A 144179-nucleotide genomic window follows, 5' to 3' on the forward strand; every position below is an offset into this window, starting at 1 on the left:
GCCTCCATCGAGGAAGGTGGTCAGTAAGCGGCTTGCAAACAGAATAGCGCTGGCGAATAGTGAATTCATTGGAATTGTGACCGCGAGTGAAACGAGCGATCGAGTGATTTCCGGCGTCGCAAACTCACGAGAGGTTATACGTAGTCTCGTGCAGTTTCCCGGTTGTAAAAGAGGCTTTTGTTTGTTCATATCAGCAACTGTTCACTCCTATGTATTAATATAACAAGTCTCATTTATATATTGACATGCCAACCTTTATCTGCATCTTTTTCGCCATTGTATTACATAACCCGAAATATGATTGAACATGACATAAAGTACTGTCAACGTTTCGATTCAATCTCGATCGCTTGTTAAATGTTTTCGCGACGTAACTGTGATTCTCGAGGATGGTAGATTTAATATTTGTAGATTACTAAACATTTTGTTTTGTTTTTTTTTTATCTCTTGTTACAGGAGATTTGTCACATGATTAATATGATGTATTAATTATGTAACTTTGGAAGAAAGAAAGAGATAATCATATGCTTGTCACGTGTCGCAGCGATGACACATCTCAAATTTCGAATGAACACGAATTCAATCGTGAATGATTTACATTTTTGTCGAATCTAAATTCATTAAATATTATGCAATTTATCCGATGATGTCTCGTCATGTCAAAGTTTTGCGACACAGACTTAATCCGCGGATTTGAATGGATACATGCACGCCATAAGATTGCATAAGGCGCGGCCATCTTGTCGTAGATATACGGGCAATTCATCCTTGAATAAGGCTAAAGTAAAAATAATACTGCCTGTTAGAGCCGTTAAGGCCTATGCACAATGAAAGCCACGGGCAACGGGAACAAAAAGTAACAATAAATTTCTAAGTCTTCTGTCGGAAATAATGTTATATATTGATACATAGTTTCTGATAGGGTGGACATCTATTGTCTGTATTATTCTCTGTTGTCTGTGGTTTTTACTGTGTATACGCCTTTACTTCTCCATATATGTCGACCGTGACCGAGAAACAGCAGTAGCAAAGTCGTCGCGTGCGCGCAAGATGTTTTTTTTTTTTTTAGATCAAGTAGAACAAGATGTGGCAACAGAGTCTACTTGAAATTTGAACTCATGCCAAGGAGAAGTACTTTGCGCACACGGATCAATCAACTGATCGAATGATGCCTTTGAGACATCAATGTACAATTACAAATTTATATCTTCGCTTTTTAAGAACTTGGAGCTGTGATACACAGAGAAAATGCAAGCAAGCAGCAACACTTAAGAATGAGACTTAAGCAATAAACGAGTTAGCTAGTCGGGATTTCAATTTGATACTTTTACGTTCTCAAAATTAATTTGCTTACCGTTTAAATTTCACTGCTTACATTTTTCTATGTGCCATTCGCTTAAATTTCCTGAAGTGTTAAGATCGTTTCATACGAATTTTAGATCAATCTTTAACCCAGGAGTGGGCGCATGATTTTCTGGAAAATAAAACAACTGCTGTTTATGACTGAGATTCTCGAATAATATTGGAGGCAAATTTACTGAAAACCAGTGATGTACTAGTGAGAGACATCTCTCCACTAAGACATGCATAACATCTATGTAGCCAAGCGAAGCTCTGTGAAATTCAGATGACTTCGGAAAGTGAGTCGAGCGGCTGAGCGATATTTAAAGTACGAAAAAGTGAGCTTCCTTCACAAGTTTCAGTACAGTCAGCGACAGTGATCACACTTTAGACATTTAATGATTGCCCTTCTGTGTGGAGAGACTCTGCCGCTGTCAACCTGAGCCTCACAGAACTTCCTTTGACTACATGGACATGTTACGCATATATTAGTAGGGGGATGTCCTTTGCCAGTGTATCACTGCTATACAGCATTTTGATAAAATTTGCTGCTAATCTGCCGGCTAACATTTTGCTTATTGAGGACCGCCGGAAATGTCACGCTATTCTAAGAAAATGAGAAAAGAGACAAGTATCAAGGCTCTCTTTCCGAAATATTCAATTACTAAAAGACATTCTCCTGTAAAAGAATTTTTCACAGCTATCATAATGCATAGCTTTTGCTGAATTATAATGTCTCTTAGTAAAAAAGAGATATATATATATTTTTATACAGCAATCATTTTGTATATTTGCAGATAGTTGCGAGTTTGGATCTAATCACTATTTCTTGCTATGCGGTCTCGGAGGCATTTTGTCATGCGGTATCACTCATACCATGATCACTCCCTTAGATTTAGTTAAATGTCGAATCCAAGTGGACTCCAAAAAATATAAATCGGTGTTCCAAGGATTTCGTGTAATTATCTCCATTATTCTTTATGCTCCTACGTTCAATGTTTATTCGTCGAGTATACTTATCGTTGGTCCTCACTCTAGGTCACGCACGCCGAAGACGGCACTCGTGGATTGGTAAGAGGCTGGGCACCCACTTTCTTTGGCTATTCCGTTCAAGGAATGTTCAAATTCGGGCTCTATGAAGTTTTCAAAGTTTACTACTCGGCGTTAGCCGGCGAAGAGCTATCTTACGAATACAGAACTACTCTATACTTGATATCGTCGGCCTCCGCGGAATTCTTCGCGGATATCGGTCTAGCACCGTTTGAAGCTGCCAAGGTAACGAATTCTTTGTTATTGAAGTTTATTTCTAAAACATCTACCCAATTACACAAACTCACTCTATTTTCCCGAAAAATAGTAGAAAATCTTTTCTTAAAACAACTTTATTCCACACATTTTCTACTTATCTGTTCATAAAAGATCATTTTGCTAATTATAGGGAAAACCGGACCTAGTTGTCATACTTTTAATATATTTATTAAAAGAAAAAGTTGTATGCAATATCTCTATATATATATATATATAACATCATTAATAAAAAAACAGAAATCATTTCTTTTGGAAGTTAATATATAAATTTTTCTAGATTGAATGGTATATATTTATGTTATAGGTCAGGATACAAACTATGCCAGGATATGCCAACACTCTGCGAGAGGCATTGCCAAAAATGTACGCAGATGAGGGTTTAACAGGATTCTACAAAGGTTTGGTGCCGCTCTGGTTGCGCCAAATTCCGTACACGATGATGAAGTTCGCCTGCTTCGAGCGCACGGTCGAGCTTCTGTATAAACATGTAGTACCTAAACCTAGGCAAGAATGCAGTAAAGCCGAACAATTGGTGGTCACTTTCGCGGCCGGGTATATCGCTGGTGTGTTCTGTGCCATCGTGTCTCACCCCGCCGATTCTGTAAGCTTTTGTTCACTTATATACATCTACCATTAGATCGAATTCTTTGTTTGAAATTTATACATTGTATGCGCGCTCGTGTTTGCAGAATGATTTGGACATGTTTTCTTCTACGTACTTCGGAAAGCAGTCAATGTCCAATGAGAAAAGATATTTTTAAGTATTCTCATAAAATTAAAATTTTTCATAAAATAGATTTATCGGATATATTTTGAAATGCATTGAAAAAGTGGTCAAACGTTCTGCAAACGAGTATGCTTTACGTAATCAATTTTCGAACTATTTTGCGAATTAGTACTTTTTTCTCTTGTAATTTCCATTCTTGCTTTGTTTTTTCTCCTTTTGACAAGCCTTTATTGTTTCATTTTCTCTTTTTTCTCTCTTCAATCCCATTATATTTGTTCTTGTATTTTATTGCTATTTCACACAAACTTCTCGCGCAGGTAGTGTCCAAGTTGAATCAAGAAAAAGGTTCGTCGGCAGGCGAGGTTCTGAAGAAGCTCGGCTTCGCTGGCGTATGGAAGGGTTTAGGACCGAGGATCGTTATGATCGGTACCCTAACCGCGGCGCAATGGTTCATTTACGATGCCGTGAAAGTCTGGCTTCGTATGCCTCGTCCACCACCACCAGAAATGCCCGAATCCCTCAAGAAGAAGTACGGCGTGGCATAAATGCGACGCGGCTCTTACTTCGTCGAGTTTGTTCCATCGATCAGATCTTTATCGCTCGATTAGAAAAGAAATGTATAAAAAGTAATTTTAATTACCTCCATGTCGCATGTTCACATCGTTAAATGATGTCCCGCAACTTCTTTTTTTTTTTGAGTATTTATTCCGCAACATATATGATACACACCATCAGTGAAGGGCAACACTGCCGCAGAATTAGAAAACAAAAAAGAAACTATTGTGTCTTACGAATAGGCGTATAGAGATGTTACAGGATCTATAATTCAAAGACACAATAAAACTAAAACTTAATTCAGCGATGACAGTTATCTAGGATAATCTGTTACCTTGTACATAGGGTAATCGCTGTAAATAAACAGATCGATTGCTCGATTACGCTATTTGTTGTAATTCTTAATATCTCTCTCTCTCCTTACATTAACATTTTTTTATAACTATACAGTGTAAGTACATCACAATGTGGCGATCGAATCGATCGAACTTAAGTAAACTCAATTAATACCTATAATGTAACAATGTTTATATAATCATTATTATATTATAGATGATATTGAGTTGAGTCGTAAATAACATTTTTCCTATTATTCGCACTGCAATACAAGTTGTACATTTTATTTTACAATACAGTCTGAATATTTTGTCCGATGCAGTCTGGAATATATAACCGATAACTCAATGAGAGAACTTATTTTTGATTAGTTCCCAATGGGAACCAAACTATTTTGAAAGTATATTCATTTGCATATGGTTTTTCCAATTAAATTAGATGCATCAAATGATTATGATTGCAAATCACTACTCATGAGTACACTTACGCGGTATTACAGAAGTCGAAGTAATAGTATAAGAGACATCTGATCGCAGAAGTGTAGCAGAAAATTCAGGGAAAATAAATATTTTCATATATCAAATAAAAATATAGTAAAAGTACGATAAAATATTTATACCTTACACTGTCATTTGACTCTTGTCACAACTGATTATCATGCAAAATCATAAATAGTAGCTTACAACCGTGCCCAATTGCGCTTATAACTTCAACGAAAAGGAAAAAAATGCATAAGATAGAAAACCGCATAAGTAGTTCTAATTATAATGGCTCTTGCTAGAATGATTTTGATCTTATGTATATAGATGTAAAGTTGAAAATAGTATAAATTCTTAATCTAAAGGATGATAAGTCGTATATGACCGACTCTAAGATTCATAAATGCATGTCCATATTTCAGGGGATGAAAACACTAAAATAAATAAAAAAGTCACAAATATATATTCTACATACTTTAGTTTTCAATTTATAGATGATTAAAGAAAATGTTCCAAGTGCCTGCCTCGGATGTCAACACATGCCACTGTACGCCTTAATACATCTTGATCTTATCTAATGTTTACAAACAATATCCAACAATACGAATCAAGCAGAATTTCAGGTAGTCAGCATCTTATTCTCGCGAATTCATTACTATTCTAAAAGCGACAAAATGATAATGTATTACTTATACTTATGCTGAAATGTATTTGGTTATGTTTAAGTTATTAGCATCGATACATTTGATATATGGACGTGCTAATAAAAATGAACGTGAAGCATGTCGGTTGTACCAATAACACTTTCCGCAACACAGTATTACGGATCGTTTTCTTCCATTGATAGATGGCTTTGAGAAAATGGTACGTTTAAGTGGTAAGCACGACCACGAAGAGTGCCTATGAGGATCGAAGAGGAACGAAGTTGCTGCATATCCAGCGATAAGCGACAAAGAGAATAGTTGCGGTTCATAATGTTTCTTAATCCAGTATAGCGAAACAGCAGCTTTATCCATATCATCTGTAATGTGTACAAGACCTTTAAGAAGCAGATTACATTTTAAGAAGAACATTTAGCAAATGGTTCCTGAGATAACATGTTAAAAACCCTGCTTTCTTATGTTTCAAACATTTTCTTTAATCATCTATAACTCGAAAACTAAAATATATATGTAGGACATATGTTTATATGACGTTTTTTTTACTTATTTTAATATGTAGGTTCATTCCCTGCAATATGGACATGCATTTATGAATCACCCTATATAGTACACCGATCTGTCCGAATGAAAGTTCATTATACAATAATTTAATGAGTTTTATTTTGGTTTGTATATTTTTGGTTATGTTTAAGTTATTAGCATCAATCAGAATGAATTTTTCGGAAAGACGTTTAAGACACATGCAATGTTATATGAATTTAGAGAAGAAGATAATATGATTACGGTAACAAATAATATTTATATATACGGCAGCGTATTATACGGTATTATATGGCAGTGAAGCTACAAATGTTAGAAAATATCAGCGATAGTTAAACAAATTTAAGAACGGGATATTTCAATCTCGATGAGTCTTGCTTTGGATGACCTGGTTTAAAAGATGGTGATATTGACGCAATAATGAATACCAATCCGAAAACTTATTATATTAGAATCATGAAGAAAGAACCCCGCACTAATTTTATGTGAAACTGAGTCCCGATTAAATCAGCTGATTTTCACATATATTGTAACTTATGATCTGCTGAACAAAGGATGTAACAAGTTAAAAGTTAGATAATGGACAGTTATTGGCTTGCAGCCAGTCAAATAAAAAATTCGAGTTTTACGATTATTGTTTGAGAATACTGGAGTATATCGAAAATCTCATAAGAAAACCATTATTTTTATTGACTCCAGAAGAAATTCCAGATATACTTTACATGTGAATTCACATATGATCATATCATATATGATTTCATGTATAATTATGCACGATCATATGCAGGGTGGCTTCACGTAAAGTATTACAACCTAAAAACTCTAAAAATATTTGCCATATCAAAAAGTTGTTTATGAGAAAGTTTCATGTATTCGAGGGATCTTTCCAATTATGTAAACTAAAATTCTCCTCTACTCCCTTTTAAAGGGAAGAGAGGGGTAAACTTCAAATGAAACCTTCTATAAAATGTTACATATTTGGATTCTACGGGAAAAAATAAGTAAACTTTATCTGGAACATTTTTTTGAAAAATGTTTCTATGAAAAGTTATAAACCTTTAAATATTTCTCACATTTAGTGGTAATTTTTTCAGAGGTCTGTTTCTGTTATGAGACTTAGAATATGAGGTATGGCATAAACACACGTAGTACACGTGTCTCACCTGCGATGAAAGAAGACTTAAAAGGAATAATACGTGAAGTTTACGCTAACGTGACCTCAGAAATATTGTTTAGAGTTAGACAAAATTTTGTAAAAAGAATTAATAAGTGTTTAAATGTGAATGGTCAACCGTTCGAATATTTAATACACTGTCGTAATACTTTACGTGGGCCATCCTGTATAATACAATCGAAGATATGAATTTATGTATAAGACAAAACTTTATATGATGTTTTGTGCGATATCCCTGCTTTTGACATAACTTAGGACCAACAAGGACGTAGTAAAGGATTGATCTCGCGCGCACGCACGCATGCGCACACACACACACACGACAGAGAGGATTTGGAATCATTAAATAATGTGGGAATGATAAACTATGAAATCCTTTTCTCTGCTATAACACACGCACGCGGACAAACTCTCTATCATGTCCATAACGTTAGTCCTGGGTTATGCCAAGAATAAAGATTAAATATCCTATAATCAAATATTGTCTTTTAGTCGTAAGTTTGTATCTTCAATAGTATTATATATATTATATAATCATATATAATTAGATTAGGAGTCATAGACGATTATATGAATCCACATATGAAGCATGTATGAAATTTCTCGAGGGATCAATAAAAATTACGATTTTCCTATGAAATTTTCGATATATTCCAATGTTCTCAAACAATACTCGCAGATCCCGTTTTTCGTGTTTGACTGGCTGTAGGCCAATTATTGCTCATTATTTAGTTTTGAATCTATTGTATCTTTTGTTCAGTAGGTCATAAGCTACAATATATATGAAAAGTAACTGATTTAACTGGAATCTAATTTAGTATAAGATTAATACGAGGTTCTTGGGAGTCTCTAAATTAACTTAAGAAAGCCTTTCAAGACTCCAGAGTATTCAGCAAAAAACTCCGCGTTGACATTAGCGAGATACAGTTCAGAACGACAAAAGGATGAATTGATAGAATGCATTCAGCAGACGCTACAAATGCTTCGAAGCATTTCTTCTTCATCTATCTTTTGGGCCCAAATGAAGGAAAAAAAAGAAGGAGAAACGCTTCGAAGCATTTGTAGTGTTCTCTGGATCGCATTTATACGTGAAGAGTAGCATGGTAATAACAAAATTTTGTGTTACGTGCCATTTCCCTATTATTTGCTTAATTGTGTAGGTGTGATTTATGATATATTTATTAAATCTGTAAAAATGGACGAAAATCAAGATTAGCATGAAATATTATGCGTAGGAACATATTTTCTACTTCTTTCAACAACTGTGTGTGTTTTCTTACATGAATAGGACCTTATTTCATGTGCCTTTTACAACTATTTATTGACTGTCAAGAGGGAAAGGGAGAGTTTTCGTCCATTTTCATAAATATCTTCAAGCGATCTCAAGTGTTGTTTTATCCAAATATCTATTTGCAAATAGCACGCAATGTTTCTCAACGTGTTATTTATCGCTTATAGTGTCACGAATTCAATATGGCCGCAGCGACCACTCTGAAGTCTTAAAAGTTAATATAAAGAAATTTACTTATTACTCAACCAACATAATGATAATGTGTATTAATTCGTAGAGAAGTTCATAAATTGTGAAGTACATTTGTATCACTTTGTTTCCAAAACAGTCTCTAAATATTAAAATATATGTAGAACGTGCAACAATTAGCGACTTTTTCTTGCGATCGCTTAAAGTCAAAAACGAAATTGCGAAAAATTGATTCTAAATTTATGAAAGAAGTCATCGTTAATTAAAATCGCAAATTGTATGACACATTCTAGATAATATAAAGCTACGATTTTTCGCAATATATTGCGAAAACTTTTTGGCATCGATTGAAAATATCTCGTCTCTTATCAACATCAAAAAATATAAGTATCTTATAGAGATATAAGGAGGAGTAACAACAGCGCAAAATACAACAACTATACATTCCTTTCCACCTATTGTACGCATAACATGAATATCAAAAATACGGCTTGCACGTGATATAATAGATAACAGATATTCTTGGTTATCTCGCGGCGACCTCATTCTGGAAATGAACGACGGCGTCTTGCACGGTAGCGAAAATCTTAAATGATATCGCGCCGTACACGTATGTATCGCACTTCTTTATCATTTCGAAAACAGGACTGAGACAATTGACGAAGTAGAACTCAATGTTCACCTGCTTGAACTCTTCCACAATCACATGCAACACGTGAACGCTACTGGGATCGATGTAACTCAACGCACTCATGTCCATGATGATGCACCGCAATTCTTTTCTGTCATCGGTGCTTTTGTCGTCCAAGAAACGGCCTTCCTCTACTAACTTCTTTCTACGTTTGATCACTTCTTGCGGACATATGGCCACTAGCTTGTACACGACAGATTTGAAGTGGCTATTGTTGGCGAAGTTCAGAGTGCCGCTGTAGCGAAATATTTTGATCCCGTGGATTTCTTCCGCCTGGAAAAAAGAAGGAAGTTGAGTAAAGGAAAAATAGAACATATATACACAAATTAAGTTTCAAAGTGTACCCAATCTTTTTCAAATGCCGAAATGCGGTCAATCTCAATGTTGAGTCTCTCATCAATCTCTTCTGTTGAAATTTGTGAATTATTTCCTACTAAATTGCGCAGAATGTTATCATGTCAAAAAGTCGGCCAGAACATGGCTGGTCGTCAAGGTAAAAATCATCAAGGTGAAAATCAAAATTGATCCTAAATATATCTGATTTCAGACAACTTGTATGGCCATTTTCAACAATTCGAAATTTTGTATACTGTTTGTAAAATGAAAGACCTAATCTACAAGTATGTGACGGTTGGCACATCTTGTGTTAGATATTTTGTAAAGTAGTAGAATTTAAAAAAAACTATCATATGTTGATATTTATTTGACCTTGGGATGACCTTGAGAAACGTTGTCAAGACGTTTTCAAAACTTTAGCTAGTATACAAATCTTTTTTCGACAAGAACTATCAAAATTATGAATTTTCAAAGCTTCAATATCGCAGCAGGGTGATTAGCATCACCCAAATGTGTACCACGCGGAGGTAGCCTGGTCAAATTTAAATTTCTTGCGTGTGTGCGTGCGTGCATGCGTGTACCTATATTCCATCAACCCCTGTTGTTTTTCGAAATATTTCTTGCCGTCGTTTTGTTGTTCTCAAACTCAGCGCAATTTGCAGAAGTTGATTATCTGATACGGTTCAAAAGTTAATACAATGTAAAATTTGAAATTCCTAAAAGCCGCTTCCTTCAGCTGGTTGTGCTGTGCAATACAGCGATCTGACGATATTTTGCCATTAGGAAGTCTTTGTATTCTTCCGGCACAATCTGGCACAACTTTCAAAATTTCGAAAAGGCTTAGCTGTCTTAGCCGTCGTTCATTCGTTTGTTAAAAAGTCACAAGAGTCAGAAGTCACTAACAAGTTTGAAATATACCGGTTATTCTAGTTATTGACGCCTAAATCTTTCACCTTACTAAATTGATGAGTCTATTTTACACTAAAATAAAAATTTTTGAGAATATTAGCAAAGTATATAGTATGCTGATCCCTATACAAGATTTGGAATCTAAATTTTGAAATTATTCCAGCTCTCTTTGAGTCTCGCTTTCTCGTCGGTGCTTCAGTTGTGAACTTGCCCCGAGGGACTTGGGATTTTCGAACTGTTGCAATTTTTCTTACTACAAAAGAAGTGACAGGGGCCCCCTGGAAGCTCTTATCTGGGAGCTTCATTTGTAGGAACAGGTTCAACAATTCTAATATCACAAAGCTTTGATTGCAAATATATATCTAAATATGTATTTAGTTTAATTAATAAATAGAACATACATTTCCGACAGTGTATATATTTAGAAGTACACAATATCGAAAGTATACAGACTATTTATGAAACTTTTTTATTAATAATTTTTTAATAAACAATGATCAAAACGGTTAAAATCTTTTGAATATTACTCAGGGCGATAACAACATATATCAGGTTAAGCTTTTCAGAAACGAGTCCGGTAATATGAATATTTACCAAATTAATGAAAAAACATTTTTTTTTAAATTAACCATTATTAGATAATTCCGAAAGAGAGCGTTCTATTAAACAACGTAGACAGATCAATCAAAATATTTTTATCTTTAAAGATATACGTCGTATCCTCTTAAGTGTCGGCCCACAATAGGTATTTTAAGCCTTAAGAAATTGACTAATTACAGTTAATTATTCTTTTCACATTCGGCTGTATTGGTCAATTTCTTAAGGCTTAACTTATCTATTGTGGACCGACACTAAAGATACGCTAGGACTTAAATGTTAGAATGTACAGGATAATAATGTTTAGAATATACAGGATGTCCCAGAATAAGGAAAACATCCAAATATTTTATTTCTATACCTTCAAAAGAAATGTTTCAGACGAAAGTTGTAAGGTTTCAAAGGGCACATAATATCGTGACTTTGAATTATCATTAGATAGCGTTTTTCAGGGTCATTTTAAGATCAATTTCACTTTCTTATATAAAATCATATAGTTTTTTAACACAAATCGGTTCCTTCATTCATTTTGCATATAAAAGTATTAGAATAAAATCATGGAAAAGTAAATACTTTTCGAGATTTTACTTTTTATTCTGATATTTTTTAATATACAGGGTAAGGCACCTAACTACCTTAAAAAACATATAAATTATACGTTGTGTGAGAAATTGTTATATACAAAAGTTGCATGATTTCAAGGGGGTTATCACATAGTGTATACATTTTTGTTATAAATGGAGGCGTTTGGGAAATTTCAAGGTCAACTTCGTTTTTTTGGAATGGAATGTTATATTTTTTGTGCGATCGTTGGGAAGTATGTTTAATTTTGCGTTTAAATGTATTACCATCAATTAATCTAATAGATAAGAAGGTATTTAAGGGAACAAAAAGTAAGAAAAAGTTGGAGATTTAATATCTTTGTTGAACGTAATAAGATAAATAAGCCGATTAATCAACAATAACTAATCTTACTTTCATTAGTAATGGTACAGTTATCATTTCCTTAAGTTGGGTGCTCGAATTGATGTCCATTAACATTAATACAATGATATAATCTATTGCTCAATGACAAAACAACATGCTGAACGGGGTGGCCATAAAAATTCTCTACCACGACCTAACCATCGATTTGGAAATTGTCTATGCAATGCTTCTCTTGACTCTCGTGTGTAATGTGCAGGACAACCATCATGCTGGTACATGGTAACATTTCTAAACGAATATTTAGTGGCATATTCTCTAATAACGTTGGAAAGATCTCCGTTACTAAAGTTGCGTATTTTTTTTCCGTTAATCATCTGTCAATAAAGCATGGTCTAATTATTTGTTTGCCAAATATGCCACACGTTAATGCTCTATCGCCAGTGGTGTTTCCTAAGTAATGTTTATCAGCATAAGCCATTCTCATTGATCAATGGTAAACATTACTTAGAAAACACCGCTGGCTTATTCATTTTATTACATTCAACCAAAGTATATTCACCTTTCAATAACATCATTTTAATATTTTTTCTACTATATGAAAAAAAATCTATTACTGATATCAATTAATGCACATTGGGACCATGTACTTGTAAAATGAATTTTTTTCAGGTTTTCCTATGTTTGCTTACAGCGATCGATTTTCTATCTGTCATTCTACGTACAAAAGTGTTAAGGTAATGTTATAAAAAAGTAGATACTTTATGAGATATATTTCAGATTTTATGCTAAAAAGTATCAGAATAAAAAGTAAAATATCGAAAAGTATTCACTTCTCAAGGATTTTACCCTAGTATTTTTATATATAGAACGAACACAAGTCGATTTGTGTTAAAAAAAAATTACATATCATTAAAAAAAATAAAGTTGATTTTGAAATGACCTCGAAAAGTACAACCCAAGAGCAATTCAAGTTTATAATATTGTGTCCCTCTCGAAGCGCTACAACTTTCGTCTGAAACATTTTTATTTTGAAAACGTAGGAAAAAAGATATTTATTTATGTTCTCTTTAGGCTGGGACATCCTGTATATTCAACGTATTTTTATCGCTAAAAACTTACCGCTTTATATCTGTCTAAGTCCAGGTATAGATCTGTATGCGGTATGTGGCCCAGCAGACACGTGTAAGATCGAATAGTTTGCAGTAAAATAATAATGAGCGAAACGAGTAATCCGGCTAATAATCCGATATCGATGTTAACCAATGTCACTACCAAGAACGTCACTATCCAAATCAAGGCATCGGTTTTGTTCAGCTTCCAGAATTTCACAAGTTGCTTGGCTTGCATGAACATTCCCTTCAATGCTACCTGCAAAAGGAGAAAACCATCGTTTTGCAAGTTTTACGCTTTCTCACGATCGCCGGTGGTTTCATTGTTAATTCGATACGCACAACTATTATGGAGGCCAGCACGCATCTCGGTAGAAGTTCGAAGAACGGCCCGATCCACAGGAGTATAACAAGTAATAATAAGCAGGACACGACGCTTGCTATCTGCGTACGTCCTCCGACAGCTTGTTGGATGAGCGATCTGCTTAGAGAGGCTGAAATCGGCATACACGAGAAAAAAGAGCCCACCACGTTACTGACGCCCTGAAACAATAGAAATTCACCAGTTAACTTCAGTTGGAAAGTTGGGAGATAAATATTTCTGAAGTTGATGTCTCACCATCGCAAGAAATTCTTGATTCGTATTTATCTCATAGCTGAGCTTCTGCGCGAATATCAGTGCCATTGACACAGTGATAGTGTACGAAACTACGGTTATTGCGATACTGTCCACTGCTACCAGAGGCAATAATTCCATATTCGGCACTTCTAATTTAGGAAGTCTGTCAAAAGACCATAAAAATGTGATGTGAATTTTGAATTTCTGATGTCTAAGCTTGAAAAAATGTTACACACCCTGTAGGAATAGGTCCGACAATTTTAATATTGTAAAGCTCTGATAAATTGCAATATCTCGAGACTAATGTTCCACCGACAACTGCGATGAGCTCGATCGGTATTGGTATGCTACATTTCTTACTTATCCGTGGCTAATGGAATGCGAAAATTAAGTGATAACTTCAAACGTTAAATTACAACGTTGCTTACCTTTAGAAACTCATTATTGATAACAAGGATAATAATTGATATGATTGATACTATTACAGCAGCTATATTTGCATCCTTCGCTTCTTTGAATATGTCTATAACAGTCTGAAATGAAGAATTCAGCAATAAGATAATAATGCTGGTACTGTAAAGTGCAAACAAAATCTTTACTCACAAAAATTAACTGAAAATACCCCTTCTTCTTCGGCAGTTTAAGACCAAGAAGATCTTTGATCTGAGATATTAAGACATAAACTGCAGCTCCAGTCGTAAAGCTATTCACTAAAGTTTCGCTAAGCAGTGTTGCCACAATGCCTAATTGGAATGTATACATTATTATCTATAAGGGTAAGAAAGATTTTCATTTTCTATTGTTCTCGATTTTTTTTCCCTATAAGCTTTAAAAAGTGATACGCAATACTAACCTGGAATATCCCGACCATCAACGTTACCGCCGTTGCTACTTGCATTGGCGCGTACATATTCGTGACATCCTCGAGATTTCCAGAAGCTGCATTTGAGATATTTGCAGATACGTATTCCGTAGGCGGTGTCGAATAAGACGTTACTACTTTGCCGGTCATTAAGCAAACCACAGCAAAGGTTCCTGATGGATGCCAAGAATGTTTGATTGTTCAAGCTTGTCGAATAAGTTCATATTTAAGGTGTATTATTTCTAATAATTCTGTAACGGAAGTAGCATTTCACTATCTTTACATTGTTTACACCAGATAATGTATTCACTTACGTGTTAAAAACTATAAAGTATTCCTGGCATCCCATAACTTACAATTATAATTTTTATGGTAAATGATCTAAGCAACTTGATATTAAATTACTAAAATTATAGGGAACTTATATCATTAATATAAAGATGAAGAATATGGATTGTGAAATATCTTACATAAGTGTGTTTCCTCTAATTTATTCTCAGTATATTTTCAAAAATTGTACATCTCATCATATTACTTCATATTGTATATATATACTCACCTATGGATATATGCTTAGATGTGCCAAAGAAAAAATATATCAAGACAGGAAAGAAAGCCATATATATGCCGACTACTGGAGGTAAATTTCCCAGAAGTGCATAAGCCATGCCTTGTGGTATATGCATAATTCCCACAGTTAAACCAGAGATTATGTCAGGTAGTATGTTTTCCTTCCAATTGTATGAGTTTAGCCATTTTATTGCTGGCACAACAGATGTTACACAAAACTGCCAATTTTTTGATCTGATGTTGTTTACTGTACTTTGTATTACTGCAAAAAGATTATTCACATTGTAGAATTTGTATGTGTCAAATAGTACTAAAGCAGCAATGTATTGTTTCTCCTTATAACTTACAGGATGATTTTGGTTTCTCATAACGATAATTTTGATTCAATGCTTCATGTTCATAGAGAGGCCTCTCCAGATGTATCTGCAGTAACCTGTTATGCTTCTCCATACTTGGAACAATCATCAAATATTACATATAAGAAATATCTATCCAGTGAACAGAATGTCAAAAAATGACACATAAGACAACCTTAAAATATTTTTCAGTTCTTTAAGAAACGTCTTTAAGAAAGAAGTTTCTGAAAAAGCTTTTAAGGATATCTTAAAGTTTATGCGCCAATTTTGGACATTCTGCTTACTAGGTGTAAATTTGTTTGCCTTCTACCTTACCTAGATTATCTTGTACAAAAAATCAATATTATATATATACAGTTCTGATATTATATAACTTTGATTCCAATTAATTAAAGTGCTTCTAGGACCCAATGTATTTTCCACTGTAAGATTATGTAAGGAAAATTGCATGATACGAATCATTCTTTGTTCATTACTCAATTATATAACATGTTATACAGATAAAATTGTCGATTGTTATTTCTATGTGAAATTTATGTTATTTATGTAAAATTTATGATACTTTAATAATTAACATGCATGTATGTAAATAAAATATGAAGAGAATTCACATACTTATGCATATTATAGATTATATTAGAACTTGTGCATATTATAATATAACGTGTTCATATAATAAGTATTATTCAATCTTCACGCTCTATTTGTTTCGAAGTGATGTATAATTAAAAAAAAGTTGAATTTATAAATTTTTCTATATTATTGCTGTTACTCTGTATTTATTAGAGAGTGAACTTACACGTTTATATTAAAATCCGTCCCGTAGATCTTTCTTGTCTATCTCTTACTGATAATCAAACAGTAATAAAATTTTCGATAGCACGTGACGAATAATCATCGATGCTCACGAGTCGTGAGCATCGATTACAAACACATGTAAGAATTTACATTTCCCAACTTAACCTAACCTAACATCTACCTTCAGTTATATTACAGACACTTTTCAATCAGTATTCAACTGTATTTTTTTTCTTTCTAATTTATTTTTTTTTTATTTATATTTGAGGAATGACAGAAGCTAAAGCCAAAATCCAAGAAGCGTTTAACGTTTTATCGCAGGAGACAAAAGGTTTGTTATTTAATTCTACAACGTATACTAACCTCATTGGACAACATTGCAAAATGCTCTGCACAATTTAAGATTTCTGCTAAGGAACAGAAAACGGTCTTAAAAATTATTCCTGAAAAAAAGTTAAAAACATTATTGTCATATGAATATAGATAAAATTAATAATAGTAATAATCAATTATATACAAATATTAAGAAACTATATATATATATATATATATTCTGATGGAAATATGCTGAAAACTCCTGAATTCCCCATCAATTAACCTTATTTTATTATCATCCCAACCATGTATGCAGTTTTTCAATTAAATTCAATAAATTTCAACAGTATACTTTCCTTATATTCGAATATTGATATACTATGAACTTGATGAACAATGAGATAAAAGTTACTGAAAAATTATTGAAATGTATAATATAATAATAAATATTTCAAAATAAGTCGTAATTTTCATCATGAAATTCAATGTAATGCTGTAAAATATAATGAAAATTATAAATTTGAGAAGTGATAAGTTATAGATCTGAGAAGAGATAGAAGAATTTTTGAAATATTCGATCTCATGAAATTTATTGAATTAAATAGAAACCTGCTTATATTAATGAGATGGAATCAATTGAGAGAATATTTTAACACAATATTACCATCAGAATATACAAATATATATATAAATATAAATGTATAAATACATATATATGTATATACAGGATGAGGCACCTAACTTGACTAATTTATAAATTATACGTTATACGAAATTGTTATATACAAAAGTTGTATGACTTTGAGGAGGTCATCACATAGTGTATACATTTTTTTTTATAAGTGCAGACATTTGGGAGATTTCAAGATCAACTTTTTTAAATGGAATGTTTAATTTTGCGTTTAAATATAATTATCATTAATTGGCCTAAAAGATAATGAGATATTTGAGGAAACAAAGAGTAACAAAAGGTTGGAGATTTAATATCTTGATTGAATGTCCTACACATTATATACGAGAATCAAGAGAAGCATTGCATAAACAATTTCCAAATCGATAGATAGGTCGTGGTGGAGAATTGTATGGTGATGTATGGCTACCCCGTTCACTAGATCTAACGCCATTGAATTATGGAATATGTTGAATTGTGGAATATATTGAAAGATACAATGTTTCGTAAGCCACCAATAACGATAGAGAGTATGAAAGATCGAATTCTCGAAACGTGCAATAGACTTAGTTCAGAAACAATTCAGAATTTTATTTCGTCATTAATCAATAGATTATATCATTGTATTAATGTTAACGGACATTAATTCGAGCACCTAATTTAAGGAAATGATAACTGTATTATTATTAATTAAAATAAGATTACCCAGACAGCACAAATGTCCAAAATCGGGACATGAGACGTCTTTTAGACGTTTCGAGGTCGTTTTTAAGATGTTTTTAAGACGTCTTATATCTCGATTTTGAACATTGTGTTGGGTAGTTATTATTGATTAACCGCTGGCTTATTCATTCTTATTACATTCAACCACGATGTTAAATCTTCAATTTCTTGTTATTCTTTGTTTCCTTGAATATCTCGTTATCTATTAGTCCGATTAATGGTAATACATTTAAACGCAAAATAAATATACTTCCCAATGATAGCGCAAATAATATAATTCCATTTTAAAAAACGAAGTTGACCTTGAAATCTGCGAAGCGCCTCCACTTAAAAAAAAATGTATACACTATGTGATGACCCCTTGAAGTCAGGCAACTTTTGAATATATATATAAATAATTATTATAGATTCATGCGAAAAATATTTGTTACGAATATAAAATGGAATCGTACTTTAATCTTAATTATTTTGTGACATCAGTTGATTTATTTACAAAAAAGCTAAGATGTATATAGTCACACTAATAGTATGTTTATATAATTTCCCCACGTTCATATAATTTTATTATAATCTGTATAATTTTTTACTTTATAGAATTATATTTGCAAAGAGAAATTGCAGAAATAAATCACATAATTACACCGCTGATTTTCTACCGAGAATTTGTCTCGAAGAATATACCATTAGTGATACGAGGAGCAGTAAAATATTGGCCTGCTGTAAGCAAATGGTCCATACCATATCTTCGTGAGACATTTGGCGACGAGGAGATTTCGGTCGCTGTAACACCAAATGGCTATGCAGACGCGATAGTCAAGGCAGACAACGCGGTGGAAGAATTTTTCGTGATGCCCGAGGAACGCAATCTGACGATGTCAAAGTTTCTCGATGGATTAGAGTATCCACGGGAGGACAGTATATTTTACATACAGAAACAGAATTCAAATTTTATAAGCAGCTTTCGCAAATTGTGGTCGGACGCGGAAATCGAGATATTGTGGGCTAACGAAGCGTTTGGAAAGCAACCAGATGCCGTAAACTTCTGGATGGGAGATGAAAGAGCTGTGACTTCCAGTAAACTTTTATTTTGACAACACATTGAGATTATCCTAGTTTCTTTTAGATCTCATCATGTTAAAAGATCATACGTACGATCATTGTTTCGCGTGGATTTTACACTTATACAATCTGAGAAGGATCATTGATGTATACACATAAATATTACTATAAACATAATTTTAATAGAGGCATCTATGTGATTAATTTTAAAGATCAATAAAACGTATCCAACCATTTGTGTTACTAATTTTTGCAGTGCACAAAGATCCTTATGAAAATATATATTGTGTCGTGACTGGTAAAAAAAACTTCATTTTACATCCTCCCACGGATTTGCCATGGATTCCGTATAAAAATTATCCATCTGCTGTTTATAAAGAACATGAACCTGGAAAATGGACGATCGAATCGACAGTCAACGAAACACTTGAACAAGTCGCAAATTTGTCCACATTGACACCATGGATATGTATAGATCCCTTAAAGCCAGATTATGAAAAGTTCAGTCCACATTCTGCTTCTCAGATAATACTCTTGTTCAAGAACTCGCAAAATAAATTAATCTCATCTCGTTTATAGATATCCAAAGTATGGTAATGCACATACTCTAAGAGTCACACTGAATGCAGGAGACGCGCTGTATTTACCCTCTCTATGGTTTCATCATGTAACGCAGTCCCACGCCTGCATATCCATCAATTATTGGTATGACATGGAATTCGATATTAAATATGCATACTTTAAAACACTTGAAATATTGTGCAAATAAACGAATAAGTAGTTTAAGGCACGCTTGAAACGTTTCTTGTATATAAATGGTGTTATTTTATTTTAAATTAGCATTTTCAGTGTACGCAGAAATAAAGAAATTTGTAATTATATATGTGTATACATACATATATACATATTATGTATGTATTTACTTGTATATATATATATACTATTGGCATACATATTCCATAATGTCAATCTAATTAAGAAGTAATCGTATTTTTGAAACGCCTATGTGTGTGTGTGTATGTGTGTATGTGTATATATATATATATATATACACATACTCTTTAGCTAATATACTTTCGACAAGTCCATTAAATTAAATGCACATCTGTGTACGGTTACGCCAATGAATAATACAAAGAGGTGTGCTGAGCGCGCACGCAAGATACATGTATTATTTTCCACAGAGGTGATCTTCCACTGGAACAATTGTAATGGCTTTCATGAAACCATAAAGAAACTACACGAGAATATAAGTCAGGCCGTGTCGTCGTTATTCCCGGTGAGTATACGCGCGTTATGATAGTTCCGTTTTGTATTGTATGTGGTATGCTGAGTCTCATACATCTTTCGGTTCTCCAAATACTTCCGGTAATTATTTTCGCGTTTTCGTCGCTGCTCCTCCGCTTGCTGTCGCAATTTCTCAGGGTTCATGTGCGTGGTTACCATATGCCTCGTCAGCGAACTCATGAACTTGTATGTGATTCCGCATACATCGCAGGAGAGTATTTCTTCGTTTTCTCCTTGTTGCTGTGTTGTAAAAGAAAGAAACTTTATTAATGAGGCCTAAAAATAATTTATGCACAACCACGCGAAACAAAGTGAAACAGGCAAGCGAATGCACGAAGAAAAAAGGAAAGTATCATCGAGCGAATTGAAAATGATTATACTTACTTGCTGATGAACCATCATATGTCTCTGCAGATTGTTCAAACGGTTAAACTCACGGCCGCACACCTCACAATCGAATTTCTTGTCGGGATCATGATACTTCTTGTGCATACTCAGATCAGTCACATGCGAGAACGACTTCTGACATATATCACATGTGTGTACGCGTTGCTCGCTAGGCATGTGCGACTCTTCGTGTTTCGTTAGACTGGCCTTCTCCATGAATCGGCGGCCACAATAGATGCAGGGAAGCGGTCGTTGCTGAAGAACGGCTGCGGAAGGCTGCGAATTGTGAAGATTCAAATGACGACGTAGCGCTGTGGACGTGGGAAAGTTTTTGTGGCATTCCAAGCATTGGAAAGGTCGGTCGCCGGTATGAGTTTTCCTATGGCGAGCTAGAGATGTCTGATCGGGATATCTGAATAAATATAAAATCTTAATGTATCTTATCATATACTCATAGAATGTGATTATTAAAGCATCTTCACGTTTAATAGTAGTGAATTCCCGCTGAGGAAAACTAAATTGTTAAAACTAAACAAATTACATAAACAAATTATGCATAAAAGAGAGAATGGGAAGAAAATCAACGCAATAAAAACGCCAATTTGATAAATAATATGAACAAAGAAATAATGTATAAACTGGAGATAAAATAAGAAATAATTAGAATGATAAAATCAACGAGAGCAGCGATGAAAAACAAATTTAAATTACCTCTTGGGACACAAATCGCAAGGAAAATTTCTTGTAGTTATATCTTCTTCACGAGCATGTTTCAGCCGATTGTGTCTAAGTAACTGGAAAGACGTTTTGAAGCTCTTATTACAGATGTCGCATTTTAAATTGTCTGTTGTTGGTATAATGACTTGGGTTCTCTTTTGTCCATTCTCATCCTCTGATATTATCAACGAGATAGTTACAGTATCGTCATTGTCGATATCCAGCAGCGGCGACGCTGCTATTGCAGTATTAGACATCTGAAAAGATCACAAACATACTAGAGTATTACGTCAAGTCTTCGATATATTAAACTTATTAATATGTAATAATACCTGTTTATTGGAAGATTTTGTATCTAAATCAGGCAAAATAAAAGAATCGTCTTCTATCGTTTTATTATTTTGCTCAGATTTCGATTGCAATTCTTTACTGGTCACTTGATCGTCGTTATTTTCTGCGATCGCGTAATTCCCGTCGTCAGTCAAATACACCGGTTGCAAAGCTCCGTTGTCGTCTTTGAAGTACAGCTGTCCGTCTTCGTCCTCATGTAGAAATATCTGATCCTAAAATTATGAAACATCAATAATATATTTGCTAATAAAATCTGCAGAGGTACAATTAGCTTCTTCATTATAGATTTTATACTTGAGAATTATCCTCCTCTTGGTTTTGATTGGATTCGTTATTTGAAGTTTCCCATATCTGTTCATCCTGTTCAATCGCAGCATTATCGTACTGATATTGCTCATTATCGTCAACAGCTTGTGCTACATACAGTGTCTCCATGTTATCTCCCTCATAATAGATAGTACCCTCAACTGGTATGGTATTCTCGTCAAGTCGTTCCATCTAAAATAATTGTTAATGATATAAAAACATTACCAATATCTTGTGATCAATATACCAACCTTGATATACTGAGCATCACTGAGCTTCTCCTGTTGCTTCATAGAGGAATCTTGTTTCTTTGTCCCAAGTACAGTGTATAACAAATTGTTTTCTACATTCTTCACTATCTCGTGAGTGCTACTATTGTCTTCGATATTATTTACATTACTTCCAATGCCACTATCCATTTTTAGCTTGTCAGATTTTGCCATGGAATCCATATGAGTCCTTATATCTAATCTGTTTGATTGCAGCGACATAGTGACGCTTTGATTATTTACATGTTTCTTATCACTTTTGGAGATAACCTGTGCCTGTATTTCAGTATTATCCAACTCCTCCATACGCTCTAGATCTTCATCTTGCCAGTCCTCATCTACATCATATTTTATAACTTGCTTCTTGTTACTGCTGTTCTGTGTGCTGTTGTTCTTGATTACCTCCTCTGTTACAGATGGTGAAATAAACATTGAATTCTCTTCATCAAAGCCATAGATCTCGGTATTCTTGTCATTTGCTTCCTTATGTATTTCATTCATCTCCTTTACAACTATTCCATTCTTCTTCATACTTGATGTCTTATCCTTTGACAAAGATACATCATCATCTGCAGGAATTTCATCGCATTCTTCAATCTCTTCGATTATCTCTATGATTTCCTCTATTTCTGTCTCTTCAACATCCTCTGTCACTTCTGACTCCAATATGATATCCTGCTCCGAAACACCATCTTTCAATACTTCCATGACATTCTTGCCACCCACAATATCCAGAGTTTCTAATATCTCTGAAGGTATATCCATCTTCAAAGAGCATGCACACCCTTATACCTGAAATATAAACATATAGTTAAATAAAACGCTAGTATGAGTCAGTTAACGAGCGTTGCAATCAGGAACAGGATATTACGACGCGAGAAAAACTAACGAGTTTATCGTTTACGATGCCGCGATTATACACAAACTGCTGACCGGTGCGGAATAACGCGCAAACGAGACGGCGTGCGTCCTACATAATATCTGATGGATATTACGTACTGGGACATTTCGATTTGCCATACACGCCACTGCAATTGGCGCGCGCGCGCGAGAGAGAGAGAGAGAGAGACGCGCCAGATACCTCTCAGAAGCGAACTAACGCGAGATGTTGACCTGCGATTCTCCGCGCATCATGTTAAAATACTGGCGATGTCGAGCGTACGTTCGACCGATTCCATCACGACTCACGAACTTCGTCTGCTAGTCGAAACGCACGAAATTACATTTTGACATTTTGCGCAACGTAACCATTCTCGCGCGCGGTATACTCACCGGTCGGTACGAAAATGCCGTGAATTTATCAACGGACAGCAAAATGGCCAACGGGAGGATGAGCGGAGTTATCGTCACGCGGAACACGACGCGCAGAGTCCGCGGGGAAAGCACGGAGGGAAGCCGTCACGCGTAAGGTATCAATTATTGTTGATCAATCGTTGTACCTGCTGCTCGTGACAATGTAAATGGCGCACCGAAACGAGCTCGTTGATGCTCGGTCGATACGCCGCCGTTTTAGATTTCGCCTTCTCGCCGTCTTCTTTCGTCGTTCGGCCGAGTGACGCCAGGCCCTATGCTTGGAAACGGAATTTATCTTTTCAATCATCGCCCGTGAAAATAGGTCTGTTCGTTTTCGCTGCACCGCTGAACTAGTGAAATAAGTTGAAGTGAGAAAACATATACTTGTCTCGCTTCAACTTATTGCACTAGTTCAGCGGTGCAGCGAAAACGAACAGACCTAATGAGAGATGCTAGGGAATAATGCAAGCAACGCATGATAGCCAATCAATAGCCCGCTTATCAGGAAGCTAGGGATATGCGGCTAAATCCGATTGGTTGTCACGTTCCGTGTTTTCTTTCCGTGCTTAAGTGTCGGTTCATAATAGGTATTTTAAGCCTCAAGAAATAGACCAATCATAGTCAAATGTAAAGAAAATAATTAATAATAATTAACTAGAATTGATCAATTTCTTAAGGCTTAAATTACCTATTGTAGACCGACGCTTATAGTTGAAATTACATATACCATAATTTGCAATACTGTAGCGATTAGCGAAACGCTATCCGAGTCGGGTCGAGTCAGCAAATCTAAAACGCCAGTAAGTTACGGCCTACATAAATTGGTCTTATGACTTCTGCCCATAGAACGTGGCAATACTTGTCGCGCGGCGGAAATTAGCACGGTAGCCAATCAACATGCCGTTTTTTGGTATAATAACATGTATGTTATATCATTATATATATATCATCATATCATATATATATATATATCCATATATATATCCATATATCCATATATATATATATAATCCGATAACATCATATCATATATATTATATATATCAGCAGGATGGAAATGCTTCCGCCGACCACTGTATTACGGGACGTTGTGACCGGATGTCACTAGCTAAGTGAAAACATCGACGTTTAATCATCCAGGCCCCGTCGAAATATATCCCTTGTTCCCTCTATTCTTATATCTCTATGAAGGAAACACTTACTCTTTAAACAGATAATATGAAATCTATTTGTAATATCAAAGAAAATTACCAAAGCGGCTAATGATAACCAAATTAACAAAAAATACGGATTCATACATACTATAAGAACAAAAAATAAAACTAAATAAAAAAAAATAATGTGATGGACTTGATATCAATTAACGCGTGTAGGAAATACGAAATAAATCTGTACATACAAGTAATAAGTATAATATGACGCGACTAACAATAATAGGATAAACACACAAAAAAGAATATAATACAGACGACACAAAAGTATATAGTAACCTAAGCAACGAAATAACATGTATGTGTGAGACGGAAGTATTCTGCGAATAAATACGCCGATGAAGAAAACGTATCGCAACGCGGCGTCGCTGGCGGCTTCTTTTATGTCGCTCTATTGCGACGTATCTCCCTTGCGATAAGGTGACGCAATTCGCGTCGGTTAACGCGTAGAGCCGTCCCTGCAAACGATTAAAATCGGGTCGGATAGCCAATTAATTCGGAGTTGTTCACAGTGGACATCGTCTACGGGGAACGGTAGACGCCATCTCCCCGTACGCTGCGAGTTCCGACGTGCGCGTAGACGAACGACACTTCGTCTATCGCCGAGACGCGCATAGACACGAAGTCCCCTAAGGGAGACTTAGATTCAGGGCGACGAGGAATGGACGTAAAGGGACGTCCACACGGGCGATTGTAGCACAGTCTAAGAGAGAACTTAGCCCCACGGGGCAAAGTTGCTCTCCGGTGGCGCCGTGTGTACGCCAACAGGTCCAGAAAGGCCAACGAAGTGACTGTAAGGTCATCAGGAGCGTAGCTTCACTCCGCCAGGAGGGAAACTTGGCGGTTCGCCGCCTTATGAAGGCTTCTGGAGCCTATCACGTGTCGGCAAAGAGTTCGCCACGGGCTTTGTATAGGGTGTTGCATCACATATGACGCATTATATACACGACGGGTTGCCTTTCCAAGGCGCGCACGTCCAGATGGCATTTTCGGATTTGTCGATATAGTTACTCACGTACCTTTTTTTTTTATTATGATAATTAGGATGATAATTAGGAACGCTATAACCTCGTTGGAAAGATATGACTATATCGATAAATTCGAAATTAATATCTGGATGCGCGAGCCTTTTGGGCAAGCAACTCGTCATAATTGGTTGTATGTTGATGCAACACCCTGTACATATCGCGAGCATAGAGTATAGTATTTCGTGTAGAGTAATATAACGTTCATAGGATTAAGGAAAAGAGGTCAATGGATCACGAAGGCACTCGAGTCGCGAACCAGCTCTGCCAGCCTCTCGAATCGCCCGGTCGCGGTCGAGACCGAAGGGCGAGCTCTTTGCGACTCATTCTCTCAGGCACGTTCGTGTCCTCGGATCATCCGCGAGGGGTTCGGCCTAACGCGGTGTGCAAACGCGTGAGCATGTCCTTACGCCGACTTTTCCCTTAGTCCGCGTAAACAACCGGCACTCACTCCACCATTACTCACTCAAAGCGTTCGAAACAACACCCATTATCTGAAGGTCCCATAAAAATTTTGCTATAGTTGTAACTCTATGTCTCCTGCATTAACAGAAGTCGCTTTAAAATATTATATAATGATGGGATCTTCAGCGACCTCGGAGAGAATTGTATTTACTCTTAACAACATAGTTATCAACAAACAAAGTAGATTAATGAGTGTTCATATTAATGAAGCGGTTTTTCTTGCGTATGTGACCAAACATAACGTAATGTAAATAAATTTTTTAATCCTTAATAAATATTGAACAAATTATATTTGCAAAAATTGTTTATTTTATTGTTCCGTGTAACGTAAATAAATATACTATTTCAGTTTTTTTAAGTAGGAGAGACGACGACTGCCGACAATTGGTTTCTATCACTATAACTAAGAAAAAAAATAAAAATCTTGTCTAGAATCGTAAGACAGTATTATGAACAACGTTTGACATTTAGATTAAGCAGGAAGTATACTTGAACTATGTGTTACTGCAAAACAACTATAAGAGGCAAAAGTAAGAATAAATAAATTTATTCTTTTAAGCGAGATCAATGGCAATTTAAGACTTAAGCTTTAAGCTTTAATCCATCAGTTCTCAATGCCCCCTCCAGGTGGCACAATATTTTTGACTTATAAACCATCGAAATAACACTGCTAACCTGTAACATAGCTCTAAGTGTTCAGTTTAGATACTAGTGACTCTAAAACAAGTTGTCAACACTGAATAAAAGCGATACATAAGCGAAAAATAACCTTCCAAATTTTATCATTACCATTTTTCTGAAACACTCAAAACTTATAAATTTGGTTTCTTTAGGTTCCAAAACATGAGATTTCCTAAGAGGAAACAGAAATTTGTGGTTTCAATTCATTTGGGAACTGACGGGTTAAGCAGAAGTAACTAGATCTTAAACAGTTGATACATAAGACCTAGTCTTTAAATGTCGGTCCACAATAGGTATTTTAAGCCTTAAGCCTTAAGAAATTGACTAATCACAGTTGATTATTCTTTTCACATTCGACTGTGATTGATCAATTTCTTAAGATTTAAGGTTTAAAATATTTATTGTAGACCGGGGCTATTTAAGTCTTACTGCTAAAGCCTAATCAATCAGAGCAAAGTTCATTAAACTCAAGTTAATACGGGCATTACGACAATCCATATGTGAAGGTTTTTAGTGCTATCACGTTATTCTATCCTTGTTGTATATGTAAAGAATAATAAAGATAGAATGATGCAGTAATGACGCTAAATAGCGCCTCCTCGAACGCACCCTTAGATGCTGATAAGATATCTGTCAGATTTGAAGAAGTGTCTTGCAGCTTAAAAGGGTGTTTCACGAACAATGATCTGCTATTGTGTAAGTGATCTTTTATGCCTGAGGAAACACAATGACATAAAATCATATGGCGTCTAAATTAAATATTTCTAGACGTTATTTTAGATTAGACGCCTCCGACGTCTAGTAGTCATTTATCCGATCTCGTGTTTCTCTCTGGGCGTAATTTTTCTTTATATTTTTAGGGAATAATTAAACAATTCCGATTGGAATAAATTCTAAACGAGTCCACGTGCTTTGTACCGAGTCGGATTTTGCAATTAAGACCTTAAAAATATATAATAAATGAAAATACGGATTCGTGCTACATTTAAGGAACTCGATTTTTCAATTATTCGCAACTATTCGTATGCGTAACTTGCGAGTGATATCCAATGAGCGTACTGCTTTTACGGAATAGATGTATGCTCATTGGATGTCACTCGCAAGTTACGTATACGAATAGTTACGAGTGATTTAAGAGTCAAGCTCCAAGTCGTATATTCGCGGCACTTAGAGTGTAGAATTTGATTTTGATTACAAATTTTTGAGAATCTAATTGCAAAATCTGGCTTTGTATGCAAAATCTATATTCGCTAAAAAGATCGAAATGAACCATTTTCTTCACGATATATGCTTTCTTCGTGTCTACAAGAGAAACGTGAACATATCACGAAAAGTGCTACATTTTCCACACGCGTCGAAAAATTCATTAGCTTCTTATTAAGTTCTATTACAACATCATTGCATACCAAGAATAAAAGAAGCTTGACCTCATACGAACGTGCGGTTCATTGCATTCATAAATATTCTTGCTGATCATGAGATATGAGTGATCGGATTGTGCGTAGCGTGACGTCAAATCACGCGCATATCTCGCTTTCTCTTTTACCACACCTGCTTTCTTCCTTCCTCTCATCGTCGAGCTACGTTATGTCTATCTCTCTCTCCCCCACCCCCTCTCTCTCAGTGAGGTAAATGTTCGCGCACTGCGTGTTCGGTCGAACGCGGAAGTTGAGTTGCGCGCGATCAGTCGGCGCGTGTGCCACGCACGCATAAACGATCGAACGAAAGAACGTATAGACAGATACACAGATTAATAGTATACGGTGCTTAGTGTGTGGGAAATCAAGCATCAGGGACAACCTGACGTAAAAAATACGTGCGCATCAAGTAGTTGGAGTAGCAGAAGACCAGCAGGTAGTCAGTCAAGTCCAAGCGCTACCGGTTTGTTGTCAAAATGGCGTCCAAGGGGAAGCTAGCCACTGAGGTCAGTACTTTACTTATCGTCTTTTTTTTTTACATACTTGACACGTGGTAGTCATGTTATTATACAGGCGAAATATCACGGCGATGAGATAACAAGAGTTGCGCCGTTGTTCTTACGTCCGAAGTAAAATCATCATGATTGAATCTTGCTACCGTCGACCGTCGAGTTTAGAGATTAGTCATAGAATCGACGCGACTGATCGATGGTAACAATGATGACGACGATAGTAACGGTCGTAATCGTTATTGTACTTTTCACCGAGCTCTTCACCACCTCCATGTTACGCCGCACTATGCGGCGCCATGCATTGTAAACCGCCGCAGAAACATCATGTTGTCCGACACAAACCACGCCCTGCGTCTCGGTGTATCCGTTCTGCTTAACTATAACCTGACCTGACAACCGCGACGTGACCGCGGACGCGTATTTTCGAATCTCACAATCTTTTAATTTGTCCCTTTTCAAATCGAAACCTAGAGGTGCTTTAAAAAATATAACGAATATAGCGAGTATTGACAGTCGGTTGAGCTTGCAACAGGATTAGTAGAAATGTAAATATCTTTACGTTCGACGCGAATTAATCTTCGATTACGCGTGTTATATCACGACGAGATTTTAACTTAGAATGCACGTTTGTTTTGACGGTTGACTTATGTTACGAATTACGCGATATGCATGATTTATAAAGCAATTTAAAGCATGAGACAATTGAATAGACAACATGCGTCTTTTAGAGATAATCTTAGAGATAATTTTGTTTAATATTTTCACTTGTTTTGAACGATACACTGAGTGAAATAAGCTAGTAAAAGCTGATACAGCTATTGGTGTGAATACATTATTTTACGTGGGAAGGTAAATATTTTATATGGAAAAAAGATTCTCCGCATATGTTAAAAAAGTCTGGCAAATTAATCGGCGCGTGCGTTGACGCTGCCATATTTATCTTTCCGTATAAAATAATTTATTCGTACCAACAACTGTGTCGGCTTTTATTGATTTGTTTTTATATTCCTTGATTGTGTATTACGAGAGCCTAATACACAATAATACGTATTGAATTTATATATGGAGTGTCCCATTTTAAATGACGACTTCAAATATTTCTTGGACAATGTATTTTAAAGAAAATATTGCTTCTAAAAACTGGAGAATTTAAAAGAATCTATTTTCTGATCTTATCAGTTTGACTTTGAATGAAGACGTCAAAGTCAAAAGTCAACTTCGTTTTTTTAAATTATATAGCTTTTGTAACACAAATTCATTCCTCTGTTCATCTTATACCAGGTGTAGAAGTATGAAACCGGAATTTTTTTTTAAATTACACGTCTGTTGTTTGAAAATGATAAAAAATATTTTATTCAAAATAATGTCCATTGCTATTTATACATTTTTCCCACCTCTCCGGCAGTTTATGAATGCCACGCCAAAAAAACATTTCTTCTTTTGAAGCGAACCAGCTATCGAGCCATTTTCGTACATTTTCATACGAATTGAAGCGTCGTTCAGCGAGAGCGTGTCCCATTGATGCGAATAGATGATAATCGGACGGAGCCAAGTCTGGAGAATAAGCCGCATGCGTTAGTATTTCCCAACTGAACGCCTCGATCGTTTCCCTGACCCGTTTTGCTGTGTGTGATGGGGCATTATCATGGAGCAAAATGACTTTGTGTTGCCTTTTTCCATATTCCGGTCGTTTTTCACGCGATTTAAATCGATCATTTGCTGTTGGTAGCGATCAGTGTTAACGGTTTCACCAGGTTTTAGCAGCTCATAATAGATTACACCCTTCTGATCCCACCAAACACAGAGCATTGTCTTCTTTCCAAAGCGATTGCAGTGGATGTCGATGGTTCGCCTGGATTCACCCATGATTTCTGACGCTTAGGATTCTCAAAATATATCCATTTTTCATCACCTGTCATGATACGATGGACTTTCTTTTGTATCTGTCGAGCAGCATTTCACAAGTGGTTTTTCGATTTTCTTGCTGTCTTTCATTCAGTTCATGCGGAACCCATTTTCCCACTTTCTGAATCTTTCCCATGGCTTTCAAACGAATTGAGACAGCTTTCTGCGTCACATTCAATTCATCCGCGAGTTCTTGTTGAGTTTGAGTATCATCTTCATCCAATAAGGCTTGCAATTCGTTGTCTGCGAACTTTTTCGGTGGTTTCCCACGCTCTTCGTTTCTCACGTCAAAATCACCACTTTTGAATTTTTTGAACCACTCGAAACACTGTGTTTTACCAAGAGCATGTTCACCGTAAGCTTCGACAAGCATTCGATGCGATTCTGCAGCAGTTTTCTTCAAATGATAACAAAAAACCAATGCTGTCCGCAAATCGTAGTTCATAGGCACAAAACTCTACATGTTTAAGGTTATAGAAAAATATACCGGTGTATGGGTTGTGTGTTGAAAATCTTCGTCAGCTGTTAGAGGGAGATGATGGCGCTGCAGAAGCGGTCTTACGGTCCCTAAACTGATGGCTAGCACCATCTGTAGAGAAATTCCGATTTCATACTTCTACACCTGGTATTACTGAAATATTGCGGAAACATTTCAGCGATGAATTTTGGCGAATATTTAATATTACAGCAATATTACATTGCTGTATGTGGGAATAGTTTTTATCTTCACATTTCTTACACGAGATTTTTAACATTGAATTTTTCACGAAAATTCCGAGAATAATCAGCGTTGAACAAAAGTTTTGACGAGGAAACGATAATGCTTATTTGTCGATATAAAAGTTATTAGGAAATTTTCAATTATTGAGAACGGTATGCTATTACGGTTCGTTAACACTAATTTCAACATTAATTAATTTTCATTTGGTTCTATGTCATCATTTGGACATTAAGCAGCTAGGTAACGTTCTATATTTGAAGTTCGTACATGTGCCGCGTCGCCAATGATTTCCCTAAGGTCTGCCGGAGCACACACAGCTAATGGAAATCATCGGACGCGCCCTTCGTCGACGATCGATCCGCGAGCCGCTTCGCGCGGCAACAGTGAGATGGCGGTGCATGTCTAGTAAAACCGCATTACAAATCTGCATGCGCGTAATAAGCATTGATTTAAATTTTGGAGAGATTTACTGTCGACTTTTGCGCGATTCCCTCGGACCACTGATCCGGAAACGTGATGGAAAACGTGGAGATAAAACATTATAAAATGATTTCGAAGAGCAAGGATTTGCCTGTGATGAGATACGAAATAGTAGCCGTCGAAAAATTGTGATAACCTCGATTTTAAATAAAGAATCGCAAGACTGACAATCTCGTGCTCATTAGAACTAGAAAATGTGATGGTGTTTTCGTTGGGGATGTTTAGAAAATGTATAAATAGCAAAAAAACATAAGTATAAAAAATTACGTCTGTCTTCGCAGAGATCCTTTTTGTATTGCCGTCAAAGCGATTTCTACATTGTACATTTATTTCACTCCCTATACTCGCGTTATAATACTTTTCTTCACAACTTCTGTGCAATCGCGTCACAATTCAAACCAATTAACGTAAACACACATCGCATTTTGATAATCGTATTGCATAGATTATCGGATACTTATAAGATCATTCCATCGAGAAATTAATTTTCGTCGTAATGCAAAATGGACAGCTCGCGGAAGATCGCAAGATTTAACCGCGAGATATACGCGGCTAAAATCGAATCAATAGATTGATTCGACAAACGAACGCAACAACGTCCCGTTAGTTTCACGGAATCGACAATCGTTCCATGTGTGTTCGTTTGTTTGGCATCCTCTTCCCTCTCTCCGTCTAGATTCCCTTTCTGCCGATTCTATCTCACCTTCGGTGCTAATTCATACGTTATGGTTCGCGCTGATTATCACTGAATTAGCTATTATGTCATTATTTGAACGATTGTGTCGATGTGTGTCAGGGGAGCACACACACTTTTCGGAACTCACTCTCGTGTGATTTATTCTCGAACGATAACTTCTGACCGCCTGCCTTTTCTTTCTTTTCATTGTTACTGTTATGTATGCAATCATGAAGGTATGCGACGTAATGTAAAAATGTGAGGAGTTGAAACGGTGAAAAGGATTTCTGCAACGGATACTTTTTCCGGATACAGATACAACTCAGGTAGCATATGTTAGTTTCATATATGTTCTTTAAACGTATGCAACGTTTCATAATCGTATTACATACATTTAAAGAACGTACATGGAATTAACTGTGCTACCTAGGAAGCTCTCTTTTGCTCTCACAAGGTGGTGTACGAGAACTGGTGAGTCAGGTGTAAGAATCTTTATTAGTTTCAATGGATGTTAGATGAGAATATATATGATCTGAGGTTCTGAAAACGAGTTGTTTAAAGTGCTCGATGTGTTTTGAATTAAAATATTCATGGGGGGTTAAGTGTTCATAGTATTTATTTTAAAAACAGGTTGAGACTCGAAACCAAACTATATCTGCAGTGTTCAGTGCTTGTTTTCATGGACAAAAGCCGTTTTGTGAAATATGAAAAATGGAAAGTTTTTTTTTCACAAATCAAAAGTATAATATCTAAAGTATAAAAAAAACGTATAAATAACACAAATTTCTCATGTTGACCTGACAGTTCGAGAAATTTGAGCGAACGAAAAAGAACTGTCGTATGAATACAATCATACTTATATAAGAGGTTCATATTCTTTATGGTAAATTAGTACTTAAAAATTGTATCCATAATTTAAGAATATCTATACATTGATCTCCTAATATTGATCCTCGTATAGTTTGATATCTTTACAGATGCACCATATTCCAAATTATTGATAAATCCTATAAAAAGGAAGAGAAATATTATGTCACATATATTGCGTTATACTGTGTTCATGTTGATATTCATCATAAGTTCGAAACGTTACTTACATGAGAAAAAATGAACTTTCAGCGTAAGTATGTGCCTAACCGATTTATAAGCGAAAAAGTACAGTTAGAATGCAAGCGGCGGGCATGAATGTCAGCAGTTCAACTCATATATGTGTTTGTGTTCTGGATGAGTGAACGAAATATTAAATAAAATATAAATAATATTAATAAATATATAACAACATTACGTCATTAAATATGAAATATCCGATTTTGAATTAAAAGTTTGATTTCATTATATCGAACAAAAAGCAGAACAATTAATCAAAGTGTGCGCTTAAATTATCGACACGATTTTACCATTTGAATGGTAGCTTATTTATGCCGGCAGTGAAGGAGTCTGGAAAACGAGTGGCAATGAAATCGCGAAAGGCGTTTATCGTAGCTTGTTGAGAATTGAATATTTTTCCTTGCAAGAATTGATCCAGTGTGTGAAAGAAGTGGTAGTCAGTTGGTGCAAGGTGAATACGATGGATGACAAAGTTTTCAAGTCCAGCTCCTGTAGTTTGAGCAGCATTGTTTCTGCGACATGTGGTTGAGCGTTGTCTTGTAAAAGGATTAGCCTGTCTCTATTGACCAATCTCGGCTGCTTAGCCGCAAGCTCTCTCATCATTTCCAATTGGTTGCAATATACATCCGCTGTAATCGATTGACCAGGTTTCATAAAGCTATAGTGGATAATACTAGCGCACAGACATCTATCAACTTTTTTGGACTAAATATTCGGACTGTGTTTCGGCATTTCATCTTTATCCAACTATTGTGCCGAACACTTGCTATTGTCGAAAAAGAATCCATTTTTCATCACACAATACGATGTAGAAATGGCTCTCTTTTATACTGTGACAGCAAAGAAAGGTAAGTTTCTTCGAGATGATTTTTCTTCTGATGCTCGTTTTATTCATGTGGAACCCATCTATCTAATTTCTTTACGATTTGTTTCAAATGGTTTAATTTGGTTGAAATAATAACGTCAAACCTTGTTGCTAATTCACACATAGTTTCAGATGTATCCGCTTCCACTACAGTTTTCAGCTCATCATTATTCACCTTGGTCTCGGGTCGCCCAAATAGCTCATTTTCAAGATTAAAATCGCCAGAACGGAACTTCTCATACTATCAACGTACTATACGTTCATTAGCCACATCCTCGCCAGACACATCGTTATATTTCGAGTTATCTGCGCTGCATTGGTTCCACGACGGAACTCATATTCGAAAATAACACATATTTTTTTACTTACCCATGGTTTCACAAAAATTGATCTGAAAAAGACAATTTGAAAGATTCACAAACCAAAACGTGTGTTTGAAAGAGTGAGGATATACTTTCATACTAAAAAAAAAAAACAAAAATTATCGAAGTGAAATGTCAGAGATATCGATTCTCAAACTTATTTAAGGAAGTCGGACATTTCTTACTTAATAACCTAATAATAACTTAATGAGTAAATAAATAAGTAAATAAATAAATAAATTATATATAATAGGTCCCATATCCCTGTGTGCAATCAGCGTACGCACCACAGGCATATGAAGAGAATGGTAGGCCAGGGCTCGATTTGGACTAAAGCGCCATAGAAGAAGAAGAAAAAAAGAAAACTTTTTTGAAGAATATTTTCGTACAACCTCTATTTTTAAGATATTTAGAGAAATACTATAAATTATTTGTTCTAAAATAATTTTTTATTCGAATTCTATTAACTTTAAGGAAAAATACCAAGAGACAAAAATTGTTTATTTTCTTCTCACAGAGATCTGAGAATTTTTTCAGAATTTTTTGATCAACATTTTAGAATTGCATTTACCAACATAAGGAAATACTTGTGCAACAACAGCGTAATGACAACTACCCTTTCGTTAATAGTTATAGAATACGGTACTGTAATACGGGCCTATTCTGTAACTTCTTAATGACAATGTCACTAGTTTAAGATGTTGCGCATGTGTAACATATGGCAGAAAAGCTGCGCAACGACGCTGTAACGATAACGACACGTTAAAAGTTATAAAATCGAGCTATAGGCGCTAAATATGGGAATTAATATTTCAGTACAGTGTATAGTTCATATTTCAGTATAGTATATATAGTTCACTGTTTGGAGCATCCTTGTCAGTTCACTGAATAATTAGCAGTCATAATGCACGAATATTCAGAAATGATATTTCAAATTCGAAATTTCCGATATCACTATGTCTAGGGGATGGGACAACCATTTTGTCCACGACTGTTGTACGTATAGCCAAACGAAGATTTCGCTTGGCTACACAGATATATACGCATTTGTGATGGTAGCCTGTGTCTTGTGCAAACTGTCAAACGCGTAATCTCCACGATGACAACCGTTGACGATAATCGCGAGTCGATGTAAACAAGTTGACTTGTATCGAGGTTAAGATTTCAAAATAACCAATTAGCATCGCGGAAAAGGAGCTTCAATGCTTTGATACATTGCCTATGTTCAGCAAACTAAGTTTTAAGCTATTTGGTCAATGAATACTTAATGTTTTTCAATGAGAATTTAAAGCGATGTCTACAATTAGAATTTAAGACTTTAGACTTTAAATTGACCAATCACAGTTGAATGTAAGGAGAATAATCGACTGTGATTTATCAATTTCTTAAGTTTTAAGATTTATAACATCTGTTGTAGACCGGAATTTAACCCGTCAGTTCCCAATACACCCTCCAGGTGGCACAATATTTTTGACTTATAAACTATCGAAATAACACTGCTAATCTATAACAGAGCTCTGTCAACACTGAATAAAAGCGATACATAAGCGAAAAATATGAAAAATTCTGAAAATTCTGAAAAACTCAAAACCTATAAATTTGGTTTCCTTAGGTTTCAAAACATGAGATTTCCTAAGAGGAAACAGAGATTTGTGGTTTAAATTCATTTGGGAACTGACGGGTTAAATCTTAACAGTTTTAGCGCCACGCAGCGCGATCGCGCTGTTCGCGTATTGTGGTGAAATGTGCCGCGATGTTTGGTCACGATCGTCAATTCGCAACGCGCTCGGTTCCGAATTTCGCAAACTTTTGAGTGTTTAGTATAACGTTTCTGATATGACTGATGAAATGAAGCGCGAGCGCGCCGAGCGGCATATTTCAACGAGAAAAAAGAGCAGCGCGATTGCGTCGATCGGCATTACTCGCAGATAAATGAACGAAGCGCTATCGCGCTGCATGGCACAATCCGACACGGATTTTTAGAAACCCCTGGCACTAAAACGGTTAAACTGTAAGAAATTGATCAATTGTTGAAGAGAATAATTAATTAGAGTTGGTCAATTTTTTACGGCTAAAATTTAAAGCTTAAATCTTACGCTTTAAATTCTCTTTATAGACATTGCGTAAGACTTAAGGCCAAATCACACTAGCAATTATCGATTGGTGATTGGCGATTACTTGTCAACTAATTAAAGCAGTCATCGATTGCTTTGTTCTGATTGAAAAGTAATCGCAATCGAATCAGCAATCGTTAGTATAATTTGGCTTTTAAGCTGTATAAAATTGACCAATTACAGTGGAATATGAGAAAAATAATCGATTGTGATTGGTTAATTTCTTACAATTTAAGACTTAAAGCTTAAGTTTTACGCCCAAGTTCTCATTGTAAACATTGCTTAACGATTATTACTTCTTATCAGCACTTTCCCGTAAACTTATTGAAAATATAAAAAAATATTCCATTCACAGATGATAATCACTAAGCGCTTCTTTCTCTGAGAACTTCTTTCCCTACTGAATACAGCCATTGTGTGCATTTAGTACTATACTGCTCACCGAAACCTTAGTGAGCTCTTTCATTTCATTGGTATATTCTTTTAGAATTTCTTTCTAAAAATATATACGACACTAGAAGAGGTCCCGGGTTCGATTCCTGGCAGAACCGGAAAAATTTATACGCTCGTGTCTCTTCTGGGCGGTCTAGTAAGCTATCAGAGTATATCTGCCCAAAGAACCTCTCGCAAAATATGCCATTCTGAGTCGGTGTTAAACTGTAGGTTCCATATGGCTGTATAATATAATCAGCATGCGCACTACAAGCATATGAGTGAGAGGGAAATACAGGCCTAAGGTCTAACGTAAGAAGAAGAAGAAGATAATAAAAAATACGTAATAATTCATGTAAGTGTGGGCACGCGTATGCGTCTCTCTCTCTCTCTCTCTGTGTGTTCAATAGGTTGATTTCAATTTAACCACTTGAGTGGCACGTGTGCAATATGTACGCCCGTGTCCATTCAATTAGTGGCACGCGCGCACTATTGTGCGCACTTTTGCATCATGAAAGAACAGAATTATATTTTTTTTATTAAGCCAAATGAAACTTTAATCAACATTTTTGAAAATTATAAGCGCAGTTTAAATTTGTTCATTTGCTGATGATGTGCATCTAGGGATACTTAGAAAAAGTGAATCGATATGCGAATAAAAATGAATGGCACGTTTCGATGCTTCTCAGTATCCCCTGACGTATTACAATATATCTCTTTGCCATTTCCCTCTCTCTTTTTCTTTGTACTCGCAGAACAGCTGATATATCGGCGAACCTGTCTCTCATGATAATACCACCGCGCTTTTTCGTTTCCTTCGTATGTGTAGTGATAGCAAAGATAATCTAATCACATTCCTTCAACCGAAATCTCTATTTTCGCGTTAATCGTTGTTCTCTTCGTTGCCGCGGGTCAGCACGATAAGAACAACGGTGATGGCGGCGGTTAGCCATCGATATTTCACTTATTGATCGCACGTGAATTTGCACACCAGATTTCAAGGTGAGCGAGAGTAGCACTCGGCGAATTTGCCCGAGATTTTGATGGTAAGAAGTAAAACTGTTGCACCCTTTTCCCCCTTTCCCAATTGAGAATCTGCTTATCAGATGTATTATTAATCGACAGCATAAAGTATAAGTCAGAGATAACTTGACCAAAAGGACCGTACGTTCGGTTGCTTACATGCGTGTACGAAGGTAGGTGGCTGATGCGTACGTGTGTTGGTACAAGGGGCGAAGAAGAACAGGAAACTTGTAGAGGCAGAAGGGTGTCAGGGGCAGAGAGAAATCGTGGTGAAAAGCGATGTGGGAGGGGATAAAGCCCCGCAGTGCGGCGCGATCGATACAACCACCACCACCACCACTACCGACTACTCTTGTATGAGAATGTCACTTGTCACACATCCTGGCCTACCAACTTTTGTCCTTCTTTTCTTTGCTCTCTCTTTGTATCATCTTCTCTTTCTTTTTTTTCTTCTAACTTTTCCCCCCTATTTTCTTCATTGTCTTTCCCTCCCCCTCCCTTCCCCCTTTCTCTCTCTCTTTCTTTCTCTCTCTCGGTAGCTTCATAAATTATTCGAAAAGTGTTAAGAAATTCAAAGTAACTTCGAGCTGAGCCTGAGGACAGCATATCAACATTCCCTCTTAGTCTTAAATTTAATTGCTTTAAAATGGTGGGTTGATGTTACCTTTATCCGTTAATTTTCGAGTCTCATTATTTAGAAAGTATTTAATGAAAAAATACTTTCTTATAGTGTTTTGGAAAGGTCTTGAAAACAGCTATAAGAATATGAAATAAAAAATGGGGGTTTCTGCTTTAAAATTTTTTAAGTGATTTTAACCTGACCTTGACAAGGTCATTCAATGTCAAACGTATTTTCATCATGTGTCTTCCTCCAAACCATTCACATTTTGTCTGAAAAATGTTTGTCTATGACGAGTTATAGAAGAGATATTAAAATGCATTATTTAAAGTGGGATATCCTGTATGTAGACAATTCGTGAGAATACGAAATGTCTATATATAGGAATCATATAGGAAAGGATTAAAAAAGGAGTTCGAGAATAATATTTGTCTAATTAATCTCAACAGAAATTGCCGTATCCTTCCTACAAAACTCCATGTTATAAGGAGAAAAGTCAGAATCAACTTCTATGTGAGTTCTTCATTGATAAATTAGTGCGGTGCACGAATGTCTGGCGAGCTCGCGCGAGACCGCTAGTCGCCAGTTTACTGGTTCGAACTGGATTTGAACGCAGACGGTAAACGTGTGATCGAACCAGAGTTAACCGGTGACGACCGTGATTTGTTAAAAACAAGGATGACGACGGCGATAGCAGTCCACATCATGTGTCACTGAAAGTATGTCAAATACCAGACTATAACATTTTTATTATGACAATTAAAAAGCACACAACGTGTTTTTTGCTTTGAAAATCAAATTAAATGAGCAAGAAGATCGACCAATTAGAGCACAAAGATAATATGTACAGCAATGAATTGTAACTATTGTGGCTCCGAGATTTGAACATTGCCATAAAATAAGCGTTCTTTCGTAATCGTAATAGAGATCGTCACGCAATTAAAACCGCGATTGACATTCTCACAGATCCTTTATATCCCCCCGTCAATTCGAGGAAAATGATGTGTCGAACCAGATATACACTCTTAACCATATATCGCCCCAGTTGGAGGTTGAAATAAAAACTCTATTTTTATTTTTAAATATTTTTTTTTAACACGTTGAGCGGCGCCGATTTTGCTATCCTTTCCGCTCAGGCGGCAGCGAGCGAGCACTTGATGCCGAGCGCTCAAGAGGTTTTTGGGATAGAGAGTATGAACAGAAGATTACTTTGTTTCACTTTACTGTGAGATGGTGCAGCCAATGCATAAGTATACAAATTATAAACAGAAGACAATAGGAAGGGGAATGGCAAGAAGGTGACCTCCAAGAGACGATCAATCTTATTGTAATATGTGCGAATCTCATCCACATCTTTGCTTAAAATGTTTTAATAAACTCCATTAAAATTATAACATTAATTTTTTAACCCTTGACAATGCCGGTTTCACGCACCAATGTTGCCCAAACGAAAAGTCCACTGTCAGTCCTCAGGGAGTGACGCCGCCTGAACGAAAAGTTCACTGTCAGTACCGAGGGACTGACGTTGCACTCAACATGTTAAATACGATTAATTGAGTCAATTAAATAGTACACATAGTCAAGATACACGGTCGTGTATAGAGCCAAGTGCACGCGCAACCGTGCATATTTACACGACGACAACGTGTTCGACGCAGACGAGATTTCTCGTTCGACAATAATGATTAATCTGATGAAATTCTCGATAGGTTTAATCGATTCCTTGGGTTTACATTACTTAATAAAACTGTTTTTACTTTTGTTCTACGTTGTCTAAAAGCTGAGTTATTTCAGTATTTAAAGTCTGAAATCGTGAATTTTCACGCAAGAAACGTCTCCTCATCAGAAAATGTCAGTTTACTATTTATTCCGTTAGATGGCTCCATGGTTCAGATTATTTGAATAAGTTATATCATTATCTAATCAGATGATCAATTTTGTGAACATCAATCGAGAGACACGTTTGTGCTATCGGGCCGATATTTTGCATCTGACTTAGCTTGTTACAATTTTGGTTCGAGGCACACTTTAGGCGCGATAAAATCCTATTTTTTCGGTTGAAATATTTATTTTTAGGTAGATGCAAATATATGATCATTTTTAGTAAAGATAAAGAAATGTTCCGGGCTTAGGTTGGATTCGATCAGGCTTATGATGTGCTAAATCAGATTCGAGCTGTTTTTTTTTTGTTTCAAATTCAGGTTCAGGGTAGTATTTTTCATTTGACATATCTTGTTACAATTTTAGCCCTAAGCCAATTTTAGGCCCAGTAAAGCCCAAGTCTTTTTTTTAAGTAATCTTTATTTTTAGGTTGATTTTTAGGTTGTCCCTTAATTTTTTTGCACAAGCTTATAGATGATCTAAAATATAAATTAAAAAGAGGCAATATTTGAGGAATCCTTTTTAGTATTATACGTTATCTTTGTACTCACTATAATTTAAAAATATTTTCAAATCACTGTAAATGCATCGAAATGACTTTATACGCGCGATTTCTAGATACGAGGATAAATCAATAAGTATCCGTATTTGAACACAGGTGGCGTTGCTGATGCAATTTAGCAATAACATCGTACTACCATCTTTCAAACAACGCCGTACCAAATTTCAAAATGATTTATAAGATAGTTTTGATTTGACAGTAATTCGTAGTGACCGTGTTTGATGTTTTTCGATACAATGGAAAAAGAGCAATATCCATCCGTGACTCGCTTTTTATTTGTGGATGGAAAAACGTGTGAAGAAATAAAAACGAAGCTGGATACCATCTATGGGAACCCTTCACCATCTATGACAACCGTCGGATATTGGTTCAACAAATTCAAACATGGTCGTTCTTCTATTTTTAATGAGAAGCCCAGGCCGCCCGGCAGATGTGGCTACTGAGGAAATAGTTGAAAAGGTCTACGACTTGATTCTCGCTGATCGCCGAACGAAAACGCGTGAAGTAGCAGAGGCCGTAGGCGTGTTGTACGGAATGGCATTCAATATTTTGCATGATAACTTGGGAGTGAAAAAGCTGTCGGCCCGATGGGTGCCGCGATTGCTCACGGTGGACAACAAGCGGCTATCAATTTCGAAGCAGTGTTTGGAGCTGTTTAAGCGCAATCCGCAGGAGTTTTTGCGTCGAGTCGTAACCGTTGATAAAACATGGATCCATCACTACACAATGGAGACCAAGGAACAGTCAAAACAGTGGAATTCACCCGGCGAACGTGCTCCAAAGAAGGCCAAGACGGTCCCATCGACCGGAAAGATGATGGCCATTGATTTTTGGACTGCGCAAGGCGTGATCTTCATCGATTATTTGGAGAAGGGAAAAACTATTGCGGGGCAGTACTATGCTGATTTATTGGACCGATTCAATGTTGAACTGAAGAAAATTTGGCGAAGAGAAAGTGTTGTTCCACCACGACAATGCACCGGCTCACTCCTCCGCAGTCGTCACAGCCAAATTGACCGAATTGCGTTATGAATTGCTGCCGCATCCACCGTACGCTCCACATATAGCCCCCTGCGACTTCTTCTTGTTTTCAAACTTGAAAAAATGGCTCGGTAGAAAGAGATTCACGTCGAGTGAGGAGGTCTTCGCCGAAACAGAGGCCTATTTTGCAGAGTTCGACAAATCGTATTTTTCAGAGGGATTAAAAAAATGGCAACGGCGTTGGGAAAAGTGTATCCTCCTAAAAGGGGATTACATTGAAAAAAAAAAAAAAATTTTTTGTGAAAAATTTGCGTCTTCATTACTAACACTTATTGATTCGCTCTTGTATATACTAATGGCGTCGTGTAAATACTAAAGTCGATGCTATTATAGCTGTATGATTGTAGTGACATTTATGTATATCAGATCCACTTTTCCATAAATAGTCTTATATATCTATGGAACACAAAGAACGCGTTCCGAAATACCTAGATTCGCTCGGCAGTGCGGCGAGGCGCATTAGGACCAGGATTGTAATGATGCAGGTTGACTACATCAAATGAGAGGACTCATGGTTCTAAGGATCCCTTAAGTTGAATATTTTAGCATTTCTTTGCATCTTTAATATTGGCTATAATAAACGACTTTTCCGATAAAATGTTTTCACGTCTGGATTTTGTACGGCTGTATAAATGTATGTGTGTGTGTATTTTTTTTTACTTTTTTATTTATACATACAGAACCACTCACATTCTGGTACCACTAGTTACGAGACATTGTGTATATTCCTTTATTTCTCGGTTATTTCTCGGCTTTTAACTCGATTTCTTATTTCAACGACGATTTCATCGAGTTATTCGGAAGAAGTAGCAAAGACTGTTTTCTCGGATTTTTTTTTCATTTTTCGTATGTGATCACGTTCACAGGAAATATATTTCATGAAATATCAAAGAAATTTAATTAAAAACCGTAAATTGGCAGTCAATGATTTGAATTGATTATCGAGATATGTCGTCGTTCACGACATACATACACTAGCGTGCAGGAATTCTCGTCCATGCGTCGCGCTCACCGCGACGAACCTCATCATCAGTGTGATACGACATACATGTGCGCGCGTGCATACACGAGGCACGTGTGTTTCATAATATTCTTACCTCTTTTCTCCTCTCCTCTGTTCCTCTTCCTCCTGTCTACCTCTCCACCACCTCATCTTCTGCTAATCACTATCATATATCTCGCTTTGTATTCTCTCTCCTGCCTCGACGGAGTACAGCGAGAGGAGAGAAGAGCAGAATGTGTGACTGATACGCAAGATTGGCCCAAGGCCAGTCGCGACTGATTGCATAACTAACGTCATCGTGAATCGTTCCGGCCGATCGCTCGGTGAACACCGTACCCGAGAGTCTCCTTAGAAACCAACCTGAAGGAGGATAAACTAGAAAAAGAAATAAATCTGGCTGGTGCTGGTTTGCGAGCGGTTTCCTCATCTTGGTGAAGACATGCCTGGCCGCATCTCTCGCGGTTTCTTCATTTCGTGCGAAAAGCGCGTGCCAAAAAACCGTTATTTCGTCATGGAGCATTGCGTATTGCTTGTAAATTGCATGTATAAAACGATTCAAAATATATGATGCATGAGATTTATGAGATTCTACAAATAATAATCACGATAATGATTCTAATGAAAATGATAAATAATATAATCAAATCCAAAATCTCGTGAAAGAATCTTTTTTTCTAAACGACCGATTTTGAATATTAGAAGTATGATATGTATCTTCGTCATTTTCTTCAAAATTAAACGATCTTTAACATCACACATCCAATTTGTTTCGGCGATTATTGAAATATATACACTATTTTGTACATACTATATTGAAATGTATATACAAAAGATAAGATGTTTTATCGGAAGCAATATCTTGTTTTGTCAATTTCTTCGTTATTGACTTTTATTATGTTAAACCAGCGCTTATGTTAAACTTGCGCTTTAACCAGAATATATCGCATTTGCATATGCAACCTATTATCACGTATCGTTCTATAGAAAACATCGTTCGTCATTAATTTCCACAAAACGCATTCGACGGAACGTCATTGTTCAGCCAAAATCGCGTGAATCGTAATTGCCAGATAATTAACCCATTAACTGCCAGATTTTTTTTTGAAATTTTTGGCCGGATAAGTTATATATATGTACAAAAAGTTGTGTAACAGTATAATTATATTCAAATTATGTTTTGTTTTGAGCCACAAATGGGGATCATGGCAGCTAATGGGTTAATGCGGCATGACGGAATCCAATTAAGCAGTGCCGAGATGTCCTCGTTTCTCTCTCGTGATTCTTTTTTTCATTTTTCTGTATTTACCGATTTTTTCGATACGTAATCAAGCAGCGATGTAGGGTGCGATAAATCATGATATCTAATTGATATGAAGATATGAACGTCAACCAAATTGTGACTACTATGACAATGCACGCACGATCAATCGTAGTATTAATAAAATAGTTTTATTTAACAAATTACTTAGTAATACCGAAAATATCATTATTTATTTGTTCATATTTACCAAATTATTTCTAAATTTTCAAAGCGTTTCAGATTCGCGGGAATTTGAACTTAGTATTAGTGTCGTCGAAATATTACGATGAATCTTTTACATATTCTCTTTTATAAGTATTAATAAAATAGTTTTATTTAACAAATTATTTGGTAAATATGAACAAATAAATAATAATATTTTCGGTATTACTAAGTAATTTGTTGTGTATTGCTATTCATATTTGGTATTAATTATCAAATATTGCATTGAAACACTCAACCAAATATATTCGTTAACTATTACCAGACTTGTTCGGTGCATCTGTTACGAATTGTCATTTCGCCTTATCGGGGCATTTAAATCCTCCTGTTCTTCATCATTTTTATCGATTTTAATCTACTGGTTCTTATAGGTTTGTAAGAAAGCGCCAATGTTTGTTCGAGCAATGCTGGGAGAACCGTTGGGTGATATTATTGCAATGTGAAAAAGTTTGCAGCGCGACACACAATTAACAAGATATAACGTTTCTGCGTGTACGAAACAAAACTTGTTTCTTTCACGATTGCGCTTGATTCGCTTTTACGTTATATAATTAAGGAATTTTTTGCACGTTAGGCTTTACGTAACGTCGAGGAATGAGTTAGCTGCGAAGAAGAGAACTTGTTTCCCGTAAAATTGAGAGACATTTATAAAAGCTAGAAATTGGATGCATTATATTCTCATGTATCTACGTCTTTGCTCTCGACTAGCGACAAATTATGACTTGAATAAAGCTATTGTTTATGAACTGATCGAATCGTGGTGACTGTCGATCTTCGGATTACGCTCCATAAGGAGTCTAAAAAAAAAAATATATATATATATATATAGGGTATAGGAATAAGTTTCCGTCCTTTCTTAATGAAAAAGAGGTATTTATTTAAACAAAACAATACAAAGTGAGTTCATTCAAAGTGTGCTTCATCGGATAATTTTCTCCCACCTTTTAGGTAATAAATGGATTCCTTGAAGGAAGAAATCTTGTTCTTTTGAAGCGATTCATTCATCAAGCCATATTTTAATACCTTCATAAGAACTGAATCACTCTCCAGAAAGGGCCGATTACACGGAACAAATGGAAATCTGAAGGAACAATATCCGATGAATACGGCGGGTGGGGCAGAATTTTCCACTTCACTCCTTCCAAGTATTTCTTGACCGGTTTTGCAACGTGTGGCCTAGTGTTGTCATGGAGCAAAATCAGCTTGTCGTGCTTATTATCCCATTCTGGTCGTTTTTCTTTCAAAGCTTTGTTAAAATTTATCAGTTGCAGACGATAACGATCGCCAGTGATGGTTTCAAACGGTTTCAGCAGCTCATAGTATACATCTTTTTGATCCCACCAGATAATCTTCGAAGCATGGATATTCCGTTTTGACGTTGATGGGCTTGGATCACCTGGCATCACCCATGTTTTCGGGCATTTAGGGTTATCGTAATATATCCATTTTTCATCGCCAGTCACGATACGGTGCAGAAAATTTTTCCTTTGTTGTCATTGAAGCAGCATCTCGCACGTGACCAAACGTCTTTCCATGTTTCTCTCTTTCAATCTGTATGGCACCCAATTTTCTTCTTTTTGCACCATTCCCATTGCATATAGACGTTTTCCAACGGATCTATTAACATTTAATTCTTTTGACAATTCATCGAGCGATCGACATGGATCTTCTTCGAGTAATGCTTGCAATTTTGCATCTTCAAATTTTTTCGATGCACCTTCGCGTGCTCACCGTAAATATCTACGAGCAAACGATGCGTTTCCACAGCACTTTTCTTTAAAATAAAAGAATGGAGTAAAACTTTCCGCAAATGTTGCTTTTTTGGAATAAATTCCGACATTTTCAACGCAAAAAATTACTCTTGTTTACGCTTCGAACGAATGCCAAATACTTGGCTCAAACGCTTGAACACATACCTTTCAAATACATGTATTGCCGTTTTATCAAATACATAAGCAGTGCTACTAACGACATCTCTCTACAATGGGCGGAAGCTTATGCCAATATATATATATACCAGCCATCTAAAGTCAAACTGATAAGATCATTAAATAGATTTTTTTTACACTCTACAACTTTTATATGCACAACTTTTCCGATAAAAGTTTGCATAATTTTTATTATAAATTTTTATAAAGTCTCTCATGAAAACAGTATCATCTAAAAAATCATCTAGATAAGTAATGTTACTTATCTAGCATCTAGATAAATTAAAAGCAAAATCGTTTTATCTAAGACGAATTTTTTGGATTTTTCTCATCTTCATTTAGATAAATCTAAAATCATCTAGGGCAAACGCTACGTATGACTATACACATACATGTACGCGTGTGTGTGTGCATAAATATTTCTGTTCGAGCAATCTCGTACATCTAATGACATGGCAAAGTTGGCATGTTAGCTCTTTGATTTTCCTGCGGCATCGGATTATTGACGACTAAGTGAAAAACGCCTTCATAATGTCACACAGCGAAATTTTTTATCGCACACTTTGTGTGCTCGCATTTTCCGTTTAACTGTCTTTTCTTCACGCCGATCGAACTTACTCTTCGCGGTCGTACATAACTACCGTTTTTTTTATCTTCTTTCCTTTTTCTTTTTCTGTTGCCTTATGTTTTTCTTTTTAGGTCAGTCACGCACACGATTTTATTCTTCGCCGTGTTTCATTTTTTATTTACGGAAACCTGTGACATACCCGCGATATTTTTCTTTCGACAATGACAAAACCGGAACAGAAACAACTTTAAGCGCATAAACCGTTGACGCATTAAACGCACGATTGCGTGCTCTATTTTGAAGTTTCGTAAGCTTACCTCGGTGTTTCTTCTTGTCGAGTGAGAAAAAGCCGCGAAATATTTCTCTCTCTCTCTCTCTCTCTCTCTCTCTCTTTCTCTCTCTTTTTCTTTCTCTCTCTATGAATATATATAATATACGTAAGCATGTATAATTAGTCAATATTTCTTGTCAATATTTCTTACAGGGGAAAGACTCGTCGGAAAGCGATTAAACTTCAGTGAGGACGATATCGTTGGCAGTAATCGCATTGTAATTCATATTTTAATCAAGATTTTCAAGGCGCTTTTTAAAATGATTATTGAGCACATTCAAAATATGAAATTTCTTAGCATAATTTCTTTCGATTGGTGCCTGTAATTTGACACTCTTCGAAATCGTTAATTAGATATTAATCATAATTTCCTTTCTTTGCTCGCTCATTAAATTTATATTACAATCTACAAGCTTGTAGATTTCCACACCGCAACTAATATAATAACCGACAGTGAGGACGAAGATAATTATCCAGTAATTCGGGTAATAAGATGACTCATTGCTAAAACGCGAGATGTCTGACCGCAACTCAGCATTCGTCGCTCGACGTACGAACGCTGCTAATTATCCGCTCTTTCTGGAAATCGCTATGGTAACAAACGATACAAAGATGTGACATACCATTGTATTTATTCAAGAACCTCCTCTCCTCCTCTCTTCTTCTGGTTAACAAAAAACAACTCGCGATCGTTACGCAATGACGTCACAAATGGTGCCTAATTAAAAACAAGGATTTAACGAATTTAATTAGCTACTAGATATTTATATTAGGTTATGCAAAAGTTTTAGTTTTTTCTCTTTAATTTTATTCATTTACTATATAATACAGTGACTGAAAATCAATCTTTAAAATATTTTCCATCATTTTCTATAATCTTCTACCTTTCAGGTAACAGTCGAATTCCTTCGCGAAAGAAAGATGTCAGTTTGGAGGTAATTTTGAATTTTCGTATTTTTGCTATATTTGCTCTCGAAAGCGCTGTTCTACTAAGGAGTGCTGCGTCGACCAGAATAACCCGAAGGCGTCAAGTCAGGAGAGTACGCCGCGTGCGGAAGAACTTTTCAGCTCAATTAATGAAGATTTGTTTAGTAGTCTGAGCAACGTGCGGCCTAGCGTTGTCGTGCAGCAAAATGATTTTCCGACTCCCTTGCCCGGTAAATAATTTTTTCTTCTCAATGTTGTCGACTAAATCATCCAATCATTGACTGTGGCAAATAGATTCACATGCTTTAACAGCATTTTTTCCTTGCTGAAATTCATATTGAATGCAATGTCGAATATAAAGTTTTTCGTCGCTCATTATATCAACTGTTATTTTTAAAGTTATGTGCTGCACCATTGAATTGTAATGAATGGCATTTTAGAAAGTTCAATACCAACCTTAAAAACACAAAACAGTGGGAAAATATTTTAATTTGAAATAATTACATTAAAAGGCTGAAAAAAAAGACTAAAACTTTTGCACCCACCTAGTATAAATTGAATATGAAGAAAATAGGAGGGAGGGAGGAGGGAGGGGGGGAGAGTGGAGAGAGAGAGAGAGAATATTAATTATTAACCCGGCAATATTCACCTTCTTTTTACGTAAACGTTCATCTGAAACCATTTATACCTTAATTAAAAATAACTATTATTAACAACATATATTATCGACTGCTCTATGATTTATTATTATTTGGAGACATTGTAAATATAGATTCACTCGTTACTTTTTGAAAAAAAATGAAGAAAAATTCAAAAAATATTTAAAAAACGAAATAAGTGCATTAAATACCTTAATATGATGGTATTTTGAATGAATAAAGATATCTTTAAAAACACTGTTTTATTGCCTATTCTTGATGGGACAGCATATTTAAATGTTCGTAAAGAATAATTATTAAAAAAGATTTGGAATATATTAAATAACATTTATTTTATGAGATTGTAAAATAAGGCTAAATCGCGACCTTTAATGGAGTTACTAGTATTAATTCAGAGTTGTAAAAGATTATTTATTTTTATATCTCTTGATTGCATTATATAAATGTATAACATAAAATATATTTTTAAACAAAAAATTATAAATTTTTAAAAATATAGATATTTTTATCTTTAACATTAAATGAAAATATGGTTTAAAATATTCATTTCATTTATAATAAATACTAATGTTAACTATATATGTTAATTATAGAGAATAAATATTAATATTAGATATTTTATTATTGCGTCTTTGTCTATTTTTCTGTTTTTTTCTGTTTCTGAAAATTTTATCGTATGAGATGTAATATAAATGCTGCATAATGTTTATTGGATATATAGGCATACATAATTTCATTCAAACTTATTATCATCTTGTATTCATAATATGAACTTTTATCATATTTGGTTAATTTTGTAATGGAAACGATCACTTGGTCGTTTTGTACTCCGAGTTTTTACACTTATATTATGAATGAGACGGATCATAGCCAACTCTTGTTGCATTGGTTAGGTCTCTAAATGTCCAAATAAAAAGTATTGTTTCCCGATCAGTAAAAAAAAAAACTCACTGCGACTTGAGTCTCATTTTTGGACCGCTGGGGTCTGAAGTGGCTCCAGATGACTTTTGCCGGGTTAATAAAAGAGAATTAGAAATAAAATTGATTTCAGTTAGACAAATACATAAATTGCGAATATAACGGCGACAATAACGACATTTATTATCGTTAATAACCATAGGTCTTCTATGGGCGGAAACGTTTAAATAATAGCAAATAGCATTGCTCGTCAGACAATGCAGGGGTATAGTATTCAAATTTCTTTAATTTTATAATAACTACCGATTCCTTGACCTTTCTTATTAGAAGAAATTCAATTTAACGTCTAGCCAAGGAATCTTCACGCGAAAAGTGGTTTGATAGATCCGGGACACAATATATAACACGCGGTGGGTCTCAGTTATCTCGATTTTAAACTTTCTCAAGGGCTTTTCGCTCTTGAACCGACGGTGAATATCTTTTGAATATTTTTTAGGAGCAAAATGAAAGGTTAGGGAAAGGAGAAGGAAGAAGGAGAGGAAAGAAGAATATAAGAAGGAGAGGACACCCGTTCTGTCGAATTGGCTCGGTGGCCGCGGTAATCCTAATAAGGACAGAAATAAATTCTTAGAACTTCTCTTAAAGAAACTTAGTAATCGTCACATAAACTGAGAGGCTGGGCGTTTGGCCGCGAACAGCAAGCATGACAAGATAGCATGTACAGCCGAAACGGGCGGAAGGTAAAGGAGATGAGAATAATAGTGGAGTCGGTTTGTCGGTCGGTCGGACAGACGGGCAAAGCGGCTATGTGATGTGTGCGGACGCGTAGCCCAGTAGCACAGATCGTGGCGAGCGAGCGCCAGTGACTCTCAATTCTCTCTCACTCGAATATTCAGTTCTTCGCTGACGATAGTATTGAGCAGCAATGAAAGTTTCCTTTAACACTTTCGCCGCAACACTCCGAACTTCCCATCTGGGTGCCACAATCATTGATATCGCCTAGCAACGTGCTTTGTCGTCGGCGACGAATAACAATAGACGCAACAGTGAAAGGGGATGTATTCACTTTACGAAATTGATGCCATGCGAAACGCCCGACGATAAAGCATTGATAGTCGTGTCGTACAAATGCATTCAATGCATCAAGAGGTCGCATTATTAATATACCGATGACACAGGGTCGCGATAGAACGCGATAAAGATCTCACTGAAGATTTCGTCTTATCGCTCCTTGTGTTGAGGATCGCTTCAATGTATTTCTTGATACGAAATGAGTTCATTTGAACTAATTCCCAACGTAGAATAACGAGTACAATATTTAAGGATTTATCTTATCCGTCGATAAAAGCGCGCCAAGCTGTCTAAAGCGTTCGTCACTTGTCATCAATGTTCCCTCACGTTCGATAAGTCTGCGCAGAGCTTTTTTTATCATTCATCCCGTTTACTGCATGTACATACAGACATCATTATGTGTAATCAAGGTGAAATATTCAATCAGTCTTTCAGCTCAAATCGTGCCGCTTCTTGTCTTCTGCAATTAATTGATGCTTCGTTCTTCTCATCGACAAAATCTCCCCTACTTTTTAATTCGCCAAGTAGATATTAGCTCCTATTTGTTCCATCCTTCCTTGTTTTCCGCAGTGATTTTTGAAACATCTACTCTCAGTCGTTTTACGTCTTCGCAAAAAATAAAACACAATTAGTATCCGATATCACTGAATGAAATAATTAGTATAAAAGAACAGAGCACGATTTCCACTACTTCCAACTATTCCTGTCATTATATGCGCTCTCGTCCGTAACTTCTCCGTAATCTTAAGCGGATCCATTTTCGCCCTAAATTCTATCGAAAGTTCGACCGCTCCCGGAGGACGTCACTGGCACCGTCGCCAAATTACCACGTCGATGCCGAAACGGTAATCTGCGCGATGAGGACCACTGCTCGTGGAGAGCTTGCGCCGTGGCATTTTGGGGGCGCGGTGTGACGCGGCGGTAGTTTCACGCCGGACGACGACGACAACGACGAAGAACGGGTGCGTGCGCAACCGGGTTCTCGGCGGCGAAGGGGTGTCGTTACGACGACCGTAAAGAGAGTGAAAGAGAGGGGGAGGGGACGTTAGGGTAAGGGGTCAGCCCCAAGAGCGGGTCGCGGGGTTTGGCAAGCCCGCTTGGGTGGTGGCGCGCGTGCGCCTTTCTAGATAACTCTCGTTAATTGACATGGATATTCGTAACTTCCTGTATCGCTGCGAGTAGTATGCTTTTTTATCGACTCGATTGAAATCCGTAATCGGGTCCCTAACTTTGTTCGCTTGGCAGATCGAATTCGTGAAACGAATTAAAAACAACTGAAATTCGAAATCTCTCGATCTTTTCGAAGAAGTATCAATCGTCGCGTATTCTCTTTGAACTTCGATACCATTGTTGCTCGCGAAAACGATTCGTACGTTCGCTCGCAACTAACATGGATAGTAAATGTTTCTTCGCGCAATCCTCTCTCTCTCTCCTTTTGTTAGTACGCGTGAAATAAAACCAAACGCACTAGTTTCAATCGCGGTGTCTTTTAATTTCACGTATGGAATTTGAGGAAGAAAAAGACCCCTTGTCCTACATAGTAATGCAAGTGCATGAGGAGTGGTCGAGAGAGAAATAAGATAGGTCACGACGCGCGGGATGAACACCGTTGGTAACGCAGAAAGGGGGAAGGAGCGGAAAGAGTGGGAGACTGCCGGTCGTTCGGAGGGGGTAAGCGCGCGGCGGTGGGGAATACGGGTCGATGATGCCGGCGGTCCTCGAAGACATGAAACGCCAGTCAGTCTCTGGTCCACCCGAAGCCGCGTCGCTGATCTTCTGTTTCACCGAACACCGCTCGCCGCAGCCATGGGTGACAAGGTTTGTGTTTAGAATTCTGTTAAAAAAAAAAAAGAAAGGAAGGAGAGAGAGATCCGTCGTGTGACACTACTATGAGCGCTTTAAGAGATAAGGTCGCTAGTCTTTAACATGTCGTGTGGGAAGCTTTTGTCAGCACGACACCAGAGTTTACGAAAAGCAGGCAAACAGCTAGGCAGGTAGAAAGGGATGTCCATTTGCTTGGACGCAGCTGACTCGAGTGACAGAACCGATGTGATAGCATTTGCGGGTGATTTTCATGCAGAGCACATGTGTAATCGCGGAGTTTTTGTCTTCATAATTCGTGTTAGTGAATACGCTATTTGGATACAATTTGGAAAAATCGAGCAGATGGGTGGTGAATGATATAAGAGGGGGAGAGTGGGGGAGAGGAAAAAGAAAAAAGGAGAGCAATGTGTGAGGGCGGGGTGAAGTGAGAGAGTAGAGAGAGAGAGAAAGAGAGAAATACAAAAAAGAGGTTAGTCTCTTACTGCTGTCGAACTAGAACTTCGATCCATGGGGTGGAAGAAAGCAGGGGTGAAAGGGGAATGAGAAGGGTAAGGAAGGAATCTTCAGGAAATTCTTCTATCTGTATCTTTTTCTTCCATCTCTTTTTCGATTTCTACGATTTTCCCTCATTCTTCTCCTCGCTCGTGTCGCCCTCTCTCTCTCTCTCTCTCTCCTCCCCCCTCTCTTTCTTTCTTCTTCTCCCCATCGTTTGTAGGTTTCCATCAAGGCTTGTAGTGACCAGTTAATGATATGTCAGCAAGAAAACGGGAAACTTCCTTGACGTGAAACCTTTCTCGCACTTGTCTTTTCGTTTCTTCTCCTGTCTCATGTGTGGCCCCGTGATGAAATATATTAAAGTTCTTAAGTACACACACACACACACACATATGTATTACTTGTATCTCATAAAGTTCTCCCCACAGGTATCTTTTTAGAAAATTGTCCCAACTACATTTTCGCGTGGGCGGTTTCTCTGTGCTGTTTCCTTGACAGAATCACATGACATATAGCTGACTGTCGAATGCGCGACGACGGAATTTCATCTAGGTAATTAAAAAAAATCGTGACAGTTTATCCTCTGAAAGCATTCCGGCTGTCGTCGAAAGCTCCACTTGGTCTCCTCTTTATCGGAAAGAAATTTCATCTGGAAGCTACTCGCTCATCCACCAATTACAGATCGCTCGTCGAACGCGATTCATTATCGTGAGATAGAATCGCCCGTGATGCACAGACGTGAAGATCTTCCGCCCGATGCAAATACGCTTAGTGATTTTCTCAGCACGCTTCTGCGCAGATTGCGCACCATGGGCACGCAAGCCCACGTTCGGCGAGTCGTAAGGTTACGCCTCTCTTGTGCGAGGCCTTCCGTCCCTTTTTCGAATTGCCATCGCCCTGATTCGAGAGAAAAGATCATTAATAAATATGAACGAATAAGGTAAGTGCCTATCGCTATTTTATTCCTAGGATCTGGTTCTTCAGACGAATCGATTAATTACGCGCGTTGTGGAAGTAGCAGAAGGACGTGCGATCGTTATTTATAGAGCCGCGGTAAAGTTCAATCGCTGCGAACCCGCCGCGGCCGTACGTAAGTTCTTCAGGGCGAAATAGAATCTCTCGACCACCGATATCATTCAGAATCAGACGAGAGTGATAACGTCATTTTATTTAATGTATAGACTGAACTCTCACCGCAACAATTACCGAATATCAACGGCGTCCGATCAATCACATCGAGTTCATCAATCAACATCTTTCGATGATATCGAGCGAAAACAACGGTTTTAAATATGTGATCTGTGTATATAATTGTGTAACGACATTGTTGTCAGTAACGAATTTATAACCGATTCATCTCAGAATTTGTCAAACTTTGCAACCCTGTTGTCGTTCTCTGGCCACAATTATTTGCGCCCAATGATCTTGTCGGCAGTGCTCTAAAAGTCTAGTTTTTCGCTGCCCCAACAATGGGATTAGATTAGGTTAGGTTAGGTCTCGCAGTACCCCAGATTATCATTTAAATCGAATTCGAAATCAGAGACGATTTCGTTACTTCGGTCGTTTCAAATGACTGTTTTCGAATCTCTTGAAACATAATAATAATTTGTGCGAATAGTCGAAACGAATGACGTGTCTTGAAGAATCGACACGCCCTCGATCAGGAACTCTTCCATCTTATCGTGTTCATTCTCTTGTATCGTTATTTATTATTTCTCAGTGCAATTTTTCAGCTGATTTCTCATTAATTATCCCAGTAGTTGCTAGCTGCACGTTACATATTCGCTTCGAGTTGTCGGTATGTCCGAGCTTTCGATGTGTCCGTATCGCGAGATTTATCGCGCGATGAAAGTACACGGCACTAACCTTAATCTGACCGAAGGGATAATGCAATTCACGTGACATCCACGTTAGGAAAATTAACAACTGGAAACGAGATAATTCGGTTAGTTGGAGATTATTAATTACAGTCGGACAAATTTAGCGAGGTTCTTGCAATACGAGAAGTTACTGAGATTGGTGAAGTGAAAGATGTGGTGTTCTGTCTCGTAAACGTAATAGTTTTTACATTATAATCTAACATCTATAATGTTACAATTTTATTGTTTATTTTAAGATTGTCCAATTTATTTTCTTGTGTTGTATACACAAATTTTGCATCGGATTTTTCAGATTTGATTATCTCATGAATGAATTAAAATTAGAATTCGCGTGTAATGTTTTAATTATTTAATTATTATTTCACTCTCTTTTGCGTGACGCTTTTCTTTCCCTTCAGTGTCACTTAATAAAAAGATACACGCAATGATCACTGAAGTCTCGACTCTTTCCTACTTCTTCCAGACTAAGATTAGGATTCTTGTTTAGCATTTTAAAAGCCATGAAATCGATGTGTGAAATTATGAATCGTAAATCCTATTCGAATTTCTCTAACATTCTTCACGATGTAGCGCCATATTTCAATGGCATCAAAAAGATGTACTGTCCATTCGGTACTATTACGTAACGTTGCAAGTATCATTGTGCAATATCTTAACAATTATCTGTGGCTAGTGTTGAAAAGGACACAATATCGAAACGCTAGATCAGTGATTCCTTCTCTTTTTTCTCCTCTTCCTTTTTTTCGTGAAATACAACGACGTCGAAATGAGGAGAGAAAAATGATGAAGTGCGACTTTGGTGCAACGTTTGAATGAACAAATAACTAGACGCGAGTTCACGATCGTTTCGGGATCGTCACGCTCGATTGAAAAGGTCGATTCTTTTAAGAGAATGTTTCCTCTCCGCGACGCCCCACCGTTCATTGAAATTCTTTCGCGCAACTTCCGCTTCTCGATTATTTTCGACGCCGACATCGTCATCGTCGTTGCTGTCGTCACGTGAGTGACATCACTCGTGGCGCTGCGCGACATTGAATCACGCATGTATACACACACATGCACGTAACATACACGCACACATATATACACTCAACACACAAGCATACTCGTGGCATATCGATGTTGCATATCGATCATCAGTCGAATTAGCGCTCGGCCAACTAGAACGACATACTTTTCTATATCGCGAAAAAGTTGTATTTTTCGCGTTCGTCGTCATGTTAGTTTCTTCCGATTCGAGTCTCTACGTTTGCATTCTTAAGGGAATTCTCAAGACTATTTGAAGTAGCAAGTTCGAAGCAAGAAGCTCGAAAGTTTCTACACTGTATTCATTTTTATTCATGCTAAGACTTATTTCATCGATATATAATACTAGACGGAACCGAAATCGTGTTGAGAGATATATATGGAAAAAACTAATTCGATTATGGCAACTGAAAATATTTAGTTAATTAAGTTTCGGTTATAGTAACATGTAGCCTTTTTTACTAGCTGAAGAATTGTTTATATCAACAAATGCTTTCGGTTTGGGGAATCGAAATTTTTCTTTCCAAATACGTTAAGAGCTATTCGGTTACCTAAGCTGAGAATGCGAAGCGACATACCAACAGCGTTAGTGGTCCTGCGGTCTAAGGTGATAGTTTCGGAACCGAGAAGTTTTAAGTTCAATGAACTAGGAAAAAAATTATATTTTTGTCGAGTTGCAATATTAAATCGGTTAAGATAATCGAGTACAATTGTCCGAGCAGCGGAAACATTCTATAGAAATTTTCCTGTCTTTACAATCGAGTTTTCATCTGGTTCTCAGATAACAAAAAAATTTCGGTTGTCATGACCGAAATTCAGTTGCACGAATTTTTTTTTCCGTGTAGAAAGAGACAAAACTATGTATGAATAGTAATGGTTCATGTAAACCGGGACAACGAGGTATTTAAAATTCTAAACACATTTCGTTTTACTTTTACACACTTTATTTGCATAATCAAATAAAAAACATATTTAGTAATTATTAAATAAATAAATAAATATATATATATATATATATAACTATCTCTATATATCTCTAATATATATATATATATATATATCTCGCACTCAAATCGTGCGCCACCTACGTTCTCACTTGTAGTTCTTATCTTACTTAATCTGATATTTTGTACCGATTGATCAAATTTTTCTCGTGCTCAATACGCTACTCTTTCCGTGCTAACTAACGTCGAAAAGAATCGATCAAGACAAAGATGGGCTCTTTGAGGCTCGGCCTTGTATCCTCAACTTTGTTTCTTTTATTGTTTTTATGCCGCAATCGACGCCGTTCGATTTCTTTCGGTATCATTATGCCCAGTTGGCTGGCCATTATCGATAAAGTAAGAAGGTAATCGTTAATGTCTTCTGGCACGTCGACGACGCAATCTCGTTGCGCGAGCGAGTGGAGATGCGTTTTTTTACTGGCAATAGGTCAACAGTTTGCGCGATTTACTTTCTCGGTTTGCTTCAACTCATTTGGATGCCTCTCTCGTAATTAATATTGAAGCGATTTAGTTATAGAGTAACAGCCTCGCATACATACACAAATATTCGTACATACAATGTGTATACTTCCGGCCGAAAGAAAACTCGAGTATTAGCGATCGATATCCATGATATATTTAAGGATTGCCGGCTCAGAGCGCAAGTCCTATCTTGAAATAAAACGCTCGATACTAAATTGGACGGTCAGTCTCGTATTTTCTCTCGCTTCCGTGCACGGCTTTATCGCATTAGATTTATTTCTAGACTAATGAAATGTTATTCTAAGCAGAAGACATTGCTGGGTGCGCGCATATATACATGTCTATCTTACGCATATTTTTCATGAAAAATGGAAGGAACGAGATTTGGAGGAATTTATATATTTGTCCTTGAGACATAAATTTGGAATTTCAATTCGATCCGATCTTTCACTTTCATTTATTAGTGATTTCAACGTTTTATAATTAACATCATTTACTGATTAGTAATGCGTCTCCGGGATGTTCGTTCGCGACGATGAAACATTGCGTCCGGATCATAAAGCGGAATTATCCTCCGGTGAAGCGACATGTTCTCGCGATTTCGTTTTATGTTACGAGTGTATGTGTGTCCGCGAGCTAAGTATGCGACGTTTTATGGTCGCCGATTGCGATTCATTTGTGATTCGTCGCGAGTAATCAACGTTAAAGCGGCGCTTCCTGAAATTTTACAATAAAATTACGACGCGTATCGTCGTCACGTCGCCAGGAGTAGATATAACTTTTACGAATCTGAATGAGTATCGTCGCCGGTAACACTTGACGTGCAACCAGACGACCAGCGTCGGACTTACGTCTCGCGATTATTCCGATGTGTCATTAATGAGATAACGAGCCGGCCAATTATGCGGAATCTCACGACACCTTTAACATTACCGCGTAGCTTTACTGCGGAGTGGAAAACTCGTGTGTATACTCCGTGTAATTTCTCGGCAAAAATTACGTTAGTATTAATGAGAGTTACATTTAGTCGCCGTTAAGATGGGTTCAAGCGAACGAGCAAATATTTACGACCAATTCGAAAAATGGATATGAACAAGGACATTTTTTTAAATGTACGGACACGATATCTAACACGTTCGCTGACGTTTCTGGTGTGCTCATGTTCGCAGTATCGTTCATACTCATTTTTTTAAACTCATTCGTAGATATTTGTTCGTATTCATTTTCTTGGTCTGAACTCATTTTTAGACAGACATTCTCAGGGAGAATGTTTTGGCCACCCGAAGAGGGAGAGTCCGTGAGAGACGAAACTAACATATAATGTGAACAGAAATTGTCTGCTACAATAACAAACACTTTCTAAATACAGACAATGCAGGATAATGATTGCGAATAATACTTTCGGGAAAATGATATTGTAAACGAAGTATTACATGTACCAAGAAAAATTTAATATCCACGTGGGATATTAATTTGTAGTCACATCCGACGTCTAACCGACAAAGATTGGATAGACTATATTTATAGAGAGAAAGATACATATATAATAAAGTATATAATAAAATAATGTTTATGACATGTAATTTTTTATCATTTTGAAAGAAGCTAATAAATGTTATGACGTCGGCCAATAGACTATCGTATGGCAAAACTGACTATTAGCAGACAATATCTGTTGATAATGTGTTTTTTGACAATGAGAATATTATACAAAATTGAAGGAAAACTAATAAACACGCTTGTCTGCCATTGTCTGAACGAATAGTGAGAATTAATCCATAAGCTTTTCAAAATGACTGCAGTTTTTATCTGCTCGAAGAAATACTTAGGGAAGTAATAAGTAGTATATTCGGAAATAAATAGAGATTCATTTAGAGAACTGCGACAGACATATATTCTGTAAAAAGAGGACTGTTTATACCAGTTGAGATAGGATTTATTTTTCCAAACTCATTCAAATAGGTCTCTTTCTATTTTTCTATGTCTCTCTCTTCTTATTTCATTCGTCTTTTTCTTCTCTCTTCCCATATTTTTACGAACATGTAGACAACCACGACGGAGCATACGTATTAGTATTTCGCTGTAATTGTTCTTTTTCCTTCTGTCTTCTTATCTTTTTATTACGAAGGGGCTAAGTCTGGAGAATAAACAGCATGGAGGGAGAACTTCTCAACCCAATGAATATAAGGTGTCCTTGGTGATTTTCGCTATGTGTGGCCTTGCTGTTGTCATGCAGCAGATCATGCATGAACTTCTGAAACCACTTTTTACATGTATTGTAGGACACAGCATCTTCCACTAAGGTTGAACAAATCATTTTCTTAACCTCGCTAGTACTTTTTTAAACTGGAACACGGAAAACATGCAATGCCTGACATGCTGCTTATTGGACTTGTGCTTACTTTTTTTTATTTATTTACTTACTTTTTGATATTATATTAGCTACAGAGTCGGATATTATGGTTTTTTAAGTTGATATTTTAAAATCCTAACGTGACAATAAAAAAAGTTTAGTTTAAATAAATGCAATATAATTGATTGAATTTAGGCCGATAATTAATTTATACATCTAAAAATGATGTGTAGCCGATAATTAATTTATACATCTAAAAATGATGTGTAGCAAGGAGCGTTAAAGGATAAAACCGTTTCTTTACTTCTCTGGACTTTTCGCACATCGTTTGTTTAGATTCTTAGAAATTTCTCGAATACTTAATTGCCTATTTGATCGAATCATTTCACTGATTTTTTAAATATTTTCATCGGTTGTTGAAAGGTATCCTGATGTTTCTTGTCCTCAATCGACTCACAATCATTACGAAATCGCTTGAACTACTTATAAACAGTCTTAAGGATCACTGCAATATCTCCGTAAACAAACATTAACATTTCGTGTGTTTCTTTGGCACTTTTCTGAAGTTTGAAACAAAATTCATGTTGACGCGTTTGTGATTTTTACGACAAGTTTAAAAATCTCGTAAAACTCAACCATCAATTGAAACTGTAGCTCAAGAACTGAATGAAACAAGTTGAAACTTGTTACATCTTGTAAAGGAGGTTCTACGTTTAGATTTCGATAAGGAAATTCTATATCTCTTCGCTAAGTGGCGCTCTGTAGTGAAAGTATTCACTTTTCACACTTTTTGATCACTTCTCGTACGTCGTGCAGATAGCGGGGCAACGAAGATGCGCGCATGTATATGTGTACGGAAACGTATCGAATTGAAATTGTTTTCCTTTTTTTCGATATATGTGCACTTATTGATGATGAACGTCTTATTGACTAATCAAACATACGCATATGCATTCTCTTGCATTGGATCTCGTTGCACTGCTCGCTCGCCGCCGCCGTCGTCGGTGAAAAAGAGCACCAGATGATGGTACATACATGAGAAAGGAGGGAGCCCGCTTCTCCAACGGGTGTGACATAAATACATTCAATGTCTTAAAGACTCTCAGGGACGGCCGGACGAGAATAGCCGAAAATCCAATTTTAATCGCAGAACCTCGACCCGCGCTCTTCCGTCGCAACATAGTAAACCGGGCCAAGACAAAAGGGGAGGGAATTTCGAATTTTGTTTGTTTGTATTTGCCTGCGCAAGGAACTAACGTATGCGCGCAACGACGACTTGCATTGCCGAAAAGTAGGAAAGTGCGCTTTTCTTATCATCTGGATTAATATAGAGATTAATACCTGGCGTCATGCTCAAAGTTTAACTTTCAATTTACAAATCCGATGTTTTAATTCTACAACGTGTTTTCCCAATGACACTTCGAAGCAGATCCCGCATGTTTATTAAGCAAGTCGTGACGAATTCGTTCAGTGTCGAAGTAATTGGACTGCGATAATCGGAATAACAACGAGCTCGAGTCGAGTTTAATGAGACATAATTGAAGCAAAGTTGAAACACGGCTTCTTTTTTCATAAGCGGCGAAAAACGAGAAAAATGATTGAAGTGAGGAAGTTTCGAACTTGCTGACTGCGAAACGACGATAATGTGTTCCGGTGACGTTGCGATTACACGTGGAACGCCCGCGGAATAGATTCTTTGCTGACTCGTTTATCACACACGTTATCTGTGTAAAACCGTGATAATCGGTTTACTCGTTTTAGTATTTCGCCTGCGTGATTCATTTTCATGTGACAATTACTTTTTTATTGCCGCAACTCAGAGATTTTTTCATTTTTTGAGGACTCTCGTCTCTTCGTTGATCAAGCATAGAGCGACAACTCGTTTTAACTTATTAATTAAGTTTATCATTAATATTCGCGTCACGACCGCAACTTACTTGCATATTGTAATTCATAAAAATGGACAAAATCCATATTAACACGTTACCGATGTTGTGCTGCACAGAATATCATGTGTAGCAGGCAAAATTTTATTAATATGAAAAAACAATTTACATACAAAAATGGTTGTATTTAGCGAAATCTGTAATACATTATGGTATGAAAATTTAATTAAAATCTATCCAAATGTAATTTTACTCTACAGGATATCAATAGTAAAAAGAAAAAGATGATAATAATAATTATATCAAAATATTTCCTTTACGAGACGTATGCAAGCCGTTTGAGAAAATTCTCGCACAAACAGTTTCTCGGCGATCAATAGTGCGCCGTTCGCGTGTTAGTTCATAAAATACTCTTTTTCTACAGATATAAATTATTGACATAGTTACCGTTTGTTTACGCACGGAGTTAGAATGTCGCTTACGTCGACCAACTACTTCGAGCTAACATGTTTGAATAATTTTTCCGAGATCGTTCTCCGTCGTTAGACTACTGTACACACGTGCACGGTCGTTTCGCTCCTCTCCGAGAAGTTCGATTTCTGTCTACCCTCCTCCGATTATACCTATTCCGAGTTCGTTGAAAATTCTAATCATGAAAAGGCGCACGAGAGAGAAAAAGAGAGGCGATCCGTCGTTGTCCTTTTACTCGCAAGTCGCTCCGATGACATTTGATCGATAAAGAGATTCACATGATTCGATTCCCTCCAAGGTGAACATGACGACAATGTATGGTTCTTCACGAACGCAAATAGCTAGATTAATAAGTGATTTGGGTATTTTGAATAATTGGGGCTTAGTGTGTGTACTATGCGAGTTAAAATAACAAAGTTGAGAAACGAGTCGGCGCGTGGTCTAACACGAACTACGCATTTGAAACTTATTTTCCTTTTGTTGCGGCTACTGTAAATGCTCGACAGATTAATTAATACTTGCCCAAAGTCGCACATTTTTCATTATATGTTATTTCAATTCTTCCTCAATTTAATTCTCGTCTTCGCGAATACAAGTATCCATTAGGATTATTACTTCTCGGAAATATTAAATCTCGCGAGAAAGAGATAACTAATAGATAAACAGATTAGATAAGATAGATAAACGTAAATAAGATAGATAAAAAGATATACTCGATTCTAAAAACGCCAAATCCTTAATATACCGGCAAAAATAAAATGAGGAGAAAGCAGGTGGAAACTTATCACGATTGAAATTGAAAGTTTTTCCGAACAACCGGATGATATAGAGCGCCAAAATTAACAAAATAGTTTTACCATGGACATCGAAATAAAAGATATCACTGTTTCTCTTTTTCAAGGGATTTTGTACATGTGCACGTGTGCATGTGCGTGTATGTGTATATGTATTGAAGGAGGAGGAAACGACGCAGATTTAAAATCGATCCGGAAATCGCGATTTCCGCATTTGAATTTTACTATCTGGTGATCGAACAAAAGACGTGTCCGCTCATTCGCGTTAACCGAAGCAACATATTATAACGCGTGGGATATTTCCGGACTACCACGAAAGCAAGAGAAAAATATGACGTTTTGAGAAAGCCGAGCACAGCAGCGACGTCAGCGATGATGGCGGAGTTTCGAAACCGAAGACGAGGAAAATCGCGTCGCGTCTGCCGACGACGTATTACATCGTTTTCAACACGCGGCACAAAAGTACACACGTAAAGCGTGGCTCTCGAGTTAAATGACCAATCTCTCCCTCTTGACCCAATTCGTAAAACGTCCTGTGCCACGCACGCGTGACGTCACACACACGCGGATCTCTCTTTTTCTTTCCCCTCCCTTCTCTCTCTCTCTCTCTCTCAGTTGCGGGAGAGTAGTAATGCGTGCGTGAGTGCAAGGCCAGTCGGCCCGCTGTCGCAACGCCTGCGTGTGCGCTCCTTCTCGACGAACGAGTCCGGCCGAATATCAACCAGCTTACGAACGGCACACATCCGTATTATATCTTTCGTGAGAGAGATATCCAATCGTCATTTTTCAAGACGGACATAGAGTATATTTGTGCAGCGTAAAATATTTTGTTATGATTCTGAAATCCTATTATGAGTGCCAAATTGAATTAAAAATCAACTCAAATAAATAATAAACTAATAACAATATAATGAAATTTAATGAAGCCTATATTTGTTTATGTTTATCGATAGAATCTGGAAAATTAAAAAAGGCTGATAACATCGAGTTAAAACGGTATGTCGATGAATTTCGAAAGAGTTATTAGCTAGTCTCGCCGAACGACTCAAAATTGTTCAGTATTGTACACGTTCACGAACTTGATCCTGTTATATTTTTTTATTATATATCAATCTTATTGATTGTAATTCTTGAAGAGATGGATTAGGAACTTGGGCGATGTGGTTAATTGCGTCTCTCCCAACAAGTCGAACTATACACGAAGAATGTCTTTTATGCTCCTGCGAATGTTTTAATCGTACGTAAGCGTACGATATGCATCGACAAATATTTACGTTTGAACGGTCTTTCTCTAATAATGATTTTACACTTCGACACCTCCGACGGAAAGTTTCAACAGTAGTGATTGCACAATAAATAATGTTTTCCCCATCGTAAAGCAAGGTATCACGGCGGTTGCCCAGAAATCTTCGCCGTGCGAGAAAGTCGTCTAAATAATTAGGAATATATCGCGAACCAAATAATACTGATCAGCACGTGTTCCGCGCGCGAGCGTTTATCATTCTCATAAATAATTTAGGTCGTTGCATATGTACGAAATCGTCTTTTCCTGACCCTTTTTTCAATATGACAGCGGCTGAAATATGATGACACGAATTTTACCTGGTGTTGTCTTTTAACATTTTCTTTCTTACACTGGGCGAATAAAAAGAGACTGAAGCGTTTAATCAACGATCAGCATTTCGGAGGAGAGATTCGAAAAGATAGTAAGATATTTGCCAAAACGCGGCTATTTTTAAAGGTGCGTTTTGCATCATAACGGGAGCATCTGAAAATACAGCATGGACAAATGTGTGTGCACGGCGTGTGTGTGTATATTCATCGTCCGAGATACATAATATGATGCAATCGATGAAAAAGTAACTTCGTGCAGACATGAGATTGTAACGCGAATCAATCGGCGCTAATCAATTCTTTGCACATTATTGCAGAGTGGATTGATACTCGTTGTTCACGTATCATCCGTTACGCAAGAACTGCAAAGAAATCGGATGACAATTAGATAAACTCTTCAGTTTCCGGTCTAATTCGATGAAGGATTATCCTCGCGCATCGATTCACATCGTGCAAAATCGAAAGCATTCGGTGCAATAAATCTTATTTACATTATATGATCCCAAACAATACTTATTGTGCAAAATTTGGCTGAATATTTTGTTCACAAAACATACATCGCAATATGAATTGTTTATTCCTTGCTCAAAAGCAGTTTTTCAACATCGAGATTAAGGGGATATTCTAGTCTAGAACTCGAAAAAAATAAATTTTTATTTATTCTCTTAAATATTTCAAATATTTTTCAAAAATATGTTCCTAGGAGACTTTATCGAAATCTGGAAAAATAACGTAGGTACAAATATTTATAGGTTTAACTTAATGTCGAAGTGTTCGAAGGTATCTATGCCCAACAAGTATTCTGGTTACTTTGGTAATAGTTTTTTAGGTCTATCTTTTTGTTGTTTAGTTTGTTGGTTATATGTATTGTGCGTATGTATTAGTTTAAAACGACCGTTCGAGATTTTGGAATTTTATAAGTATTTAATATTGTCTTGACTATATTGTACAGCAAACATCGCAATGAATAGAAAAATTTCAAAATCAGGTGTTAAACGCTGATAAATAAAAGAAGACAATTTTATAGAATTACAATCGCAAAAGCATGAAACAGCGAGCGTCTGAAGCATCAAAAAAGCCCGTACTGCTCGTCAATTGGAATTAATGAACAAAACGAACCTTTCGAAGTAGAATGTTTATTATATTGTGCAAATTAGTTCGGTCCGTTTTTGTGGTCAAAAATGTATTTATTTCAGAACAAAATGAATGAACAGGTTAATCAAAGTATCGTCCATCGCTGGCTACTACTTTTTCCCGCCTCTCAGGCAATTTTCGAATTCCATCTCGAAAAAATGTCTCGTCTTTTGAGGCGATCCAAATTAGGAGCCAATTTTCAATTTCTGCGAAAGAAGTGAACTGGTGACCTGCCAAATCATGCTGCATCCGTCGGAACAATTAGTAATCAGAAAGAGCAATGTCCAGTGAATACAGCGGGTGCGGTAAAATATCCCACTTGAGCGTTTCCAAATAACTTTTTACGACTTTTGCGACATGAGGCCGAGCGTTATCGTGCAGAAGAATAACTTTGTCATGTCTATTCCGGCCGTTTTTCTCGTGATGCACGGCTCAAACGTATCAATCAATTGTAGCCTATACCGATGGCCCGTAATGGAGTCGCCAAGTTGTAGCAGCTCATAATATACAACACCCTTTTGAGGCCCTTTTGAGCGAGATTCAACGCTGAAATCACCATTCTTGAAACGTCGAAACCATTCCCTACATGATTTATCAGTTGGAGCATTGTCACCATAAACTTCTACAAGCATTCGATGCGCTTCAGCTGCACTTTTCTTCCAATTAAAGCAGAAAACTAAAACATCCCGCAAATGCTGCTTAGTTAACACAAAATTTGACATATTTAACACAGTAAAAAACAGGGGTTTTGTATGAAATTCAAAGCGATATAAACTGAATATTATTGACAGATGTCTAACCTCTCTGAAACTACCGAAATCAGCTGTCACTATGAAACATTCATAACAGCCAGAGCCATCTTTTGAAAACGGACCGAACTAATTTGTACTCCCAATATGGCTCTAGTACTGCCGATTAAAGGTAAACTTTCATTTTTTATGTTATATTTCAGAATTTTAAACGCGTTTTTTCCGAAACAATGTTTTTCATATCGGGCGTATATTTTTTTCAGAAATTATTGCACCAATTGACTTTAGCACACATTTATATAAAATACAAAATATAAAGTAAATGTGTGCCTACCGCCTGAATCTCTAATATATATAAGATGTTAGAAAAAACATTACGAGTAAGCATTCGTATGGTAGAGTAAGGGACCGAAGATAGTTGGCACATATTTTACATTTTATTTTTGGTTTTTTTCTATGCATTTTGCACCTATCTTTAATATAATTTGAAAGTACAATTCTTCAGTAACAGGAAAGAATACATATTGAAAAGTTTAAAAGTAAATTTATGAAAAAAATCCGCTTTATCTTGGAGGATATCAAGTGTGTCAATTTGTCCCGTTAACAAGGTATATTGACTACACCAAAGAAAATATGGTTTGATTCAATTAAGTGTTGACGTTATGGTTTACCATAAAGATATGAAGTTAATTCAACTTCATTTTCATTGTATTATATAGGCTATATTAAAATGAGGCTATATTAAAATGATGATATTGCGTATTTATTTTATTAATGTTGTTATTGTATAGTAACAAAATTCATCTAACTTAAACTAGTGCTGTTGATACATCATTTTTTCTGTTTGTATTAAAAAATGGGAAAATAAATATCAAATCTTTTTCGATACTAATATCTTTATGAAAAATATTAAATATTCCTTGCGAGCCAACTTATCCTAAAATCATTTAAGTTCTTGCGGGTTATATATATAAAGCATGATATAAATATATATTGTTGAAAAGTTTGTTGAAATGTATTCTACTAAATATATATTCCAACAACGATAGGAACTAACATAAAAATCTGTATTTATCAATAATACAAATGAATTTACGAGATTGTGTGATATTTTACTTCCACCGCTAAAAATATGTGTCAAAGATGACTTTGCACTTGCTACTTGCTTGATTCTGTAATTTGTTAGAAAATCAACGAAGTAAAATAAATAATTGTTAGAAAATAAACGAAATAAGCGATGTGTCAACTTACGCGTCTGTGGCCAATTAGGCTCGGTCTCCCCTACATATCATACTGAATAAAAAAATCTTAATAAACATATAATCGTTTCTGAGATATGAACAACTTTATATATTAGTACCATGACTGACTTATTGGCTTCTACGTGCGACGTGAAAAGAGAGAATAATCTTTCCAAATCTTTACCTCGATATTAGAGGGTGTTCCATATGTTCTTCTTCCATTTTCTTGCACGCTTCGCATTTTCTTCGTATAGAGTCGCAAATTATATAATAACAGCTGAACGATTGCTGGTGAAATTTTTCTAAAATATATGGAGAAATGAATGAGGAATTGAATAAGAAATTGAATGAATTGATGATATTCAGAATGTGGTTTGTAAATACTAAGACAAATCTGCACGTTGAAAGCTGCACAATTGACACATAGAAAGCAATAAGTCAGCCATGATACTAATATATAAAATTATTTATATTTCAGATTGAGTTTGCCATCTATGTTTACCGAGACTTTTTTACTCACAAGGAGATCTTATGAGTTTGGACAGATTTGAGTCAAACTTTAACAATTTGTAAGGCGGGGGCCAAGCACAAATGTAAAATATTAGGCGTAGATGGCCAGCTATTCAAAAGTTATTAACGAAAAAAGATATCAGCTTTGTGCATTTGTAAGAATAGCAAGACCGAATCTCAAAGTGGCGCATAGTAGCACGATAGAGTGATTACTTGCCAAATTATTCGCGTTCGATTGATCACATCCTTGTATGGCCGTTCATTTTCCAAGTCTTTTTCCTTTTCTTCAATAAAATAATACTTTGTTAATTGTTTTGAGAGTAAAGAGGCATTAAAAAGACAAGTAAATTTTGGAATAATTTAAATTTATCGATTTTTTGTACAGTGTAAAGTTTAATAGAGAAAGATATTAATTGGTAACTACATTCATAGATTAGAAAAAAGTATTTATATATTTATTTCATGTAATTAGGTAGGCTACAATCAAATGCCAGATTGAACTCTTTTTTTGCGATAGTTTGCATATCGATCTCTAGCTTGTATAATTTTTAATAAAATGACTTATAAAAATATTGGAATGTTATTTCAAACATGAATAAATATCTATATAAAACTTCAGTTCTGCAGTTTTAAATAGTTTTCCTTATTTTAATTTCTAAAAATCAGCTTGAAAACGGATGTCTACTAGAGTAGAATACCCTTTTAATTCGGCTGGTATCTAGATATATACATCGGAAATTCCCTTTTCAGTAGTATCCTTCGATATCAATATTACTGGATATTACTATAAGTCAATACCGTCTTACAGAAGAGATACCAAGTAATCAATATCATTCCAGTTAAAATATTATTCCCAGTAAAATTATTCGCTTACAGTAAGGCTCACTAACGCGTAGATAAGAACCAAAATTGAAGGACGACATAAGCGAGACAAGACGACGTGAGATGCGACGAGACGAGAAAGATAGAGAAAGAGAGAATGTATGATGGAAAATGTGTATAGTCGGTAGTGCCCTAGTTGGGTATTGATCCGTGACAGTGGGAAGCGCTCGTTAGGTGGCTAGGTCGTAGGTCGCATGCGCGTTTCCGATGATTCCGTGTCGCCATCATCGACCCGCAACCGAGAGAAATAGAGGCGAATCGGCGAGAAACGTGCGCTTGTGTGTGTATGTGTGTGAAAAAGAGGGGTAAAGAAGGTAGGAGGTAGTTAGGGAAGGATAGATAGGGAAATGAAACGAAACGCATGTGAGACTTGAAAGAGAGACTGACGGATAGTCGATTATCATTTGGTTATGCCGAAATGGTACCAGTCTCTGGCCATATTATTAGACGCACTTGGATTTTTTAATAAAATACAGGTCAGGAGGAGAAGAAACGCTTATACGTTTACTCGATTAGAATAAATTTCGGCGTGTAATCAGCGTTTTTACTTCTGCAACCTTTTGAGCTGTCAAATCACTTGTTTTACCTTGCTTTACACTTGTTTTATTTGCTTTGCTTTACACTTGTTTTACCCATAATTTTTGTAAACAATATTATTATTTTTCGCACAAAAATTAATTTTTCTGTTAGTAAGCGAGGAATTTGAAGTTTCAAGTCATAAACAAAAAAATTAAATTAAATTTCAATTAGCACACATTCAAAACACAACTGTTATCGTTATTATCGACAATGCCACTAGCGCGGGTTCATACTTGTTCAAGGTCATTGTAACAGTTAAATGAAATGACATCATAAAAAATATTTTTATAGAATAATGGTTCCTTAATTTGATTGATAGATAAGCCGTATTATAAAGCTGGTCTTCGGAAGTCAATGAATTGTAAAAAATTAAAGTAATTGTAAAAAATTAAATATGTCTAACAATATAGACAGGGACTGTACATCCCATGTTAGTTACTGAAACGATTATAGATGGCGATTAAATAGAGATTACCAATACGAGGATACGAGTTTGAAAAGTATGGTTTAATATTAAGGACAGACAGTTTTAGTAACAATACTTTATTTTTTAACATTATCCCCTCGAAGCTCAGCGCACTTCCAAAGTTTCTCCAAGTTTCCGATTTCCTCCCGGGATTTCTTGGGTTTCTTTAAAGTCCTCAAAACAATCGTTTACAATCTCTATTGCCTTTTCATTCGAATCAAATCTCTTTCCGGTGAAGAAAATTTTAAATTTCGGGAATAGATAGAAATCCGAGGGAGCTAAATAAACGAATACGGTAGACGCAGAAAAATGTCAAATTTTAATTCAGCCAATTTTTGCTGAACAACACTTGAATGCGCCGGCACATTGTTATGGTGAAACATCTTTTTCTTGGCCATTCCGCGATCGCTACCTTTAACTTCTCCAAAAGCGCTCTATAGTATTAGCCAATAACGATTTTTCCCTTTTCAAGGAAGTCGGTCGGGAGAATTTCTTTCGCATCCCCAAAAACTGATGCCATCATCTTTCCAACCGATGGTACGGTCTTCATCCTTTTCGTTTCACTTTGTGCAGTTCACTGTTTGGATTGCGTTTTTGATTTAGATATGTAATAATGAATTCAAGTTTCATCATAGTCACAAAACGCTACATGAAATCCGTTGGGTTCTTTTTAAACAGCTCCAAACAGGTTGATGTTCGCATATAAACTCACTTTTGCTCTGCAGTGAGTAAACACTCATCTTGCGGAAAGTTTTTTCATATTCAATTCATTATGCAAAATGAAATGAATTCGCGCAATTGAAATGGCCTTAGCCTATACTCTCCCATGCATTTTCACTTTTTTGTTGGACAAAACCATATCATAGACTTTATCGATAATTTCCGGCGACAGCTGTTTTCGGATCTCTAGAACGTAACGTATTTTCGATGTTTGTCCTATCATGCTTGAATTCGTTTACCCAAGTAAGTAGAACAGTTTCACAGGAAGTGATATGAGTCACACAATGTAGGAAAAATCCTTTCATGGATTTTCTTCGCTGTTTTCCATTCCAAAAAAAAAAAATAATTGGCTTACATCTCCAATTTTATACATTTTGCAGCATCGCTCGAAACACTTGTATTGTAAAACAACTGTCAACAAAGAACAAAGAATTAATAACGGAATGACTGAAACTTCCATGTGAGCTATTATAAGAAAGGTAATTATATGACTATATATACGGCTGTTGCTTATGTTCTCCTATTAATACCCGAATCAAGTTATTCTTCAAACCACTTTCGTAAAAACCACCTTACAGAAATGATTAAGAAACTATTACATGATCCGAAATAAACAATTTTCATAATTAATATGAGTGTATCCATAAAGTGAACTAATACAGTTTAACACAACATTGAAAAAATTGCGGCTTTTCTTAGATGAAACTTAAATTTTCGACTAAAATTACGATATTTATTTTGTAATAACAAGATAACTATTACGGATATCGCTTTTATTATAGTTCATTTAATGGAGACATGTCTCTTATAAGCATATTTAGTTGTAAAGTGATATCTTTTTAGTTTTTGTCTTTTAATAGTTTTTGCATTATCATTCTTGTCAGTTTGAAAAATATGATTTTGAGAGAAACATGTTTAAAGTTTCAAGTTGTGTAAAAAATTTAGTTTTGACTACTTATGTTTAATTAGCTATCCCAGAATCATAAGATAAATCATCTATTTCCTCAAATAATTCCTGTTTAGCTAGATTTCCATCTTTCTGAACCATTTTCGTCTTCCCAGATTTGAAAGAACATCAACGCTCGGTAGCTCTCAATGGTTCTGTATCGCGTAGAATTATGAAAAATTTTGTCTATGACCCAAATTTTATTCCTAGCATCTCCATAATCTTTAATAATGGTGTGTATCCTTCATTGAATATACAAACTGTTAAAGACAACAATTTCAATTATTTTTGATGCTGAAAAATATGCTTTGGAGTGAAATGCCACACTATATCATTAAAAGTCTCATTATTTTGGACAGTCGAGGCATCGTTTTAATAAATTTTGAGAAAATAGAATGTAATTCGGTCGAATGACGTCTTGCATCTTTTTGTTGAAAAGTGGAGTATGATTGATTTAAAGTTCTGTCTACGGTTTTCTATCTGCCTGCCGCTTTAATCGACCTCAGATAATTCTTGGAATTGTTATTTAAAACTTTATAAATGCAAATTTCAAGGCTGCAGACTATCGAAATGTGTAAAAACAAGCAAAACTCATTTTTTGATACGACAAACTATTCCCTTAAATCGCATCACGAATACAAGACTCATCGTGTATTAATTCCGCGATTGTTCGAACGTAAACATGTCGTGTAAATGGGTATGGACAAAATTTCACGTTGATCCCGACATAACCGAAATACTCACGATCTTGGCGATGACACGCGACGTCGGCTTACATGCGGTACCGCTTCGTGACTTTGCAATTGTCGACGCCGACATCGCCGCCGGCGTCGCGGACCGATCGTTGAAAGTTATTCTTTAATGTCGCGATTCCGTTTTTCCTCGTACGATCGATCCATTTCAAGAATCGCTAGTCTAATTGTCCCACTAACCTTCTAAAATAATTAAACGAAACAAATCGAAGAGGAAAAATACTAAATCCAAGATTTTCTTACCAAATAATCGATTCGAATTTAGCGAAATCGTCCCTTTATTCTTTGAATTTGTTCTATAATTAGAATTAAAATATAAATTTTTCTAATTTTAAGATCCCCCCCCCCTCTTTTCTTCTATGATTCTTCTCAATTTTAAAAATTTTCCTTGAGTTTTAGAAAAAGCTGCATTAGATAGTAATGGTGGATGTAAGGATGGTGGATAGTAGTGGTGGTCTTGTACAATCATACAATTCTTAAAGAGTTATGTCAGGTTGGAGAACTTAATATGAACGGCTTCTTTAAAAAGTTTTTGCGGGAAAACACAAGGAGAAAAAAGGAGAACAAAGGAGAAAAAAATTAACTTTTTATTATGTTATTCTGTATATATTGGGAGTACAAATTAGTTTGGTCCGTTTTTTTTGTGGTCGAAAATGCATTTATTTCAGAACAAAATGAATGAACAGATCAATCAAAGTATTGTCCATCGCTGGTTACTACTTTTTCCCACCTCTCAGGCAATTTTCGAATTCCATCTCGAAAAAATGTCTCGTCTTTTGAGGCGATCCAAGTTAGAAGCCAATTTTCGATTTCTGCGAAAGAAGTGAACCGGTGACCTGCCAAATCGTGCTGCATCCGTCGGAACAACCAGTAATCAGAAAGAGCAATGTCCAGCGAATACGGCGGGTGCGGTGAAATATTCCACTTGAGCGTTTCCAAATAATTTTTTACGACTTTTGCGACTTGCAACTCTTTTTCAGTTCATAAGGCACCCAATTGCCTTGCTTGTGAATCATTCCCATGGATTTCAATCGTACGGGAACTGCTTGTTGCGTAACTCCCAATGATTCTGCAAGCTCCTCTTGCGTTTGACTCGGATCTTCATCGAGTAATGCCTCCAATTCTTTGTCTTCGAATGTTTTTGGCTGTCCAGAGCGAGGCTTGTCTTCAACGCTGAAATCACCATTCTTGAAACGTCGAAACCATTCCCTACATGATTTATCAGTTGGAGAGTTGTCACCATAAACTTCTACAGGCATTCGATGCGCTTCAGCTGCAATTTTCTTCCAATTAAAGCAGAAAACTAAAACCTCCCGCAAATGCTGCTTAGTTAACACAAAATTTGACATATTCAACACAGTAAAAAACAGGGGTTTTGTATGACAATCGTTGTATCTAACGACAGGTTCAAGATTCGAGGTTCAATATACTGGTGTCTATCGCAAAATACAGCTGTTGTAAACGACACCATTCTGAACAAAAAGATCCTTTACCATTTTAAATGGTACCAAAAGATCCTTTACCATTTTAAATGGCGAACCAAATAACAGATTTTTGAATTATTGATTAAAGAAGCCTCTATATATGGCCGTTTTCAATAATTAATAACTCGAAATCTTGCTTGTTGTTTGCAAAATGGTAAAGATTATCTTTTGTTCACCTCAATTCGTTCTATGCCTTCGCAAAATTTGTTGCCATAGCTCTGAGACACCCTGTATGTATTAATATATTAATATTATAAGATTAATATGTGTGTACAAATCTCTTTTGCTGCACTTTAGACAGACAATAAAACAAATTTCAAACCAATCGACATCTTCAAGAATAAAAAGAGAAAAAAATCGTCTCACATTATTTTTGGAGGCTTACTTCGAAAAATACTGTTCAATGACTATCAACCACGTTGACCATGACAACTCGACGGCATTCCCACGTACCGTATGGGCTAACCGACGAAACGCGAGACCCGTGCAATTGCTACTATACTCGTCGCGGTCGTTAATTATATGACGGTGGATCGTTACCGGCCGGCGATTAGATAAAGGACCGACGACGCGGCAAATCGGCAGTTACGATTGTGAAAACGTCACTTCCCCGCGCTTTACTACTTTGTCCGCGCGAACGTTACATGCCTGATTTGTTTTTTAATTTGTATATATAAACGATCAACTTCACAACTATCATTATTACTTTGGCCCATATTCTCTCTCTCTCTCTCTTTCTCTCTCTCTCTTTCTTCTTCTTCATTATAAAGCTCGAGTTACTGGTTCAAGGAGCAGTAAAGCAGCAAGAAAAACTATTTTCTGAATCGGAAAAAATATATACAATCTAATAGTTCCAGTTTTAAACTTGACCGAATACTACAGAATGAGTTACTTTCAAGTTGTATGAACATGTCATTTTTATAATTTGCACTGTTTTTTATATGTGTATATATTATTTAACTTTTTAATATAAAAATTTATGGAAATTATAAACTGTATAATTACTTTGAAATGTTTTATGTACTTGTGTATTGAATCCGGTCTTATAAAAATGTTTTATAAGTTATATAACTGAAATATGATATAACTTTAGATAAGTCTGCGCTACATTATGTTTGACATAAAGAGACCATATTAGCACCGATGTATACAGACATTCTTCCTCTGTATCTTGAAGTGATGAATAACTTTTAGAAGAAATATTTTATATTTAAGGTTTTGGCTGAAAAGAAATTGGAAAAATGCACCACTATGTAACGCGTAGCATTCGTTCTTCCACAGGGACTTGCTAATTTACGCGAGATAATAACTTCGAGTTTTGTTGACCATCGTCAATACAACAGACACAACAAAGATAAATAGACGAATCAAGTAGGTTGGTTCGTAATCGCGATTACAGGATACTATTAAACATTCGACGGGCACACTGGACACGTGAGTGCGTCACCATTCAACCAGTGTTACCGGAAATAGTCGTTATTCGAACGCGGTCGCCCTCGAGGTCGCCCCCGAGGTCGCTCTTGAAAAAATCGGACTGCTGCTATTCTACTCTGTCCCTGTCTTCTCTCTCTCTCTCTTTCTCTCTCTCTCTCTCTCTCTCTCTCTCTTTCTCTTTCTCCCTCCACCCCCTGCCCCTTCTGTCTTAAAGTAGTTCTACTTCGACTGTGGCCATTGTGGAAAAATTGATCGATTTGTTCGGATAGTGACACGTCAGATGTGATGCGTCAAATGTGATACGTTAGATGATCATGAGTATAACAGTAGCGAGAGGGCACAAAGGAAAAAAAAAAACATAATCATTAATCTTCAGAAATAGCATTCGTAAAATCTGTCAAATTTTTTAATAGGCATGCGTTAAAAGCACGCGCACCTGAAAAAAAGGCCGGCGCTGAGATTTATGGAACTTTGGTATCTGCGTCGCTCTTCGTTTTCTCATGGCTTTCTTCTTGCGTGCCAACAAAATAGAGAATAGGAATGATTTGTTGGATTTTCGAGGATATTGCGGAACAAATGATAATCGATCCTCAAAATGGTGGCGATAGATATGTTATACGGTTGTTTTATGTAGCAATTTTATTTGTCATTTCTATGACTGAATGGGGAGTATCTTGAAAGCGAAGAATGCATGAAGTATCGTGCAACGTGGCATTAGAAATTGTCTTATTAAGACAAAAAGATGTTTTGGAATTCAATTGAACTCCGATGTTAAATTTAACAGTAAAATTTAAATATAAGACCTTTAAATATAAGCTGTTGTTACGTTACAATGCGTCGTTAATTTTTGCGTGTTATCGCCTCGCGACAGCTTCTGTGAATCACGTGATTCTTCAAAAATGCTTCACCCTTGCGGGATGGTTTTAGCTCGCGCTCGTTATTATTATTTTTTAATTCACCTGATTTCGCCATACACATTCGTATATTTATTTTGGATCGCTCCCCCGTCGACGTTACATATATTTTGCTGCATCGTTGTCGTTTCATAATTTTTTTATCGCCTATTTTTTTACAGCATGGCTGCTCAGAATCGTACAGGGTCGCCACGTTACCCAACATTCCCGACGACAACAAAACTGCAGATGGGATGTACAAGGTATACAGAAGACCCTAATCGGGTCTTGCTACACGAATTCTACGTAATTAACGTTTCCGAACGCTGGAACATATGGTGCTATGCTTCTTCTGTGGGACGAAAATATATAAAACGAAAACGCTCCTATCGTTCTCTATTTCCATATCTCTGTCTATCACTTTCTATCTCTCTTATTTTCTTCTCTCTCTCTCTCTCTTTGTGTGTGTATGTGTTCCATCGTCCTTCACTTCTTCTATGCCGATTTCTATAATTCCATCATTTCTTCGTGGTAACGTCTACTTGAACTGTTTATCATCACCAAGTTTCTCGTCATTAACTAACTACGCTTCGACGGGGATCTTCTAAAGATTTTTCTCTTCCTCTCGCTATCGTTTCCGAAATTCTGAGATCTCGTAATTTTTGGTATTAGTCTCGTTGCGAGCTTTGCGACCCTAACGCGTGATAAAAGGAATCGTTTAGTGGTGGACTGGCTGAGGGTACACATTTTAATCATGGTTTAATCACTTGATCGTTTCAGCGGCATTCTCTCAAGTAAACTGTTTCACACTTGCGATCTAACACGTCGACGATACGCACGTAAGACGAAATAAGATTGTACCAATGAAGCAAATTACGAGACAAATTGAGAAAAATGGAGAAAGAGCTTTTGAATGGACGGATCCTGACAGGAGAAAACTAGAAGAGAAATACGTGTGTGCGAAAATGGGAAAATAATTAAACAGACTTTCTTTCGTTGACGTTCGCCGAAATCTTCGTTGCTCATCAATCACTTTCGTCGTAACAAACTTCCCCAAAAACGCTTTCTTTCTTATTACAGTGCAATCTCTCTCGTCTTACGATACGCGCGATATAGTCGCTCAGTCCATCTCGTTTCAAAGCCAGTATATCGTTGTCCCGCCACTGATCTTTTCTGTTGCGACGGCCTCTCTTGTTCGTCGCTGGATTGAAATTTCCATCTTCGCGTAACCTGACGCACTCGACGATAATCTCCTTCGTTTTAATTATCCAATTATTAACGGACGCAACATTGATCGTCACGCTTCTTTTTCGGACCTCTGTAACGGAGACTGTATTATGATTGCATACTCAGATAAATATTGATACGATATCAGCATAACGAAATGTTACCAAGAGACCACACTCGATAACGCTTACTCTTTTTATCTGTTGTTATTAACAGTCGCGGCGGAAGAACCCAAAACGGAGAGGGGACAACTTAGATGACTTAAAACAGGAGTTGGACATTGACTTCCACAAAATCTCACCCGAAGAACTATATCAAAGATTTCAAACGCACCCCGAAAACGTAAGTAACGATAGATAATGTTGATAGATTTATAAATAAAATAAAATACTTACGATCGGCAGATCACATAGTACGTCGTGAGAAATAAAATTGCCACTCTTTTTCTTTTCGTAGGATGAAATAGACAGAAACGCTAAAGTCAAAATTATTCAGTATTACTAAACGAGAGTGTTGAAGCTGTATACAAAGAAAAAATTATGTCGCATTTTGTAGTAAAAATTGTTTTCAATTATGTCATATTTTCTAGTGTAGTGCAGCAATAGAATATTAGTAAGTTAAGTTTATTCTACTGAAAAATACTGAAAAACGTTTTATAATATGAAGGTTGCTTCGAAAATTTTCGCAAAATCGTATAAAATCGTATAATTAATTTTTAAAATTGACTTTTTGTTTCTCAAAATACTCTGGACTCTGAGCTCTATTCGACCGCGCTTGAAGTTCGCGCACCGCTCGTAAACAATCCTTTGGGATGGTGCTTCATCGCCAAAAACCGAACCAAGACTTTCAACTGTAGTGGATTAAGCGACTTCTTAAAGTCGTAAAAAATCATTTTTTATGCGCGGAAATTTTCTCATAATAAACTCATTTTTTTGCGAAAGCGTCAACTTTAAACACGTTTCACGGCTGAACGAATAAATATTTTTTGATGCGTTAAAAAGCGGTGTCATTAAACATGTGAAGTTAAGAGAATCTATCAACAGTTTTAGTATGACACAACATCTAATGCCGTTTTGCGGAGACTTTCGGAGCAACTTACATAGTAAGATTTCAGTTCCTGTATGAAAAACATTGTTATGTTCATAAAATTGGTTAACAACGCTTTTTACTCGGAGTAAATTTTCTTGATTGAACATCAATATTATTAAAGCCAATATTAAAGTTATTAAAACAATATATATAATAATATATTATTCTTAATATTGCGCTCCCTCCCCCCTCTCTCTCCCTCTATCTATCTGTTTATCTCTAGAATCAACATCTACTCAAATTATAGCGCCGTTAACTAATTTCGAATAATACATTTTTTTGTATAAGACATAAAAGGTATGCATATATTCCGTTTCAGGGAAAGAAAATAAATGAAAGTAGAATGCCGATATGTACTTCGGTTGTAAAATTCTATAGTAATTTTAATGTTAATTTTTATTATAAAATTCTCTCCGTATAATACATGAGCTACTACTTTATCGCGCTACAATTGGTATATGAACTTTTCCTATTAATTCTTTTATCAATATAGAAAGAAAAATATTAAATATATACGTAAATAAATAATTCGAAATACTTTCGAGTATAGACTAATGAATATGATGGAAATATTGTACAGGGCCTCAGCCACGCAAAAGCGAAGGAGAACCTAGAGAGAGACGGGCCGAATGCCCTAACGCCGCCGAAGCAGACTCCAGAATGGGTGAAGTTCTGCAAGAATCTATTTGGCGGTTTCGCTCTGCTGCTGTGGATCGGCGCGATCCTCTGCTTCATCGCGTATTCGATCCAGGCCTCGACCAGCGAGGACCCGAACGATGACAATCTATATCTGGGCATCGTCCTCGCGGCGGTCGTAATAGTCACGGGTATATTCTCGTACTACCAGGAGAGTAAGTCGAGCAAGATCATGGAATCGTTCAAAAATATGGTGCCTCAGTTCGCCACCGTGATCCGGGAAGGCGAGAAGCTTACTCTGAGGGCGGAGGACCTTGTGCTCGGTGATGTTGTCGAAGTTAAGTTCGGCGACCGAATACCGGCCGACGTCAGGATTATCGAATCACGGGGATTCAAGGTGGATAACAGTTCGCTGACAGGCGAGTCTGAGCCGCAATCGAGGTCGCCTGAATTCACGAACGAGAACCCGCTTGAAACGAAGAATCTCGCTTTCTTCTCGACGAACGCGGTGGAAGGCACAGCGAAGGGTGTGGTGATCTGCTGTGGCGACCAGACGGTGATGGGGAGGATTGCGGGTCTAGCATCCGGCCTGGATACCGGTGAGACGCCGATCGCCAAGGAGATACATCACTTTATTCATCTTATCACTGGCGTCGCTGTCTTCCTCGGTGTCACGTTCTTCATCATCGCCTTCATCCTGGGCTATCACTGGCTTGACGCCGTTATCTTCCTCATAGGCATTATCGTGGCGAACGTGCCCGAAGGTCTCTTAGCTACCGTGACTGTGTGCCTGACTCTGACCGCCAAGCGAATGGCCTCCAAGAACTGCCTGGTGAAGAATCTTGAGGCCGTGGAAACTCTGGGCTCAACCTCGACTATATGCTCGGACAAAACAGGAACCCTGACGCAGAATCGCATGACGGTAGCGCACATGTGGTTCGACAATCAGATCATCGATGCCGACACCACGGAAGATCAGTCCGGCTTGCAGTACGACCGCACTAGTCCTGGATTCAAGGCGCTGGCAAAGATCGCAGCCTTGTGTAACCGTGCTGAGTTCAAGCCAGGTCAGGAAGGTGAACCAATCCTGAAGAGAGAGGTGAACGGCGACGCATCCGAAGCTGCACTGCTCAAGTGCATGGAACTCGCGTTGGGCGATGTGATGGGTATCAGGAAGCGCAACAAGAAGGTCTGTGAGATTCCCTTCAACTCCACCAATAAATATCAAGTGTCTATACACGAATCGGACGATCCCAACGACCCCAGGCATCTATTGGTGATGAAGGGTGCTCCGGAGAGAATTCTCGACAGATGTGCGACCATATTTATCGGCGGCAAAGAGAAAGTAAGACTTCACCTAAACGTTATCTCTTATTTTAAATAGAAATATTCTTAAGACTCTTTGATTCAAATGAATATAATGATAACGCGGTAAGAGCCGATTGCAAATCTAATTTGCATACATTTATAATATGCACACTACTACACTATACTATTATAAAAGCAGGTGCAAATTATTTTAATATTAATATTTAATAGCATTAACAGAGACATCCGTAATGCTAAAAACCCTTAATACTTTATTTGGTTAAATCAAGGAAGGACATCTTTACTTATGTTTTATTATCGGAACGTTTCGACGATCATATTATGGTCATCCTTAGTCAAAATTATCAATTATAAATGATTCTCAGCCATGAGAATAGCGGAATAATTTTTATAACTTAGTCAACACAACAATATAGCAGATTTATAATATATAGTATCCTAGGGGAAAGGCCAATATTTTGGAAAATGATAGTATCGATCATTTTAAACAAAAATGTTTATTTGAATGTACCACCCTATTTGATCTTGTTTCAAAGGTATTATATATAAAAATGTCACCTTTTCTCAAAGTACAAATAATGACATATATATGTTAAATATCTTATTTCATGGATGTTACATACGAGGGGGGACACCGAAAAAAAAACGGATTTTTTTTAAAAAAACTTTATTTATTAACTTTTTTACACAATTCCTTCAGTCATCTTCAAAGTACTCTCCATTAGATGCGATGCACTTGTCAAGTCTTTTTTCCCACTGTTTGAAGCATTTCTGGAACTCTTCAACTTTGATATCGTCCAGTGTCCTTTGCGAAGCTGTTTTTACCGCCTCCACATCATCAAAACGCTTCCCTTTTCACCAAAGTCATTACAGGTGATGAAAGTTGGTGTTACGGGTATGACACAGAAACTAAACAAGCGTCAAGTCAGTGGAAGACTCCCAACTCTCCTTGACCAAAAAAAGCAAGACAAGTGAGGTCGAATGTGAAGACGATGATCATTGTCTTTTTTGATGTTCGTGGAATTGTGCATCGGGAATTTGTTCCCCCTGGCCAGACTGTTAACCAGCACTTTTATTTGGAAGTTTTAAGACGTCTGCGAGAGGATGTGCGGAGGAAACGCCTGGAAATTTGGCGATCAGGTGACTGGTTCCTTCATCACGACAACGCCCCCGCACACACGGCCTTACGAGTGACCCATCATTTGACCTCTCGGGGATGGCCTGTCGTTCCCTACCCTCCGTATTCACCAGACCTAGCCCCGTGCGACTTTTTTCTGTTTCCGAGAATGAAGAAAAATCTAAAAGGGAAGCGTTTTGATGATGTGGAGGCGGTAAAAACAGCTTCGCAAAGGACACTGGACGATATCAAAGTTGAAGAGTTCCAGAAATGCTTCAAACAGTGGGAAAAAAGACTTGACAAGTGCATCGCATCTAATGGAGAGTACTTTGAAGATGACTGAAGGAATTGTGTAAAAAAGTTAATAAATAAAGTTTTTTTAAAAAAAATCCGTTTTTTTTTCGGTGTCCCCCCTCGTATGTAACATCCATGAAATAAGATATTTAACATATATATGTCATTATTTGTACTTTGAGAAAAGGTGACATTNTAATGGAGAATATTTCAGTACTTTAAAGGTGACTGAAGGAATTTTGTAAAAAAGTTAATAAATAAAGTTTTTATACAAAAAATCCGGTTTTTTTGGGTCCCCCCTCGTATATGTTATATTTAAAATCATCTAAAGTTCATTTTCAGATGCTATACGGCTCATTTCATTGGCTACGAAACATCCAAAAATGTAAATATAAGATCCGACTATGAATATCGTGCTATAATTATTATAACATATTCGTTATTTAACTTTGAATTTCCAAATTATATAGTAGCAACTAAATGTGTTGACTCTGTAGTTATATATAAAAAGACAGTAAAATAACAAAACTGTAATATAACTGTTATTGCATATTTGTTATACAGGGTGTCCCACATAAGGAATGTCCCAAAAAAAAAACATACATAGAACAGACAAAAGTGAAAAATGTGGCAACAGTCATTTTTTAAACAATCACGTAAAATTTCAAGTTATTAAATAGATAGACTAATCAGTGCGCGCGACGCGGTACGTATGGCACGGTCGACAGACAAAATGGCGGACTTCTCGCGTGTAAGCTAGAGATGCCGGCCGCCTAGTAGTCTGCGTATATTTTCTTTTTTGGACATTTTACACGGGACATCCTATATAACAATTTATTTGTATGTTATATAGCAGTAACTGAATGTGTTGATCTGGGGAATGTAATGTATAAAAACAGAGAAGTCATACTTTAAATCGAATTTGTTAACAACGACTTATCGCCGAAGTCAAATGAGGCGGGAAATTCAAATTTAAATTTGTTCGGATTTTGGTGGTGGATCCTGTAGATTTGATTGAACAATATTTTAATTAATCATTATGTTTTCAACTTAAAATATTGAATATCAACAAAGTTATTATACTAAATGTAAAGGGGGATGGGCATAATATCACCTTCTCGCTCTCTCTCTCTCTCTCTCTCTCTCTCTCTCTCTCTCTCTCTCTCTCTCTCTCTGATTTTGAATGAGCGTGCAAAACTTAAACAGGAAACAGGGGATACAAAAATCTCCTAAATGATCAAGTATCCCCCCAGGTTCCCCTGTATATATTACGATATAGCATAATAAAAAGTAATGAAAACACTTAACGACAATGAAAATACTGTGTACATCTGAAAACAATTGAACGAATTAAAGGGAATTAAAGAAAAAAACAATTATTTAAAAAACATCAAATTATAAAACAACAACATATCAATTTGTGCCGTGAACTATATCTTTTTCGTATTTTCTTCGATTCTGATGTTCATTAACATTGTAGGTTCTTGACGAGGAAATGAAGGAGGCATTCAACAACGCCTACTTGGAATTGGGCGGACTTGGTGAACGAGTGCTCGGCTTCTGTGATTACACACTGCCGTCCGACAAGTTCCCGGTTGGTTTCAAGTTCAATTGCGACGATCCCAACTTCCCGGTCGACGGGCTCCGCTTCGTAGGCTTGATGTCTATGATCGACCCACCGAGGGCTGCGGTACCCGACGCGGTCGCCAAGTGTCGTTCCGCCGGCATTAAGGTCATCATGGTAACCGGTGACCACCCAATCACTGCCAAAGCCATTGCCAAATCCGTCGGCATCATCTCTGAAGGTGTGTACATATGTCTCTACGCTAATTGATTCATAATATCTACTATCAGTTGACTACAGAGATTAGATACGCGGAGACACAAGATACTATGTCCGTCTATCTCGATCATAATGCTTTATGAGTTTAATCTCTTAATGGTAGGTCATTTTAGATAATATTTTAGATAATATATGTGGTATTTGAGATTTATGGCGATCCTATTTACACAAGGAATTCACTCGAAGGTTACAGCAAATAAAAAGAATATGACACAGTGACGTCCAATTCTTTGATTAATAACTTAGGCATGTCCAAAATCGAGACATAAGGTGTCTTCAAGACGTCTAAATGTAAGAAACATTATAAAGCTTTTGTCTACTACTTGCTTTAAGATCAAGCAAATTGACTCAACCATAGTCGATTATTCTTCTAATAAACGATTATGATTGTTCAATTTGCTTACCACTTAAAACAAGGTTGTAGACAAGGGTCCAGACATCTTATATTTCAATTTTGAACATTTTGCTGTCTGGAAAACGAGTTTAATTTGAATAATTATTATTTATATTTTTACGTACGTAACGATATGTGTGCAAGCATATAAGTTGTGCCAATTTCTTGCGACTTAATAAACGCGTTAAGCGTTATTATGCGAGATTTGGTGAATTTTTTAGTTATTAATTTTGTTATTGAAATTTCTTCGCGACAATCGTCCTTGCAAAAAGTTGCTTGTTCGAGGAAAGAAAAATCAAATCTAACATTCCTTGAATATCACCACATAAAAAATACTCGATTAATTATTTGTTAAGTGTAATTTAAATTAAATTAAGTATAAATCCACGTAATTTCGAAATAACAGTTAATATCGCTTGGTACAACTTCGTTAATATCCTTTTCCCCTTTAGGTAACGAAACAGTTGAGGACATTGCGCAACGATTGAATATCCCGGTATCCGAAGTAAATCCTCGCGAGGCTAAAGCCGCGGTCATCCACGGAACCGAACTCAGGGAACTGAACTCCGACCAATTGGACGAAATTCTCAGGTACCATACCGAAATTGTGTTCGCTCGTACCTCGCCCCAGCAGAAGCTCATCATCGTCGAAGGCTGCCAGCGAATGGGGGCGATTGTCGCCGTGACTGGTGAGTTGTTGCTTAAAAAGAATGACAAGATGCGTTTCACATTGTTTATATTACGAAGAAACGTTTTATTTTCTCGAATATATTTTTCCAAATTACAATCGACTGATTTTCTAGCAACACACGTTTTCTGATAGCAAAATAACTAAATGATATTAAGTATGATAGATTCATTTTCTTCCCTCTTCCTCTCCATTAGTAAAAAATTATTCATTTATAAAATAAGTCTGTTAGGGAGTAACTCAGTATCAAATATTTTCTCTTTCTGCTAAAGTAAACTAGAATGTTTTGAAAACGTTGGAATAAATCCACAAAAAAACAACCCGGGAGGCAAATTTTTCTCTATTGTAAAAACCTCAAATCTCAATATAATAATGATCTGCATTGCTACATAGTAAATGTATTAAACGTTAACATATTTGATTTATTATTCCAGGTGACGGTGTGAACGACTCACCTGCTTTGAAAAAAGCTGACATAGGTGTTGCTATGGGCATCGCCGGATCAGACGTCTCTAAACAAGCGGCCGATATGATCTTACTTGATGACAATTTCGCCTCGATTGTGACGGGCGTGGAGGAAGGCCGTTTGATTTTCGACAACTTAAAGAAGTCTATCGCGTACACCCTGACCTCAAATATACCCGAGATCTCGCCTTTCTTGGCGTTCATCCTCTGCGATATTCCTTTGCCTTTGGGTACTGTCACTATTCTCTGCATCGATCTAGGAACCGACATGGTAAGTAACGAAAGAAATGCTCAACGAGTAGACTAAAAGTATGCTAGCTACTCGGATCAAATCGGCGCGATGGGGAGGCGCTCTTGCAAAGAATTTCGCTCCCGCGAAATTGTTGCTTTGAGCTCCTCGCTGTTGGCTAATCGAAATATTTCAGCGCCGCTATGTACAACATCGATATAATTTCGGAACGCGCGCCATAGAGTAACAAAGACGTGCATTACAACATGCAGTGGTATTTCTAATGATTAATAGGTATTACAGGAATCATATCTGAAGTAACTTCCAAACCTGATCAGTAAAGAGACCTGAGGGGCTCGTTATCAGGAGTTTCTTCGGAAACACATCTGGTTTTACCCTGTTTTTTCTCTCTTAGATACCGCTCTATTTAATCGTATGATGCTGTACAATAAAGAGATCTACAACAGTGCTATTGACAGCCAGCCAACTGATGTTCATCGATTAATCTCTTTCGTATTTTATATTTCCTTTCAGATAAATCGCTTTGATGGACTTTGAGCTGAAACGAGCATCACTTATTTCGAACATACTCGTTTTGTATGTGATTGTCTTAGAAAAAAGAAGCCGAACGTGTTACAATTCGAAAACAAATCGATTTACATTCGGTTAGGAAGTGAGAATTATCGCACATTGAGAAATCCGAGTGAAAGTTCAGAAAAATTTCTTTTTAGACGCTTTATTATCGCTGTGAACAAACGCTCGCTGTTTATCTGCGATATCGCGAGATATCGCGAATTTCCTCTGATTCCCTTTTGATATCCTCCTACCTTCAAATATTTTCTTAATCAATTGGTTTTTTTTATTTTTCAGTTGATTATCTTCTGTTTATTCTGTACACTTCATCGTGCGTAAAAATGCCGTCGCCGTCGATCCTACACACTTTTAATGTCTAGTTCGCAAGAATCAGACTAAAAATCGATAGTCATATCAGTAGTTTAGTAGTTTGAAACGCGATGATCGACGCGTCTGCATTCTTACAACAACATCATCAAAAGACATATTTGTTATTTAATTATTGGCGTTGTTACTGAGCTCTTTGATAATATGACGTCAGGTGCCCGCCATCTCGCTAGCCTACGAGGAGGCAGAGAGCGATATTATGAAGCGACAACCACGAAACCCCTTCACTGACAAGCTAGTTAACGAAAGGTAACACATCACAACACCATAAGCGAATATTGACAAGAGCTACACAAGATTCTTTATGGTTCGAAAGAGTCATCGGTAGTGATGTATTGCATTTTCGAAGCTCTGATTCGATCGCCGATTTAAGCTTCCGAAAATATCATCAACGTTCCTTTCAGAAGATCTCGACACTTTCGCCGACTCACTCTCGATATACTCAGATATAAAGTTAACGTATTGTCGAAATTCCTTTCTTGTCGTTCGCATCATATCAGAGCTTCGAGAATTCGATCACACGGCGATCGCTCTCTCCGTGCTACACCCTATTGACTACGTACACATTTCCTCTTTACTTCTATGGTGACTTTAGTAGTTAGCTTGTTTTGTCTTCCTCATTAAGCGACGCGATTATGTACAGAGAACGTGGGGAAACCACGCGCGTACCTCCTTTTGTGTCTTCTCTCCCAACGACGATCGTTTGTCGTGTCGTTGATATCTAAAGTGCGGGCCGTGATTCGCAAATTGATCCTCCGTGCATTACTATATCATTGTATTCGCATCTTTCTTCTCACGTTCGCTTCCACCTTTCCGCGTATTTACTCGCAACTCCACACAAATTTTACCGAGCGAAGACTCGCCTCATTATTGTTCATTGACAAATATTTTCTCTTGTGAATGATAACACGATATCAGAGAGGCTAGTTTGTTGTAATTTTACTCCTTCATTCCTCGTCCCTTTCGCGAATTACTACTTAAACTACTTTGGTCACCGCCGCTAAGTCTGCTTCACAAAGCTCGTGCGAGCCAGGGGATTAATTTGCCAAGCCTGTCGTTCGTTGTCGAGTGAGACATGCTAGGACGTGGATAAGGTAAAAAGAACGGAACATGGTGCACGCAGATGCAACGCTCCTGAGGGTATTTGGGTCGCTGGAACATGCGGAGCTTTATTTTCGAAGTTCTCTCTCTCTCTCTCTCTCTCCCCCCCCCCCTCTCTTTTTCTCTTTCTCTCTCGTGTAATAACCTTACACTCATTCTAATTTAGATTGAATTTTATTAAGCAACGTTTGCTTGTCCATATTTTATCGTAAATTTTTCTCTGTAATGTCGCATGTTCATTCTCGAGAAGAGAATATTTCATCGGGAGAAATGAAAGAAATGAATCGTGAGATGAGCAAACGCAAATTTTACCTTTCTTGAACTTTTCTTTTTCTTGTATATCCACGGTCACAGGGCTTCCATCATGACGATCCTCGATCGTATAAGTGTTGTGTCTTTATGTCGAAGGTAAGCCAATCTTACTATAAAACCTCCTCCTATTTCATATATATATAATACTATTTCTAGTTTTATTCTCCTTGAACTGAAATTTTCCTGTCGTTATTTATAATTTCTCGCTGCAGTCGTCATTCACTCGTGGTCTGCCAGTGGCTTGAGATGTATATCGGTTGCTGATGAGATATCTACGATTTAGAAGCATCGTTTTGTGAGAAATCGCATGAACATTCGTACGAACCACTCCTTTTCAGTATTGTATTTCCTCTCTCTCTCTCTCTCTCTCTCTCTCTCTCTCTCTCTCTCTCTCCCTCTCTCTCTCTACACACACACACACACATACATTCGTACACACATTCAAAAAGTTCCGGGAAAAATTGAATTTTGTAGATAAACAAAATTTCATATTTTTTTCAACATACACTCTTTTCTGTATACACGTTTGTCAGTGCTCATACAATATCTGGAAGACGCTGGAATACTCCCTGCCGAATGAACCGCTGTCATGTTGTTCCTCATGGACTTATCCTCGAAACGGTTCCTTTTAAGCCTGCCTTTAGTTTTTGGAAGAGGGAGAAGTCTGCTGGGGCTAAATCCGGCGGCTAGGGGCGGGTGGCTGTAACTGATTTTTGTACCACGAATCTTGTCACAACGAATGTGCCGGAGACTTCTCGTGCAAGAGAAACCATTCTCATGACTGGGGCAATTCCGGTCTGACCTGACGGATTCTTTTCAAAATCCATGACCTCGCAGCAGAAGGTTCCAGTCATAGTCCAGCTAGAAGAATGCGCGCATTTGCGCATACATTCCACGTTGTCATTCGTCTTGCTCGTTGAAGTGCCCCTCTCTCGGATCGTTTTTAAGCGATTCACGGCCCTTCTTAAAACGTGAATACTACTCGAACACCTTACTACGACTCATATAGTTTTCTCTGTATGCATTTTGCATTATTGCGAACATTTCCAACACGCTTTCCCCATATTTGAAACAGAACTTTATCGCGACTCTTTGTTCTATATTGAAAATCGTAACAAGCGATAAATCTTACAAACATGAAACGTGCATTGTACATGAACTGCTCGACGGCGACGCAAAAAATGTGGGAGACTCATAAAGTTTCATATAAACTCCCATCATTGAAACATAGATGACGCCATTAATGCGTCCGGAAAAATTCAGTCCTAGAACTTTTTGAGTGCACTGTATATGTGTGTATATATATACAAACATATATATATATATATAGGGTGTCTCAAACTAATGTCGGTTCCCGTGATGTACAAGTGAAACGGGTGAAACTGAGTAGAAAAGTCATGTATTATTTTTCAAAATTCGCAATTATATACATGATTTTTCTGCTTAGTTTCACCCGTTCTATTTGCACATCACAGGAATCGAGATTAATTTTGGATACCTTCTATGCGTGTATATATATATACACACATCCACAACTATATATATACATACAATCCGATAAGAGTGTATCCGGAATAATTCCGGAAACTATTTATTGCAATTAACTATTTATTTAAAAAATATTGAAGAAAATACGTACGACTTGATAAGAACCGTGATGCTTTATTATTAATAATTTATCCAACTGGCTCTATTATTGCCTGGCATCTCCGACGCATACTTTTCACTAATTTTATGGCATATTCTTGAGGTAAAGATCAATCAAATCCATCGAATTGTCTAACTAGCTGCTTAACTTTCCAAATCTTCTTTCCACGAAGCTCAAGCTTCATGAACATCCAAACGTTTTCAATTAGATTTGCATTCGGTGACTGTGACGGCCAATTCAGTACATAAATTTTCTTCTTTCACGCAGTACAAAAATGATTCCGATGTTTCGAGTCATTGTTCTCTTGTAATAGCCAATATTCGTTTTTCCTTCTAAACCACTTCTGGGCAGATGGTAATAAAACTCTTTCATAAGTTTTTATCATTTGGCGGCGTTCAAATTGTCTATGAAAATGTCAAAATGCCAAGTCCGTGCTTTGAGAAGCATTTCCAAACGTGCTACTTATACTGAATGTTCAACGATCCGTTGGACGAGTTTATTGATGTAGATACACAAGGTATGAGTGATGAACTACGTGCAAAAAGAAGCTTCATCGAAAAAATTACATTGTTCCAATCGCAATCCAAATTTTCTTGCGTCCAAGCAATTCTTTTTTCGACGTGTTTTTCCTAAGAGGTTTCTTAATTGTGCTTCGATATTTCGTATTATTTTAATGTAATGCCGCTTGTCTGTCCTGTGATGATAGACAAGGATTGTTCGCAGACACCCGTAAAATCAGTTTGTCCTCGTTTTTCGTCGTTTTGTGCGCCACGTTCCGGCAGGTCACCGACCTCTAAATAGCGTTTCATCCATTTATTCACATATGTTTTAGACTTTCTCATGTATTTTGCAGCCACTTTGCGCGACATTTCTGTCTTTTCAGATGTATACAGAGAAACATGAATCGTGATGCGTATGTGACACTCATGGCGAAATATATCATTTTGTCACTAAAGTCGAACGGTATCTGAGATAATTTTCTTTACAAAATATCTTAGGAGAAGGCTCCCTTTACTTGCTTACGTTGGAATTTCCTGTCTAACAGTTTATAGGTAAAAATTTCACCGGATGCGCTCTTATCAAATAGAATGTATATATAAAATCTCTTCTCTTGCCATCGCCTTGTTCAGTCTTATCTCAGCCTGCCATTTCTTTCTTTATTCCATTCTCTTTTTACTTATTCCTTCGCGTGTGTGTGTCTACACGCTTTCTTACATACGTAGGGTGTATGATAAGTAAGTAACTTTGATAAGAGATGGTGTTTAGATCGCAAGTTTGATATTATTTGTGACATTTGTAATTTTTTGTAGACACACACATATACACACAAAGGTCTCAAGTAAATTTGTCAAATAGCAAATTTTTAACAGCATTCAGAAACGAATAAGTTTGTGTTATTTTGCTACAATAAAAAAAAGTAAATTTTGTGTGTCTTTTTCTTTCCGAACATGAAGAGATGCTCTCTGGAAAAAGATTTGCATCGAACGAGGAGGTTATCGTTGAAACAAACGCTTATTTTGCAGAGTTCGAGAAATCGTATTTTTTGGAAAGTATAAAGAAGTTAGGATATCGTTGGGCAAAATGTATCGAATTAAAAGGAGATTATGTTGATAAATAAGTTACATTTTGGTAAAAAAATTCTTTCATTTCAAAGTTACTGACTTATCAAATACTCCTCGTATATAAGTATTTTATGATTCTCTTTTTTCATCGATCTTCTGTCTCTACTATGTTCTTTCTTCCTTGTCATTCTTCGGCATATTTGTCTTATTTATCCTCATTGTTAGCTGAGTGCGCTGAATAAGTTTAATAATTACCTTCCTCTCTCCCTCCTTTTTTTAAATCACGGACACATATCGTAAATGCAAGTATATACACGCCCGTATATATGTCCGTGGATAATATGTGATGTTTATTATCGTAAATGTGTAATTTAATTGTTCTCTTGATCGTTACAGTGTGATTTTTCCATCCAAACCACTTCCTTCGCATCGTCGTTATTGTTATTATCGTTGGAGATAAAAAGATTTGAACAACAAGCAAAAGTTTTCTCGAAGATTAAAACAAGAAGAAAGACTAATATTTCATCTTCTGCCCCCCCCCCCCCCNTTCTCTTCTCTATAAATATTTAAGTAGAATAGCGTTATGATAGAACAGAGATTATCGTCCTTGTATCAATTTGTGTATAAAAACGTAATTTATTTTTTTCTATCTCCTTTGGAAAAACGCATTTTCTTCGTTTTTCTCTACCTGCCTCCATTTATTTTTTTTTCTCTCTCTCTCTCTCTCTCTCTTTCTCCTCGCCTATCTATTTCTATTTCCATTGTTACTGGTTGCTTTTATTGACTTTGATTAGGTTTTATTACTGCCGCGCCGCCCTCAAAAAAATTAATTTCCTTTCAACTTGGAAATTATATTTTACTAACATTACGGTTTAGCGAGATCTATCCAGCGGTGTGTAAATGAGCGAGGATGAGATATTCGCGTACAAAAAGTCACAATTTTATGAATACTTTGATGGTTGCTATTACGTGACTTTATTCTGCCAGCGGTTATCGTAAAGTAATATTTCGGAAAAGTAACAATTTACAATTATAATATCATAGGTGCTGCATAAAGCTACATATGCGGATTTATGTACAAGAAGATTATCTGTCTCTTTATATACCGTCTAAGCAAGCTCTCAAAATCTGTCGGCGATAATTAAAAATTTTTCTAAAATAAGTGCATCGAAGTGTCGTCAAAGTGTTAATTAAATCCAATCGTCACTCAATTCACATCACGATGATCGTAAAGTTGTTAAACTTGCGCCACCCGTTGCTGTCGTGCTACAATGTAGGGCGTTCCATTTATAGATTTATTTATTCGTCCCTTTTCTCTGTGTCTTTTTATATCGAATGTTTCATAGGCATAGAAGTAGAGTTTAACGATGCGGTTACAGCGGAAGAACTACGCTCAGTTAGTTCTCGACCAAATCGATGGATATAAAACGGTAGGGTTTATACGATACTTTCACATCTGCGTGACGCGCATTTTTTTCAGTTGCGTCTCCTATTCTCTTTTTTCCCCTCTCTCTCTCTCCCTTCCTGTCTTTTCTCTTTTGTAACAGCAATTCCTCTCTTTCTCTATATCTCTCTTTCTTTATCTATCTCTTTTCTTTCGTAGAATTTGTCAGATTATCTCTTGGAGATCTATCAGTAAGAGAACACCGAGCAAGCCGTGCTATGCATCAAATTCTGCATCAAGCGCGATACATTTTTTTCTTTTTTCTCATGGTCAGTCGAGCAAAGATCGTTTGTAGTCATTTCGTAATTCATCGAAAAATAAGTTTCGTCGACTTTGCTTTATTTAGGGAATGAGAGGAGGACGAGGATTCGTTCTGCGAACATCTCAAAAACATGCGTTTTACAAATGGGACTAACGTTTCGCATTAGTCGACGAAACTTCGGTTTTAATCTCAGCTAGTTGAATTCTAATCGATCTTACATTTATCTGCATTCTTGCAAGAACATTGCCGTGAATAAAAAAATAAAATTTCGTATTAGCTTAATTACCAAAATTTCGATTCATTCGATAGGATCCTATTAGACTACAAATTGTTTCGAGTTGCGGCACTCTTCTTGTGAGAATTTTATATGTATATAGACATGTATATATATATATATATTTACATTTAATCTTTGATACTCAGTAATTATCATCATTATTCTCTTGTCCTCATTACTAGTCTTATTATTATCATTATTAAAACCACAAGCCAGCATCGTTTACTATACTGAATTTTTACTACTATTACTCTCTATTTTATATTTACTGTCACAGCTGCCGCTGCTATACTACTCTGTATTACTACTATTTACTACTTATTACTATATTTACTATTGTTAATTACTGCCACCATAATCACCGCCAAAAAAAAGAAAAAAAAAAGAAAGAAAAAGTAAAGTCAAGAACAACACTTTTGTGCCATTTTTGAGCGTCATGATTTTTCTTGCAGTTTTTTATTCTTTACAGTCTTCACATTTTATTCTGTAATGCGCTGCCTACTACCGCTGCCTTCTACCACTCTGCGACTGGCAACCTTTCTAATGGGAAACGCTGAACAACCGATATATAAAACATGCTAGATAAACGGGGGAAAAACGGGAGAAAAAAATATTTTCATGCATACGTTGTGATAGGAAAGAAACAATGGGGAAACTTCGAGGTGACTGCAGCCTCCTTCGCGCGTGCAAGCGCGACCGGAATTTCGCACGACTGAGTCTCACGATTGAATTGAATGCGATTGATTTTCTGTGTTTCTCTATCACATCAGCTGTATCTCATCAGTTATATATCGTCACTTCGTAAAAATATAAAAACGCTTCGTTTCTTTTTGACGACGAAAGGCAGTCGTATCGTCGCACATTATGCGTCGAAGGAAGTTGCACGTCACGCGATATAATGCTTGAACTCGTACTCGAAGTGCACGAAAGAGATGGAATCCTCATTTGCATCTTCGAAGGTGCTTGATGACCACACGAGCGTCGTCATTTGACTCATTGTGCTGATCTTACTTGTAAACTTAATCGTTTACAAATTTTGTTGGCGGAACACGCGTAAGAATTACTTTTGTCTCGTCAGCTTACCGTTTATTATCGCGATGAAGCACCGGTGAAAGGTAAATTCGCAATCGTGCGGTGATAATAACGATTGCAGATTTGCGGAACAAGAAATGTCGAGAAGTGGGAAAAGGATCTGGAAGGTCCATGTGTTTCGTCTTGTGGCCTGTTTTCACTTTGCTTCAAACGTGGCACGAACAATATTTCTTTCATCTTCACCGCACCAGACCGAACAATCGAAAAACGCAGCGCTATACCAAGTGCATGCTCGCCGGTGCATGCTTACCATTCAGGATCCTCTCTTCTTCTCGCTACTTGTTTTACACCTCGCGATTGCACAGGAAGATAATATGTTTTTCACTTGTGGATAGGCTGCGTTTTCGAACGGTCACGACAATCTTTTTTTGCGACACACTATCCGATCGGAAGATCTCGACAGAGATATTTTGCGCGCGATTGGGGAGTCCGTTTCGCTTATTCTCTTTCTTTTTCTATTTTACCGTCGCTCTCTTTATTTATATTTTTTATACACGCCGCATTGACTTGCGTGATCTCCAAGTCTCTTCTTACTTTTTCTCTATCTCCTGTCTCTTTCGCTTGCACTGCGCGTACATACATTACCGTGTATGCGAAAAAGGAAAAAGAAAATTAATAGTTATATCTCTTGCATATAACTCTTTGTAACATTGGTGCGGGGTAGTAGTGCACTTTCTAATCAATGGTGGATGGCAGGTGCCGGCCATCTCGCTAGCCTACGAGGCACCGGAGTCGGACATTATGAAACGGCAGCCACGCGATCCTTACAGAGACAATCTTGTCAACCGAAGGTGGGTCTCTCGCAACTACCCACCAAGAGAAATTAACCAAAAACCTAACGAATCCACTGCACTCTTCCGTACCAGACCGTATCAGATCTACTCTCACACGTTCTCACTGTTGTCGCATCTACTTGTTTCTTATACACATTTAAACGCACAATCACGCTTTTACTTATGTCCGACACATATTTCCGGCAGAGCAATTAAACATGATTGATCCTTTGATTGGCAGATAGTTACTCGAGGTAATGGTCCAAAACTCAGACTCGATTCCTAATGCATGCGCGAACGTTAATGTTGCCTGATATTAATAAACGAATCTAATTCAACACACTCGAGAAAACGTGTCAAACGAAGAGTCAACCAGACGTACTCGTTCAATGAACGATGATTCACATATGAGTAAGATGGTACTTTTTCGCATAAATGAATTTAATAATGGCATACGTCGCAAAGAAATGTTTGATATGTGCGATACGTCGTGTATTTGATGAAGCTTGACTGCTCTGACGATGCTATCCATATCGCGCGCGACACACACGCATATGTAAATGTATCTGTAAATCAAGTTAGGAGCAACAATCGTCCTAGGATAGTTATTTTTGCATCATGAATAGAGCGCGACACAATTCTAGGACGTCTATCGCTATCCCAATTTGAACTATACTCATATACACATGTATACTTACACTCAGTATATAATGTGATAACACACAGTAGATCGTAGAATGTCTACTGACCTCGAGGCAATGTGAATTATTTGCATCTTCTCTGTTTCCTCTCTCAAGGAGGATTCTCAAGTAGTGTATGCACAGTGCACGACTTGGAGATCGATCGAAGACAAACCATACAAATACCGAATGTATCTCACGAAAGTTTCTCGATCCTGTTGCGAATATTTTGTCCAAGTATCTGTCACCGAGTAACGTTGCTTGACATTAGAACTTCTTCCTTCATTAAATCAAACGAAAGTACGCGATCATAAAGTAGACACTCAGTAGACACTCTGCGTCGATTGATAAACAACTATCAACTCTAGAAAATTAATTTTACTAGTATATAGCACAAGTTACACTTATTATATACACATATATATATATAATAAGTATAACACATGAAAGTTTTTTCATATATATACATATATATGAAGTATACATATATATGAAAATTGTTCAGATGTCGAGAATGCCGAATGCTTTTAGCCATACACTTAGAATCTCTCACCCGAATAATGACCAACACTGCTGTGACTTGATCATATTTCTTTTTATTAATTTTATTCTCTTAACTTAAATATTATATACGTGTCTTTTTTCTTAACAGTTGCACTAGGTATGTGCGCGAATAGTGGATAAAATTTAGAAAGTCAAGACATCAGTAATATCATTGATAATGTTGTTAATAGCCAATTACTCCGATATTATTTACGATTATAATCCGCAAAAATTGGTACTATCCAGAACTAACCGGAATACAGAAATATTGACAACATTGATATTTAGCACGTTCGCTACCAGCGTTATACAATGTTTGTCTTTCACGAGAAATCAGTGTCATATATGATATGAGAGCGATAATTTTTTTTTCCTTGTCCATATAAACAGTTTGTCTAATTTGCATAATTACATCAATAAAAAGAATGCAGGGTGGGTGGAAAGAATTTCTCAAATGAACAGTGGTAGCAAACGTTTTGGTCTACTCGATTCCATGAATCCGTGTTTATGTTCCGGGGATATTATATATTTCAGTGTAAAATATCCAGATAGCCAAATTTGCGCAAACAAATTTCGAGCAGAGCCTGCTATAAGTTTTTATTGGCAGAAAGGCAACAAATCTAACACAGGATCTGTTTTATCAAATTATGTTACGAAAGTGCTGTCAAAAATGCGACAGAGCAATGCGATTGGCGGCAGAAACCGAGCACAGCCGTAGCAGTTTGATAGCAGATAGACATCGAATATTCTCTTGCACACATTTTAGCAGCAGGTTTTGCACGGCTTCTGCTGCGAATCTACTCGCGATAGCTATCAACGCACTGAGTGTTTATGTTAAATCGAATATAAGTTAATTTGACTAGGGCCGAAAAATGCAATAGACACAACCATCTAGTAACTTTATGGTTCATGACAACTCGATCAATCGGGTAGTATCGAGTTGTCATAATCCATACAGTTACTATGGATGGTTGTATTTTTCAGCCGTAGTCGAATTAACTCGTACTCGATTTAACGTAAACACCAAAACACGAGTTAAATAAAGACAGAGTAGACCCGAGATTTAGCTCGGCAGAAAATTGTTGCTTGTGTATCGATCATGTAACTTCATCCTAGAGCGGAAATGTATGAAAGATAAAATATTTTCAAATTAGAAAATTTATTCTTATCACGAGTTCATGCTAGAGGAGAAGATTCATGATCAATACCCAAATGATCACGAATTTTCTCTTCTAGCGTGAATTCATGAAAAGAATAAATTTTCTCATTTGAAAACATTTGAACATCTAATTCGAAACAATTTTCACTTTTCATATTTCTACTCTAGGGAGAAATTATTGTGTGAAAATATTAATATAATTGACGCCCTGGTTGTTAACAATCCGCAAGCAAATGGTTATCTGGGTAAAAATCGACCTTTCACATATTGTGTATCAGAAAATATGGCTTTTTTTATGATGTAGGATAAAAAATTTCTAATTTCTGTCACACCGAAATATCAATGGTAATATCCTATACTTTCATATAGGGCGAAGCAACGTTCATATGCAAATAATATGAAACGAAGAGTGTGAATGTTGCTTTACGCTGGATATTGAATCAATATAGATTATAAAATTATTCTGCTAAATCTTCGTAAAAGTGTTCTCGAAAACAAACACGGACTTGACATAAAACCTGTGCCGGAGTAAACCAGAGAAGTTATCATTGTTGTTAGAAACGTTTATCGCAATCGTCGGAAACATGTTTGTCATTTTGTTCGAATGTTCTCTTCTTCGTCGTCTATAATCTTATTTTTTTTTTCTTACGTGGATTTTCTTTTTTTTCTTTCTCGATAACGTAAAAAGTAAGCAACTGATACGTGGCGCAGTGTCAAAGCAGCTTCCGAGAACTTCAAACGACAATACAATGCACGGCCTGAGCTGAGCAGCCTCTTTCAGCGATATTTTCACAAACCACTTCGGATGGCAATGCTTCCCAGACAACACAATATTTAAAATCGAGACGTGTTGAAAATGTCTTAAAAACATCTTTAAGACATCTTATAGACGGTTTTAGACATTGTGTTATTTGAGTTTGATACCCTACGATACCATTTTTAGCCGCATCGCCGCTTTGTGTCCAACGACGACGTCAATGTTGTCGTCATCATTGAGAATCTTTAATGTTGACTTTGCACCTGCTGAGCTGCAATCACTTTCGTAGCGCGACACTTCAATCTCGTTGGCACGAACGCTTATGCGAATGCTCACTAACATTGGTTGCGTTCAACGAATACAACGGTTGAGTAATTCGTCAACGTAATTGGTTCAAATTTAGGGATATGACAATAAAGACTAATTGCTCACTGATCGCTTTTTCCGCTGAACGCAGCCACTCTCTACAAATCGCAATACTCCGTCTGTTTCTGCGTTTCCGTCGAATAAGTCTCACAGTCTGACTACCGATTTGAAAAGCCATTTAGCACGAACGATCGCATGCGACGCGTTTTCAACACTTGCGCACGGACTCGCATTGCATGCTTTCTTACTCACCACTCAACCACATCGCTCACTTCGTTCAATAAGTAAGTTGTGTTGATCCGTCGGTTTAATAACTTCATTATACGATTTAGGCCTGGTTCCACCATTATGGTTTAAATCTAATCGACGATTAACTCAATGGAATTGACCAATTAATTGAATCGAGCAATGTGATTGGTCAATTCCGTTCAATTGATCGTCATTCAGATTTAAACCATGGTAGTAGAATCAAGCATAAGCGTCGGTTAATCGTCAATTAACTTAATCGAAGTTAATAACGTGACAAAAATTTTGCTTACGAATGCGACGAGGAAAAATGAGAAAAAAGCATAATGGAAATCAAGATATGCCGCAATTCGACTTTATTGATCATCTAGATCGTTAGATGACGCTACAAATCATCGATGAACTGAGCGGGGCGAGAAAGAATATTCTACATGTCTGGATTATAGGGTGTTTCATTTTAATCACTCCAGGCTAATATCTCAAAAGGAAATCATTCTTCGCATACAACGAAAAATGTTTAATACAAAAGTTGTATGAGGAGAACATCGGATGATGACCTTTAGTCTTATCGGAGATGACGGTGTTCAAGGTCAATTTTATTGTTTTAAATAGAATCGTATAGTTTCTTTTAGCACAAATCGATTTCTCTCTTCATTATACTTATAAAAGTACTAGGGCATAGTCACCTAAATACGAATACTTTTCGAGTTATTTTATTTTTTATTCTATTTTTTAGTACAAGATATAAAATAAACTTAAACCATACAACCTTTGTAATAAACATTTTTCGCTAGGGTCATTTCCTTCTGAGATATTAGCCTGGGGCAATTAAAATGACACACCCTACGTGTGTATATTTATATATATATGGAACTTTAATTGCGGCTTTACGATCGGATTATGTTGCACGATAAAAAGATTATGTGACCATATTATCGCAACGAAACGAAACGCGAGTTCGGGACAAAAACTTCCGCAGCTGAGTTAATGATTTTTAAAGTGTGTGTGTGTGTAAATTCGGACTTATCGTCTGACCTGACTGCACTAATTCAAGAAATATACGCGTACGTGCAAGATCTTCACTATGCATAAATTTCTTGAACAAGTGCAGCTAGTTTAGCTAAAAGGAATTCACACTTCTTTCTTGTCTCGAACTCTTTGATTTATGACAATTCACGTCACGAATCAAATTAATCGTTTCGAAGTAACTCTCGACAGCCTGTATACGTGCGCGGAATAAGCTTTGATAGCACGAGGGGGATTAACGGTATGAACGAACAGCTATATTAATTAACTAGTACTGTATCTCACACGGCTCCGATAATTATCGAAAATTATAATCCGAAAATTATAATTTGCCTCGCAACAGCTTGCCGTCGTGAAAATTGATTGAGCCAAAACGTCTATCTGCCTCTCTGTCAATCTGTCTATCTATCTGTATACCTATCTGTTACTCCATCTACTCATGCTTTTATATAGCATGCATTACTATCAAGAACCGATCGTTTAACCGTCTACCTATTGTGTTGGTAAGTAATTTGCATTTTGCCCTTACCGACGACTACAGCTTCCATATTAACATGAAAATCTAGACTATTAGAATAACAACAAAGTTGAATGATCGACGGCGATGACGCTTTCCGAATTTCGGGGAATCCTGTGAATACGAAGCATCTTATCAACTAGAAGAAACTTTATTAGTCACCTGTCGGAAATTCCTGCAGGCAAATGCCGTTCGAAGATTATTTTCGGTCGAAGAGAGTCAACGTTTGGTTGTCTTTTGATGGAATTTCAAAGATTTGGCAGATTCAATCCTAAATTGGAAAATCTAGATTCCTTCTACTCTCTAAACTCTCGCGATTTTGACCAAGATTTAACTACGAACGATTCTTCGATTGAAAATCGCGGGATGAAACTTTTGTGCGTAAAGTCGATATTGCGACGAGAAGTGAAATTCCCCGAAATTCAGCGTCTAGTATGTCGTTGAGTCTTTGGCGAAGAGAATGCTCTTTAATGCATTCGCTCTACATCTAGGCTTATCTCGATGGCATATGGTCAAATCGGCATGATCCAAGCCGCGGCCGGCTTTTTTGTCTACTTCGTCATTATGGCTGAAAACGGATTCCTTCCTTTGTATCTATTCGGCATCCGGAAGCAATGGGACTCCAAGGCTATCAATGATCTTACCGACAGCTATGGCCAAGAATGGGTGAGTACAGTCGAAAGATCTCAAATTCGAACTGAAATTATTTCTTAAAAGAATCTGGTTTATTGAACACTCGAGTTTCGATGGTGCATTGATAGGGATCGCGTGGAATAATCTTGTACATTTCCTTCGCGAACAGACCTACAGGGATCGCAAGACACTGGAGTTTACCTGCCACACAGCCTTCTTCGTGTCGATTGTAATCGTGCAGTGGGCCGATCTGATTGTTTGTAAAACGCGTCGCAACTCAATTATCCACCAGGGAATGAGAAACTGGGCCCTGAATTTCGGTCTCGTATTCGAGACTGCCCTCGCTGCGTTCCTAAGTTACACACCTGGTATGGATAAGGGTCTTCGTATGTTCCCACTCAAGTATGTATCTTTCCAAATCATATTCGATACTTCTTCACTTTTGCCGAAGTATTTACTTAATTATCGGAACTTATCCATATATTCGTTATAATTAGCGCTAAACTAACAAATTTAACATGTTGACCGTCACGTTGAATTCATATTCCATTCAGCCCAAATTTTCGGTGTTATATTAATGAAAGTTTTCTATTTAATGTTTTTTTTAATATTTAATAAAATCATTCCTGATTAAGTAATTAATAAACTATAAGAGAGTAATGACGTGCGGGGGGAATTGCGCATTATTCAGATATGGAGAAAGCACTTAACGTGTAATAGTCTATATTATTGAATTGAACAATTTCGCGCTGATAATACGCATATGACGCAACGCAAAATTAATACCAATTATACTCTTTCCAGATTCGTATGGTGGCTACCAGCTCTGCCCTTCATGTTTGCAATTTTCATCTACGATGAGACGAGACGATTCTACCTCCGCCGGAACCCGGGCGGCTGGCTTGAGCAAGAAACTTACTATTAGATGCAAAGAAGAATTAATCACACATTGCAGAACACACGCGCATGAGAGAAGAGTGAATCGGAAGAGCGAGCGGAGAGCGAGAGAGAGGGAGAGAGAGAGAGAGAATGATGGGAGAGAATGTGACGCATACTCACACCTGAGAAAAAACAAATAAGAAGAAAAAGTAAATTGATTATATTGAACACACACACACACACACACACACACACACACACACACACACACACACACACACACACACACACACACACACACACACACTTCACACGAGACGTGCTACTGGATTTGTCCGTTATTGGATTGATCGAAAGGAGCAACGACGATGACGACGTTACAAATTCACACCGCCTCTCACGACTGTGCGAAAAACTGATAAAAGCGGCAAAATCGCTAATATGGACGATACTCTTTAGAGCTATAGAGTGCAGCGCGCAAGGTACGAAAAAACGTCGTTCTGGTTTTGTTGCTAATTATTTGCACATGCGTGCCAGATTTCGTAGTTCCAGTTTGACGATCTGGCATTCGAAACCGTCGAGAAGAGAAGAAATAATAACGGAAAAAAAGAAATCGTGGAGATGTTTCTATCGGCCACCGACATCATTATCACTATACCACCGCATCTCCATCACCAGCAACCATCATCACCATACAAACGGCCGATCGGGCCGTTTCTCGCTTCTCGTTCAACGACGCGATTGCTAGAGCTTTCCGGTGATGATTGTTAGTGCTATTGTCAAATTCCGGACGAGATTACTCCGCGAGCGTCACTCCAAGAAGATGGAACGAAGGAACGAAAAAGAAAGACAGAAGGCAGTCGCCGAGTCGATAGCGCCGCGGCGTAACTCTACCATTTGTATGGGTGCCGCATATCAGGCCTAAAGAAACGTGATAACATAACGGGAAGCGAATAAACGAATGGAAGGAACGAAAAAAAGGAGAACGAATACACAAAGCGTGCAAAATAACTACACGCACGGAGCGTTAACGCGCGATATTAGAGACCCGCGAAATCATGTGCGCCCTTTATTATGTATATTGAATGCGATTTCACATGACTTCTTACTATTAATAGCGTATTTACGTAGACTTGTAATTTTTGCGTTACCAACAAACTTCTTAGGCTTTCGTTGATCGTCGATCAATGTGCGCAAATCAGTATGCTAAGATGGCATGTACGCCCTATATTGGGAAAAAGGAGCTGGAAAGAAAAAAGGAAAGAGATTCGATAAATAACGAAAGGAGGAGAACAGAGGAACGCTAAAACCAAAATAAGAAAAAAAAGAGGAAGACCAAAAACGTGCTCAATGTAACAGGAAATTCGTTAAACACAATTCTAGGCATCTCTCGTGTGACACCGAAATACTTCGTATATCTATTAATTGTTAATGGACTAATGGATACGTTCAGATCGGCATGGTCTAGTTATACGTAAAAAGTAAATAATTAAAAGTGCGTGAAAAAGAAAAAGGGAGGGGGAGGGGTAAGTGAGTGAGCGAGCGAGCGAGAGAGAGAGAGTGAGCAAGAGTAAAGCAAGATCGAAATAGAGCGAAAGTGAAAGAGACAGTTATGATATAGATAATTAAATGAAAAAATAATAAAATACAATTAATAAAGCGCATTCACAGTATTCATTATTAATTATAAACAATATAATTCAGTTCTTTAATCCAAATAATCAAGTCAGGATTGGCGAGAGAAACAAATGTATTACGTAGTTTCAGTAGTTACAACTATTAACGCGAGAATAATGTCACACTAATTAATGCTGGCGAACACACGGGTTGAGATAGCAGGACTGAGAGAGCAGGGTTCTGATTCCAGTGGAGTAAGAAGGGAGAAGAAAAAATAGGAAAGCAGTTGTCATCGATATCAAGTCGGGGAATACATATACGCGAAGACGAACTAAACAGAAGGAAAAGAAAAAAGAAGTGAGGGTGAGTAGAAATAAAGGAGACGAAGATGTGAACCGTCTGATTGCCGACGAACGGAAAGGAAAAGAAAGAAAGAAAACCTGCTGCGTAAATAAATTATTAAAATGTTATCGGTTAATGATAAGAGGCACGCGATAAGAGAGATATAAAGCGATAATTTAATGGGAGAAAAAAGAGGATGTCATGTTCGTAATCTTAACGGCAAACTTCGAATATACATTAAATGCCTCGTGGAATATAGAAAAAAAGATGGATGTTATTGTGTAGGATGCAGAGAAAAGAGAATACACATGCATAGCGAATAGAGAGAGAGAGCGAGCAAGTGGAGAAGAGATGCGGGTAAAGGAGAGAAAGAGACAGGGAAAATGGAAATGTTCTTACTTAGATAGAAAAAAGCTAAAATTAAATGAAGATATAAATTCATTCTCTTAGTTTTTCATAGATTTAGACACTAGCGAGGTAGTTCGTTATAAATCATTGACACCCCCCAAATGCGGAACGCCCTGTTCATCAAAAGCAAATCGCGATCTCGCGTATAATCGTGTCATCCAGCCAGCGAGCCAGCCAGCTAGCCAGCCAGTCAGTCAGCCAATCAGTCGAGTCAAGCAAAGCTAAGCCAAACCAAGCCAGCGAGCGCGCGTCTGTGTGTACGTTGTGTGTGTGCGTATGTATTGCACGTAAGGGCTTATGTATATGTAATGTATGTGTAGTGTTGAAGCAACAACGGTGACTTAAAATGCCTGCCACGCGACTTTTCGGGCTGGGACTCCGAGACTCGTCGAAACGGACTCGCTGAACGCGCAAATAAATATCTTCTTTTCTCGCTCCCCTCCCACCGTGGGTGTCTCACTTGTTATCTTCGCGTTTATCTCCGGCGATCGCGCTGTTTGTCGAGGTCCGCATCGACGAGGCGGCATTCTTCTTGAACAGAATCTTCTTCGACGACGGACAATACGCTAGCACAACCGAAAACACGAACAAGCATTTTCTTTCGTCAGCTTTGCATAATCGCGTTGCGTAGTCTCGGCGCTCCATACTCGTCGAAATGCGATTAAGATATCACTGTATGTAGAATGATGTGATCGCATCTTCCAGAGTTTACCTTAAAATTAAATTGATTCTCTTTTTCCTCCTCACGACGTTTCTCCGTCAAGTCAATAAGACACTAGATATTTCAACTACTCGTTTCGCGAAGAAAAACGAAGCGATCAGAACATCACAGCATCGACAACCGAAATCGCGCTTCCGTTTGTTCGGTCTATCGACGAGGATTGCGCGACAGCAAATCGATTATGCAGAATGAGTATAACGCTCGCTCGGCGGCCCCAAAACTCTACCCTAAGTGTTCAATAATCGAGATGTTCTCGAGGTATGCTCCGTACGCGTGTTTAACGTTCTTCCTTCGCCAGTTCCTTAGCCGGTACCGTTTCTCGAGTGTTCTCACCACGCGAAAAGAAGATCGCTGTTTCCTCGGCTTGTCGCCGTTGATTTTCTTTGTTATGTACTCATCAATCCGAAGGAAACCGCGTTCCAAACTTCGCAACTGGCAGATACATCGCGAGAACCTAAGAGACGATTATCGAATTATGCGTTCAAGGAATGTATGCGAGGGATGTCGTCAACATTCAAAGATGCGCCACATCCTGCGACGTCCAAGAAACATTCAAGGAACGTCCGTCTCAACGACATCCCTCGAGGAGTGTCACTCGTGAAGAGAACGGAAGAGAACGACGAAGGAGCGCTTCCCTCGAGTCAAGTCACGGATGTGAGAAAAGAAATAGTCATGAAGGTGACGTTCGAGTCCAAGTAGGGAATCCGGGAAATCGCAACAAGTTATAGATGTAGTTGTTATCGCAAAAAGTTGACGACTGTGGCGCACTCACTAACACAGTTCTTGTTGAATTATTTTATCTTGGTAATATACAGAACTCGAATTTAACATTTCAATCGATCGATCAATTGCTCGATATTATGACAAAGATGATAAGATTAAGGATATTTTGCACCTATCCATTATTATTTTCAGTATCCATTATTATTGTCGTGTTTCCGGATCGGATGCGTGTGTAAAATGTACGGAATAAAGAGATGCGGATGAAGAGTGAAAGAGAGAGAAATATACAATGAATATCTTGGAAGTTTCGAAGAAAATCCGTATTGTCGACAGGGTGTTCCGTGCCCGGGGGGCCGTAGGAGCCCAAAAAAATGCTTTGCCGTTGTGCGTCGCCTCTTTATTTTAGGCTAATAATTTAAACTATTATTAATATAATAGTGATAAAATAAATAAATAATGATAAATAATAATAACAATACATGTTACAATAAGATATTATTAGATGTAATTATTATACATGGTTTAGTCTAGATCGTGTTGTTGAAGAAAAAACAAAGTACGTATAAGCGAATAAAAAAAGAAGAAGGAAAAAAGATGGAAAGCAAAATAGTTAAAACACAAATGTTTTAAACGCTTGACGAATTAACAGAAGGAAAGATAGTCGAGAAGAAGTGGCAGAAAGGAAAAGAGGAAACATACGCTAGACAGAGAGAAGTTCGGTCTAAGACCACATAAAATCTTTTCACGGTGAACTGAGCGGGACGCGGAACGGCATCATCTCGTTGACGGGATACGTGATGGAATCAAATGTAAGTCAATGTCAAGTTATTACGTATCTTCGTAATGTGAAGAAGAGAGTGAAAGATAGATAGATAAATTGAGAGAGAGAGAGAGAGAGAGAACATCAACAAACAAAGAACGAAAAGAAGAGGGAATTACTTCGATCCTGTTTACAGATGGATATCGCACTTGTTTTGCTTCTCTTCTCCGCGTGTTTTCAAAAGAACAGAATATAGAATCGATGCGGCTGACGTTCTTTTCGTGTTCTCCGTTTTTTCGGAGAAAATAAAGTCATAATTTCCTCCGCGATCGTAAGATAATACACGTACATACACACGCGTGACACGCAACGCATATTCTTCGTTTTCTCACCAGTCTCTTTTAGCGTCTAATAATAGTAATAATAATAATAATAATAATAATAATAATAAGGTACATTCTACGAGACGACGACACAACTCCGCGCGCCCGCACAGCCCGCCGCACGAATAATTGCGTCAGAATGATTGGACGATCACAAAAATCTAAAACCAGGAGGAGACAGAAAAAAAATTAAGAAAAGAAGAAAAAAGTGAGTGAGAGAAGAAGATGAACGGTGTTTTATTAATATTGTACATATTTTAAATAAATTGAAGACGAATAAATAGATCGCGCGCGAATGACGGTGACTCATTGATGTTAAAAGACGCTCCTCACCGCAAGGAACTGCCTTTTCATCTCGGGTCTATCGTACACTTTTTTTTCCTCTTTATTCTTAAGTTTTAATAAACATCTCATGTGCACATACACGCACGTGTACTACATGTACGCGTCATTTACATGCCTATAAAAAGAAAGACACTGGTTACACGTATATATACACACATTCACGGAGGTGATGCATATTTACCACACCGCTCCGCTAGCTATTTATCTTTTGATTGACAATTAACGCGATTCCTTTTTGCTATTATTCTACAAGTTCCATTCTCTCACATGTACACGTACACACATGGAATTACATTGCAACCTGATACTAATGCAACCCAAGTGTCATTACTTTTGATGTTAAATAAAAAATACATAATTAATAGCGGTTTCATGTTTTCCTTCTTTTTCTATTCCTTTTGACGAGAAACAACGAAGTGACTAGGAAAGTCGTTTTCGCGATCGTACATTAGAATCATGTGATAGGTTGCGATGTTTATTAAGGTCCTTAACTATAATAAATTATATTACTTTTTCATTTTATGTTGTTCTTGTTTCTTTTCTTAATAATCCTATTTATTCCGCGATTCTACTTCACGCGTAAAACCTTCCCTCTCGGCTTAATTAGCTGTTAAGCGTGGCGGAGCCGCTCTCGCTACGCATGTCGCGGACAGTTCAGGACGTGACAATATATATAGGACACTATCGCTCGCTCGTTCGCTGAATCGCGCCCGCTTACGTCTAAAGGGAGACGCGCAAAACCCGCGCCTTCCTTAATAAATACGCGTGTTGAGCGAAAAGATTTTGGCAAGGGAACGGCAGGGTGATAGACTCCACTCACTGATTGACAACAAATGAATTTACTAGAGACAAAAAGCACATGTCTTAGACAGCAGCGAGAACGTGTCCTGCCGTGCGTAGCAGAGAGAGGTGCTCTAGAAGACTAAGTCATTGCAGCGCGCCTTCCGGCGTGACTAGGAACAGACGGCGCGGCTGTATAGTTGCTTACGCAGGTTTGTATGTGTGTGTGTTCGACCTGAGCTGAAGCGCCACACGTCTATCTCCGAGATCAAGTGTCGATCCGCGGTCGATATCCGGGAGGATTCCTCGGACGCCCCTAGCGGATTTTTCGGGGATCCGCAACTCGTGCGAGCCACGACGCCAATTAGCGGGGTCCTTTTCCCGCGGGAGCTTCCTTTATTGGCTTTGGGCTGTCGCTACTGATTGGTACTGTCAGTCTTCTCTCCTCGCCAATGTTCTTCGACGAGCATCGGCTGTCCTCTAATGTTCCTTTGTGCGTGATTTTCTTCCGCTCGAGACGCTCATTATCACTTAGAGAAAGCCTAGGTGTGTTGGACCGCTCTGTCGGTAGCGCGTGCAAAAAACCGAAAATTTCGCACTTGTGCTTCTGTTTTACGCGCAATATCGAGAAAATAATTCCTTTCTGGGAAATTCGGACCTTGTGACGGACGCTCGTTAATGATCACGTCACAATATATAATGCTATTTCTAGTTTTATTCTCTTTGAGTTGAACTTTTCGTGTCGTTATTTATAATTTCTCACTGTAATCGTCATCTACTCGTGGCCTGTCAGTGGCTTAAGATGTATATTAGTTGTTGATGAGATATCTATGAGATTTAGAAGCATCGTTTTGTGAGAAGTCGCGTGAACGTTCGTAAGGGAATCGCTCCCTTTTAGTATTGTATTTCGTCTCCCCCCTCTCTCTCTCTCTCTCTCTCTCTCTCTCTATATATATATATATATATATATATATATATATATAGTGCATACACATTCAAAAAGTTCCGGGACTAATCCTATGAAAAGTTGAATTTTGTAGATAAATAAAATTTTATTTTCCAATTTTCAGCATACACTCCTTTCTGTATACACGTTTGGTAATGCTCATACAATACCTGGAAGGCGCTGGAATACTCGCCGTTCTGAATGACCTTTAGAATCTCGCTGTCACGTTGTTCTTCATGGATTTCATATCCTCGAAACGGGTCCCTTTAAGCCTGTCTTTAGTTTTGGGAAAAGGGAGAAGTTGCTGGGGCTAGATCCTGCGAGTAGGGCGAATAGTTAACCTGCCCTGAATCTATATATTCGTTCGTTTTTTTTTTCTTTTTTGATTACTTTTATTTTATTATTAATATCAATAAAAATATACATACAATCTTTTTATGTATATAATTTGAAATATATTAACCAATGATTAAGGGCACTGGCACCAACTCCAATTAACTTAACCGTCTGATTAACTTAACGGAATTGACCAATTGCATTGACCAGTTTAGCTAATGTGATTAATCAATTCCGTTGGTTTCATCAGTTGGTGACCTTATTGGTCAAATAATTCTTGAAATACTGCCAGTATTTAATCACTATAACTTCCTTAGTAATTAAATTTCTGTAAGAGACTAATTCAGGTTATCCGCGGATTTTTTGAGATATACTAATGGCTTGTGCCCACAAGACGCGGCAACGCTTGCCACGCGACGGAAGTTTGCGCGTAGCCAATCAACTTCTAATTCTTACCGAAAAACGGCATGTTGATTGGCTACCGCGTGAACTTTCGCCGCGTGGCAAGCGTTGCCGCGTCCTGTGAGCAGAAGCTATAACAGTTGACGTATTGAATTCGAATCTGGATTTCAATTCGCGGTGGAATTGGCCAGAGTAGCAACCTAGATTTTTCTCGAACATTTAACAATAAATAATATGAATAGATCGATATGAATTCTCGGCAATTGCTTCAGGTTAAAATAGTGACATAGGAGATTAAAGATTATCAATTTCGCCGCGAATTGAGATTCGGACCCGACACGTCAATTGTATTTAAAAAAATCTGCGAATAACCTGAATAAAGAGAATTTGAAGTTTCAGATTCGGATTTCAAATCTTAGGTGCCCGGATAACCATAAATTCCAATACATAGGAATCTTCGTACTCCTCTCTCTCTCTCTCCCTCTTTCTCTCTCTCTCTCTCTCTCTCTCTTTCTCTCTCTTTCTCTTTCTTGCACATTATTTCTAATAATATCTTCAATATAATATATCTGTGATGTTAGGGCAGTGCATATTTTAATGCTAGTTATCAGAACAAAAATAATGGTTAAAAGAGCACATGCGTAACAATTTGATTTTAATATCCTTAAAAATTGTGTGACTATTATTGAATAATTAACCATTTGAATACTCTGTAAATGTTGGATTTGGTAGCCATGATAGATAAAATACAAATGCGCTAATTTCATAGCGATTAATGACCAAGAAGAATTTTTGAATATCATGTTGATCGACATTTGATATATAATTTATAAAGTTATTAAAACAACTTCCTTTTAATTTTATACACATTTATGTGAAGTAATCTCCGCAATAAACATGAGTAAGTCTCAAATATGTATAATTATTAGCAAAATAAAAGATTATAAAAATTGTAATAACCTTATTAATACCAATAATGATAATAATAATAATAATTTACAATATAATTTATTAAATTTTTATATATTTTCTAGTATCACAACGATCCTTAAAAACATCAAGCAGTAAATCTGCTTTATCAAAAACATATATCAACAACGCATCCTCATTACATAGGGGTAGTGTGTCTTTTCGTATAGGCAAGGGTGGCATCAAGGTATTTCAAAACTGAAATTAAACAAAGCTTCTTAGATAAAAATAATTTATACGTTATAATTTACAAAAATCTACAACAACAAGAACTTATAAATTACAAAAGTGATTCGCAAATTTGAAGAAAGATATAATATGCACTTGCAGTTTAAATTGAACTCATGAAAATATTATTCATTTTAGATTCCAAGATATCAAAACACTTACCAACTTGAACCTATTAGAAAATTTAATGGCGAACTTGTCGACAAAATCTTGATCGATGTGATGCAGAATTATTTAGTTGGCACAAAGTATCATTCTCAAATGTGCATGCAAATCTGCCAAAAAATGTCAGCAGAAGTGCGCGATCAAATTTACAAGAAGTTTTATGAACGGTGATTAATTAACCAATTCAATAGATACGATAATAATATTTGACCATAATAAGCGTGCGCGCATATACACACACATACACACAAAATATTTTTGGAGAGCTAATATTTTATCAATTTAACTAATATATAAAAGAAATTATTGTAATTAATGTAATTTGAATATTTGAATAGAATTAAATATAATTAAATTATGTATTTCTAAGATATATAACCCAGTAAAAACATCAAATATCAGTAACAATACATAAATATTATAATTTCTCAATAATATAACTATTATATATATATATATATATTTATATTTATATTTATATTTATATACATACAATACGTGTTATATTGCACTTACATTGTTATGGGAAATTACAACATTGAGATGTAATTTACTATTATTTGATATTTACTGGAAATATTTATATTTTAACTACAGTGAGCACACATCTCTGAATCACTTAACAATATATTTAATCTTTGCAAATGCATACAAAACTTTTTGCTACACGATTTTAAATATTAGAAGACTATTTCTTACTCGAATGATCATTCGATTTCATTTCAATGTTATTTTCAGATACAAAGTTGTGGTCGTTATGTCGATCGTTCAGAAATTAGGACAAGGTGTGCGAATTGAATTTAGTAAGTTATGGGATATTGAAAGAGATATGTATTCAACTCATATGATCGAAACCCCGGAATATTTTGTGATAGGCCTCGTTGTGGGGCTTTATTATGAGTAAACATATCATAAAGTGATCGACGAATGACCATCCAATTTTCAAAATATAGAATATATCTTGGCGCACGTCGGCCCTGGATTAAAAAAGATAAAGAGAGAGAAAGATTTACGTAAAATCAAATTGTGCCAGTTAAATATTATAGTTAAAGAAAGGTTCCATATACAAACCAGATCACGTGTTTCACGTTTTTCTTTATTGTTATTAAATTAATATATCATTCGAGAGAGATATATATATATATATATATATGTGTATATATATATATATATTTATATTTATATATTTATATATTTATATGTGTATGTATATAACAGCGACAAATACAATGCATTGTTATGATTATTAATAATAATTGTAATCGAAGGGCTTACCAATGACTAGTGGAAATTAAGGGCGGGGTAATTATTGTAATCATATTAACAATGACAATCATAATAATAGTGATAATGATGATATGATGACGATGATGATAATAATGATGATAATAATAATGATAATAATAATAATAATAACAACAACAACAATAAATAATAATAGTAATGTCGATCGATCGATAATCAATATGGTCGTATATTCCCTTAAAAGTTCGTCCTTAATTCTCATATCGCGTTTTTATAGATACAGGGATACAGAAAAATAATACCGCGCGGCTGTGGTGGAATGTTCTTAATTGTCGTATATATATATGCATATGTATAATATTTATATAAAATGGGGTACTCAGGGCCTTAATTAAATAATTGCACGAGTCAATGTCGTCGCGCCAGCGCTTGTTTTATTTCCATCGTAAGAAATAAGCGAATTAAGAAAAGGCTCACATAAAAATTCTTTGCGCAAGATCAAATCTCTATCTAATCTCCAACAACAATGTTCGGTAGGAACACAATGCGAAATTCTTCATATTAGTATGTCTCCTCCACTTGAGATGCAAATCTCTCGAAACTTTTTTGGATTTTGTGAATATTGAAATTAAATTTATAATAGACCATGATAAAATAATGAAAAATTTTGCTTACAACAGTTGGATATCAGTTTGTTTTATGTAGAATCTAATTCAATTCTTGATTTCGGCGATTTCGGAGATTTAGTTTCGCAAGAAGGAATAACTCCAAGAGTTCTTATAAATTCGCTTATTTTTTCGTTGGTTTTCTTTATAATAATTAGGATTAATTGTAGCTTTACTTACGATCCTACCTGCCGATCAATTTTACACGCACGAGCTGCACTATGTAGATCCTTGGTCCATTTTCGACGCATACATTTATTTACAAGGGTTGCGCGCGCGCGACGCAGTGGCTCGTTGCATCGCAAAAAATCGCAAACTAATCGCTCAATTGGAAATCTTTGGAGTATTGAGATGTCCCCCAGTAAAGCATAAAACAATTATAACATAAATTTGGAAATTCGAAAATGCATGAAAAATATATATAACGGAATGTAACAAATGTAAAATATATAGAACATGAGATTTTTGTGAAGATTTTTAGTAGTTCAGAACAATAATATCCAGTGAGCAAAAAATTATTGATAGAGTTATTGTAACATTATTGTAACAAACACCTAGCAAATACCAACAAACACTAATATAATATCAATGTTATAATTTTCCACTCAGCGATGTAAATGCAATATAACGTGTGTGTTATGTAAGTTACAACGTTGAGTGGGAAATTATAACATTGATGTTATGTTATTGTTAGTTAATATTTGCTGGGAAAATTCAGTAGCATATAATGCGTTTTTTAATATGTAATTTTTAATGTTCAATATTAAAATTATATATCAGATTACGTTTGTTATGTTGTATCATCAATACGAATAACTTCGACACTTCAATATTTCTAAAATTTTTTTACAATATTTGAAAAAATCAAATTATGTGAAAAAATCTTTGAAAAAATATTTTTAAAATATTAAATATAAACACGTTTAAAAAAAAGGAAGATACATATAGAATTAATATTTTAACATCTATTGATCTAACGATTACTAGATATTTAATTATACAAAATGTCTCGCAAAATGATGCATATTTTAATTTCGCGAGCGTGAGATTTTTCATGAAATTCACATTAAAACTTTGATACAAAATACTTATGTGATTTTAAAAATATTTTAAATGAGATTGATTTTATTTTAGTGATTTTGAGGAGAGAAAAGCATTGAGATTATTAAATTGTTGACTAGAATACTATTCAAGTTACCTGAACAAATGTTACTTTTCTTAAGTAGATTATTATTATGCAATTCATGGTTCAGAAATATTACGTAATTTCGAGACACCATGTAATGAACTTCACTGAAAATCGCTCTTATGTAATCATATATGAGTTACAACTACGTAATGGTATAAAATTGCCTCTTTCGCGCGATTAGTTCATGATTTTTTACTTCTACATCATAACCATAACCGGGATGAAACCGTCCCCTTCTCTCTCCACAAGGGGAACAGTAGGGGGGGAGGTGAGACATTCCACCTCGCCGTAATCGGTATGGAAAAAATATCGAAGGTTCTCAATTTATTTATCTCCATCTTATGTACGTGTGTTTATGTATATATGTGTTTATGTATATATTCATATGTGTATATAATGTTTGTGTATATGTATGTATATGTCTTTCTGCTTTTCTCTTTCTGTGTGTAGTATGTCGAATGCTATTATCTGTATATGACACATTTACAATAATAACAATACGCTGCTCGTCATTTACGATCCATCTTAATCCGCGTATATGTATACGTTTATATTTATATATTTATATGTATAATACGCGAAAAAAAATTTAGCGGGGCATTGATCCACCACTAACACACACAGGCTCTCTCTCATACATTCATTTTCTTCCGCCTCATACAATCGTCAAGTCTTATATCACAAAGTTTCCGAATGCGTCATTTCAATTTAATGCGAGCAATAACAATGACGATAATCAGAATGCATGTATGTATGTGACGACGCTTGTAATTTGCGTTCTGCTTGAGGAAGTTACTTGTTCGCATCCTGCACGCATATGCGTTTGATGTGTCTATATGATATTGTCACAAATGTAAATCGGAAATTTTATCGCAATGTCATACTATTTTGAAAGAATCGAAAGAAGAGATTGTCGGTAAAGAAAAAAATATTCTGAGAATATTAGTGACAATAAATACAACTCAATGTGGAAAAATACGGAAAAATATTATAAATAAAAATGTAAATGAAAATCATATTTCAGTTCTCAATTATTTCAACAAATTACAAATGATTTATCTTACTTTCAAGCAGTTTTTGTGCGAATTGAATTTTCTGAAAATGCTCTCTCACCCTCTCTTTCGTATCATTCAAATTAATTCTCGGTGAAACTGAATAATATATTTTCTGTGAAAGAATCATGGTGGAGTATGAATCCATGGATTCATAAAATCTATAGTTTGCATTAATTCAACGCAGCTGCTGTAAAAACATAAAAAACGATTATTGTGATATCCATATGTGTGTGTATATGCGTATACAATAAATTGAATAAAGCAAGAATTGAAACCGGCATTATTTCTCAGCGAGTTTGATTTTCCATGTTACACAAATATACAAAGGAATCTCATGTGTATTTCGCCGTTGTGGCAAGTGCGATAAGTGCTCGCGGATGCATGCTCGGTGTCTGACGGAAACCTGCTGAGAAAATATACAGGTTTCGATTCCCGGAATAAAATCGTCGAATGGTCTCACGTATTATGTTTCGTACAGCTCTTCACCTTTGCTTCTCCTCTCATACCCTCGCATTCCCTCGCACTTCTCGTAGATATATATATTTACAGATTTCGAGATTGTGATTAAGAATTCTGATATTCGCGCCACTCTTACTCTCCCACCCTTTTTCTCCTTCTCTCACGCCATTATAAAAAATTGATTCGTTTCTCCTTAAATCGTTAACACTTTCCTCCCGCCTCCTCTGCCTCGGACATCCCCCTTCTTCCTATCCTCGATAAGAATTTAACTGTCTGGATACCGATCGAACATTGTGACACATGTTTCCTCTATATCATTGTCGTTATTATGTGCTGCATTTTATATCACGCTTTTGTGATGACCGTTATTAATATGTAATATGGAGAAGTGAAATTATTAAACGGAATTAGTACTATCATTTGGTGTAATATAAATTGGCATTGTGACTGGATATGCTACAAACTGCAATATCATATGCGTTACATTATAACTGAATTAATGGTTTCATTAGACATTGACGAACTAGTTCATATCGCGGTCAAACTATTAATCCTATTAGTAATGATACGTAAATCGCGAAGGGATAATGAAGAGTTAGCGAGCTTTACGTCTCAAAATATCGACTGTGCGAAACGTTTTGCATGCATTATTTTGTTGTTTTTCTTTCGATGATTACATTTAAGCATCATGTGTTTTAATTAAGAAAAAAATAGAAAAATTTTTTCATACATGCTGCAAGTCTATGCTTCTTTATTTCCTTTCTTCAGAATCATTTTTCATATTCTACCGATCAAATTATCGATTGGTGTCTAGACAGTAATCATTCCCGGATCGTCTCTACAGGAAGGCTCGCGGCCAACGTTGTCGCGGCCGTTGGCGGTGCTACGAAAAATATCTCCAAGATCAAGCCATCACAGACAATAATTCCGGATGTCGGAGGTGCGGGGTACTATATCGTGCAGAGACGAAAGACGTGCGCACTTTCAAGGTTCTCCCTAAAGTTAGCTTACTAAAATCGCTCTTATAACGGTATGTAACAAGATTCGATGCTATTTACATTTGCCCTTCCTTATCCTTCCTCTTATCCTCGCCCTTTTCTCCTCGTGTTTATTTCTATTTTCATGTTCATCTTCATTCTTTTCTTTGTCCACTTTTCTATTAACATCTCGAGGAAATGGATATTGCGCGCGAAATTCCATGGAAGATTCTCTGTGAGGATTCACGAATATCGAGATAATCCATAGAGCATCCATCCATCGTCGTCGCGGGACACTAAAGACCTGTATATTTACACTCCGTCGGTGATTCAGAGTCCTGGGCGCCCTCGGGGTCCGCCGAGTCCCGACCACTTCACGTCGGGAACCATCCACTACGCTGGGACTTAATAATGTTAAGGCATCGTCGTGCGTCGACGAACACGAGTTCCTCTCTGACGTTCGTTGGCAGTAGCGAAAATGTCGGTCGGGATCTACGACCTTCACCCGCTCGATCCAGGCACTATCAAACCCCCATACCCCTCGATCGCATCCTGGTAATACTCATTCGGACAATACGAACGATACGAGAACGTTGATTCCGATATTCTGAGCTCGACAAATTCCGCGAAGGGATCGAACTTCGGTTTGGCGAAATTTCGGTGATCTGATTCCGATTTCATCACTCGGTGGCTCGGTCATCGAGTAGAGGGATTGTTCTGGAAGCTTATATCCCGCGATATTGTATCCTGGTTAACGTATACTTGGATGATTTTGGAAGCTTGATGATTCGGATCGTTCAATATTCTCAGTCTCTCTCTTTCTCTTTGATTACTTCTTTCATTTTCTTCCTCTTTCTTCGACCTCATCATTAATTTTATTGGAAAGGCGTAAGAAATTATATATTTCCGATTTATTTCTTCTTCAGAAATCCAAAACATTTTTCTTACAAATTTCTTTTCTCCTGATATTTCCAGGACATCGACTCTCATAATTAAAATGAAAGAAAATATTTCTCTCAACTACTTTAGAAGCAAAAAGTCCTTTTTTAATTTTTATCTTAATTCCCTCCAAGATCTCCTCTTTTCTTCTCCGCTTTTTCAAAGGTTCAAGACATTTCCTTTGGATACCTAATAATTCTCAGAAAATCTCCCTCTAGTTTTACGTAATTTATGGTGTCAGATTCCAGTGAATTAGAAGATCTCCAGTTTCGGACAGCCTTCGAATGAAGAAATTGCTGAATTAGCTTTAAATAATTTTGCAACTTCAGGAATCGAGGGGAAGCATCCCTAGGACGAGCACAGCGAATGCTAATGATGGATTGTGGTGGTGTGCGCGATGATGAAGAGCGTGAGGTCGGGGGCCAAACGGAACAACTTCGCGCTCGTCTATGAACCGCGGCCCCATGTGTCATACTGGTTCCTCCCGCTTGAAATTGATGTTTTGGGAAGCGCAGAAGTCGCGGGTAAATGGTACGCAGTTGAATAGCTTGCATACCTCACACTCGTATACCGGTACGTTGTAGAAGAGTGCGAGCAGCAGCGCGAACAGGCCCACGATTAGGATCAAACAAACCCAGATCAGTAGAATCTTCCGTCTGCGGTCATAATGGCCGAATGAGATGAATGGCATCAGCGCGTAAGCCGCCAAAAAACCAAAGATGAAGCCAAATAGGTGCGCATAGTTGTCTACCCACGGCAGAATGCCTAACACGAGCAACCCCAACAAAATTAGAATCAGCTTGGACAGTGCGCGTCGTGGATGCTTCAGCATAGGCCAACAATGAAGTACTTCTACTACTAACGTAGCCAAGAGCGCGAAATGTGCGCCGGCCGGACCAACCTGTAAATATAGGAAATATGATAACCATCGTCGGCAAACGTGTCAAAAGTTTTACTTTGAAATATGAGGAGTTCTTGTTATTTCCGAGAGGATAACATTTTTTAAATAAATAAGTCGATGTATACTCTTCGAGAAAATCATTATTGATAATGTTATATGGTAAAAAACTCACCTCAGCCCTGTAAGGGACGAAAATTGCGCTAGCCAGATTCCCAGCGAGAGCCCCGATAAAATAAATGAAAGCAATGCGCAAAGATCCTGTCAGTTTCTCCAAATCCCTCATCAGAAAGTACTGAATCAGCAACGTAATTGCCAAATGGACGATTCTGCAACACCGATTTAGTAGGATGAACAAATTTCGTTTAATTCCTCGATCAGTTTATCGAAATGAGTGAATTGACAGGTTTGTCTTAATGAATTTTTATGGAGATAGATATAAATTGAAAGATTTATACTTTCCTTGAAATAAATTCAAATTTTTATGTATTTGTGGTAATTAACTTATTGAGATAATTAAATTAACTGAAAAGAAAAAGGTCAATTAGAATCTACACACGTGTTTCACAAAGGACGGTTATATAGTGGCTAAAAAGTTAGGTAATAGTTTTATGCTTATATCATAAAGTACTCTTCAAAAAGTAACATATGAAATGCGTTTGCTAATGTAACACCTATTACCAAATTTTTGGGCCAGGAAAGTTGGTTGCCTGTAAAGTCTACAGAATCCACCGCCAGAGCACACGTTCAACATGTGCACGCAGTCAAATCATGAGAATGGACCATGAGTTAAAAGAGAGAACCCTTCCATATACGTATATATATATATATATATATATATATATATATATATTTATAATTAATTACAATCTGTACAATTAATGTGTTGGTTATCAAGCAAGCAATATTTGAAACAATAATATTGTGTACAGTATGTACATATAAAATCTGTTCACAGTTATGATTTGAGCAGATGGAAAATTTGTCAAGTGAAAAGCAAAATTAGGCCGGGGTATTGAATGGTCCCGGTTGCAAGTAATCCGTCTTGTAGAAAGCATGACCTGACCACGTCACGAAAAACTGACACTTGGAATTTTAAGTAAGCCAATGCTTGCAATTTGAAGTAATTTTCTCGTTTCCAATTCCATCACACATTTCAAGGGAATTCGATATATGCCGCATAAATTGTTTGTACGGCCGGAAATAGTATACGTCGAGAGGCTATTTACACACATATTTGTATTATTTCTGCATCTTTATGCCTTTCCTGAATATGCCCTATGGTATCGAACCTCGCAGTTCAGCGAACAGCTTTTTTCAGAGTTAGAAAAACAGATCTTTTCAGAATTACCATCTGATTTCAACGATTCCACCCTTCATACAAAAAGCGAGAGCATACCTCAATTCATCGGTATCGTCAATGTTATCGTTCTGTTTTGCCGCAGGCATAAGATATTGATAGAAAAACTAGGAAACATCGTCACATCCGAGTCTCACCATTTTAATTATTGCGAAATGATGGTGGAGCAACTTAACAAACAGCTCGTCAATCAAAATTTGATCCTCGGCAGCATCGATATACTGGACGTCGACTTCGACGCAAGCATCGATCTCTACGTTTCCGAACCAGTTAACCCTGCCGAATCTGACGACGTTCAAGGATAACAAAAAGGACGACGATGTTGTTGACATCCACAATGATCCTGACTGTATTTCTGAAGCCGAGCTAAAGAAACCTCGCGTTTTCATGGAGAACTTCCCTCGATGGAAATAGGAAAAAAACCTACTTTTGAACAGGACGATTACAGTCAGCTCATCATTCCGCGAATATATCAAAACATTGAGAAAACAAAAGAAGACCGAAATCAATATCAAGTCCCAATTTCCTATAGTCGGCGATGAATTGAAACATCTTCGCAAGTAGGCCGAAAGGATTGAAGACAATGGTTATGGATCGGCCAGAAGCGTCAATTTGCAAGTGTACAAGCTTTTCTATGAGAAAAGAAACAAGCACGGGATTGTCAATGATCTTGAAATCAGAAAGTGGGGCATTCAAGCTAAGAACAAAATTAACCTCAACATGAAGGCATCTTGTGGTTGGCTGCTAAACTTCAAGTCAAAGTACAATATTGTGCTCCAAAGTATCACATATAAAGTTGACGAAAACTTTTGGAAAAAACGATTGGAGTTGGAAGCCGAAGCAGTTCAATTTGTCGGTCTGGTCAAGAAGATTATCAGAGAGAAGAATCATGAGCTTCATGAAGTGATCAACATATATTGATCATTCGATAAGAAACTCCACAGCTACCGTATTTTGACCTTCCAAAGTTTTTGCCAAGCAAATTTTTGTAACTATGTGTTCGAAGAATGTAACCACGCACTCCTACATAGTGATGGGCAACATCGATGCTTCGAACCAGTAATGGGCTTTCTCTATTTGCAATTCTAAAAGGCGAACGGCAAATGTCCCGAGATCATTAAACCCGTCATTCCCAACATCATCAAAGCGTATGTGAGGACCACTGCGATGACCGCGGACTCGAAGATCTATCTGGACTTACTGTTCTAATATTTAATTAGCAAAGGCATAACAAAATGGCTTTTGCTTGCCAATAGTTGGAGTTCTAACAAAAACACCAAACTGTTCGAGGAAATCTTTGCCAAGTTTGGAAGACAAAGAGGCTGTTAATTCTCGAAAAAACCACTGGTATGATCCAACCTCTCGACGTTTACGGCCACACAAGCAATTTATACGGCCTATATTGGATTTCCTTGAAATATGGATGGAATTCGAAAACGAGATAATTACTTCAAATTGCAAGCATTGGCTCATTTCTAATGTTAAGCGTTTCGTGACGTGGTCAGGTATGTCTTCTACAAGGCGAGTTACCTGGATGAGCGGCCGGGACCATTCAAATCCCCGCAATTTTATTTTTCACTTGACAAATTTTTCATCTGCTCACATCATAACTGTGAGCAGTTCTCCAATTTTATATGTGCATACTGTACACAATATTATTGTTTCAAATACTGCTTGCTTGATAACCAACACATTAATTGTACAGATTGTAATTAATTATAAATATATATTTAATATAATTTATAATTAATATAATTTATAATTAATATAATTTATAATATATATATACTCGTGTATGGGTGGGCTCTCTCTTTTAACTAGTGGTCCATTCTTATGATTCGACAGTGTGTGCGCGTTTGAACGTGTGTGTTGGTGCCCTGCGATGGATTCTGTAGACTTCATGGGCAGCCAACTTTCTAGGCCAGAACATCCGGTAATAGGCGTTATCTTAACAAATGCACTTCATAAATTACTTTTTGAAAGGTGCTTTACGATATGAGCATAAAATCATCATCTAACTTTTTAGCCATTATATAACCGCCCCTTGTCAGTGCAATGAAAGAAAACAACCTTAAAGGTAATACTTAATTTATAATTTTCTCAGTATATCAATAATTACAGTATTTAATAATATTTAAATATTTTGATCTCCTTATTTGGATCATTTTCAATAGAGTAACAAGAAAAGAACAAATTAAATAGAAGAGAAGAAACTTAAGTTCAACAGAAGATAGTCAATAATGAAGTCACATTCCACTTAGCCAAACTTGCGTAAACAGATCTTGAATAGAGTCTGCTACAAATTTTTGATGATAGGCAATACATCTAACACATGATCTATCAGATTATATTGTTAAATTGCTATCAGAAATACGACAAAGCCTGTTGATAGACAATCCGAGCAGATTGATGGGAGAAACCGAGTAGAATCTATAGTGATCTGATGGCAGATTGGTGACAGGAACCAAATAGATCTTACTGCGTGCAATTTAGCGGTAGGCTCTGTGTGGTTTTTGCTATTAATCTACTCAGATTGCTTGTGGCTCTGTCGTCTAAATACGAGCTAAATGCGGACACAAGTTTGGCGTGGGATTCTGATTAAATTTGCTACCAATTTGCGCACAATCTGTGCACAATTTGTTTACTGGAATAGTATTCAGAAAAAAATAATTATATATGTTTATAATTATATAAAATCATATATGAATTTTGTCTATATGTATGGTCATATATATGATCATATATATCTGTACAAAAAAAACGATATGTCATTTAATTAATTGTCGATATCATGTATTATCAGAAGCACAAGTAGCCAGAAACATTTACTTCGATTGTATTTATATATAATTCATATACAATAGTATTTTTTTGTTCCGGACAAATATGATTATACATGGTCATATATAGGCAAATTTCATATGTGATCTTTTTTTCTCGGGTAGTTATTGATATTTAATAATTATTGATTTATGAGGAAGTTTTAGTTTATCTTCTTTTTCTTGTACTGAGATCCCCTAGCTTCATAGGCTTTAATAGATCCTTAATTTATTTTATTGATAAAATATTAGAATCTTTGATTAGTTAATAAGCGCTGTTATCCAGTTACCGGAACAAAAAAAGTGAAATAGTGACTTTTTAGCAGAAAAAGTGGCAAAAAGTGACTTCTCAGACATTAAAATAGTGAAATTTTGATGATAAAAGACATTTTTGTTAAATTCTGAGAGTAACTAAAACCATTTAAGTAAAAAAGTAACATTTACTCTTACCTTCTTAGGTTTATTTTTGGATAACTTAATATATAGCGAGTTCTTTTCATGGCAAGTTTGAAAGTTTATAACAAGGAAAGACCAAGGGCATGAATAAGTAGTGCATGAACAAATGCTTTCGGAGCAGTTATTAAGAAAGACGCGGCAAAAATATATATAGAATGCTTATATTTTACAAATTTAATAGTAGCTCAGGAAAAATAGTAATTGTAATGACCCACTCACAATTGCAGGACAATTGTGAATTTTTTAATGATTTGTTAGGAAAAAATGACAAAAAGTAACTTAGTGACTAGATAATAACGCTGTTTAACCGAAAAAAAATCAATTGTTAAAAAGAGCTTAATTGTCAAGAAAAACTTAAATATAAAAAAGAACTTGCTTATTCAATAAAAAAAATTGATCTAATTTTTTAATATAAATATAACGATCGAGATAAATATAATAGTTCTTCATTTATGAGTTATTACCCGGCGTGAAGGAAAGTGGTAGTGAAAAGTCTGTAAAACTGGTCCGGCCATTCCGGATGCAGAAACGGTATCATCCCACAGACGTCGTGCAAACATTCCACCTGCGAGCACAGGGACGCTTCCTCATGAAAGTAACCGTGGACAAAGTCGCAATATTCCTTCGTGGTGATCCGACACATTCCGTGAATCCCGATGCAACACGGATGACCTATCACTTCGCACACCATGTGTTCCGCCATTTTATCCTTATAGCGACCAATAGGGAAGTTGCCGTTGATACGTTGACTTCCGTTTTTGCTGTTGAAAAATTTTCGCATTTTATTAAACAAACGATTATCTTTCTCCATTCGACTAAGAATCTAATGGTTCAAGTCTATAAAATAAGAATTTCGTTCATTAACATAAAAGAATTAACATAACTTTCTTTTTCTTAGCGAATATCTTGTTCTTCGTTAATCTTCATTAACAAGGAATATTGCTTTAATTTACGAACAGCTTGTTTATGTGACATTTCATTACTTTCATTTCGCGGAATTTCATCGAACGTACATACGCGGACATACATATATGAATGAAAGTTTTTTACCTGAAGCGTTGGTTGAAAGGATTAGTTTTTCGGCAGATCGGCCACTTTGTAATGTCGTCCGGCCACTCGTAAGGGGCAATACTTGCCGGAGCGTCACAAAACTTCGGATCCAAGCCGCAAACTGATCCGCTGATGCGACCACCAGGTCCACTGTCGCCGGGTCCCCACTTTTTCCAGGTCGAGATTGTATTCTACAAAATTCGAGTCGCGATTAGCCACACGAATAATGAGAAGATTCCTGAGAATTCGATCCCTCAAATTCATATGTGAAATATCTTGAACAAATTGAGACAAAAAAGCCCAGCAAAAATATCGTAACAATTTACCGTAACGGTAGATCTTAATCCTCGGACCTTTTGGAGCGCATGAAAGAAGAGTACGTTAACATGAAATATAGCCGTGAAGAAAGCCAACACAGAATATATAAGTTGGAAATTACAAGTATGTGTGTATAAGAAGAATATTACATTTAAGTGGTATTGTAATTATATTATCAAAACTCACCGAGCAGTCGGCTTTACTGGATTGGACACAGCCTGAGTCATCATTCCTGATGCAGCAGGCGGTGTCTCGTTCTCTTTCTCGCCAGATGTCGATTTCCTTCAAGATTTTAATATCCCGGCGCATACACGGCGCGAACTTAGCACCCAAGTGAATTAGGTCTGCAGCTCTCGGACCTAGCCAGAAATTTGCTGGTTCCTGATAGTCGACTTGTTGCAACGACAGACTCGTTACGAGAACCTGGGTGCAGTTGAAAATATGTCTCAGATATATGCAACATTTATTGAGGATTTATTTGAAAAAATCCAGTTAAAGTTCTTCCCAAGAAGATTTTCTTCTGAAAAAGAAATGCTTTCTTTGAAATAACTTCATTTTTCATTTCATTTTAGACCGCCCCTTCTGCTATTTATTACATATATTATAATTATTATATATACTATAATTATATAAACTATGATATTATAACACGTAATTTGAATTAACAGTTTGCAATAATGATTGTAAATGATTGTAGGAGTCAGCTTAATCCATCGCGTTCACTCACCAGCCCCGACCGATGATTGAGATCCATCCCAACAGGACCGAATCCGTAGCACGCCAACGATATTATGAGAATCAACACTTGCACGGTGGTGATCCAATATGTGAAATACGGCCGATGATCCTCGAAGTCGTCTAATTGCTTCTTTATGTCTGGCTTGCGCGCAACACTCTTCCGGAAAGATCGCCTACAGTAGTGTGGCAAAACGAGAGATTTTACTTTAATCATTTGTTCCAAATCCTTTGATTTCTTTAATGTGATTCGTTTGTTATGTACTACTTCTCTTAATCTCATTGTGCCTCGTAAGTATATATATACACACATAAGGTGTCAATTTAATTAAAAATCTCGATATAAGGATAATATAACGCCATCATATAACGCGATTCTACAACGCGCCGACTTCTTCTGTTTCATCGTTGTTTTGTTTTTTGACGCGGTCAAATATATATATATATATATGCGTGTGAGAAATGTAACATACCCGAAGAAACGACCGACGATGCCCATCCCGTATTGCCGTCGATTACTGTTGTCGAAGACGCGATCTATTGTGTTCGGGGAGATTCTCGTGGCGCCAGCTAACTCCTTCCTGAGAGTCACCCCTTCATTGTGTGATACTCGCGTACTCTCCGCCGGAGACGCATCGTACTTTGACCTGCTCCAACTTGTCTTTCTGTAATCTCTTTTTCGTTGTACATGTTTGCGGGTTTGTCTCAGTCGGTAGCTAATTTATTTTGCAAATCGCCCGAATGCCCAAACTACGAACGCGATCTACCAAATCGAACGTAATCTGTTGGCTATATGACTGTCAACGGCGTTTCGATCAACAGACAAACAAAGAAAATTCTCGCGAATTAAGCTCGAAACTCAAATGAAGAAGATAATAATTAAAGCTAATTTTTCACTTAACAAAATAAATGTAATTAACTCTCTGATTTCCACAGACAACTTTTTCACTTTCATCTACTGGGACATTATTATTGGCTTACACAGATGTTCAAGTCGCTTTCAGATTCATTAATATAAATTAAAACGCCATTAATTACTTCTCGTTAACTCTTTGTTTCAATGACAGTTGAGTTGCACGATTTTAAGTGTAGTGATTAGTTTCATAAGCAACCTTTACACTAGTTATAGTGCGATATCTAAATGCTTTAAAAACTTAAAAACTTTAAACGCTGTAACAGATGATTTTCTACCGAAGAACCTAGCTAAAAGAATCGGCTGTATAAATTCTTACCTGGAAGTGTAATGGTCCCTCGTGATCTGACGGGGTCGTCTAATTTGTCCGTCGATCGTTGTCCTGTCATTTTTCTGTTGTGCAAACCTACACACGATAAGTGTCTAATATTTTGTTATTGAAAGATTACGACGCCCATAGTAAAAAATTGACTTCCGATGATTTCCATTCCATTTCACAAAAACTTTTTGCAATTAAAATCACGAATTATGAATAATATACCAGGTATAGAAGTATGAAACCGGAATTTCCCTATAGATGGTGCTAGCCATCAGTTTAGGGACCGTAAGACCGCTTCTGCAGCGCCATCATCTCCCTCTAACAGCTGACGAAGAATTTCAACACACAACACCCATACACCGGTATATTTTTCTATAACCTTAAACATGTCGAGTTTTGTGCCTACGAACTACGATTTGCGCACAGCATTGGTTTTTTGTTATCATTTGAAGAAAACGCATCGAATGCTTGTCGAAGCTTACGGTGAACATGCTCTTGGTAAAACACAGCGTTTCGAGTGGTTCAAAAAAATTCAAAAGTGGTGATTTTGACGTGAGAAACGAAGAGCGTGGAAAGCCACCGAAAAAGTTCGCAGACAACGAATTGCAAGCCTTATTGGATGAAGATGATATTCAAACTCAATAAGAAGATGGAGGATGAATTGAATGTGACGCAGAAAGCTGTCTCAATTCGTTTGAAAGCCATGATTCAGAAAGTGGGAAAATGGGTTCCGCATGAACTGAATGAAAGACAGCAAGAAAATCGTAAAACCACTTGTGAAATGCTGCTCGACAGATACAAAAGAAAGTCCATCGTATCATGACAGGTGATGAGAAATGGATATATTTTGAGAATCCTAAGCGTCAGAAATCATGGGTGAATCCAGGCGAACCATCGACATCCACTGCAATCGCTTTGGAAAGAAGACAATGCTCTGTGTTTGGTGGGATCAGAAGGGTGTAATCTATTATGAGCTGTTAAAACCTGGTGAAACCGTTAACACTGATCGCTACTAACAGCAAACGATCGATTTAAATCGCGTGAAAAACGACCGGAATATGGAAAAAGGCAACACAAAGTCATTTTGCTCCATGATAATGCCCCATCACACACAGCAAAACGGGTCAGGGAAACGATCGAGGCGTTCAGTTGGGAAATACTAACGCATGCGGCTTATTCTCCAGACTTGGCTCCGTCCGATTATCATCTATTCGCATCAATGGGACACGCTCTCGCTGAACAACGCTTCAATTCGTATGAAAATGTACGAAAATGGCTCGATAGCTGGTTCGCTTCAAAAGAAGAAATGTTTTTTTGGCGTGGCATTCATAAACTGCCGGAGAGGTGGGAAAAATGTATAAATAGCAATGGACATTATTTTGAATAAAATATTTTTTATCATTTTCAAACAACAGACGTGTAATTTTTACAAAAAAATTCCGGTTTCAAACTTCTACACCTGGTATATAATAATAATAATTTCACAATTTGTCGTGTGTTTTGCCCTATAAAATCATAGTGAATACAATGAAGAAAATAGCTATGCAGTGATTTTTTTCTAACTCAATGTAATTAATGCTTCAAAAAATTGTCAAGATAAAAATTTTATGTTATTCTATACAATTATTTTTTTGGATCTGAACGAAAAAGTGAAAATTATTAATTTTTACGATATTTTCACCAATTAATAATGCGTCCACAAATCTTTAAGAAAATGTCGAAAATTATGCCATTTAATAAAGAAAGTTTCAACTTTAAGAATCTATTTTCCGAATTTCTGTATGATAATTTTTAATCGTGTTATGAGCATTCCAAGTCAAAATAACAACTTTTTAAACCGTTGATAACTCTAAAACAAGAAATTATAAAGAAATTTTATTCAAAAAGTAAATTGTAGAAAAAGTTCAATCTTTTATATGGAAAGATAAAACATTTTCTCAGATTTTTTTTGCGTTTGTGACACACCTAAACATGATAAGAGAATTTTCCATTTTGTTTAGCTTGTTTTTGATATGTGAAAATTATCAAAATTAAAATAGCTTAAACGATAGAGATCATTAGAAAGTAGAGATATTATGCTTTAAAATTCTTTTACATTTAGATTTTGATAACTTCGATAAAGTTACAGCTGCATTTACTTATTTTTTAAAAAATTGTCGTGTCCCCTTAATTGTTATGAATATTTTAAGGATTGAAATCTATTGTTCAAAAATTTGCTATAATCTTTAGCAAGATAAACTCTACCGACAGTCTATTCTTGCAAATACTTGAAAACATAGTAATATTATGGGGAATTTATATAAGAAAAAGCTACAATATTCTCTTTGCAGTTATATCTCTAAAAAATTCTACCGTCATAATACTTACCCGACCAATTCCTCAGAACTGATTCCTTCGTGGTCTTGCTCGGTTTCGAGGATGTCCGCAACCTTGGTTTCGACTTCTTCATCCTTAACCAGCCCACTAGGAGTTTGATCAATCTGCGTTTGCGACTGCTGCGACGATAGCGGTGGTGGCAGGGGTGGTGGGGGTGGTGGTGGCCTTTCAAAGAAAGATTCCTCCTCGTCTTGGCCGCTGCCGTGATACGACACCCCTTCTGACCTCGACAGGTACGCGACCACGCTCGGCGGAAAACTGCGCGATTCCGGGCGCAAATGTGAACGCTCGCGAGAACGTTGTTTTGTTAGCGACTAAAAGCAAAGATGAAGAGTCTCGATTCAACTTTGATTTAATGGTGTCATTGAAAGAAACGCGACATGCGACATGACGATCGTCAGATAATACTCGCGGGAATATTAATTTTTTCATAGTTTCGGTATCAGTGAACGGCGTACAGATAAATTTCTCGTGGAAAGTAGTTACGAAATTCGTCGCACGAGGAAGAATATAAAAATGTTAGCACCGACGTACATACACCACGGAAGAATTGAATTAAATAAATTAAACCTTTATATATTGGGTTAGGAAAAAATCTTCTTATAAATTGCCGATAGGTGAAGATCTGGTCAATTTTTGACATAGCATTATTTTATGACATAATAGATTATATATTATTGATAAGGTGCCATTTCATAGAACATTTTAAAATAGATTCATCGTAGATTTGAACAAAATTGGTGCATTCAATCAAATTTGAAAATGAGTGAAAATCAGGAATATTTTCGACAAATTTTACTTTTTTTTATTATAAAAAAGGGAAAAACGCTGCACAAGAAGCCAAGAAAAAATTTGTTGTATTTATGGAGAAGATGTTCTAACTAAACAAACAACAGTGAATTGGTTTTGCTGATTTCAAAATGGAAACTTTGACGTCAAAGATACATATCGTTCTAGTCGGCCTATTGTGAAAAATGTTGATAAAATCTCCAAAAAAATTAAAAAAATCATCATGTGAGCAGCTATGATATAATTAAGGAGGTAAACATCGATTATAAAACCGTTTTGGGACATTTCACTCCTAAATATATTCCGAAGAAGTTGGACAAATCGAACGATTAATCAATCAAAATTGCATTTCAAGTAATCAATCATACAAGTAATTAATTTAATAGATAAGTAACTTCTGATATAATTCCATTTCCCACTCTATCGCGCTCGTTGTTGCTTTGCAAGTAAGTAATTTATCGAATATGTATATAGCGAGAGGAACCTATATGACATATCATAAAAGTAAGGAAGTTATTAATAAAGGCTCAAGATGAAAAGTTGGAAGATAGAAGATACATAATCGAATAATGACTCACCTCGATGATGTAATGGAGACCTGACAGCGTTATCCTCGCAACAGAATCTTTCCTTCGTACTGGTTGTTGCCATCGTCTGAGCGTAACACCCTGCAAGTATTTTTGGAAACACGTCGTTCATCAAGAATTTCTCTAATAATTTTCCTAATTTCCTCGAAAAATAATTAAAGCGAAATTGCGGAACAGTTGATTAAACAGATATTACTGTGTATATTACTATTCCTCCAATCGAACGGAACGTCAAAATTTACGCAATAACACAATGTTAATAATAACAAGGTGTGTTGATTTCTCGATAATCATGTATTACGAACGCAATCACGATAGCACAAGAACATGTACACTTACGAAACACTTTAATGGCACTCACTTCTGGTATCTCAGTTGCGTCCGGTACGTCCTTGGTGATATCCGGATCTGGTGGCTTATGTTCTGCTACCAACGCGCCGTACTTCCTTGACGCCATGCGCCGCCGTCGGTCCAGCCATCTCTGCTTCTCTAGGGCCTCCGATTCCTCATCGACCCCGAAAAACTGCGCTGTCTCGCGTCTGATGTAACTGTGAAGAAAATACATAACGAGATTTTATATATTTTACATGTAATATTCCTATATGGCTAGTGGAGCTCTTAGTAGGACCGTAACACTACGGTGCAGACAATGTTCGTCTGTCTTTATCACTGTTCAGGTTGTTGTAAAGCCCATGCGTGACATTTGTCCTTTCACCATCATTCCCTCGTTCAAAAACAACTGTTGCTTTGGTTTGTATATTGTTCAAAATTTATGCAGGAAATAATCCAACACAGGTTGGATCTTGAAAAGTCTCCCCGAGCGACTGTCCATTTTGGCGTTATCATTGAAATGCCAGAATGTCCATATTTGCTCAAATCTATGGCGACTCATTGTCTGTGGAAATATAGGGGTACATTTCAAAGGATCTGTTGACCAATAGTCTTTCGGTACGCAATGTGTTAAGAAGCAGGAAACTAAAATAACAAATTTATAAAAACATGATGTCTGCGTCCAGTGCATAGAACGTGTTGTTTTTGATCGTGTCAAACGGTGAGCATGATTCAATTCGCAATTTTTATCTAAAACAAAATTTTTTTTATTTTTTACCATTTTTTAGAATCGTAGTGTGACGAGGGGGATTTTTGGAAAAAAATTACGAAAATAGTCACAATTTGAAAAAGAGAGTCATGATTTTCACCAAAAAATCGTCTATTTTTTATTGCTATTCGGAAATAATTTATTTACTCAAAGAAGCCCTCGTGAAATGATAATGAATCTAATTTAGAATATGTATACCAAAAATTCAATTAATCGGATGAACGGTTAAGCAGTTATTATTCCCACCGTTCTGAAAAATGCTGTTTTGAGAAAAACGCATTTATAGTTTTAGAAGAGCTTTAGAGCTTTAAGTGTGGTAAAATGAAAAATTTTTATTTAAACTTAATCAGCGATGCCTGCGGTACCATAAAATTATTCGCCTTCTGCAGTATGATCCTCCACTGACTGCAATATTATCTGATGAAAAGCGAGTCTATGAAAAATTCTTCCCTCTCTCGTTGCTTCCTGCGCTCGAAGCTAGCCCGTTGAAATACACTGTGCTCTTGGCACATGTAGTATGCTGCGCATTGCCAATAGTGCAATTTAAAGTTTGTAAAATTGTCAACACAGACACGTGGCCTTCATTGAACATTGCTGATGTGATATATGTGACGATTTTAACAATAGAGCCGCTATATGTCTTCGGGAAAATCTTCCATATAAGAGCATTTAGGCTTTCATTCGAGTGTAGATGTGATACGCGATACAGACCCTTCATACAAATAATATAATAGTCTTCCCTCTCTTCTTTTCTTCAATTTAGACGACAATATTTAAATGCACCTTACAAGTGGCCAGCTAGAAATCTAACCTGCGGAGCGACCGGATTAATTTCATTCATACACCTGTAACTTCGTCAATAATTCGAATATCGCTCTGGTCTTAAAATATTTTTAAAATATATATCTTTTAAAATAAGCAAGAAAAATTATTTCTAAAATATGTATCTTTTAAAATAAGCAAGAAAATCGATTTTTCTTAGCCGAGAAACGTATATGACCCGTTAACGGTAGCTCATTTATGCCGGCAGCAAAGAAACCTAGAAAGCGAGTGATAATGAAATCGCAAAAAGCGTTTTACACAGCTTGTTGAGAATTGAATATTTTCCTTTGCAGAAAGTGATCGAATGCCTGGAAGAAGTGGTAGTCAATTGATGCAAGATCTAGTGAATATGGTGGATAATAGAGAGTTTCCAAATCCAGCTCTTGTAGTTTGAGCAACGTTGTTTGTGCGATATTTGGTCGAACGTCGCCTTGCAAGAGAATTGACCTGATTCTATTGACCAATTTCGGCTTAATGCTTGCTTAATCGCAAGCTTCCTCTATCATTTCATCCAATCGATTACAATAGATATCCGCTGTGATTGATTGATCAGGTTTTATAAAGCTGTAACGGATAATACCAGTATTGGGTCATCAGACAGTTATGAGTTTTTTAGGAAATATTCGGTTTCGGACAGTGTTTTGGCACTTCATCTTTATCCAACCATTGTGCGGAACACGTTTGCGATTGTCGAAAAGAATCCATTTTTCATCACACGTAACTTTTCATCATACGATGTAGAAATGATTCGTCTTTATGCCGTGACAATAAAGAAAGGCAAGCTTCGAGAAGGTTTTTCTTCTGAGAAAACGCTCGTTTAATTCATCTTCTTCGAGTGCCATACCTGTGTCCAAGCGTAGGCGACCCACTCTCATATGCCTGTGGTGCGCACGTTGATTATATCCAAAGCATATAGGACCTGTGGTTTAATGTCGGTTCCGAACGGCAACGTTTTTGGAGAGATTATGCTAGGCAAGGATACTTTCGGTGGTTTGCCATTGCCTTCCGAGAGGAGATGCAAGCGTAAATATCTTGGTTTCTGCCGGGATCGAACCCGGGACCGCTGATATAATAGATCAGTGCGCTATGCTACGGTCGCTCTCGTCTAATTCATGCGGAACTTATTTACTCCAGTTTCTTGTCGATTTGTTTCAAATGGTTTAATAATGTTAGAATAGTAACGTCGAACCTTGCTATTAATTTACGCGTAGTTTAATATGTATCCGTTTCCACTACAGTTTTCAGCTCATCATTATCTACCTTGGTCTCAGGTCACCCATATACTTTATTTTCAAGATTAAAATCATCATAACGGAACTTCTTGAATCATTGACGTGTTGTGCGTTCATTAGCCACATCCTCGTCAAATACGTTGTTGATATTTAGAACTGTCTGCACTGTATTGGTTCCATGACGGAATTCATATTCCAAAATAACACGAATTTTTATCCATGGTTTCACAAAAATTGATCTGAAAAAGACAGTTCGAAAGTCACAAATTAAAAAGTGCGTTTGAAAGAGTGATGATGTATATTCAAAAAAAAAGTACCACGAATGCCAAAGTGAAATGTCAGAGACATCGACTCTCAAATTTAGTATTTGAAGAAATCAAATGATTTCAGTCATGAAACCAATGTAGCACAGACAGCTCGAAATGTCAATGGCGTGTTTGGCGAATACGTGGCTAATGAACGCATAGTACGTCAATGGTTTGAGAGACGTTCCGTTCTGTCGATTTTCATCTTGAAAATGAACCACTTGGACGACCTGAGACCAAGGTGGATTATGACAAACTGAAAGCTGTAGTGGAAACGGATATATTTTAAATTACGCGTGAATTGGCAGCAAGATTTGACGTTATTATTCTATCAATATGAAAACATTTGAAACAAATCGACAAGAAGCTAAAGAGATAGATTCTGCACGAACTAAACGAGCGTCAGAAGAGAAATCATCTCAAAGTTTGCCTTTCTTTGCTGTTACTACATAAAGACTACATCGTAACTATTGCAACGTAAGATGAAAAATCGATTCTTTTCGACAATTGCAAGAGTGTGGCATAATGGTTGGATAAAGATGCCAAAATATAGTTCGAAACCGAATATTCACTATAAAAAGCTAATGATATCTGTTTGGTGGTCGAGTGTTGGTATTATCCACTATAGCTTCATAAAACCTGGTCAATCGATTACAGCAGATATCTACCGCAACTAATTGAACGAAATGATTAGAGACTGTGCGATTAAGCAGCCAAGATTAGTCAATAGAAACAGGCCAATCTTCTTGCAAGACAACGCTCGACCACACAACGTCGCACGAACAATGCTGCTCAAACTACAGGAGCTGGAAACTTTCTGTTACCCACCATATTTATCAGACCTCGCACCAACTAATTTCTTCCAAACATTAAACTACTTCTTACGAGGAAAAATATTAAATTCTCAACAAGTTGTAGAAAACACCTTTCACGATTTCATTGCGACACGCTTTTCAGGCTTCTTCGCTGCCGTGAAAAACAAGCTATCGTTATGATAACAAAACTGTGATAATCTTTCGATAATTGAGGCGCATGTTTTGATTAATTCTGTTTCTTATTTGATATATAATGAACCAAACTTTTGCTTCAAAATCGGACATTTCATTTAATAATCTATAAATAAAATAAATATGTTAAAAATTTCTTATTTATTTATATATGATAAATGTTTAAGCGTGTCAAAATATATGCCAAATATGTATTTATATACATGAAAAAATAAAAAGTAAGTTGCTCGACATAGCCTCGATCTTCTTACTACTGTTACAAGTCTATTATTTAAAACTATTATTTAGAAAGTGCATTGGATATAGGTCTATTTATTTTTTTATGTCTATTCGTGCAAGAAGATCAAAATTGATGAGACATTCACAGTGTCCTCTCCTTGTAAGACTATATAACAAAAATATTATAAGTTATGGGCACATCATGTACTGTTCATCGCGGTCGCTAAAGAAAATGGTGCCTATATCATGTGATTCAGATAGTCAATCAAATCCATGTGTTCATAATAATGTTTTTCTATTTATATCTACAATTCTAGTTCGAATTAGCATTCGAAGCTTCGAAATTAACAAAAATGTTAGAAGTGCCGACTCGCATACTCACTTCCGGATAGCCTCGGTGCGGCTGAAGTTCCTCCTTAATCTTGGTCGTTGCGTCGCCGAGGTGCTTGCCGAAGAGCTGCTGATCTGAATGACCGGACGCGGCGCATTCGGCACGGAAACGCTTCTGGAGATACCAGTCTGGCTTCCGGTGCTGGAAGTGGCCGTCGACGACATCGGTGCTGTCGCCGAGGTCGCCGTCGTTACCGGTATTGCTGTCGCCGTAGCGGTGGACGTTGCGACACCCATCGGGTACATGTTAACGCTTTGGGTCGCATCGCCCTCACCAATTGTCGACGACACTGTGGAGGTGGTGCCGGTGGTGCCGGAACTCGGCGATGGTTGCCTGAAAATGAAGAACGGAGAAACGTTATTTTCGTGCGGCTGCAGTGAAAGTGAAATTACCGGAAGACATTGCAGTGGCAATTTCGACTGTTTAATCCGCGAAGTGTGCACTCCAGCTATTCATCACCGAACTCGCGTAAGTCCGAAAAGGAAAATTCGCGTTACGAATGGCTGGACGTTTGCTCTTTTCTATGAATATAAGCTGAGGAATTACGGGTAATTCAGTGATTCGGAGATATAAGGAACATTTGTGCGTTAAAAATAAACATCAGCGATCCTACGTTTTTGAGTACATGCAAAATAAAATTTTTACAAACCCCAAATGAAAGGACGATCGTTACGTACTATATACGGCAATGATCTGAGGTAATTTTATCATTAATAAAATTTGTTGTTCTCGTTTAGCACAACCCAGAACAACTAGAGAAAATTCGAAAATGTTAAATTTTTATTTTATCCTCACCATTTTTTGCCAATTTTTTTTGCAAATCCTGCAATTTCCGACACATTTATGAGTGGTTTCCCGTTGTACTCGATTAGCACAACTCAGCACAACTCGGGAAATTTAATTACCTATCACGATTCAAAAGTTAAGAATAAATATTGCATTTGAAATTGGACATTTTTATCTTTTTCTCTCTTAAACAGAAAGAGATAGAGTTATAATCTGTACGGCATAACGTATAGTAGCCGAGATTCTAATCAGCACAATTGTTGTTTTTACAAAAAAAATAAAACAAAATGGCGGTACTGCAAAAAAATTGATTTTTTAATTTTCCTCTTTGTTTTTTGAGGTAATCGATTTCTTCTTGTGGCACAACGTACCACAAACTTAGCACAACTCGGCACAATTTCGTTTTTTCTTGATTTACAAAATAGCGGTGCTAACTTCACACATATGCTAATCGCGTTTTTTTTCCGCTTAGATTGAAAACTCTGTCGTTGTCTTGGGAACTGCAGCAAAGGAGAGAAATAAATTCTCAGGCAGCGTCCGCGCATGTGCGCTCCTAGCCGATGTTCCTGCTTCAAAACAAATTGAACACGTATGTCCAAGCCGCGATCTTCCTCACGATTCTCGTTTTAAATAATGTCCTTGATCATTGAAATCAATACATTATTGTCTTATATTAATCTTTTATCATTATAGCGTTTCCACCTTATAAATAGCTTTGTCTACTGAATATATAGTATCTGTACATTTTTCGAATTTTCCTCTAGAATCCCTCCCAACCAGAACAATTTATAACGATAAAAAAATGTTTGATTTTCGAAAAAGGAGGCCAGCGAAAAAAATGGTTTTTCCGTTTTATTCAAGAACCGTTTAGAATAAAATAATATCGTCTTAAAACAATGTGGTACAAAAGTAGAATAATTTAGAACAACTTTGAAAATGATATTTTTCCAAAAAGGTAGGCTAATTTTATACACTCATACAGTGATCCGATAGGCAAAGTTATTTATAAGATAGGACAACTATGGTGCTAAAAGGCTAATATAAGACGGTGACAAAAATATATTAATGTCAATGATTAAAGACATTAACTTCGTCGGGAATCGCGAGGAAACTCGCGACTCTGTGGACGCAGGTGTTCAGTTTGTTTTGAAGCCGGCCAGTTTCACACATGCGGATACTACGTGAGAGTTTATTTCTCACTCTCTTCTGCCGTAGTTCCCAAGACAAAGATAGAGCTCCCGCTTTTAGCTGAAAAGAAACGCGATCGGCAGTTTGGGGAATTGTTAGCCCCACAGTTGAACGTTTTCACAGAAATAAACCGATCGTCTATGTGTGCATAAATGAAGAGGAAAAAACGCAAACCAGGCGGCTCCCGAAATCGCACTACTATTCAAACCGATACAGTAAGCAATCTATTAGCTGTCTGATAACAGATTGGTGACAGATTCGAGCAGAATCTAAGAAATTATTCAAAGTATTGTTCGGGAGCTACAACCTACTACTTTTCCCAGTTTTCGGGTAATACATCAATTCCGCGATAGAAAAATTCAAGTTCTTTCGAGACGACCCAATCATCGAGTAATTTTTTGATATCTTCGAAAGAACTGAAGTGTTGCTCAGAAAGGTCATGCTACATCGACCGAAACCTATGGTAATCTGAAGGAGCAACGTCTGGGCGGGTGGGGTAAGACATCCCATCCATGTACCTTCAACATTTCCTACACTGGTGTTGCAACATGTGGTCTAGCATTGTTATGGAGAAGAATAATTTTGTCATGTCTTTTGGCGTATTGCGGACATTTTTCTTTAAGTGCTCGATTCAAATTGAATAATTATCGTCGGTAGCGTTCAGCATTGATGGTTTGACTCAGTTGTAGCAGCTCATAATACACTACACCGACTTGATCCCACCAAATGCACAGCATGACCATCTTTCCATGAATATTCTGTTTTGGTGTTAATGTTGATGGTTCACCGGGACGCACCAATGACTTCTTGCTCTTAGGATTGTCGTAATAAATCCATTTTCCATCACCAGTCACAATTTGATGTATAAACCACTTCCGTTTTTATCTTTGAAGCAGCAATTCACAAATGGTTTAACGTTTCGCACTATCTCTTTCTCTCAATTCATGTGGGATCTAGTTTCCTAGCTTCTGGATCATTCCCATTGCTTTTAAACGTTTACAAACGGTTGATTCATCGATATTTAGTGTTTCCGATAACTCTTTGAGCGCCTGACATGAATCTTCTTCCAGTAATACCTCCAATTCTCCATCTTCAAACTTTTTTGTCTGACCAGGGCGCTCTTTATCATTCACGTCAAAATCGTTGTCTTTGAATCGTCTAAAATAATCTCTGCAAATTGTTTCAGATAGAGCATGCTCCTCATAAGTTTCCACTAGTAAACAATGACTTTTAGCAGTAGATTTCTTAACACATTGTTGACCGATCATGAGTTAACTCGTGTCTTCCTGCTCAAACGTTGCTGACCGGGCACGAGTAAACTCGTAATCGATGCAAGATATATTTGCGCGATCGAAACAAGATACATTTGCAAAACCTGTTGTGTACCATTACACGTAGGTGATTGCTACACTGTTTATCATACCAAAAAGAAATATTAAAAGTTAAATATTAAATCAAATTTATTGAAGTTTATTTATGTTGTTTCACTTCCACATCCAATTACGAAATAATAGCCGGTGACATGAAATAAATTTTAAGTAAAATTGCCAGTCAACAATGTGTCAAAAAAGTACTAGTAACTTTGGTTTAAAATTGATTTTTAAATAAAAACGTTATGATAATTATTAAAAAACAATTTTTTTAATAATACCTAAAATGCATCCTATTTTACAATTTTTAAAAAATTCGTAAAAATTTATTTTCAAGTAAAAAAAGTTATGATAATTATTAAAAAACATATTTTTTTCCAATAATACCTAAAATGCGTCCTATTTTACAATTTCTGAAAGTTTGACAAACATTGCTTCATCAATAAAAATGTTATGACGATTTTAGTAACGTGCAAGTTTGCCCAAAAACGTGCGGTCCCAGGCGTATGTCTCACAGATTTCTTAGCGGTCCGCAATGTGTCAAGATGAAACCAGAAAAGTAATGCTTCCCGCAAATACTCTTTTTTGGCACAAAACCTGACATCTTCAATGCAATAAAAAATCGTGTTCTTTGCACTATGATCTAATGTCACACATTGATTATTAAAACCTATCAATTAATGTTGTAGATATGTATAAATATGCAACATAAAAGATTAGAAATAATATAAGCTTGAGATATCAACTTGTGATTGCAATAGTATACAATGATAAACAACAGCTCGCTGTAATTGTTTTAATGCGATTAATAAAAGCAGAGGTAGCAAATGAGATATAAAATCTACTTGCTTTCAATAATGTGGAATGTAAATATCATATGAAATGGTTATTGCAATAGTATGCAATGACATATAAGAGTTTATTATCATATATAAAAATATTATGAAATTATTTAAAGTGATGGTAATAATTCAAACATGAAATCTGCTTGCTTTGAATAATATAATATAAAGGAGCATTTTGCATGATGTGAACTGGTTATTACAACAGTAGGCAATGACATGTAGGAACTCGCTGTCATGTATGGAGATATTTCAAAATTATTGAAAGCGAAGCAATAAATAATTCAGATATGAAATCTGCTTGCTTTCAATAATATAGAGTGCCAGGAATATCTAGAATGATGTGAATTGGTTATTGCAATAACAGACAATTACACATAATAGCTTGCTCTTATGTATGGAGATATTATAAGACTATTGAAAGTAGAAGTAGTAATTCAGATATGAAATCTACTTGTTTTCATTACTACATCATTTTGTTTAACGTGAACTATTTATTATAAAAATATATTTTCACAAAGGACTCCGCTGTGATGTATAAAGTACTTATAAGATCACAACAAAATATTTATTTACACAGTTTAAAATTAATCCGTTACATAAAAAAAAGCAAAGTCTTCATGTGGTACTTATTTTAATGCAAGTATCGTCGTTAATCTCTTTTACAATACTACATAACATTTAGAAGGCAAAATATTGTATAATAATATGCCACATATAATTTCTAACATTTGTAAATGCCGAATATATTGTAATCGCTTTGCAAAATGCAGGAATTATAAAGTTGTAGAATGTGATATTTATTATAAATATTAATTATTATGTACATATTCACCTATATTTTTATAGGTCAGTGCATGGTTAGCTGAGATTAAGTCACCTCGAAATGACAGATTTGCTAACCCTAAATCGTAAACACGTTTCTTTGCTTCTATATGGTATCGGTATAGCAGTATTATCAAAACTGTATCAAAAACTGCATTACCGATTATTTTAGTTCCTTTTGAGTGGCGCGCTGATCCCGTCAGAGTTCGGGATTGTCTCCAATAGCCTTCAGCCTACAATAAGCGGAGCAATGAAATTCCAGCGTTCGCTGGATTCCGATTGTTCGGCACCCACGGTATCCGAACGTGAAAGAACGATACTCTAAACACTAAATATCGAGGCGACTAGCCTCGTCAATAAACGACTCGGCTCTACGCAGGTTCGCGGTAGTACAATAAAAAAAAGCAACCTTACCGATTCGGCGTCGGCATTCGTGGTAACGCGGCTGCGATCGAGACGCAAAAGTACACGAAGGATTTACCTTCGAATCTGCATCGACCGCGATCCTCCTTATATAACACGCGGAGTGACGCGGATCAATTATCTCATGATAGGACGTCACGCGTCGCGATGTTTTCGAAACGTGACCAGGCGCCGTAACGCATGTTAAGTTTCGCATCGCCGTCTTAATTCTCCGGATATCCTTTCTCGAATCCTTTCGCCTACGGGGATCCTCGATGAGCGATCCCTCGGATCATCTTCTTCTCCTTTTCGGAGTTCTCTTGAGCCTTTTTCCGGCTTTTCTTTCGCGAAGCCAGCTTTACAACATGCGCGCCCTTTCGAAAAAATAGCAGCAGATGTTCTCGGCGACGCTCCTGCACGGCCATCGTTGCGCGCGCCGCTTCGCAGCTCATAAGCGGTCGCAGGATTCGCTGCTCCCTTTATGGCGTCTTGCCGAATACTGATTATTTTTCCATTCTCCACATCCGTCGGCGCGGTCCATGTACTCCTTCCGACTCTCGCAAGTACGGTGAAGTGCCAATTACAAAAATAAAAGAATCTTAATACTAGATTTTAATTCTGTAATCAATCCTTTCCCATAGATCTGTAGCGACGCCTTCCGGTGTCTTATATCTTCCTTTTACCACCATTGAATTTCGTTCGCTTATCAATCAATGCTCTTGGCTTGAATAGTAAGTAGGGTTAAAAATTGCCGAGAAAGTGAAGCGCAGACGAAAAGATAAGCAGACAAACAGATAGATGAACGTGGCTTATTAATAAAGTTATAATTTTACGGAATTCTTGAAACCGTCGAGTCGATCCTTCAGATCATCCAAAATTGTTATTTTCTGCTATATGTACCTTGGGTAACAAGAGAGCTGAGTTCGGTCTCCCGCGGTGTTAACGACCTCGGCGATTGACCCACGTAATCTGACCCAGAGTCCGCTTCGCATGCGCTCGCGTCGCTTTGACTGTTTTCGGCGTACCGCGTCGACATCGTGCTCACACCGTTCGATACTTGGACACTCACCTCGGATACTCGTCAGTGTTCGTTCGACCAGCGGGCGACGAAGGGAAAGAATGATAGTCTTCTCGAAAAAAATTTTCCAGACGATACTATTCGAGTGTTTCCGACAATGTGGAATGATATGGTCAGATTAATGGCTTGTGATGTTTTGTGGGGATTCCAAAAAGACTTTGGTATAGTGTTTGAGGATCTATATGATGATTCTGATTGTGTTGAATGTTGCAAAAAAAAACTTTTGAAGTTTGGCTTTCTTTAAAAAACTTTTTAAGAGATGCTAAAATTGAAAGATTTTTGATAATATGATTAACCCGAGAATAATCACCTAGCATCATTTCATACTCCAGCGGTCAGAAAATTCTCGAGAAAGTGAAGTCACGTCACAGAGGATTTTTTTTACTAATCGGGAACCAATATGTATCTTTCATTTGGACATTTAGAGACCTAATCTGTGCAACAAGAACAGGCTGTGACTCGTCTTATTCATAGTATAAATTCTTAAAAACACATTGAGGTAACGACTGCAGGTGATCGTTTATGTTATAAAATTAGTCAAGTATAGCAAAAATTCGTATTATGAAGATGACAATAAGTTTGAATGAAGTTACATGTACCCAAACCCACTAAACATTAAGCAATATTTATATTACATCTGATACTAACTGATAAAAATGTCCAGAAAAACAGACAAAAGTGCTATCATTAAATATCTTATATTCATATTTATTGTTTGTAATTAATATATATAATTAACATTAACATTTATTATAAATGAAATGAATATCTTAAATTATACTTTTATTTAATGTTAACCAAAAGAAAAATCTATATTCTTAAAAAATTATAACTTTTTTTTGTTTAAAAATATTGATTATGTTAAATATTATTTATATTTATGCTATATATATTTATATAATACAATGAAGAAATATAAAAATTAATAATTTTTTACAATCCTAAATCAATATTGATAACTTTGTAGGACGGCGATATAGCCTTACTTTGCATTCTTATAAAATGAATGTTTTTAAATATATTTTGAATCATTTTTAATAATCATTATTTACGAACCTTGAAATAACTTATTCCATCGAAAATGAACAATAAAACAGCCCTTTTTTAAATTGATATCTTCATTTGTCAGAAATACTGTCATAATAAACCACTTGATGTGCTTATTCCGATTTTTAAATATTTTTTGGTTTATGCTCATTTCTTCAAAGGAATAACGAGTAAATCTGTATTTATAACGTCCCTAAATAATAATAAATCAAAGAGCAATCGATAATATGCTATATTTTGTTAATAATAATGGTTTTTACGATGGTGGATCAAATATAAACGAGCCTTTTGCAAAAAACCATATATTTTTCAAAATTAATTCTAATTTACATTTTTCTTATTTTTCTGCATAGTCCCCCATCTTA

At 36.7% G+C, this 144179-nt stretch overlaps 7 protein-coding genes across 21 annotated transcripts in view; 4 read left to right on the plus strand and 3 right to left on the minus strand.

The window, feature by feature from the left end:
• The window catches only part of LOC106745287 (phosphate carrier protein, mitochondrial), a 4667-nt gene extending 353 nt beyond the window's left edge, over positions 1-4314 (plus strand). For 3 of the 5 annotated variants that reach the window (XM_014620758.1, XM_014620759.1, XM_014620760.1), the window contains exons 2-6: positions 1-19; positions 2139-2299; positions 2380-2616; positions 2954-3250; positions 3694-4314. The exon at positions 1-19 is cut by the window's left edge and continues 144 nt beyond it. In XM_014620758.1, the coding sequence (XP_014476244.1) occupies positions 1-19; positions 2139-2299; positions 2380-2616; positions 2954-3250; positions 3694-3921 (942 nt within the window). In that variant the 3' untranslated portion in view covers positions 3922-4314. Of the gene's footprint in view, positions 20-1046; positions 1188-1439; positions 1973-2138; positions 2300-2379; positions 2617-2953; positions 3251-3693 lie in introns of those variants that run through there. The other 2 variants (XM_014620761.1, XM_014620762.1) reach the window with 2 other exon arrangements.
• LOC106745286 (solute carrier family 26 member 10) lies at positions 4062-16811 on the minus strand. Of its 2 annotated transcripts, none has more exons than XM_014620755.1 (11): positions 16740-16811; positions 15570-15673; positions 15212-15484; positions 14644-14825; positions 14394-14558; positions 14219-14323; positions 14027-14160; positions 13791-13953; positions 13514-13714; positions 13182-13430; positions 4062-9566 (listed from the first exon to the last, which is right to left on the minus strand). In XM_014620755.1, exons 1-11 carry the CDS (start codon positions 16742-16744, stop codon positions 9129-9131), a joined length of 2019 nt encoding a protein of 672 aa, XP_014476241.1. In that variant the 5' UTR covers positions 16745-16811; the 3' UTR covers positions 4062-9128. The 2 variants fall into 2 exon arrangements, with proteins under 2 accessions (XP_014476241.1, XP_014476242.1); XM_014620756.1 differs by lacking the exon at positions 16740-16811 and adding an exon at positions 16378-16463.
• LOC106745288 (jmjC domain-containing protein 7) lies at positions 16547-20413 on the plus strand. 2 transcript variants are annotated; one of them, XM_014620764.1, is made up of 5 exons: positions 16547-16707; positions 18679-19158; positions 19400-19643; positions 19723-19848; positions 20328-20413. In XM_014620764.1, coding segments are annotated over exons 1-5 (912 nt in total). In that variant the 5' UTR covers positions 16547-16646; the 3' UTR covers positions 20329-20413. The 2 variants fall into 2 exon arrangements, with proteins under 2 accessions (XP_014476250.1, XP_014476249.1); XM_014620763.1 differs by lacking the exon at positions 20328-20413 and having other exon boundaries at positions 19723-20199.
• LOC106745285 (zinc finger Y-chromosomal protein 1) lies at positions 20287-24037 on the minus strand. Of its 5 annotated transcripts, none has more exons than XM_014620750.1 (7): positions 23900-24037; positions 22443-23252; positions 22180-22383; positions 21867-22097; positions 21529-21791; positions 20815-21229; positions 20398-20670 (listed from the first exon to the last, which is right to left on the minus strand). In XM_014620750.1, the coding sequence occupies exons 2-7, from the start codon at positions 23223-23225 to the stop codon at positions 20398-20400; spliced, it is 2169 nt and encodes a 722-aa protein (XP_014476236.1). In that variant the 5' UTR covers positions 23226-23252; positions 23900-24037. The 5 variants fall into 5 exon arrangements, with proteins under 5 accessions (XP_014476240.1, XP_014476236.1, XP_014476237.1 ...); XM_014620751.1 differs by lacking the exon at positions 23900-24037 and adding an exon at positions 23733-23893; XM_014620752.1 differs by lacking the exon at positions 23900-24037 and adding an exon at positions 23542-23719.
• A 4774-nt stretch (positions 24038-28811) lies between these two features.
• LOC106745280 (sodium/potassium-transporting ATPase subunit alpha) lies at positions 28812-103188 on the plus strand. Of its 5 annotated transcripts, none has more exons than XM_014620743.1 (11): positions 28812-29059; positions 77562-77642; positions 78823-78948; positions 80276-81676; positions 84552-84876; positions 85761-85997; positions 86431-86732; positions 96045-96139; positions 101907-102081; positions 102218-102450; positions 102853-103188. In XM_014620743.1, the coding sequence occupies exons 1-11, from the start codon at positions 29030-29032 to the stop codon at positions 102971-102973; spliced, it is 3126 nt and encodes a 1041-aa protein (XP_014476229.1). In that variant the 5' UTR covers positions 28812-29029; the 3' UTR covers positions 102974-103188. The 5 variants fall into 5 exon arrangements, with proteins under 5 accessions (XP_014476229.1, XP_014476230.1, XP_014476228.1 ...); XM_014620741.1 differs by lacking the exons at positions 28812-29059; positions 96045-96139 and adding exons at positions 53502-53598; positions 87805-87899; XM_014620740.1 differs by lacking the exon at positions 28812-29059 and adding an exon at positions 53502-53598.
• An 8399-nt stretch (positions 103189-111587) lies between these two features.
• Positions 111588-113148, plus strand: LOC106745264. Its single transcript, XM_014620716.1, has 4 exons — positions 111588-111591; positions 111725-111846; positions 112026-112220; positions 112558-113148. The coding sequence occupies exons 1-4, from the start codon at positions 111588-111590 to the stop codon at positions 112954-112956; spliced, it is 720 nt and encodes a 239-aa protein (XP_014476202.1). The 3' UTR covers positions 112957-113148.
• A 5442-nt stretch (positions 113149-118590) lies between these two features.
• On the minus strand, positions 118591-141749 carry LOC106745307 (inactive rhomboid protein 1). The gene is made up of 14 exons (XM_014620802.1): positions 141702-141749; positions 136268-136609; positions 131563-131749; positions 131193-131282; positions 129817-130139; positions 127450-127536; positions 126691-126882; positions 126210-126393; positions 125669-125905; positions 125491-125517; positions 125165-125355; positions 124579-124875; positions 119655-119808; positions 118591-119482 (listed from the first exon to the last, which is right to left on the minus strand). Exons 1-14 carry the CDS (start codon positions 141716-141718, stop codon positions 119051-119053), a joined length of 2760 nt encoding a protein of 919 aa, XP_014476288.1. The 5' UTR covers positions 141719-141749; the 3' UTR covers positions 118591-119050.
• Between the last annotated feature and the right edge of the window lie 2430 nt (positions 141750-144179).

This window comes from Dinoponera quadriceps, unplaced genomic scaffold (genome assembly GCF_001313825.1).
Source record: "Dinoponera quadriceps isolate SergipeBrazil2010 unplaced genomic scaffold, ASM131382v1 scaffold1527, whole genome shotgun sequence".
Lineage (NCBI taxonomy): Eukaryota > Metazoa > Arthropoda > Insecta > Hymenoptera > Formicidae > Dinoponera > Dinoponera quadriceps.

What these genes read in the sequence shown, in the direction of transcription:
- LOC106745280 (XM_014620743.1), top strand. Translation starts at nt 29,030, where the DNA reads ATGGCGTCCAAGGGGAAGCTAGCCACTGAG. An exon ending in AGGGGAAGCTAGCCACTGAG is followed by an intron (nt 29,060 to 77,561) that starts GTCAGTACTTTA and finishes ATTTTTTTACAG; the next exon opens with CATGGCTGCTCAGAATCGTA. An exon ending in GACAATCTTGTCAACCGAAG is followed by an intron (nt 96,140 to 101,906) that starts GTGGGTCTCTCG and finishes CTCTACATCTAG; the next exon opens with GCTTATCTCGATGGCATATG.
- LOC106745307 (XM_014620802.1), bottom strand. An exon ending in AGGGACCATTACACTTCCAG is followed by an intron (nt 126,883 to 127,449) that starts GTAAGAATTTAT and finishes AAGAGATTACAG; the next exon opens with AAAGACAAGTTGGAGCAGGT. An exon ending in ACCACTTTCCTTCACGCCGG is followed by an intron (nt 119,809 to 124,578) that starts GTAATAACTCAT and finishes TCGGTGTTGCAG; the next exon opens with AATCGTCCATTTGGCAATTA.
- LOC106745285 (XM_014620754.1), bottom strand. Translation starts at nt 23,225, where the DNA reads ATGGATATACCTTCAGAGATATTAGAAACTCTGGATATTGTGGGTGGC. An exon ending in AAGAGGAGGATAATTCTCAA is followed by an intron (nt 22,098 to 22,179) that starts GTATAAAATCTA and finishes TCATAATTTTAG; the next exon opens with GATCAGATATTTCTACATGA. An exon ending in TGCGATTTGTGTCCCAAGAG is followed by an intron (nt 21,230 to 21,528) that starts GTAATTTAAATT and finishes ATATTTATTCAG; the next exon opens with ATATCCCGATCAGACATCTC.
- LOC106745264 (XM_014620716.1), top strand. An exon ending in TAGGCAAGGGTGGCATCAAG is followed by an intron (nt 111,847 to 112,025) that starts GTATTTCAAAAC and finishes TATTCATTTTAG; the next exon opens with ATTCCAAGATATCAAAACAC. An exon ending in ACAAGAAGTTTTATGAACGG is followed by an intron (nt 112,221 to 112,557) that starts TGATTAATTAAC and finishes AATACGTGTTAT; the next exon opens with ATTGCACTTACATTGTTATG.
- LOC106745288 (XM_014620763.1), top strand. Translation starts at nt 16,647, where the DNA reads ATGACAGAAGCTAAAGCCAAAATCCAAGAAGCGTTTAACGTTTTATCG. An exon ending in TTTATCGCAGGAGACAAAAG is followed by an intron (nt 16,708 to 18,678) that starts GTTTGTTATTTA and finishes TTTACTTTATAG; the next exon opens with AATTATATTTGCAAAGAGAA. An exon ending in TTAAAGCCAGATTATGAAAA is followed by an intron (nt 19,644 to 19,722) that starts GTTCAGTCCACA and finishes TCTCGTTTATAG; the next exon opens with ATATCCAAAGTATGGTAATG.
- LOC106745286 (XM_014620755.1), bottom strand. An exon ending in ATCTAAGCATATATCCATAG is followed by an intron (nt 14,826 to 15,211) that starts GTGAGTATATAT and finishes GGCATCCATCAG; the next exon opens with GAACCTTTGCTGTGGTTTGC. An exon ending in TGATGGTCGGGATATTCCAG is followed by an intron (nt 14,559 to 14,643) that starts GTTAGTATTGCG and finishes TTACCCTTATAG; the next exon opens with ATAATAATGTATACATTCCA.